Raw genomic sequence first — 139,652 nt, 5'->3', positions numbered from 1 at the left:
ACAAAAGGCGACCTACTTGATCAATGGCTGCATCTTCCCAAGAGACTGTAGGCCTGTCACCTCTGCTCTCCTCCATGCCTGAAGCACCACCCCATAGGATCCACTCAGTGGCTGTTGAATGGAAGCATCAGCCCTTGATCATTTTGGTTGATCCAGGTTCAGACTTAGAAGCTTAATAACTTTTTGAAAGGAATAATCAGCTCAATGCTAGAACTGCAATCTTACCTGGAATCTTGCCTGGAAGCAGGGTATTGAGTTAAATCTATCAGTGTATATTATACTAGACATTCCCAATATATTCAGACATTTATATTCCACAAGGTGTTTAGACTCCATTAAACTAGAACCAATCCATAATATGTTTGAACTCAGCAATCATTTGCACATGCAGGAAGAACATCCATGTGCTGGGAGGGAGCAGGCTTGTCCATTCTTTTATCCATCACTTGACCATGCAAAAAAGAAAAAGAAACATTCATGGAGGATAAGGCTATCAGTGGCTATTAACCCTGATGGTTATGTTCTGCCACCACTGTTGGAGGCAATATGCTTCTGAATATCAGTTGCTGGAAACCCAGGCCACTGGCCTGATCCAGCACGCAATTCTTACTTTAAAAAAAAAGCCTCAGCTGATGAGCACATGTGTGTGTGTGTGCACAGTGACGATGAAAACTTAGGTATTTATCATATTAAAGCCCTTTGCCGCCTTTAAGGATGGATGGTGGGAAGATGAGAGTGTCTTCCACTTCTACCGATCACTGCCACTGCTGCTGCCTGCCCTCTTACAGGAGTTACAAGTAATAAAGGGTCCCCTTGTGATATACCAGTGGTTCAGTGCTCGGATGTCATTCCGATAATCCAACGTTTTGTCGCTAACAATCTAAAAAATTAAAAATACAGTGATTTTCCTCATTTTGATTTTTAATTTTAATTTTCCTTATTCTACGTGTTAATTCAGTGGAATTCTGTTACAATAGATTTTGTCGGCTCGATGACCAAGATATCTAGTGACAAAACGTAGGATCACTGGAACGACGTCTGAGCACTGAAACACTGGTAAATCACAAGTGGACTCTTTATTACTGCGTTTGCAATTGTTCAAGATCTATTTTGGAAAGAGAATAAATGAGCACAGAACCACTGACATGTTACAAGCGAACTCTTTATTTACTGTGTTTGCTATTGTTTAAGATAAATCTGATTTGGGAAAGAAACTACTTCTGCCATTTTTATGGATGTATATTTACAGGCATGGGACACAGGTGGCGCTGTGGGTTAAAGCCTCAGCGCCTAGGACTTGCTGATCAAAAGGTCGGCGGTTCGAATCCCTGCTGCGGGGTGCGCTCCCGCTGCTCGGTCCCAGCGCCTGCCAACCTAGCAGTTCGAAAGCACCTCTGGGTGCAAGTAGATAAATAGGGACCGCTTACCAGCGGGAAGGTAAACGGCGTTTCCGTGTGCAGCTCTGGCTCGCCAGAGCAGCGATGTCACACTGGCCATGTGACCCGGAAGTGTCTCCGGACAGCGCTGGCCCCTGGCCTCTTAAGTGAGATGGGCGCACAACCCCAGAGTCTGTCAAGACTGGCCCGTACGGGCAGGGGTACCTTTACCTTTACCTTTTATTTACAGGCAGTTGTCTTCTGTCTGTTGCAGTAGACATTGTATTACCATCCTGTTTATTGTTTTATTGCTTACAGGAGAAGCAGTGCAAAAGCACCATTCAAAACAGTTTCCTTGCCCCTTTAAAGGAGGGGAAAAGCTGCTTCAAATGGGCCCTTTGATGCTTTAATACAGTTCCTGCGCTCCCAATGGAAGCATGTGGACTGCTTTAAAGAGCAGCCTCCCCACTCTTTAAGAGAGGAGAAGGGTTTCAAACACTTTGAATCTTTATGAATCCCCGTGCTTTTCAACAGAAGCATGGCAACTGCATTAAAGCACTTGGCCACAGAGATCAAGAGCTTAAAAGAGGCAGAAAGAAGCTTGCAAAAGCCTTTGAGAGTCTTCCCGCTTCAAGTGGAACACAAAGGGTTTTTAACAAGTTCGCAGCCCTGCCCACCTTGGACATTTGGCCCATGAGGCAGATCCTGAAAAGGGTCTGGCCCATGGAGCCAAAAAGGTCCACCTGCCCCCTGCTTCAGAGAGTCAGGGAATCCTCAAGAGCAGCTTGGACGGAGGATGGCTGTTGAAAAGAAAATGGGAGTTGTAGTCCAATAATACCTGGAGGACACCATATTGTATACCCCTACATTATGCAGTAAATTGAATTCAACCTCAGCACTTCTTTTCACCGGCGCTGGGGTATTTTTATCCTAGTCATCATGCTCAGTGGCCAGGAATCATGGGAGTTATAGCCCCTGGACACTGAAAAAAACACACCATTTTGGCTGTTCCTGGCCTAATGCATAAATAAGGAATTATGTTTCCCATCAAGGAATGACCTTGATTTTGTTATATGTATACATTGCTGCAATGATAAAGACCTGTGTTTTAATTGTTGCTGCACACATGCACGTACACACGTATGCACAGATAATCCGTTTCTTGGGTTCAGCTTTCCTGAACTGTAAGCATCTTTCAAAGAACTCACTTGGGATTCCTCTGTTCTCTTTGTGTGTGTGGAGGTTCAAGTTTTACTCAGCTTAGCAAAGCCAGGAGAAACGTCTGTAGTATTTTTCATCCAAATAAAACCTGGAACACTTGCAGATTCCAAAAATAGAGAAGACTACGTCCTCCAACTTTCTCTGGCGTTAGTTGAACATGGAAAACTCTCTAAAATGAAATGTTTTTGCCAGTGATATACAACTGCTTCTCGAGCACTTAAGTGCAGTAGCCAGTTGAAAGCTCTGTGGGAGTGCTGAAGGTTAGGGCTTGGCTCCTATCTCTTTTGCTCCGTTCACAGAAGCTTCCAGTCACAGAAGCAGAGCTGTGCTTACCGAAAAGCTGCTTCTGTCCATGGAATCTTCCAGGGATTGTCATTTAAGACTTGAACTCTGACCTTTTAAGTAGAACAGGCTTCTTTTTTTATTTAGCACCTTTTCCTTGAAAGTTCCACACTCTGACAAGACAGAAGTACTGTTTTGGGGGGACGGGGCGGGCTGGTGTGGAGGACTCCCTGGTCCTGAATGGGGTAACTGTGCCCCTGAAGGACCAGGTGCGCAGCCTGGGAGTCATTTTGGACTCACAGCTGTCCATGGAGGCTAGGTCAATTCTGTGTCCAGGGCAATTGTCTACCAACTCCACCTGGTACGCAGGCTGAGACCCTACCTGCCCGCGGACTGTCTTGCCAGAGTGGTGCATGCTCTAGTTATCTCCTGCTTGGACTGCTGCAATGTGCTCTACGTGGGGCTACCTTTGAAGGTGACCCGGAAACTACAACTAATCCAGAACACGGCAGCTAGACTGGTGACTGGGGGCGGCCGCCGACACCACATACACTGGTCTTGAAAGACCTACATTGGCTCCCAGTACGTTTCCAAGCACAATTCAAAGTGTTGGTGTTGACCTTTAAAGCCCTAAACGGCCTTGGCCCAGTATACCTGAAAAAGCGTCTCCACTCCCAGCGTTCTGCCCAGATGCTGAGGTCCAGTGCTGAGGGCCTTCTGGCGGTTCCCTCATTGCGAGAAGCAAAGCTACAGGGAACCAGGCAGAGGGCCTTCTCGGTAGTGGCGCCTGTCCTGTGGAACGCCCTCCCATCAGATGTCAAAGCGATAAACAACTACCTGATATTCAGAAGACATCTTAAGGCAGCCCTGTACAGGGAAGTTTTTAATCTGTGACATTTTAGTGTATTTTTGGTCTCTGTGGAAGCCGCCCAGAGTGGCTGGGGAAAGCCAGCCAGATGGGCGGGGTACAAATAATAAATCATTATTATTATTATTATTATTATTATTATTATTATTATTATTATTATTATTATTATTATCCCCCCTGGCACTCACTTGGTTTAACCTGGAGTGGTACGCCCTACAGATTCATCTAGCTGGTGGTGTTACCTTTGTACTCATGAATAGAAGAAACTCATGGAAGTGGGCAGGCTGAAGATAGGGGATTACGTCACCAGGCAGAAGCCAGTGGATGTGCCTGGATGATGCTATCAGATGGTTGCCACCTGCCTCCTTGTCTGGCCCCATTAATGTCTTTAACATGGAATGGGCACCAGGTGGTTGCGTCATTTGATTTCCTACCAAGTGCACAGGTGCTGCTTATTGTTGGGGGACTTGTCTAAAAGGATGCCGTTTGTTGGATGGCACAAAATGCACACCTGTTTCAGGATGGAACAGAATATCTTGTGAACCAATTTCACTTGCCCATTATCTGCGAGCTATTCTGTTTGCACACAACAAACAGGAAAAAGAATTTGGAGCGGTTTATTTTCACATCAAATGTCAAAACATTTTGGTTTTACTTCCTGATACTTAAACCCATAGCCTTGGCTTTCTGCATTCCAAAGAGCCATAGCAAAGCGGAGCTGTGAATTAAAGTCTGTATAAAGACTATAAAGAAAATCTCAATAGCAAGGAGGTTGAAGACTTTTGCTCCAAAATTTGCAGAGTTTTGAGGATTCCTGTTAGTGCTCTCCCTCACTCTCTCCGGTGCATGAAAACCCAGCACCAGATCTTGCTGTGCATTCTGCCCAGCTAGCTTGCTATTCTGCTCTATTAAAATTAACAGGATGCAGTCTCCAATAATGTTAATAGGCTTGCACCTGTGGACATTAATTCCCAAGCTGTACCAAATTATGTCTCTCTTGTGTGTCCCAGGTAGACAGTGCAGCAAATTTGATGGATTACCATGTGCTGAGATTCCTGCATTGTAGGGGGTTGGGCTAGATGACCCTTGGGGTCCCTTCCCTTTACAGTTCTATGACTTTAAGATGCCCAAGCTCCAGGACTTTCCCTTAGTCCACTAATTCTCCCCCCACTCTGATCAAGGGGCCTGCACATGGATGTATTTCATTAGAGTGCAACAATAAAAGAGTGCATGTCAAAGCAATTTGCTGCAGCTTCTTACATACAGGTGCTCAATCCTGAGGAATGATCTCGGAATCTGCAAGAGAGTGCATGACAGGAAGCAGAAAGAAAAGGATTTATTCTCACAATGCAGAGTGCTCTGGACAGATGAAAGCAGCTGCCTCAGGCAACTGATTTTTAAGGTGTCACAAAAAAGGGCAACAAGTTGCTAGCAATTTAATATATCATTAGTGTACTTCAGGGAGGGAGGGAGGCACCTGCACAATTTATATTTTATTTATTAAATGCTTTATAAATCATATTTCAAGGCACAATTCCCCTCCTATGGTGTGTTGTACAAAATTCCTTAAAACACAGTATGCAATGATCATATGCACTGTAAATTTTCTGCCTTAGGTGATCTCCTAGAGTGCTGTGTATGTGTTGCTCCGCCTCAGGCAGCAAAATGCCTTGAGCCAGCCTGAAGAGTTTCCCAGTAGAAAACTTTCCCTTTGTACAATCACATTGTGCTAAAATATCAAACATGAAGCAGCCCTCCCTTAGGCAAGCCAGTCTGGATTTGGGTGATGGAGAGGTTCCTTCCTTATACTACTCCTTGCATTGCATACACCCAATCTGAAATGATTCAGCAGAAAATTATGAAAAATGCGCAAGTGGCTTTGCTGCCCTGGGTGTTGTGCCACTCTTCATGCTTGCCAAGACTTAGAATCCCAAATTCATTGGCCGGAAAAGGGAAGACTGGAGTAAGTTAAGCGATTAGATTTTATGTTTATTGCTGTGGATCTCAGCAAAGACAAAATGCTGAAGTTTTCCCTTTTAAAAATCCATCCCGTCTACTAATAGCAAATTCACTCCTGAGTGTGGATCAGCACGGTCCATGCAAAAGAAGGAAGAGCTTCATGGCTCAAATGGATCTTCAGTCAGGAAGCTGGAGAAATGAAGAGTGAAAACAATGCAACAAACTGAAATACTGGACTTCAGCAATGGCAATTTCTTGCTTGTAGTCACATTTTGAAGGTATCCTCTTAGTTAACCATGTGTACCAATAACAGGGCCCCCCTAAGACCCGAAGAGCCTTAACTTTACGCATACTTTGCAAGCCTATACCTCTTGTCTCTCCTGAAAACTTTCAAAGCAGAGATGGTTGTTAAAAGGGGTGCCTAGCACTGCAATCAAAGTTCTCTCGCTGCCTAGCACTCATTTGTTTCATCAAGAAACCAGGATCCTCTTCCTTCCTGCTCCCTGGTTGCTTTTTTCTCCTTTGGTTTTTTTAATGAGATGCTCCACTTATTTTCTGTCATGTGGACTTTATAATAAGATGAAGATGTCCTGTAAATTGTTCAAAGTGTCAACTGAAATGCAGTTCTGTTCAGTATAGTGGCTGTTTGTGTCTCGTCGGGAATAATAGAAAACAGAGGCTATATCCTTTGAAACTTCAGCATGATAAATGACACATAAGGACAAAAGAAGCATGGCACACATCCCAGAGCCTCACTTCTCCATGGTGTAATTTTACTAAATCCTATAGAAAAATAAAATTGGCTTTTTGGGGATAGAGATGCGGAACATCACAGACATGTTGCATCCAAATACTTTTACGCAGACAGCTATCAAGAGGAGTGTGGGCAGGAAGGAAGATGCAAATACTCCAAATATTTCATTTAAACTTATAAGCAGTAAAATTGAGCTTAGCAAAAAGGAGGCTTACAGGGTCTTCTCAGCAATGACACCCCAGCATCCCCCCCCCTACTATTATCAGATGTTGAGCTGGCACCAACATTGACTGTATTTCAGTGTCAGCTGAAGACCTCCTCCTTCCGTCAGTAATAAGATCTTTGACTTCTGTTGAACAGTGGGGTTATTTTGCCAAAAACAAGATTGCTTTATTGCGATGTTGTGCTTTGATTTCTCTTTTCTTAAGCCTTGCTATTTCCCTGAGCACTTTAGATGAAGGGTGGGATATAAATGGCTTAAATAAATTAATAGGATTGCCAATGTGTGCCCCTCACTGCCCTCTACAGCACATGCAAAAACCACCTTATTGACTCTTGGACCCACTGTTGGTCTCGTCCACTCAATGCACTGGACCCTATCTTTGCATGCAGGGGAAGTCCTCAGCTCGCTGAGGATTTGAGACCCATTGGCAACTCGCACCTGGCTTAGCTGGCCAGTCAAAGCCATTTTCCAGGGTGTGGCCACAGTCACATACTGACAGCTTCCAAGAGCCACAGATGAGAGTTGAGTTCACATGGGGACCAACAGTGGACAAACTACTCCAGAAGGAGCATGATGTACTACCCCTCCCTTAACACACCACAATCAGAGCAGATTGCAGCCACCATCATGCCCTGCTCATCTGCTTCCCTGGGGCAGTGACTACTGTAGAATGTTGGACTAGATGGATCTTTCATCTGATACAACAAAGTAGCTCTTGTGTTTTGAAGTGTTAACATTTGACAGAAGTGAGTAACGGGAAAAAGAGGGAAGCCTTTTGGGTATCATAATTTGATTACACTTTGAGCAAGCTGCAAAGCATTCCTTTTTTGCTTCCAAGACTGGCCCGGAATATTAACAGCTTTCTCAATCTGGAAGTGGAACTGAGTTTATACCACATTCCGCTCAGAGTCTGTTAATAATAATTTGAATAATTACATCCATAAATAATGCTTTAAGATCACTCTCCAAAAAAAACTGAACTATTGCAGGAAATGTTTTGGTACTTCTGAGAGAACTGCCCGAGACTCTATGTTTTAAACATGGGCAATAGATTTGAGTATACAGGCTACTTAGATATTGTCTCTGTGTGGACTCTGTCAAATCACACTTTTGACACTTATCTTTTTCACACTTACTGTACCAAGTAAAAGGACCTAGGTCAGAAGGCCTTATATTTGGGGGCAGAGGGGTGGTATCTAATCATAGCGTGTTTTTTCCTTTATGACAGCTGCAAATTAGTTGTCATTTCAGCAGCAACTCCTGTAGAATGTTTTCAAGACACAGAATTAACTGAATCCACTCAGGGAAGTGTGCTTGGTGAATAACTCCTGAACACAATTTACTCCCTAATTCATGGTTCTGCTTTTCATGGATTGCCTCCCTTCCTGTGCTGGTCCTGTGGGTTAAGCAAGAGGCGAGGTCCGAGTCCAGTCCAAGGTTGAAGGTGCAATATGGAGGCAGTCCGTCAAAGCTGAGGCTGGGTGCAGGGCCGGGAGTTGGGTGAGGTCAGGAGCTCCGGCAGCAAAGCAGGACAAGGTTCAGGCAGGAACTGGCTACCAACAATGTTGCTCCCGCAACTTGGGACTGGGGCTGGCTGGCTTTTATCTGTCCTGAGGCATAGGGCGGCCCCAAACCTCAGGAGACTCGCCTCTCCTGGCCTAGAGGCAAGCACACCTCCTGCAGGAACTTAGTTCTCTCCGCCTCTCTGCCCTGAGTCTCTGCAGCTCAGGAGAGGCTGGAGGGTTACTGGACCCAGAGGCAACCTCAGCTTCCTCTGACGGGGCGGAGAGTGGAGCACCTGCAGGCAATGGGTCCTCCATCACCTCAGGAGCCAGAGCAGACTCAGCTGGTGTGTGCACCTGAGGATCCAGCACAGGTGAGGACCCTTTAGGCTCATGCCCCAGCCCCGGCTCAGCTGGTTCTGGAGGCGGGGAATCCTGTGTAGGCTGGGATTCCTCAGGTTCAGCATCTGAATCCAAATCCTAGGCCATCACACTTCCAGTGCAATATATGCCATCACCTGCCATCAATGTCCTTCTGCAGCCTATGTACGACAAACAGGACGGTGTCTACGGAGAATAGCATATAGACACAACACTGGCATCAGAAATGGCAATATCCAGAAGCCAGTAGGAGACCATTTCAACTTACCAGGACACCCTGCAGCCGACCTTACAGTGGTCCTCTTTCAACCAAAGAACTTCAAATGGAAACTCCAGCATGACGCTACTGATTTACAATTTCTCAGGGAATTCAGCCCTGTCCATGTATGGCTTGAATCAAAATTGAGGATTTTTATCAAGCTACATGGCTTATTTAACTTGGCGATCATGTCAGTGCCAATGGTTGGTTGAGGGCCCCAGGGGCTTCAAAGAGCCTCTCAATGGCCTGAATGGGCCATGACATGTCTTACAGCCCTCCCCTGGCAAGCCCTTGGGCAACAGGCAGCAGTGCCTCTTCTGAATGGGAACAAAGATCAGCTCCCATCCATGTTGGACGCCCACCATCTTAATCTGCCAAACAGACCATGTCCCAGTCTATAGATGTATGAAATTCATAGGTGTTATCTACATATTAACAGCACTCCTTTCCAAATCTCTGAATGATCTCATTCAACAGTTTCATGTAGATCAGGGGTACAAAAATGGATCCAGCCAATATAACAGATCCTTATCTGTACCCCACCTACCCACACACCAAGTATGACAAATGAGTGGGGCCACCAACTTGCCATTTGCCAGTTAGACATTTTATTACTACCAAGCCATTCAAAAGCATGCCAATGCAAGTAGATAAATAGGTACCAACTGCCAGAAGCGGCTTAGTCATGCTGGCCACATGACCTGGAAAGCTGTCTGTGGACAAACACCAGCTCCCTTGGCCTGAAAGTGAGATGAGCGCCACAACCCCATAGTCACCTTTGACTGGAATTACCTGTCTAGGGGTCCTTCACCTTCACCTTTTTACTTTTTACTACCAAGCGGTATATGCATTTTGTTAAATAAAAATAAAATAAGCAAGTTTATCAGCTGATTGTCAGGACTTCCTTTCACTGTGCATTGTAAGAATTGAAGATCAGCTAGGCATTGCCTAGAAACTCCCTTTCAGCCTTGCCACATCCTTACCTGTTATTTTGTTTATATAGTGGGTAGATGGGCATGGCTTCACCAAAACGGCCTTGAAGGCCAAATGGGGAGACTTGGTGGGCAAAATTGTGTCCATGGGCCAAACGTTCTCACTGCTGATGTTGACAATAAAAAGCATGGAAAATAAAAATATATCACCCTGGGACACCAAAGCATAACACCAAGGAGAATTAGACAAATCAGTGGAGGACAAGACTATTAGCAGCTATAAGCTATGATAGCTATGTTCTGCCTCCATTTTTGGAGCCAGTATGCCACTGAAAACCAATATCTGGGGACCACAAGTGGGGAGAGTTCTGTTGTACTCATGTCCTGCTTGCAGGCTTCCAGCAGGCATTTGACTGGCTACTGTGAGAACAGGATGCTGGACTAGATGGGCCATTGGTCTGATCCAGCAGACTCAACTTATGTTCTTAGGAGATGAGTAGAAATGGTGCCACCTTATAGAATCAGCCACCCAGAGAGCAGTAGAATCACCCAGAAACTGCTAGCCAACCTCTAGCTTAGACCTGTCTAGAAGGATACCATGGTAGGTCAAAAGTTGCTGAGAGACCCAGCAGGATTAACAGGATCATACAACACCCCTGTCTCTTTCCTAGCAAGGGTCATCTGATAGGGTGACCAGTGCAGTTTCTGCACGAAAACCAGCCCTGAACCTGATTGAAATGGATCCAGAAAATCAGTTTCATCCAAGAGTGGTGGATTTGGTCAGAAATGGCCCACTTAAAATATCTTGCCCAGGAAGATAATGTTAGTTGCTGAAACCTTCCAGGTCCAGGCTTTTGCAAACAAACGAACAAACAAAAAACCTTCACATGAATTTGTCCTGGAATGGAATGGATTGGTTCATGCTGCCCATCTTTTGTAAAATAGATGGCTTCAAGTTTTCATGGAGAATCTGTTGGAAAGCAGAATGGAAAAAGCCACAAAATTTTGCACAATCCATTCATGTGGTAATTTGACTTGGCATAAAGTACCATAGTAGAAGCCAAAGGAGGTAGAGTTGACAACAACAACAACAAAAATATTTGGCTGATGTGGAAAATGGGGACTAAGGAATTGCACGTCAAGCAGATGTACAAATATCTGGGAAAGCAATGGCTGCTGATTTTGGAAATTAATCCCATAGACGGTCAGATAGCTAAGAAAAAAGGCTACTCACCCAGTATTGAAAACAGCACTGATTCCATGTATTGCACACCTGATCTTATGGTGTCTTGAATGAGAGAAAGTGTACAATGCAAATGGGCTGGTCAAAATGAGAAGATATGGCAGCATCAGCATGAAACAAGTCAACCATGCTGCTGCTGCCTCCTTCCCAAGATGTGACACAGGGGCATTGTGGCAAGCTGTGGAAAGGGAAGCGCCTGCTCAGACTGGAGGCCAAACTAGAAATGCCTAGTGACAGAAGAGAGACAACAGTAAATCACACAAGCAAGTTGGAGTTAACTATTTATTAGCACAAACAGGATCTGCAAAAGAGGGTCATGCCTAATGAGCACAGCAAGTCATTTCCAGCAGGCCTTGCCCCCATGAAGCAGGTGCTGAGATTGAAGATCCCTGCCTCCCCACAGCTGCCCAAGTCCCCTCCTCCCCAGGGTTTCTCCCAAGCAATTTGAGACTGTGCCTGTGTGGAGCTAGCTTCTCCTGTGCCCTCTTCATGCCTCTCTTGGTTCTAGTAGACCAGAGGAGAGGAGAGCTTGTTCCAGCCAGACTCATCTCTGCCTCTTGGCCTCCCTTCTCTCCTGCTTCAGTTTCTTCCTCTTAATCTGGACTGCTCTCTCCACAGACTCCACCTCCTCACTAAGTCCTGTTACCTCTTCAGCTTCCAATACCTCCTCCCAGTCTTTTCCCTCTGACCACTCATCACCATCCCACCACCAATCCCCTGGCTCTGAGCCTTCTTCCCATGGGGTTTCCCAGTAATACTGGGAGGAATAAAAGAGAAGAAAGGCAGAGGACTCTGTGTCCAGCTGAGCAAACTGGACTGTGGTTTTGGGACTGACCCTAGGATTCAACTCTGGATCATCTTCAGAGATGGGAATCTGGCCTCATGACTTGACTTCGAACCTTTGTCATTGCATCGGACCTGAATCTGTATTTGACCCTTGGATTGTCCGACTCCTCTCTAGTGTTGCTCTTGGGACTGTATGTACTGTTGGGACTTGCCTCAAAGTACATTCAGTTCAATCTGCCAGACAGCTAGAAACTTGGAGTTGTTAGCAGAAGTAACTCACTGAGAAAGCCCTGGTCTTAACATCTGCTGCTTCAACAGTCCAGTCTAGGCCAAGACATTCAGTTGCAGAGTGGCAGCTGGAATGTTAGAGAACCAAGGGGGAAGCACAGCTTTACCAGAAACCATTGTACTACTGTCTTTTACTGTATTATATATTGAATATATCACGTTACCCTGGAATATAAGAGAAAGCTACTGGGTCAAGCCAGTGGCCCATCTAGTCTAGCATCCTGTTCCCACAGTGACCAACCTACAGACCATGCCTATAGGAACCCCACAAGCAGGACCTGAACACAAGAGCCATTTCCCCTCCTGTGGTTTACAGCAACTGGGATTCAGAAGCAAACTTGGGGGGGGGGGTACAAATCTTCCAATGTAAATAAATCAATTTTTTTTAATGTCTTCTGGAAGCTTGAAAGTCTGCACGATGCTGACCAGTGTCTCATATACATATAGCTTTGACCAAACTGTTTTCTCCACTGTTGAATATGTCTGGAGTAAAAATGTTGCCCGCTGTAACAGTAGTAGCTGGAACTAATTTATGTTTTATGAATTCAACATAAAAAAAAAATCAAGCCCATATCCATATGCTGCTATAATTAAGTCTGTCTTTTATGGTGGTGGGAAGGGGGAATCTATTTCTTTGAGTCCATGCAAGATCACAGCAGGGGGGGGTGTTACCCGAACCCATCTTTTGCATTAGCCTCCCACAAGAATCCTACTTTCCATTTGGTCAAGCTGTAATCCTTATTTCATTGTGTTGCTCAATGCTGTTAGCTGCCTTGGTACCATATGGGGAAAAGTAGGGCAGAAACGCTGAGGAACAATGGCTCTGAGAGACCTCCACTCTAGTCCCACCTTGAAGCAATTTTGTCTTGTTCCAAGGTGGAGCATGACTAGAGGTCTCTTGGGGCATTTGTTTTGGAACATTTCTGCCCCACTTTCCCCTAGGTAAGTCACAGTACCTTGTCTTGGAGTGCACTCTGTCTGCATGCATCACCATGATTTTCATTGCCCACAGGCAGGTTCCTTACTCTTGGACAGACACAAACACAGACACACAGAGGGAGGGAGGGAGGGAGGGAGGGAGGCAGACAGGCCTCAGTTTACACACATTTGTCTGTACAGTCTAGTTAGCTGTTTAGCTTCCCTTAATTGTATTTCAGAGGCTATATTATTTCTCCCAGTTGCCTTTATATAATAGACCCAAAGCCCCAATTACCAATTTCCTTTCACTCCTAAAGCTTTTTCATGCCCTTTCTGAGAAACCACTTGAGGAAAACAATTTGTTTTACTTGCTTGCATATTTTGTTTTACTCGATAAGAGTTTTTATTTTACTCTTTCCTTGAGGAGATGGTTTAAATGTTGCGCTTATGGTTTGTGGATTTGGGGGAAAGAGTTAGGATGGCAGTCAGCAGCATTACTTATATGCCCACACAATCAAAAGATTCTTATAACGTTATAATATAGTAGTAGCCTTCTAGAGGAATTGCTTTCCCTTCTTAATAAATTCTGCTGCTTTTGGTGGGCCCAAACGAAAATCAGTATGATTAATTGTCTCTGTGTTGCAAAAGTAGCTTTCCCTGCTTTTAAAGTCGGAGAACCAGAGGAAGTTCAAACTTCACATGGACAAATGTTGCTGTTGACAAAGTGTCACAATTGCCATCCCAGTACAATTGTAGCATGGTGTGTTAATCTAGAGCAGGGCTGAGAAACCCATGGCCTTCCAAATGTAGGACTACAACTCTCATTATCCTTAGCTAGCAGAAGCAGTAGTCAGGGATTGTGGGAGCTGTAGCCTAACAACTACTGGAGACCCAAGTCTGAGAAACACTCTAGACTACCTAGTGGACAGAACTGAACTCTTTGGGGTGCTGATGTTGCTGCTACATTGCCACAATACCTCTATGCCTTGTGGAAGCTGTGACCCATCTGTTGCTTACCAAAGATTTGGGCAGATTCAAGGTAAAACTGGGAGAATCTGACCTCCACAGCATTTTGGTGACACTCAGCTGTATATTGCCAAACTCTGGCACCCAGGTCTTTGGCCATAACCTTTTATGTGATTGCATATCAAAGCTTTTATCCCTTGCCCTCCACATTATGCAGTTATGGCTAGTGACATTTGGTACCTGCAACCGCAGAGTCATTCGTGACTGGACTGGACTGTCAGGGGTCCTTTACCTTTATCTTTACCTAGCTGAATTTTTATTTTTTGGGGGGAGGGGAGGATGAAATCTGTCAATATTTCCAAATCTGAAAAATCCAGATTTTGAACCCAGCATAGGAGCCAACTCCCTTTGCCCCCCTAAAATATTTGAGGGGATTGCCCCCTCCAACGTTGATGGACATTGCCATTCAAATGGTGTGCATATGCCATGTCATGTGAAGTGGAACTTACCTGGGCCCACCCAATATTTTATTCAATTTGGCACCTCTGGAACCAACTTGACCATATGCTTTATGGTTCTTATGCATATTTTATTCAAAGGTAATACACCGCTGACTTAAGCGAGCCATGCTCTTCCTTGCTTCAGCTTTAGATTTATAGGATAGCCTGTTAGTTAGATACTGTCAAAAGTTGGTTGTTCTGTCTATTTCTGATGTTCAGATTGTGAGTGCTATTGCTTATTCAGCCAAAAGCAGTGAACAGAAAGAGGGAGAAAGGAATAGGAGGCTGGGGTGTAGAAGTACAAAAAATATTGCCTGTGGGGCAAGGACTGAAGAGGAGGAACAAAAAATGACACAACTCAGTGCCAATTATGAGGGATGGTGGTAGAAAGGATAACCAGGGAGAAAGAGGGTGAAATGGGAACTTTTGACTCCACATCACAATGGACTGTTTTATATTCCAGCTTCTCATTTATAAGAACCTTGTCACAAGCAACAATGCCTGTGTTCACTTTCTCCCTCCTTCGTCCCAATATGTTTTCCTTTTGTGCTGTACTCCTTTTTAGACTGTGAATATGAAAGCAAAGTCCATCTTATGAAACTGCCCTGAGAGCCTCTTTTGACTTAATAGCAGGTTGAAAATGAATTAAAGAAAATAAGCTAAGTGTGCACAGCATTGTAGCCTTAAAGTGCAAGGTCATGCATGTCTATTCAGAAATCAAATTCAGTTCCATAATTACTCCCAGAAAAGTGTGCACAGGATTGTGGTCTCAATATATAAACATATCAGTGGGGCATTGTAGAGTTCGATAGAGGAATGTAGAAACTAGAGGAAAGATTCATATTCTGCACTTGCTTCCCAAAGACCTTAATTAAATCATCAAAGGGATGCATCCAGGCAAAGTTAAGCACTTTAAAGTTCCCTTCACTTCTCCTGGAAATATTTATGCAGCTACTTAACCAATGGAAATCGCTAGGGCCTGCCACCTGATCTGAACCATGCTTATAGTTTGTCCCACTGACATTAATAGTTTCCATCTCCCAAATCAGTATGCTGAGGGTTGCTGCAGGAACTTAACTATGGCTTGATTGCTCCCCAAATAAAGTTGTTGTTAAAAGATCCATCGTGAAATGACTTCTGCTCGGGCAAAACACCTGACATCTTTAAAAAAAAGAAAAAAAGATCATGGGGATGAAATAAACAGCAACTAGGCATTCTTGATTATTGAATGGGGGGGGTATACAGGTTTCTTGGGAATTGGCAAGGGCCAGCCATGAACCACATGAGTTCTAAGAATAGTGTGGCATGTACTGCAGCAATGACCTATAATAAACACCGTATTTCCAAAGGAAACTGCAGTTATTAAATGTTGTGCCAGAAGGGTCAGCTGGTATGCATAAAGATGAACTGGAGGCGGGGGGGGGGGAGAGGAATTGCTGTGAACATTCTGCTTCCTTGTTTCTTTGACACACACACACACACAGAGACACAAACACGCACACGTAACCACTTATTCTCAGAAATGTGGACATCTTCACATTAGGTTTTTGTTTTGTTTTTTGGTTGAAAATATCACTTTCCCATGACCTTAAATAGCCTTCACAGGTTTTAAACCAATTTAACAACAACATATTTTTCCACAGACTTGAAGATCCCCCTTCAGCATCCTGAAGAGAAATAGAAACATATGAGAAAACGGTGATATCCTCTCAGAGATGAAAATTAAATCTAAGATGTCTTGTGGGACAGCTGTGGGAATCTTGTTTTTTTGGGAAGTGGAGTGAGGAAAACCACTCAAACTATAAATCTAGCAAGCAACATCATTTTCACAGGCTCCACCTTCAATATTAAATTTTCTAAATTTTAGCAAAAGCATGTCTCTCCCCACACCCCACTCCCACAGCATTGTAGGCACAGCACTGGGGGGCAGCATCACAAGGTGTCAGGATCGGGCTCCCTCTGCTGCCCCTGTAATTTGAGCATTAACTGTGAGTAGATGTGGACAGATAAACTGGGTAAACAAAGTAGTGCAGAAGTGGAGTTGGGCCAGGAACATGGTTATATAGGGCAGAGGCAGAGGGGCAGCTGCTCTTCCAGGCTACTTTTTGAGGGCCACATGCCAATGCTGGGTAGGGCCAGAGGGAAAAGTGGGCAGGCTAATTGGTATAAATTTTCCCTTGTACAACAGGCTACTTTCCACACCTGCCCACCTGCCCCTCTCTAGCCTTCATCCAAGTAAGCAAGAGGCTTTATCAGAGTTGAAGGATGCATTTCAGCCAGCTGAAAACACACAAGGAGGGTGTGAAGCAAGGCTGCTGAGGCAGGGGGTCTGGGGAGAGATCCAAGGGACACACAGAGAAGCCTGAAGTGGGCAGTGGTTGATCCCTGGCCCTGAGATTAGCTACCCCTGCTATAGACAGACATGGAGCATTGCATGGTAAAAGAGGCCTTGGTACCCACTTTATGTCTCAAACCCCTCTGGTGCAGGATTGACATTGGTATAGGTAAGGTAAAGGGACCCCTGACCATTAGGTCCAGTTGTGGCTGACTCTGGGGTTGCGGCGCTCATCTCGCTTTATTGGCCGAGGGAGCTGGCGTACAGCTTCCGGGTCATGTAGCCAGCATGACTAAGCCGCTTCTTGCGAACCAGAGCAGCGCACAGAAACACCGTTTACCTTCCCGCCGGAGTGGTACCTGTTTATCTACTTGCACTTTGATGTGTTTTCGAACTGCTAGGTTGGCAGGAGCTGGGATTGAGCAATGGGAGCTCACCCCGTCGCGGGGATTCGAACCGCCAACCTTCTGATAGGCAAGCCCTAGGCTCTGTGGTTTAACCCACAGTGCCACCCATGTCCCTGACATTGGTATAGAAGCCTATAATTTTAAAGAGATGTTGAAGGAACAAAGAGGAAGGATTCAAACTCTCAGTCTTTGCCACACATCCCCAAATACATTTCACACCAGGATCTTGAGGTTCCCAGCCAGCTGATTTTTCAAGGTCCCAATTAAATGTAACACACAAAGGCTTGCATTTGCCTCCTGTCCCGCCATGGAATGTATGTCCTGGGGGCGGAAATAAGACATTGGCGACTCCTTGGGAAAGTACAAATTATATAAGAAGCTTTGTCTGACGGTGGCAAGATGACCGGACCTTTGAAGAACTATGATTCTTCTTTGAAAAGAGAAGAGTCGGAGGAATTGAAAGACACACAGAGCATCTGTTAGGACAGGGGGGCATTGGGGCACGAGCAAAGCCTTCATTCAAATCAAAACAAAAGGGAGAGTAAGAAACATGGAAAAGATAATACTAGGGTGCTCTCTTTACAATCACTGTACTGTGTCTCAGATAGTTGCTGAAAAAGGCTAGCAAAGGAGGACTATATATTGTAAAATTCAAAAATATGCATTAATTTTGGCTGCTACCATACAGTGCCATTCAAAAATAATAATAATAAATTGATTCCCCACCCCCACAAGGTCATGATTCTTTGCTGTAAGATCATATGCATGATACATTTGGCACCTCAAAGCATTGGTTTCTTTAAAACACACACACACACACAACATAACACACACTGTCTCCTCACAGCTCCTGGCAACTTACACTTGAAGGCAGGCCTTTGACCCTTCCTGAGAATCTGAATGAACAAAACCATTTTATTTGTTAGCCGAACCTCATGAAATTAGTTAAATCAACCCCCCATAAGATCAACCATAGTAAAACAAAAGCAAGGGTAGTGGGCGTATGCTCTGCTTCAACAGTTTTCCATATTTCATACATTGTGCAGGTTTGGAAAATCATAAGGGTCACAAAGCCACCAGCTGCAGCCCAATCATACAAACCACTATTACTGAGGGAGGTTTTTTGTTTTTTTTTAAGGAGTGGGCATTGTGAATTAGATCCAAAGATGGAAGAAGCTCTTGTCTGCCAAAGGAAGGAAAACTTTAGATACAGTACCACTAATTGGAGGGAAACCCCAGGAAAGAAACCAGCAAAATTTCAAAGTCTTGTTGATTCCAATGTCCCCTTAAATCAATGGAGATTTAAAATGCTTAACTTTGATAGGATTGTACCCCAGGATTCCAGCACCATTGCAAGCTGACAACTTATGTCTTTACGCCCAAACATGTATTAAAATCCTGCTAGACCTGATACAAATAAAGCTGATCCGTTATACTACGTGGGAAGTTCCTAAGTTCTTTTTTTTTTAATATACTAATTATGTTTCCTTTCCTGTTTTCCTTTCCCTAGCTGGGGTCAATTTGCAACCCTAGGACACCACCCAGTCAAAGTCAAGCACTTTGAAAATAACTTCTATCGGTAGGAGAGTTAAAAGATATGTTAAACAGTGCAATCCAGGCCCATTTACTTGGGAGTACTTCACATTAAGTTCCCTGGGGAAAATTTACTTCCAAGTAACTATACAGTACATAAGATTTCAGCTTCAACCTCTTCTATTTAAACAAAGTATTCAGACCCTCTAAGTGTCCCTATTTTCCAAGGACATTCCTGATCTGGAGAAGCCATCCCAGTTTCTGATTAGATCCCAGAATGTCCCAATTTTCCTTAGGATGTCCCTATTTTCATTGGAGAAATGTTGTAGGGTATGGAATTATCCAGCCCCCGAGCCGTCTGAAAGCAATCCTGAATAGAGAAGTTTTAAAAAAAGTTCAATGTTTTATTATGTTTTAATATATATATTGGAAGCTGCCCAGAGTGGCCGGGGCAACACAGTAAGATGTGTGGGGTATAAATAGTAAAATTATCACTATGGAATGGGAAATTCCTATTTTCTTCAGAGAAATTTGGAGGGGTACTAGTATTTCCAGCTACTTAACTTTGGTGAGGTTATGTTTCTATATTTTCTGTAATTGCGCTTGCTGCAAGAAGAAAAAGAAATAATTGTAAGAGAAAATACATTAATGAGTTGGTAGAGCATTAGAATCTTAATCTCGGGATCATGGATTTGAAAGGTGCCTATAGAGCTCACTAAATAGCTTCAGGGTGTGCTACAGAGTGCTGGATGCTAACTAGATAGCCTTGTGACATTTCAACTTAGAGCAATGCAACATCAGGGAGCGTTTCACATCTTCTTCCCGTTCTCACCTGGCTCTGCAAAAAAAAAGGCTGGAAGGAAAAAACACCCATCCCACTGTCAGCGTATTCTGTATGTCGCACAATCAGAAAGAATGCTTTTCGGAAGCAAAGTTTATCAGTCCTTCTCCATGCTGCAAGTTTTGGGAAGTCAACACCCAAGCCTGACCTGACCCAGTCTGCAATGAAACTGTTTCCTGCCTGGCACATGCAAGAATTGAACCACCACCACCCAAGTGATCCAAATCAAACAGCTCAGAGAGAGGAGAGTCAATAGCATTATTATTATTTGTCAATCACATCATTTCTTTATAGTCTGGAAGCCAAACATTAGTTGACTTTATTAGTCATGCTGAATGTAGATGGAAATAAAAACACAACCATAGCTATAAAAACAATCAAATGAAATAATAATACTCAAGATGGGTTTGTTTTGCCAATGACAGGAGTATTTAACACAGGAGGGGCGAACCTGAGGACCTCCAGATGTTGCTGGACTGCAACTCCCATCGTTCCTAGCCATTGGCCATGCTAGGTAACACTGATGGGAGTTGGACCAGTTGGAAATCCTAGACAGGCACTGCCTGTTAGACAGACAAAACTCAGTTAGATGGACTAATAATTTGACTCAATATATACTAAGGCATCTTCCTATGTTCCTCATATCTGGAGGGTCACAGTTTCTACCTCTGATTCTAACCTGATGTGTTGTTTTACAGCATCTCCACAACAGCCTGGGCAAGGAGGGACAAAGAAACACGTGCATCTGTTTAGTGACCAAAACACTTATAGGCAAATGTGCCACAAGTCACAAATGCTAGAAAGTTCCACTCTTATCAGGGCCAGCATTTCTCATTTGAGGTGTGCCCCACTCTGCTTATACTAACCTCATCAGGTACAGGGCTCTTCTTGGCCCTAAGAATCAAATAATACTAATCAAATAAATAATTGCTAACTTGTGTATCGAGGCCCCATGACCACCCTGTAAATAACCAGACACCACACAGGATATTGGTTTGGGATCAAATAAGGCCACAACTTTATTGGTTACAGATGGGTTTGGCCATAAGCATTGGGGTAAGCAACTGCACATATCACTCCTGCCCATCTGCTGGGAGAGTTTCTAAGGGTGAAGCCAGGGTGGGGTGGGAGATGACATACGTCCTGTGACCTATGTCAAATCTGTGTGTCTCCCAAGCAATTCCCATTGGAGGAGTGGTATGGCCCTATTCCCTGTCTGGGCATAGGACAGGGATCATTCCTCCTGGATCCTTTTAACAGGATACCCTTACTCATGGAGGGGCAGCCAGAGGCTACAACCTCCCCCTCCAACTAGGCTTACCCAATGCTTATCCATCTTACAAAGTTGTCACGATTGCTATGAGGTAGGCGAAAACCCAAATGGCAGTGCTTATGCTAACCTCATCAGGTGCAGGGCTCTTCTTGGCCCTAAGAATCAAAAAATGCTAATCAAATAAATAAATAATTGCCAACTTGTCATAGCCTTGAAAATCCATTGCCTGAGGCAGCTGCCTCATGCTGCCTTATGGCAGAGTTGGCCTTTATTCTAGTCCTCTGACTTGGTTTTTCTGCTCGTCTTGTTGATTGGGGGAGATGACAGCAACATTGGGTGAAGGCAGCATAGCTAGGAGTGCAGGGCTGACTATGCCATAACTACTAGGCACACACAGTTTCCTGTTCCTGCCCAGAAGGGCCACAGATCATTGAGGCCTGTGCATAGTAGCTGACATAAAATTTGCTAGAACTATTACAAATATGGATCAAACATACTTAATACTAGTAATTTTGTTTTTCATTGGTCAGTCCAGAAAAGAGGCATCAATAGGCACCAAATACAATGGTGATAATCATTAACCTTGTTAATCACCATTAATGCTTTTCAATGACATTTTAAAGTGGTTTCCTCACTATTTCTTTTCCAATCCTGGAATTGCACATCTGCAAAATCTCCTGTCATCCCAACACAGACAAAAGGCTGGCAGTTAACTGCTGGTCAAAATCTTGCGTTGTGGATAGTGACATTTTCTATAAGGATGTTTCACTCTTGATGTCGTTTCCATGGAGAGGGCCCCTTTGTGCTGACCACCCACCCTGTACTGTTCTTCTTCCTTATGCAGGAAAAAGAAAAAAGAAAAGTCATGCTCTCTCCCCTGTTTTTGCCAGAAGAGTTCCTCTTCTGGAATAAAGAAAGGAAAGAAAGGAAACTAAGTGTCTTACAGCAGCAGCAGCAACAAAAATTATATTCTCACAAACAAACAAGTCACAGAATTTGGAGATCCAGGACAAGACTTGATGGTTACTGTGCCAGTTCTCATCACCTAGAAAGGGATAGGCTTGTAAAACAGGGCAAATATTGTTCTTGGCTGTTCAGAGCAGCAAGCTGTCAAATTCATTACCCTTATGAGATGCCCAATATATTCTATCACTTTTTAAAACTTTAATAAGTTTAAATCAGACTGTGTTTACATAAATTAAGGAGTTTACACATTCTTCTTTTCTGCAGTGTTTCTCCAGATGGTTTTATTTTTTCTTCCTTTCTCAAATTCAATCAAAGTTATTTAAAGTTGATAAGCTTGTTTTTGAAACAAAATGAGCCTTTGGCCCATATTCCTGGGAATCATGGAAATCTCTGGACCTACATTCATTTCTGTGGTCCCCTCCAGACAAGAAATTGAGCTGTGAGCCATGTGTTCATTGCAGATACATTTTAAAATTCAGCAGACAAGAGTTTTCAGAAATCCTCTTTGTAAATAGCCACTCTGTCTGCCGCTGCTGCTGCTGCTGCCACCCTGCTGCCCCTGCCCAAGCATCCCTTACCTAGGTTGAGTGATGGCAAGTTCTGGCCAGTGGCAGAAGCAGCAGGGCACGTGGCGGGGGGAGCAGTGCTTTTGAGGACTTCTGTTGCCTGCGACAGCTGCTTCACCCTGCCTCATGGGTAGGCTGGCCCTGGCAGGAATAATTAACATGTTTCTTGTTAAACATCTGGTCCCATCTGTGACGAAAAAGTTGGGTTTTCCTGGACCGGTTGGATCAAAAAGTGTTTCTTTCTTTTCTTTCTTTCCCTGCGAGCAAATGGTTAATGAACGGCAGCCTCTGATTGGTCATGGTTCCAGGAGGGAGAGTTTGAAAGGAGGGAATTTGAGAGACAGTTGTGGGTTGGTTGAGAGGGTTGGTTGAAGTGGGTTGAAATAGAGGTTGGGAGATAGGTGGGGAGACAGGTTAGAAGACAGGTTGAGGTAGAAAGAGTGAATGTGAGAAAGAGTGGCTTATGGGAAAATAAACAACTTCCACTCTGAGTGTATTGTGAAGGACAGAGTGTGGTGTCCTGTAGGAGGAATAGACCAGAATTTTACTGGGAGGCAGAGGTTGAGCCAGGAGAAGTAGGAGCTGGAAAGGAACAGCCTAGTTGGGACTCAAATCTAGTCTGGAGGGGAGAAATTCTTCTAAGGAAAAGAATAAACTCCCAAACCCAGTGAAAGGAGGGAGTATGGAGAGCCCTTGGGTCTATTGCTTCAGATACTTCAGGAGCTGGATTGTTAAAGGGGGTGGATAACTGAAAGAAAATATCACCTTTTAAAGGAACGAAACCTATAACGCAAAACAACTGAGGACAAATTAAAGTGTAATTGTACTGTATACCTGAAGTTACCTAAGTTTAATCCATTTGTGGTATATACTATCTTGCCTTAAAGAAATCTTTATTGCTTATTTAAAGAAAACCTGTCTGAGACTCCAGCTTACTAAATATCCCATCACAAAGGTCCCCCACAGGATACTCTGGGCTAGAATTTCAAGAGGAAAGGAAAAGAAATCTTCGGGTAAAGAGTTGTTCAGGGAGGTGGAGGCAATTTATCTAAGTGAGAGCGGGCCCAACGGCGTGAGAGGAAAAAATGCCGCCGCGCCCATCATCGCACCATCACATTTAAAGGAAGCACAGTGGTGCCTCTGCTGGAGAAAAAGCACATTCACTGAACTCTGTGCTTTTAGGTAAGCATCTGTATCAACTGAGAATTAATTTCTCATTTCTGAGCACGGTGTTTGTAGTAGCAGCTCAACACCAAGCTTCCTTGCATGAAACTGATAGCAGGATCCTTTGGTCACTTTGGTGGGTGACTTTTGCCAGGACGTGGACAGTGGGCATGAGTTCCTGTTGTTTCTCCTGGAGCTGTCAACAGCTTCCAACACAATCAACCCATATGATATATATATGTCTGAAAGGATCGTTTTCCAGTAACACACTAACTGATATACCATGACTTGTTTTCACTTATGATGTGGTGAGACTTTGCTGGAAACAAAAGCCTTTGATATTCATCTTCAGCTGTGGAAAACACCATGCATACAAACTACCACAGATTTCTTTGTGGTGAAATTACATGCAAGACCACCCTAAGGCTACTTGACCTCATCCACTGGGTAAAATGAATCCTGATCACCATGTTCTGTAAACAAAATCAGAGTAGTTTACATCTGTAAACATTTTTCTCCTTCTCTGCAGTTTTCTTTTGAAGATATCATAAAATATTTACCTCAACGGGATATTTAAATCATTCATAGAGTTTTGGTTTTTCAAAAAAAAAAAAAAATCAGTAGTCTATCATTTGCGACATTATGCAAAACAAAAACTGAACAAGATCCCAAGGTCCTGATTATCATATGCATCTCTTATATATTTAAACAAAAATGCACCAAAGCCAGACCAAGTTAAGCTTTTTAAGTGTGCCTTTCTGTTCCAGCACAAAAGCTGAGTTCAGGATGTTACAATTATTCAATCTCTGCCTTAATTTAATAAATGGAAACAACTGTCTGGGACACAACAGAATGAGCTCTGGAAAAACTGGGTAGGATAATAAATTGCACGCTTCCAAGAGAGTTCATCTAGTTGATAATCACACAGCCATCTTTAATTATTATTCTTGTCTATCTGTCTTCTCCAATTTTCCATACTAATATTTCAAGGATGATTTTATAAGGGCTGTTTAAAGTTACCAGGGGTGGGGGGACATTGTAGACAGCACACTGGGGCAGGGAGGGTTAACCCTTCCTTCCCAGCTGCAATCTCAGTGAAGAGCACCCAGCTATTTGGGAGGTGGGCAGTGAGCCAGCAAATGAGGGGAATGGGCAGTGTTATGTACTGAAGTTCTCACCCTGGGCCAGCAGGGGGATACTGTAGATAGTTATGCAAATAAGGGATCGAAAGTGATGTTCAGTGATTGGATAGTTTTAGAAAATGGTTACAGTTACATTGTACTGGAGCTCTATATAAGCAGTGTTGTCTGATATGTTCACCCACAACTTAACAGGCAGGGAGATTAAAAAGTTAAAGTTGAGGATGTTGCTGGGTTAATGTAAAAATAAAAAGTAAAATAACAGTGCAGACTACTGGGAATGTTTTTTTTAAAAGTTTATGTTTGTTTCATTGAATTTCTGAAGGAAGTACAGTGGTACCTCGGGTTACAGACGCTTCAGGTTACAGACTCCGCTAACCTGGAAATAGTACCACGGGTTAAGAACTTTGCTTCAGTATGAGAACAGGAATTGTGCGGTGGCAGCGGGAGGCCCCACTAGCTAGAGTGGTACCTCAGGTTAAGAACAGTTTCAGGTTAAGAACGGACCTCCAGAACGAATTAAGTTCTTAACCCGAGGTACCACTGTAGTTACTATGTTCTTGTGGAAGCTTGTTCCAACACTGTTTGAGGTGTAGACATGGAAAGCACCCAAGAAACCACACAATGTAAGGAACTCTTCACCCTAAGATGGAGAAAATGTCTTTCAGGTCCCTTTGACACCAGTTTACAATTCCCCCCACCTAAAAAAACCCACACAGAGAGAAACCAGGATAGCTCTACATGCATCTAAGTCAGCCTTTCTCAACCTTGGGTACCCAGATTTGTTGGACTACAACTTCCATCATCCCTAGCTAGCAAGGCCAGTGCTCAGGGATGATGGGAGTTGTAGTCCAACAACAATTGGGGACCTTGTGTGATTATAAATTTGATAAAATATTTAAGGTGCCACAAGACTTTGTTTATTTGCTTTTTGTATTCTAAAACAGAGAAAGGTTGTGTTTATGTGTGTGCATTTTATGGGACCAGCTGTGATAATGTAAAATGCACTGAAGCTCCACAGAGTGTCCTCATTTTGATAAGGATTAGAGGAAAATATAATAACAGAACACAATTACGTGTGTTCATATATCTGTCTCCTTGCCTTTTAAGACAGAAATTTCTTTGGTAAGATGAAGTGGGGTAGAACTCAATTTATACCTGTGTTCTCAGAATCTAATGTCTTGCAAAGAAATCACACAAAATGCCAGCTTTCTGGGGACTGGAAAGCGTCTAATGAACAATTGCTTTAACTATCCAGCAATATCCCTCTATGCATGCAAGGAAGAAGTGATATACTGTAATAGGGTGATCTTTCATTTAAAGAATGGGATTCCACACATGTCATGTGATTTAGAACCAATCAAAAAGTCTTCTTATTACATTTCAATCAAACACACACACAAAAACATTTTACCCAAGAACAGAAGATTGAGAGGGATAGGTCAGTAATATCTGGCCTCTCAGCCAAGGACATGATATCAAAACAATTGTTATGTATATGGAAAACAAATAGTTCAGTCTGGCATTTGTCCACATTGTACTCTAAACAAATGTATTAGGCTCTATGGAAGTTTAGACTACAGCCAAGATGAATTACGCAATAATAGAAATCAGGCATACTGTATTTCTGTATCAAGCAGAGCAGTTATATTCATACCACACTGACAATTTATTAATTGGCAATAGTGCTATTGTGTACACACTTGATGCATAGCAAATCTGAATTTCTTGCCATGTAAAACGTGAAACCACCCTAAATCTTCCTACAAACGAAGTCCTAGATTGCAACCAAGAAAGGTGGGATATATTTATTAAACAAATGCCTATCATTTAACCCTTTCGCTTCCAATTTCAAAAATTGCTTATATTCTGCTCTCCTCTAATCAAATAAGTATTTTAGTGCTGTCTTAGATTCTATATAGCAGAATATATACATTTTAGAACATATTTCTCTCCAGCAGTAAATATGCACAAGCAGTAGAAAGCCATTTGAGAGCAATTTTCTGCAAATACTCCAAAGACCAACAGAATGAGGATAAAGGATGGTCTGTATGAAATCTGAAGTGTTGACAGTTGATCACTGACAAAAATTAACGAAAAGGTCTAAAAAAGGAATGCTAGAATTTATGCAGTCCAGAACAACAAAATGCAATCAGAGTTTTGCTATTAATTTAGATGTGATGTGGAATGGATTCTCTCTCTGAAACCAATATGAAAGAGTATGAAACCATGACAAATGGTTCTTTAGCTTCAACGGTCAGCTCTGATCCCTAAGCCTGGCCTAGCTGTCCATCTGGTGCCCTTTGCAGCCTCTGACACTACGTCTGGATTTCTGCTAGATTCTGGGTTCATAACAAACGTAAGAGGCCACATGATGGGGAATGGGAAATTAACGAAAACGACTTCCCTCCTAATCACAAACCCCATTCCTTAAGTACGGTAGGTGAGGCCTTTCTATTTGTGGGAGGGCAAGTCTGTATCCAACCTCTTCTGTTCAAAAGAGGACAAATATTTGAAAGTTAAGATTTAGTTTTCAGAAAGTGGCTTCCTTAAATCTTGGCACCAAAATGCAAACTTCCAAACACAGAAGTTTGCCTCCAAACCCGTAATCCTTAAAAAATAAAAATAAAAAACACTTTGAAATTCTGGAGAGAGACTCTATTACCCAATTTCTGTTTGCAAAGGAGCCATCTTATGAATCAGAGGTGGAACAGCACAATTGGTGTTGTGCCTAGCTGTCTGGGACCAGTAAAAAAGCCAAAATTAGCCTTGTTTTGTGTTAATTCATATTTAGAGCATTCATAGTGGATCCAGAATTGGCCTCCACTTATGGAAGCACTGTTAAGACCATGTTCATGGAAGACAATCTTACTCAGCTATGAGTGATCGCCAAAGAAGAAGTATAAAGTAGGACTGAAGCTCTTCCTATGTCATATTCTTGAGCTAGCTCGGCACTCTTTGGTTGGTGCTTTGAGCATGGTCTGTGCACAAAGGAACACAAAGGAGCAGGTGCTTGTGCATAGGAGCTTCAAGCAATTGGCACATTTGCAGAGGCTCCAAGTGTCCCTATTTTCCAGGGACAGCCCCAGATTTACAGAAGCCATCCTAGTTTCTGATTTGATCCTGGAATGTCCTACTTTTGCTTAGGATGTCTCTATAGTGGTACCTCGGGTTAAGAATTTAATTCGTTTTGGAGGTCCATTCTTAACCTGAAACTGTTCTTAACCTAAGGGACCACTTTAGCTAATGGGGCCTCCTGCTGCTGCTGCGCAGTCAACGCAAGGTACTGCTTCCGGGTTAGTGGAGTCTGTAACCTGAAGCGTCTGTAACCCAAGGTACCACTGTATTTTCATCAGAGGGTATGGTAGGGCGTCCCTATTTTCATAGGAGAGATGTTCGGGGGTATGGAGTTGCTAATGTGTAGGTCCTGTTGAGGTTCCCTTGGAGAGGGAGAATCTGACGCAGTGTTGCACACAGTGCTCACAGGCACTGCTGGGTCCTTGAGAAATAGCTTGGTGGACCACCATTCCTGGTAGAGGCAACAAGGCAGCCTGAATTTGTTGACCTTACAGGGTGGGGCCTTGGCCTTCTGGAACCTACTTGGAATCTGCCAGCTTCTCAGGTGGAATCAGAGGGCCAGTTGCCTCTAGACCAGAAGGTCTGCTGTTCTTCCTCACAGGGCAGGTAGAACCGATGTCCCTGTGAGGGGCAGGAGGGGTCCAGCCCATCTGAGGAGAGAGCAGCTGTGAGCAGAGTTGGCAGTTCCTGACTGTTTAGCTGCTGCGTCTATTAATAATAAGCAAAGTTTCACACATGGAGATATGATCAGTTTGCTTAAGTTTCCCCACTATTATTTTATTATTTTTATGGTCTGTCTGTAAAAATAGAGAACAAGTTCTGTTGTTAAAGGGGAAAAAGGGCTTTCATCCATTCACCACATTCAACTGCTCTTTGTGAAAGCCAACACAAATATTATTATTCACAAGGCGCACCTCTTGACTATTTCTATGGTTCTCTTTCCCTTGCTGAGCTTTGTTTCCATACATCTTGTAAGTTTGCAAAATGCGGGAAATGGCTACATACTTATAATGTGATCCCATAGCCACAGGTGCTGAGATCAGCAGATTTTTGGATCAATATATCACGGAGGTGTGGGTGTGGAGGGACCAGGAGCTGTCAACTGATCCACTCTCCTACACCGAGGCAGGATTTTCCTAAGCCACAAAAACGCAAAAGTAATAAAGTGCATCCGGTGAAGAACTGGAGAGTATGAGCTGCAATCATAATTTTTCTGAAATCAGTTGGGGAAACTACCATCAGTTTCAATGGATTGGAACTGCTTCATAAGAGTTATTCATTCCAGTGGCATACACTGCCAACAAGGATTTACTCGGGAACCAAAGTACTTCTTTTGCCTTCAGGATGAAGCACTGTGAGTCAGAAGGCTTTGCTACACGTTTATTTTCCTCCCTATGTTAACATGTGGCATTTAGTTTCCATCTTTAATACAGAAATGTAGATTATTACTATTACTATCATCATCCCAAGTCTTTGAATCAATTGGCTGCAAATGACCTATAATATGACTTCCTTTGTCACTTTGGGGCTTGCAGACTTTTACCAGTGTAAAAGCAAAAATATACACACAAAAATATAGCAATGAACATCAAAGGTTTTAGAGTTTAGTTTTGGTTTGGATAGTCTTCCAAATTTGGAGATGCTCATTTAAAACTTATCCAGACTTTCCAAACTGCTCAGTCCTGCTAAACTGGGCTGAAAACACAGAACTGAGAAGACTTTTCCTCGTGAGGTTTCCAGTGCTTCAGCTAATGTACCCCTGATGGAAATATTTTGAGGTCAGCCTTCCTTGCATATTTCTAGACTTCCACATCTGTTCAGAAAATGGAAAATAAGAAAAGTCAATGCAGAAAATGAACTGCATGAACCTTTCAGTAATTCAGCTAATGCTTGGTTTTTAAAACGTGCAAAGATTGACTGGCTTTTTACCTCTTTTTCAGGCTATTTTGCACAGATTACTTGTAGAGCTCAGAAACAAAAACAATGCAAACATAATTTATTTCAGAATTCTTACAGAATCCAATGAACGTACAGGAACAAGTGCCACACTTAAGTGCTATTTCATATGTTCAGCTGGGGAGAGCAAAAACTTGGAGGACGAGAGGCATGAGCCCCTACTCTGGACTTTGCAGATAGCAGCATGTACTGTGCCTGCTCTGTGAGTGCTCAAAACATGTAGAGGCAACATTTACATGTTCACACTTCACACAATCCACTTATTTATTTATTTTAAAAGAAGAATCATGTCCACAGGGCCTCTGCTAAGCAATCTGCTGAGTAACCAGGTGGCGGGCAGAGTTCCCATTGATATGCATGATTGAGAGAAGGCGCTTGTGCAAATTGTATTTGATGCTGTTAGTTGAATGCATATACTGGATTTTTGTTAAACCTGGTATAACCAATCTGGTAAGAATCAAATTAATGTAGGGTGCAAGCGGGTCACATTTCTTAACTGCATGTGCTGTACTAGTTTGTTCCTTAAGTGGTACTTGAGGGCACTGAGTGATATTTTCTTTACAGCAATATTGTCTATTATCTCTTCCATTATCAAGGAACATTTTTACCCAAATCTATCTACAGCAGAACTCTTGTATTGCAAAGGATTCTGAAGCATATTCTAGAGCACACCCTCACTTCATGCAGAATGAGGTCCAAACCTCCGGTGTTTCACTTTTGGCTCACGTGAAAACAGAGGATGTCAAAAGCAGATGAGAAAACCAAAGGTGGCTGAGGAAAGAGCACCAGGTTTTATGTGGGCAGCTGCATGGGGAGAATTGTAATTCCACTAGTGCAATTAATCCATCTGGAGTAGAGAGTGGAATGTCCTCCAGTAGAAGCTAGGTAGGGAACAAACAAGGAGAGCCTTGATTCAACAGCAGCAGTCCCAGAAAGCACTTTAAGATTGGGCGGCAGTTATATATTTCACAAAGCATCCACATTACCCCATGATCACATGAATTTAAGCATATGTTTGAATATGGGTAAAGACATGTTATTAGACCGCATTTGTTTATTTGTGTGTAGAGGGCTCTAAGCAATTAAGAGGAGGCAGGGCTTCAAGGTACCTTCGGTGTATGGTGTGAATAGTATAACTTCGGAGTCACCAACTCACAGATCACAGAACGGTGAACTTCAAAAGTGTACATTGTGACACTTCGAGTTCCTGACAGATGAACACAATCTCATGTGAATTTGTTGCCCAGATGTTACTCTGTTGACATAAGCAGACCACTCGTATGAACAGGGAATTGGGGACTGGTCTCAGGTGCTTAGAAAGTTTGGATCTTCATATCACTGCTCTTATTCTTGCAGCAGATCAAGAAAAGATCCAGAGGGATGCTGCGAACCCATCCTATGAAGATGGATGGTTGCCAACTCTTGACTCAGTATTCCAGTTTCCAGGAACAAACACAGCATCATCTAATGCTCGGGGGGGGGGCACAACACACACCTTCACAAATGCACGAGATCGTTAACCACTATGTCCCACATACTGCTATGCCTAGCATTCAATGCTAGATGAACTTTAGGTTCTAAATCTACATCTACAGTCAGCTTTCTCTCATGATATCTGCAACAGATAACTGAAAGTGTGGCTTGCTTCCTGCCAAACAAGCACAACTAGTGTAGCGGTCCACAGCTTTTTATTTATCTACATAAAATAATGTTCTACTATTCCTTACTCAGAGCAGTGTGCATTAAAAAGAGTACACAAGAATAGCAGCCAAAATATCTAGGAGGGCAAAGAAGCGCAATAAAAAAAGAAGAGTTTTAATTACATCTGTATTAATTTTGCTTCTGGAGCACTTCTTCAAGAGCACGGGGACAAAGTATTTCTCTGTTTTGAAAACTTTGTGGCAGCTAGTACATTAGTAGTCTTCAGTCTTTTCAGGACCCACCCAAAACTCAAACGTACATTTGGCGAACCCACTTTTTAATTTTACACCATCAGTTTCTGTATTGGTAGTGTTGTTGCTGCAACCCACTTTAGGTGAGGCTGTGACCCAACCATGGGTCTCCACTTTAAGACCAGTGCAGCACACACACAATGATAAGGAGTGATAGGGTACTCATCTAGTGCTTTGAACTAGGATGTCACCTCTGCAATCATCATGCAATAATTAATTATAATGGTATTGGTGCTTGATTAGAGTATATAAACACTTACGTATTATTTTAAGCTGAAGGGAAAACCTCTGAAGTCGGGGTCATGTGTTTGTTTTGTTTTTTAGATGGGCTAAACCAATCCAGAATGACAGCTAGTGAACTTGGTGCCGATGGTGGTACAGTGGTTTTAGGGTTGGACTAGGACCTGGAAGACCAGGGTTCTATTCCCCACTAGGCCATGAAGCTCACTGGATGACTTCAGGCCAGTCACTGCCTCTCAGCCTAACCAACCTCACAGGGTAGTTGTGGGGATTAAATGAGGAACGGAAGAACTATGTAAGTAAGCCACCTTGAGGTCAATTGAGAAGAAGGTGGCATATAAATGCAACAAACAAACAAAAAAGTCATAGTACTGAAATGAATGTGGTGTTCACTGAAATATGCACAGGACTGTATATTTATAGGCCTCCTTTTAGGGTTGGAGCATCTCAAGGCTGCTTCCAGCAAATAATTTACAAAGCAATATATAAAAAATGAGGTTGACCAAATTGCAGGAGGCAGTGGAAGACAGAAGTGCCTGGTGTGCTCTGGTCCATGGGATCATGAAGTGTCGGACACAACTAAATGACTAAACAACAAAAATATATCAAAAACCACAAACACTATAATAATAAAATTTATAAATAACCATAATTAGCAATAACACTACAGTGGTACCTCGGGTTAAGTACTTAACTCGTTCCGGAGGTCCGTACTTAACCTGAATCTGTTCTTAACTTGAAGCACCACTTCAGCTAATGGGGCCTCCTGCTGCCGCGTCGCCGGAGCACAATTTCTGTTCTCATCCTGAAGCAAAGTTCTTAACCTGAAGCAATATTTCTGGGTTAGCGGAGTCTGTAAGCTGAAGCATATGTAACCTGAGGTACCACTGTAATCATTAGCAATAGCCAGCCCAATATACATTATAGTATTTGTGTGTAGATAGAGCAAACAGATTTTGGATTTACAGTTAATTTGGAGGCAGGGGGCAGGCTGGACATACTGTTAGCATGTTATGGATTTTTCTTCTCAAGTTTTTCAGTCTGGAACATTGGCCATGAAATTCTTCAGGCTCATTATCATATCCTATGCATTGCTTCTTGAATAGGGTGTCCCTCGGTGACTCAACCTGAAGTCAACCTTCTGTTCCCAGGAAGTGTGCATGCATGGGGGAGGAAATGTATTTCCCTTTGATCCTAGCAGAATGTTGATAAATCCTGAGTTAGTGCAGCTGGCACATGGCCAGTGATTGTGAAACAAATTAATCATGCTGATTCACAAATGCATGTTCATTGCTTGAGAGTTCATCACACGGTGACTTGCAGGGGTGTGTGCGCGTATCTTAAATCATTTTCTTCAACCATCTATCTATATACCACTGAACACTGTAGCTCGTAAGCAGTGTATAGTAAGGTTAGATGCAATATGAAAACTCAGTGATGTTAAATTTCTGATTGTCGTGTCACACATGGCAATATTCACATAACACAGCAGTTGCAAGGGGATGAACATGTATGTTTCAGTTAAACTGTCCAATGGAAGTGTATGGCACGTACCACATATGAATGGAATTGCCACTTGTTTTTCTGCCAGTAATGCTGTGCCTCCTTGAATAACTTATGAGAAACAGAAGGAAGGAGGAAAAGCTGAATCTACATGGTCCTTCGAGAGATTTACATGGAAGCCGTGCAAACTTACCATCAAATGAAAACTCATTTCTATGCTCATGCAAAAAATCACAGCCCCAGTACTCTGGGGTGCCACCATAGTCCAAAAAGTGATCCTGAGTAAAAATCTCAAGGATGCGTGGGGATTCTCCCTTTGGCTCTCTGTTTTTGTGCTATGGAGCCACGGAAAAGTATCAGGTTAATGCTTTTCATGATGCATCCCATGAGCATGGCTCTGTCATTCGATGACGATTTGGGGGTCTCCGTCAAGGGTGCCGACTTGAATAAAATAGCTCACACTATTGATCTCTTAACGTGGCACACCCCACACTATTTGAATGGCAATATAGTGCCTTTTTACTAGCGGGGGCTGGGGCAGATCCCTCAAATATATTTGAGGGGGGTGGGTTTGCAAAGGGACCTCGTCCCCTAGGAGCTGACTCCTAAGGTCCCCGTCGAAACCATTCCAGGGCCGATTTTTACCCAGGCCAAATGCAAAATGTCAACAGGTGCAGCTTTCCTCGGAAGCGTGAAAGACGCCTTCGCGTGATTTTCCTAACGCACATGTCTCAGGGCCCTTTGGAAGTCAGGCCGGGGAACCTGGGGCAGAAAGTGCAGAACTCCCCCACCCCCACAGTTTCCAGCACGTGCTTCTCATTGAAAAGGAGATTCCAGCGTGTCGGCTCGTGTGTGAAGCTGCGCGGCGTCGGTGCTTGAGAAACTTTTGGGTCCTTTCCCTCCGCCCGCCGCCCCCGCCGCTCTAGGGTGGGGCTGAGCGTCGTAGGCCGGCCTCCTGAGGCGAGAGGGGGCCAGCCGGAGCCCGCCCGGGAGCCCCACAGGCGAATCTTGAGGCGCGGCAGCCACCTGAGCGCCCGGCCTCTAGGTCTTGGCCCTGCGCGGGAGTCGCCCCACTGGGCGGGAACGTGGCGCAAAGGAGCCCTTTCCGCCTCGTTGTGTGTGGGGCTCCTTCGCCCTCAGAAGAGACGCAGCTGCTGCTGCCGCCGCTGCTCAAAGTTTTCCCTGCGGTGTTTTGTGCCGCTTTCTTCTTGGTTTTTTATTTTATTTTTTAGCCTGCCCCTCAGGCGGGGAAGAGGCGCGAGCCGGTATACCGCCAACTTTGCGCGTGGAGGGAAGCCCTGAGGGGGATGGAGCAGCTGCGCTCGTGAACTTGTCCACGGAGAGGTAGAAAAGCCCGAGGAGGAGGAAGAGTGCCAGCCAGCCCTGGGCAGGAGAGGATGGTTGCGCGCACCGAGTAATGTGAACATGTAAGTTTCGCCCTCCTTCTCGGCCCTGGGAAGGGAACGCGCTCTTCGTTTCTTCTTCTTCTTGCCGCAGCCTCGCGAACGGCTCTCTGATGCCTTGCCAGCCCCCGGGAACCAAATAAACCGGTTTCGCGTTCGTCTGCACTTTTCTTCCTTCCGCGGCATATTTTGGCCAGACACGACAAGATCATATCTCCTCACGGCCCCCCCCGAGACTGAGATGGTGACTCTTTTCGGGGCAGAAAGGTAGGCAGGGCCGGAAAGGAGGGACGGAGGGAGCCTTTTTTTTCCTGAAGAGCAGGTAAGAGGCTTCGCACCAGCCCCAAAGCTCGTGATTTACCAGGATCTCTCTCCCTTCCCCTTTGTTAAAAAAAAGAGGGAACAATTGATGACATTCCGAATAGCAGCGGTGAAAGAGTGAGTTTTAAAGATACCACAAACTCACATTTGACGCTTGTTAGTAACTTAATTTACTTCTGCTTTAGGGTTTCCTGCTCTCGTGGATGAGGTAGGAGGGCAGTTGCTCACTTGTGGGTTTTTGTTAGAACTTCATAAAGTTATGGTGACATACCTCTGTAGAGGTTCTGTAGAGTTTTAAACCCCAAACTTTCCCTGAGTCAAAGTGGGAGCGAGATCTTGGTTCATAAAGGAGCTATTTCTAGCTGAAAAGGTGCTCTGCCAAAAAACAAGGGGGGAGGTTCAGAGAACCGAAGGTATTGAGCTCCTTTGGACTTCCAGCCTTTCTTCCTGTCTGCTAGGCTTTTAGATTTTTTCTTGGAGAGAGAATGTCAAAGCGTTAGATTTGGGAGTTTATGCATTTAAGTCTTCTAGTGGCTGGCTGGACTTGCCCATTTGGCTACTACTTGTTACTGCATTCAAGCACAGTAACCAAAATCCTCTCACCTCCTTTGCTTGGCACTTGGGTAGTCTGCCTATATAATCAGAGGGAATGGGAATTTTTGCAGACTCAATTATTTTGTGAAAGGTGAAGAATAAAAGCTGTCATTTCAACATGCTCCTGAATTAATTCTCCCATTTTGGTTGTAATGCTTGGGAGTCTTGGAAGTGGTAAACAACCAATAATGTTTTGCTACCAACTTAAGCATCTTTTCCTGTGATTAATTAACTACCTGCTATAAGTTAATTATGAGAGAACACTTACATACCACCTTTCATCATACCAGATTTCAGATGCTGAAATTAATACATTTTTAAAAGGTATCAGATTTATATCAGAGCAACAATGCAATGCTTAATACAGCTATAATGACAATTTCACCAACATTTCTTTTGGTTCCAGTACAAAATAAACGAGATCCAGTTCTTTTGAAAATCCCTGTCGTCTGGGTTCTTCCCTCCCATAGTTGTTTGAAACTGGTAATTTTGGTCAATACTATAAATATAATGTTCTGGGTCTTCCTCTGCCAATGATCAATTGTTGGAGCCTTAGTGCTTCTCCAGGTTTTTGCAGTCATAATCTGCACAGCTGTTAACATTTGGATGCCAACACAATCCTATATTTCTGAACCTGCTGTTTCACATGACTTGGGAACATTGAACAGGGTCCATTTGGAGATTACATCCCACTTTCTCTTTAACATTACAGATTCTTTTACAAATAAAGACAATTCTGTGGTGGTTGGTTGGTTTAAAAAATCTCTTAGATCATTTGTTACTATCCTACCAGTTTGGGCAGTGTTCATTTCCCACTGTAGACAGGTGTAATGACGCGAACTAGGGCACCATAATGATACTCATAAGTAATATTACACTACTGCACAATGAAGAGGAATAGAGGTGGCTGCGATATAACGGAATTAGGGACTCCTAAACAGAACAGATTTACAAGAAAAGGGGGAAGTGGTGAGGCATTGGGAGGGAATCCCACCCTGGGCTCCTTATGCAGGAAGTGTGGGATAGAGATTGAATAATAAATAAATAAAAGGTTAAACAAAAAGTTTCTATCATGTATTTTGGTCTCCCCCTCCCTTTCAGGGTTTATTTTGAAATTGTGAGCTTCCATTGGTTTCAGCAATAAGATGAGATAAAAGCTGCAATCCTAAGTGCTGGGAAATATGCCTAATTGAACAGAGAAGTATTATTGTTGCAATGCGTTGTAATGGACACTGAGCCCTTGAAAAAAGTTTGGAAGCTTTTTGGAAGTGTTGCAGATATTTGCATTATAATTAATTACATTATTTAATGTTATAAAACTAATACATGGGTTGGATTAAATTATTATTTTTATAGTTTATACAGTGGTACCTTGGGTTACATACGCTTCAGGTTACATACGCTTCAGGTTACAGACTCTGCTAACCCAGAAATAGTACCTCGGGTTAAGAACTTTGCTTCAGGATGAGAACAGAAATCCTGCTCCAGTGGCACAGTGGCAGCAGGAGGCCCCATTAGGTAAAGTGGTGCTTCAGGTTAAGAACAGTTTCACGTTAAGAACAGACCTCCAGAACAAATTAAGTTCTTAACCCGAGGTACCACTGTACATAGGCGCCGACTCCATGGGGCTTGAGGGGGCCCGAGCCCCCTCAAAAATTCGTTTGGGGGGGCTCCGCCCCCCCAATAATCTCCGGCGCCCCTCCAGCAGAGCGCCATCGCCGCCCCTCCCCCAGCCCAAAATGCACAGGGAGGGGCGGGCTGCATGCCTCCTGCCCTCCCTCCCGAGCAAAAGATCCACCCAATTTCCTTTGGAGCTGATTAATAGGCGCAGCACGCTCTCCCCTATTCGCTCACGAGGAGGCGGCACCACTTTATTTGCATATTCATGAGCTTATTTATTATTCATGAGCTTTCCCGGGCCCCCCCCAATATTTTTTATAAGTCCGCGTCCCTGCCACTGTATATGCATTATTGTTTAGCAGTTAAAATCTCTTTTATGATCACATTATAGTCTTAATATTTGGTTTTGTTTGCCTTCACTCCAAACTACCCTTTTGAAAAAGCACCTGAGACAGCAGTTTCTTCTAAATCTATTGCACAACATTAGCAAAAGTTAGTCTTCAAGAGGAAACTTATATTTGCATGCTCTCTTCTGTAAGTGTACATGTAATTTCATCTGAGGTCAGAACTTCAGAAATGCTAGTTCTGGTAGCTAATCATGCAGGGTCACAGTTAGCTGAATGAAACCAAGGAAACTCTGTGCTCACCCTATTCATTACTCTCACCAAAGTCCGACTTTGTAACATTCAGCTTTAGAGGGTCGTACTGAGTTCTTTGTTCAATACATCATGTACATATCACAACAGTGCACTGCAGTCTTTGGCAATCCTCTTCTCTGTGAATGGTTTTTCTTGTTATAACGTGCCTACTCAAGACCAACTACCTAATCCACAATTCATGTACATATGTACTTTTTAAAAAGCAGTTGGATTAAAGATGATTGATTCTGTTCAGCTGTCATCATTTTTCAATCTCAAGACTGCTTCATTTTAATTGGGTAGTGCATCAGACAACAGAGGTCAGCATTTTGAGTAAAGACAAAATTATGCTACTTTCCTGAAAGTTATGATAGACAATGTAGAACTAAATATGGTCCATGAAGGAAACAGAATGAGGATATACAGTTATTTGTCTAAATATCTTACATGGAAATGTACTGGGTTTTTTTAAAAAAAATTATCATCATCATCTTTACAGTAAAAACGAATAAAAATAGAATATTTCTGTTGCATTTTCCAATCACTTATATTAAAGTAGAAAGGTCTCTCTGAAGCCCACTGGTTTGCATCCACCATTGCGGAGCTATCAAAACTCTTAATGCTCATTATTCATCATTGCTTTGGGGTCCCCGTGGCCTCCATGCTTGTAATGTCTTGGAAAGAATGTAAAAAATTACAGTTAGAAATATACTCTACATACCTTTCATAAATGATGTGTTTTCAGTTTCAGTGCTTTAAACATGAGTCACTGAGCTCAGGAAAGTTCTTTAAAAAAGAAAAGAAGAGTTCCCACATATAGCTTCATCTTTCATTTTCTTTTCTTGAAACTTAATAAGCCAAATGCAGCATGCTAGTCATATATTGCAATTCAGTAGGGTCTCACTGAAACTTCTGTTTTTGCTACCTGTCTAGTATTTCAAAATTAGGGAAAGGTGTGGGCCAGAATACACATTTGGTGGACTGTGTTTAGCATGATCTCTTAACTATGTATTGTTGCTATACATTCACACAAACATTGTTTTTCCATACCCAAGCAGGCAACAAGAAGAGTTCTTTGCAATTGAAGTAACTACAAATTGAGTGGCATGCAATTTAACTCAGCACAATTTTATTCTGGATTATTTGATAGATGGGTTGGGATCAGTTAGGATCTGATTGTGGAAGTTTCCATAGTTTAGGTCAAATTGAATGGTGATTCTGGAAGAGGTTGCCTGCCCATTCAGATGTGGTTTGAATCTGAATCTGCATTAAGTTTTATTTGGCACCTTTGGATAAGTTCTGTGACACATTTGGAGCTTGAGTGCCTTAGCTGATCTGTGGAGAGTTGGTGGAATAATGGCCTGCTTTGGGCAGAGTTTAGACTGTATGCTGCATAGTCACTTTTAGTCTCTGACTATGCAAACTAAATCAGGGAATCAAATAATGATTCTTTTCTAGATGCCACTGTGTTTGTTGACTTTAGGTGAGTGTTTTAAAAACTGATATGTGTGTACACGTGAGGTAACATTACAAAATAGTGTCCATTGTTGGAAGCCAAAGGAAGAGAATTATGTGCAGCAGTCAGGAGGAAGGAGCAAGGGAGGATGTTAGGAATATCAGTAGGCTCTCACCTTCACAAAGTAAATTTGGCAGGTCTGTTTGAGCGATGTAATGTCTCAGGCCTGCTGTAGTCAGTCTGTTCAAATTATAATGATTTTTTTCAATCCATTTTTATAGCACATGTCATATGTTATTCCAACAGATATTTTTGCTCAGAGTGCATACTTGCCATCCTCACTCTCTGCCACTTATACTAACATAGAAGGTTATTATGTGGGTACGTGAGAGGAAAGAAAAATAAGTGGGAAAGAAGTATTATTAATATTAGCTTTTGGTATGCCTCAGTGTTTGGAGTACACATGTTGAGATTTAAATATCTATATAAAAACAAAATAAAGTAGATGTAACTTGAGACATAGACCCTGGATTGAGTAGAATAATTAATTTAGGACGACCCAGTCTTTCTTACCTTCAGTGGGAGGAATTTGGTGTAGCACAAGCATTTCAGCTTGTCAGACAGAACTGTCCCCCATCTCCTCCTGTGCCAATAGGGTGGGGACAGTGTTAGAAACTCAGATATATAAGCTAGGCACCAAATGGCACCTTAAACCTAGGTTACGGCCACTACAACAGAATGTCTATTTTCCAGGGAGTTGGACTAGATCACCCTTGGGGTCGCTTCCAACACTAGAGTTCTACGATTCTGTGGTCTCAGTTGCATTGCTTGACTGTAGCTTGCTCTTAAAACAATTCACTTATCCCAGTATGCAAGAAGGAGAAACCCACAGAGTGGAAATGGAAATGGAATTAACTATGGACTAAGGCAGAGGTTTTTAAACTGTGGACACAAACCTGGCACCCAGAAATCACAATTGGACCTGCGCCAATAGCAAAATGTGCCTGGGAAATTTTGAACACAGGGAAGGGAGAAGGTTACATGGGGGAAGATGTGGGGAAGCCCCATTGTGCTATGGAAGTCCTTAATGTGGGATTCCAAAAGCAGGATGTATTAACTAACCCAATAGCTGTAAACTAGAGTTTCATTATTTTATTAGATCTTTTTGCACATGCATTGTTCCATGTTTGGTAAGTCATGTGTTAAAGACATATTAGGATACTTGGGAATCTGAATAACTTGTAGTCTCTTTCTCACCCCCCCCCCAAAAAAAAGGTGAAAGCATAATCTTTTTAAAGGCAAACTTGACTAAATATAGAAGCTTAGATTTCACTCTGTGATATTCATGGTGCGGTCTGTATTTACCCAGTTCAGCTTAGTTCATAGTTGTATTTGTTGAAACACTGGAGTAGCTACTTGTGTTCATTTGAACAGATAAGGTAGTTTTGTGTCAGAATTATGTTCGAGGCATTAATGCTCCTTAATTCTGCTCCTATAGAAATCATGTGGAGTTTTCCCTATTATCACAGAGAGGCAACTAAGATAAGAGAATTGAAGGCAAACTTCTAGGTCTAATAAAGAACCCAGCATATTGGTACATTTATTAACTATTCATTACACATTTCTGGCATTCCATTTTCAGGGTTTTTATTAAGGATTTAGTTGCAGTTGCACTGAGTTGCAGGACAATCATTTTGTTGTGTGCGAATCTAGTTTTAGAGTGTCTGGCTTCATCAAAGATCTTTTTATGTCTCAGAGTCCCAAGTGGTGTGTGATCATCTTCAAGTGCTATTAAGTTTATTTTTACTGCATGTCAGAAAACTCAGCTCTTTTAAGTTCATAATTAAGAACAACCTTCAATAAAGAAAAACCATGTTTCATAATCATCTCCTTATTTATTTAAAGAAAATAAGAAGCAGTTAGAAAATTTAACAAGAATTAGGTTGCAATCCTGTATACACTTATCTTAGAGTAAGTCCCATTTAATTCAATAAGGCTTACTTCTCAGTAGACATGAATAGGGTTGCACTTTTAGCCTCCTACATGAAATTCAGTTTTCATTTGAAATGCAAGCTGGTTCATTTTTAAAAGGTACCTTGTGGTTGTGATCTAGAGAGAATTATGGAGCGATCCTATGCTCTATTTATTCTGGGGCTTTATTCTGGGGCTTGAGGAAGACGTGTTGCTGCTGCGCTGGTGAAATGACCCCCATAGTCAGTCCGAGCTCAGGGCTGGTTTTGGTACTGAATTGACTTTGGTTACTGTGATGGATTAGCTTCTCCACAGGAGAGATGCTGTTCTGTTATTCTTGCTGGATCTCTCAGCAGCTTTTGATACCACAGATCATGCTATTCTCCTGGACCGTTTCTGTGTGTTGGGAGTTGGAGGCCCTGTTCTTCAGTGGTTTCACTCCTGCTTGTGTGGTCAGTCACAGAGAATAGCTATGTGTCTACATTCTGGCAGCTCAGATGGAAGGTGCCACAAGGCACTATTTTATATCCAGTGCTATTTAACATCTCTATGATGCCATTGTGAGCAGTTTGCAGTTGTTTCGGGTACTCTGTCACGAATAACCTGGTGATACTCAGCTATATTTCTCTGTTAAGTCTGAGTTAGGAGAGGCTGTACACAAGCTGAACCAGTGCCTTGTGGGCTGGATGAAGGCCAATAAACTGAAGATAGATAAACTGTGGGTGAGTCATTCCCAGGTCTGTGACTTGGGCTTTTTGCTTGTTGTAGATGAGCTGCACTTCCTCTGAAGGAATTTATTGTTTAGGGATGCTCTTAGAACCACCTTTCTCCATGGATGCCCCAGTGGCTTCACTGGCAAAGAGCGTTTGCTATCAGTGGCAGCTTGGGTGTCAGCTGTGCCCTTTCCTGCACAAGGATAGCTTGGCCACTGTGATTCACACACAGGTAATCTCACATTTAGTCTGCTGTATTGCACTCTTTGTGGAGCTTCCTTTATGGCTGGCCTGGAGGTTGCAGCTGGTGCAGAATGCTATGGCCTCTTTGCCATGCCCATCATGCCAAGTCCTGTAGCAGTCAGCCAGTGGAACTTAAATATAAGATTGTACAATTAAGCTGCAGTCTTAACACTAATCTTGTGGTAACCTCATCAGAATAAATGGAATAATTCCTGAGATAAGCACTCCAAGGTGTGTAATATAATTTCCTTTAGAATTGCTGCATTAAAATGACATTCTGTTTGTTTGTTTGTTTGTTTGTTTGTTTTCTTCCTTTCCAAATAATTGTTACTGTTTTTCATGTAAATAAAAGAACAGAACAGAAACTTATCCAGTGGTATATTCTTACTAAGTTTCATATGTAGTACACAGTACGCAAGCAATACATTTATTTATGCATTATCAGTTCAAGTAACCTCTTCACAGAGATTCTTGTCTTGTGGATGGAATAAAAATATCCAAGTCTTGCCAATTGAAGTGCATTTAATTACCCTTCTGTGACTGATTATAACCCAAGAAACCATGAAGCAAGCTTTGTACAACTAACTACAGTTTTAGACTTCTCTTTCACGAACAGCAGCTTACCTCACTATGTGGCAAAATACTTTTGAAACTTGGTGCCCTTTCAAAACCATCTTGTGAAATGGCTTTGCAGAGTCTGTTGTTCCAAGAAAGTGGCAAAACATTGAATAGATCTGGATAATACAGGTTTACCTGAACTTCATCCATTGTGCTGACAGATCTGGCACTTATCTCATGGTCATGTAGTTTGACATTGTAATGTTTGTTTTATTTGTGAAAAAATGAGAGTGAAATTTATATATTGTGCAAGAAGAAGAAAAAGGGAAGACTAGGGGAAGGAAGCCCTGCTGCGGAGTGTGCATCACGATCATGACCATTGTGCTTTTCAGAAAGAGGTTATGGAAGTGGTTTAGCAAACCGAAATCAGTTTCTTTTTTGGTGTGTTTTTTTAAAAAAATAACAACTAACACATTCTAGAATGGTCTGTCAGCTTCAGAGTCATGCAGTGACTGAACCTAGGAACAAAGCTAAACATGTTTTATTGGTCAGCATGCTTAAATTGAGCCTGATTGACTTACATACAACTCAACTCCACCAAAGTTCTAGTTCAGAGTTTATGTCTCTAACACAGTGTTTCCCAAACTTTTTTGGGCAACGGCACACCTGTTTACTGAAAAAAAATCTCACGGCACACCACCATTAAAGCCCCGCCCCGTGACGTCAGCGCGCAGCGTCACGCCGGGAGGGACGCACGAAAGTGAAAGTGTTTTCCTTCCCCCTTGCCGGGGAACCTCCAAGCTTTGGGGGTGGGAGGAGGCAGCAGAGCGAGGGACTGAGGGACGGCGGCAACTGAGGCGGCGGCGGCTGTTGTGGTGGTGGCGGCGATAGCGGGCGGAGGAGGGGGCGGCGGCGGGGCTTGAGGAGCCGTCGCCGGGAGTTGCTGCTGCTGTTGTTGCTGCTGCTGCCCGGACATGCCGGCCTCCTCCTCCTCCGCTGTCTCGCGCTCCTCCCTTTTGCACGCGCTGCCCCGCCGCTCGGCACCACCACCGCGGAGCCGCCCCCGGCTCGACGCGGATCCTCGCCGCCGCCGCCTCTCACCGCCCGACTCGCCCGCCTCCCTCCCACGGCACACCAGCCAATGTCTGACGGCACAGTAGTGTGCCGCGGAACACCGGTTGGGAAACACTGCTCTAACATACCTCTTGTTCATTGAAGCAAAAATCCCATCAACTCTTTAAAGCAGGGTTGGAGAACTTTTTCTAGGTGGTGAGCCAGATCCTTATTTCGCCTCCTCAGAGGGCCAAATTTGACAGGCGGCCAAGGCAACCCACTTTTCAAACACCCGATGTCAGGTGACACTGTGCTTTAAAGCTCCAAATATGAGGACTTCAGATTGCAGCATAGATCTGTTTTCAAAAGGGATTTTAAACAGCTCATACTACACTTTGACTACATGCCGGATTGCTGCAGGGGAATAGACATTTGCAAACAACCTTAGCCTGGTGGAACTCTCTGCTCACCAGTTTATGAGTGGAGGGTTCAATCCTACTGACTACAGTGGTGTACTTCACCAGAACATTCCCCACAGGGAACATGATGGCAAAGCAGACTCCAGTAGGATTGAACCCTGCCCTCCTGCCCACTAGCTGATGTTACACAGTGAAGTTAGTTGATGGACAGATGGGTATGGTTTTGGGAAATTGCTTTATGGGTCAACTTGAACCCCCTGGAGGTCCAAGATTGGCCCATATCTGGATGCTCTCCATCCCTGCTTAAAGGAATGTTGCATTTGTTTTAGTGATTACATTTGTATTAGTAATAGCAGATTGCTTGCACTAAAAAGGAAAAACATATTTTTAAAATTCTTATTTTTTATTTTCATAGGATGTCTTATGAGAGCCAAGTGTGGTGCTACCAGTGGAAATGGAAGCTCCATTTGCTGTTCCTATTTATTCTGTATCTGATATGTGTACAGTATTCAGGTAAGAAAGCTGTTTTTCTTCTCCCAGTCTGCTAAAATGGGTGAGAGTTGTAGAATAACATTATCATGCTTTTTATACTTGGGTTGTGCAGAACATTTGGAGTTGATTGTATCAGCATTGATATGGAATGTTACTGAGTTCATAATTTGTGCACCCTGCATATTGTTCTGTACACCTTGTCTTATATGCAGCTTAGAAGTCTTGGTGTTTCTATGGAATTCACAACTTTCTTTTCATTACTCAGTTCTTTAAGCTACTGTATTTCCAAGAGGTGAATTCATGGAAGCAAGAAAAAGGCATTCATTATTCTATATAGTCTCTGCTTATACAGTGGTGCCTCGCAAGACGAAATTAATTCGTTCCGCAAGTCTCTTCGTCTTGCGAGTTTTTCGTCTTGCGATGCACGGTTTTCCATAGGAATGCATTGAAAATCAATTAATGCGGTCCTATGGAAACCGCCTTCCCCCGACCTCTTCTGGCGGGCGGCATTTTAAAATCGCCCGGGACAGCGGAGGACTTCTCCGCTGTCCGGGGCGATTTAAAAGCCCCTGGGAAGGCAGGCAGGGGGGACAAAGACTTTTGCCCCCCGCCTGCCTTCAGAAGAGGTCCAGGACAGGCTTCGCGGACCTCTCCGCAAGCAGCGGGAGCGCTCCTTGCGGAGAGTTGCCAGCGCGCCCAGGCTTCGTGGCCCCGCCGCCCGGCTTCGGGACATCGTTCCGAAGCCGGGTGGTGGGGGGAGGCTTTCCGGCCCCGCCGCCCAGCTTCGGGACATCGTTCCGATGCCGGGCGGCGGGGGGAGGCTTTCCCGCCCCGCCGCCCAGCTTCGGGACATCGTTCCGATGCCGGGCGGCGGGGGGAGGCTTTCCCGCCCCGCCGCTCGGCTTCGGGACATCGTTCCGATGCCGGGCGGCGGGGGGAGGCTTTCCCGCCCCGAAGCCGGGCGGCGGGGGGAGGCGTTCCCGCCTCGCCGCCCGGCATCGGGGCATCGTTCCGATGCCGGGCGGCGGAGGGAGGATTTCCCGCCCCGCCGCCCGGCATCGGGGCATCCTTCCGAAGCCCGGCGGCGGGAGGAGGTGTCCCCGCCCCGCCGCCAGGCTTCGGAGGAGGTCCGAGGACAGCGGGGAAGACGCGCTGCGCTTCCCCACTGTCCCGGAGATTTCCCTATGGGCTGTCGTCTTGCGAAGCAAGCCCATAGGGAAATTCGTCTTGCAACGCGCCTCCAAAACGGAAAACCCTTTCGTCTAGCGGGTTTTTCGTCTTGCGAGGCGTTCGTCTTGCGGGGCACCACTGTACAAATTGCTGCATGTTTGTGCTGGGGACAGGATGCTGGATCAGTTAGACTGCTGGTTCAGGGCAACAGTTAGGTTCTGCTGATTTACTACTACAGTCATACCTCATGTTACGTCCGCTTCATGTTGCGTTCTTTCAGGTTACGTCCCACAGCGACCCGGAAGTACTGGAAAGGGTTACTTCCGGGTTTCACCGCATGCGCAGATGCGCAAAATGACGTCACACGCATGTGCAGAAGCAGCAAATCGCAACCTGTGTGTGCGCAGATGCGCCGCTGTGGGTTGCGTTCCTTTCATGTTGCGAACGGGCCTCTGGAACGGATCCCATTCGCAACCAGAAGTACCACTGTACTGCATTAGGTCATTATTGAAACACTGTCTGTTAAATACAAGAAAAATGCAAGAAAGAAGAAAAAACTACTAGGACTGTGAGGGTTTATTTAATTATTTTAAAATTTACTATCTCACTAACAACAAAATATTCGTGCTTGACTTGCAATACATTAAAAGCAATAAAAGACAGATCAGTAATAAATTATAACTGATACCAATCAAGCTATAGATAGCATAAAAGTTAGTGCGCCAGGAGAGCTAAAATTAACAGCAAGTCATGCCAAATACCTGCATGAAAAGCGAGGTCTTCCAGGAGCTGCATCAGAGGGAGGTGGACCTCCCTGTACAGGAAATCCCAAAGCTTCAATAGAATAATTTAACACACAATTTCAAGGACTGCATGTTACTACAGTTAATTTACTTTTATCAAGCTGTTGTGTGGCACACAAATCTCAACAGGTGTGTGCTTTCTGGCATACTTAAATCATGTACCTTAAGTAAAAGCCAAAGATCCTATCTGAGTGAGTGGCAAATAAGTAAGCGCTCGTTTTTCATCCTTGGTTTACAAAGGCAGAACAAAATCACTGCAATTCCAAATACGGTGCCAAGAAGAACGGAATGTTTATATAGCATTGTTACCAGTGCTTTGTGAAAATTATCTCATCATATCATCAGGGTGTGTATGGGTATGGTTCTGATTCAGCAAGACTTGTTCCTCCATATGCCTGGTATTTCTATCTTTAATAATGCTGACTGCCAGTTTTCTTGAAATAGACACCAAGCTAACTGGCCTGTAAATTCCAGAATATCATCAGTATCTCTTTTTAAACACTTTTTTAAAACTTATGTTAACATTGCGTGCTTTACAGTCCTCAGGTACAGAGGCAGATTTTAGAGACAAGTTACATTTTTTTGTTAGAAGATCAGTAATTTCTCATTTGAGTACTTTACAAACTCTTGGGTTTGTACCATTGGACCCAGTGATTTGTCAGTTTTTAATGAGTCAAAATGTTCTGGGAGTTTCGTGTTTAGGGTCAAAATTATTCCAAAACCAGAATTAATAAGTACTGTTCAACATGGACTCTGCAAACACGTATAATGTCTAACTGTGTCTAATGGGAAAACGTATTAAAATTTGGGTTGTAACGTAGGGGTATAATTGGTCCTAAATATTAAGAAAAGTGAGTAATGTTTCTCAATATAAAATAGTGTGTTTTCACCCTGTGTGCTCCTTTCTCATGAAATGGAAAGAAATATTAATTTATTTCATAAAATTTATTTACTGCTTGATTGCAAAATAAACCTTCAAAGCAGTTTTAAAAAACCATGCTACATTGTCTTAACATTTTCTCTTAAATTCCATTACAGTGGTACCTTGGTTGTCGAATTTAATCCGTTCTGGGAGTCTGTTTGACTCCTGGAACGGTTTGAAAACCAAGGCATGGCTTCCGATTGGCTGCAGGAGCTTCCTGCACTCAATCGGAAGCCGCAGAAGCCACATCGGACATTTGGCTTCCAAAAAATGTTTGCAAGCCGGAACACTCACTTCCGGGTTTGTGGTGTTTGGGAGCCAAACGTCTGAGTACCAAGGCGTTCAACCCAAGGTATGACTGTATTGTGTTTAAAACCCTGCACTTGGGGATGCTTTAGTTGCGATTCGTGCATTGCAGGGTGTTGGACTAGATGACACTTTGATTTCCTTCCAGCGCCACAATTCTTTGATTCTATATATTTATGACATCAATGTTGGCTTATTTGCGAAAGAGGGGTTGTATATTTATAGGTCAGATCCAACAGGACAGTTTTTTTAAAAAAATAATAATACATAAACACAAAGTGGGAGCAGAGTTTAACTTGAGCCTGAGCCCATCAAGGCTTAGTTGTGGTCTGGAGCCTGCTTTCAATAACATTCCACAGCTTTGGAATAGACAAAGTGGTTATAAAGAAAACTTCTAGGATTGGGTGAATTGAGTTGCCCTCGTTTTCATGTTCTGATCATGACAAAGAGATAAAATTTCTAGATCTCCAAAGTAACTGTGCTCCACTTCATCATGGAACTGATGAGGGGTTGGCATTCCTCGACTTAAAATTAAGTGGCACATGGGACATGGTGAAAGATGTATGTGTTGTTGAAAGTTTTGGGAGCGGTGATCATAATGCTATAAAATTAAACATATGTGTAAGCAAACAGTTGTCAAGAAAGTCCAGTGCAGTCACATTTGACCTTAAAAAAGGAAGCATCTCAAATAGGAGTGGATGGATAAAATGAAGTTGAAAGGGAAAGTCAAGGAAGTCAAATCTCTTACTGAATGGTTGGGGGTTATTCAAATTCACAATAATTGGGACTCACCTAGAATGTATAGTACAGATCAGCAAATGTGCCCGCAAGGCCATATGCTTTCACTGTTTCACTTCTGCTCATAGAACCAAATGAAGGCATGCATTCTGAAATGTAGGCGAATCGAGGGCTAATACGATATTCCATGCACATGTCAGCAAACCTCTTGGACTATAATATCCAGATTATACCTAGACTACACTTCCATTAGATCCTTCCATTTTGACTAGTCCACCATCTTGGTCACTGTAACATACGAATAGATTTTAAAACAACAATTCATTAAAAGTGCAGATTTTTAAGGTGTATGTTTACTTGCTACTGTTCCCCCCCCCCATGGTTTTTGAAAGACAAAGGTAGGGTTTTTCAGAGAATCAGTCCTGTGATTAGAAGGAAATGGAACACAAATTTCAGTTGCTTTCTTTCCTCTCCCTATATTTGTCATATAAAGTGCTCTGACAAATAATTTTTACAGACTGGAAACTACAGGTCTGTAGAAAGATAGGAATTCAGTTAATTTAGTAATGAACAATGGAATATGATCATAGTGTTCCTGGGATGTTTTTCCCCTTTGTTTATTAACTCAGCTTGAGATGAGTGTTCAGGCTAGCTGCTACAGTACTCCTTGAACAGAGTTGGTTTTGTTCAAATGCTAGCCCTGACCGTTCAGTGTTCCTGTTCCCCTAATTAATGGTGCAGTGACAGGCTCATGCTATCAGACTGAAGTCATCTTTTATCATAAAGTGATTATTAGGTGCAGAAAAGAGCTCATGGCTTAAGTTATCACAAAGGAATGTGTGGCAAATGACAAGATCCTTAGTGCTTCCTTTGTATAAGGTTATAGAAGATGGAAGGGGAGCCTGTTCCAGATGTGGGAAAGTTAGTTACTGAATTTTTTTATTTCTTTTAATGTTCAGATATAAAATTTCATTTGTAAAATGCAAGTTGATGTACTTGTAAAGATATCCTGGCTATCATCCTAAAGACTGGATTCCAAATCAAGGTTCACTCCCTCCATTGTATACCCCTCCCCCTATGCATGATGTTGCTACATCACTGCCTCTTATTCAAAAGGTAAAGAACAGAAACTGCTTTGTGTTAGAACGAATTTAGGTAACCATTTTTCCCCACTGTATAGCATTTTTAATGGAAATATCTCAGTCTTGAAAGTGGGTTTAACATAAGCTTGGCTGCCCCAGCACATACATCCTTCAAGACTCCAAACGAGATTTCCAGAAACATAGTGGGAATAGCACTGTGATATACATACCTGAAACTGCTATTCACAAACATGGTATGTATCTCCACCAAGAAGATGCTGGGCGCGCTCTCTCTCTCTCTCTCTCTCTCTCTCTCTCTCTCTCTCTCTGTGTGTGTGTGTGTGTGTGTGTGGAAACCTTATTACAAAGTACCTGAATAAGGTCAGTACTCATGAAATAAGAGGTGTCTTCTTATGGATTGAGAACTGGTTAAGACATAGGAAGCAGAAATTAGCAATAAATGGATAGTCCTCCCTATGGAGGGATGTAAAAAGTGGAGTCCTCCAATGACCAGTATTGAGATGTGTGCTTTTTAACTTGTACATAAACTACCTAGATTTAGGGGTAAGCAGCAAGGTACCAAGTTTGCTGATGAAACCAATTTGCTTAGGGTCATTAAAAGGGATTTGTGAGGAGATATCTCCAAATAGGATGATTTGGCAGTAAAATGGCAAATGATCTTCAATGTAAGCTGTAAAGTGACACAAACGGGGCAAAAAAATCCCACAACCTAATTTCAGGTGTAAACTAATGGAGTCTTGGCTGACAGTGACTGACCAGGAGCAAGACCATAGGGTCATAGTTCAATGAAGACATAAACTGTGTGTGTGGGGCAGCTGTGAAAAAGATGAGTTCCATGTTGGGGATCATCAGGACAATAAAACTGTCAATATCTTAATGCCTGTATACCACAGTTGGAAGACAGTGTATTGTTTGTGTCACCTTTACTCAAAAATGAAAGTGCTGAGGTGGAAATGGTTCTGTCAACCAAAGCATAGTTTGAGTTAGCACAACTATGCTTTGATAGACATTCCCAATTTACAGTTCAGAAAAGGGCAACCAAAACGGCCAAGCTCCCCTATGAGGAAAGGTTACAACATTTGGGACTTTGTAGATTAAATAAAAGATTGAGTAAGAGGAGGAAAGAAGGAGGGATGTCCAATAATTCATAGTGTAGAGAAAGTAGATGGAGAAAAGTTTTCTCGTAACACCAGAACTTGTGGACATCCAATGGAGCTGAATGTTGGAGGGTTCAGCACAGACAAAATAAAGTATTTCTTCACAGAGCATGTAACTATAGAATTCAGTTCCACAAGAGAAAGTGATGGCCACCAACTTGGGTGACTTTCAAAAGATGGTTGGACAAATTCATGGGTGGGTGGGGAATCAATGACTAGTTGCCATAATGGCTGTGTTCTACTGTTGGAGGCAGTATGCCTCTGAATGCCAGTTCCTTGGAATCATAAGCAGAAAGCGCACTGCTACACTCAGATCCTTCCTGCAGGCTTCCTATAGGTATCCGGTTGGCCATTGCGAGAAAAGGATGCTGGATTAGATGGGTCTTTTGTTTGATCCAGCAATACGCTTCTGGTGTACATGGAGGGAAAATTTCTAGGAACCCTCATGGAGCTAAATAGTTTGAGGCAGATTTTAGAATTGATGTTCCAGAAATGGCTCCAGAACTTGCAGACTGTTGCTTCATTACCACAAATGCTGCAATGCAGTTAAAGCCACAAATAACTTGGGCAACAGGAAGTCAGTTTTATGCAATAATACTTGAATAGACGAATATGTAATAATGTCTGTTTTTGAATTCGCCTGTATTAGTGTTGATGTTTGTATCCGTGAGACTTGTTCTTGCTGAACTGAGCTCACTTAGTGACTAGGACTGGTCTCTCTTAAGCTCACAGGGTTGTTGTGAAAATAAAAATCGGTGGTTCAATTTTATAACTTAATGGATGTGATTTTTTTAAAAAAAAAATCCTGGGTATTAGGTAATTGGACATAGGATTTTAGTCTATGTATATGTTCACTTTGTATAAAAGAATATAGTTAAGAGACTGATCTGCGGTGTATATAAACGCAGCAACAACTGGAAGTACAGATTCATATCAGGCAGCTGGGGTTGGGGCTCTGGGATAATTTGTTCACAGAATCCTTGGAATAACGTTGCTGCCCGCAGGTTGGGAACCACTGCATTGGGGCATAAGCATCACAGTTTTGTTTTTCCATGAAGATAAACAACAGTGCAATCCTAAACATGCATTTTCAGAAGCAAGTCTTGTTCAATTCTTTGGGGGTTTACACCTAGATAAATGGGATTAGGATTGGAGCCTAAGCAAGAAAAATGAGGTATGATGCAATCCTTATAGTGTCTATATTATTACAAAATATATATATTGCTGCTGTGCTTTTTTATGCTGCCTGACACAAACACTATAAACATTGGGGATGAAAGAAAATGTAGTATGCCCTGAATTTGTAATCTTGATTATTATTATTTTTCCCAGTTCCCAATATTTTTGAACAGAACATGGTTAGGGCATAGTATAAACAAATAAATAATGTTGGGCCAAAGCCAGGTTATATTGCAAAATAAAGTTAGTTAATACAATTGAAAGTTTGTTTCTTTTCATTCTGGCACCTCCAGTGCAGCTGTTTTGCAGAAACTGATTGCTTAACTGCAGCCAGCCAGTGAACTTAGAAAAGTGGTGAAATCCTTCATACCTTCCCTCTAAAACTCTGCTCTTCCTTCTTCCTTTCTTACCCCATTTACTCATACCCCATTTACTTGGGAGTAAGCTCCACTGAATTCAATAGGACTTCTGAGTAGGCTTCCTCTGTGAGGCTCTTTCACTGCCTTTCTTCAGTATTTCCTGCTTGGGATCTTCTCCTGCTTTCACTCAGCCAGGTTGACCCCTCCTTCATTTTTGCTTTACTGGTCAGTCCAGCACAAGCAGGCTTCCTATGGTGCACATGCCTGACAGTCATTCTATTGCATCTGTTAGTCAGAAAGCATTTATATACAGTGGTACCCAGGGTTAAGTACTTAATTCATTCCGGAGGTCCGTTTTTAACCTGAAACTGTTCTTAACCTGAAGCACCACTTTAGCTAATGGGGCTTCCTCCTGCTGCCGCGCCGCCGGAGCACAATTTCTGTTCTCATCCTGAAGCAAAATTCTTAACCTGAGGTACTATTTCTGGGTTAGCGGAGTCTGTAACCTGAAACGTCTGTAACCCGAGGTACCACTGTACTGCTTAATATATTTCAACTCTCTAAGCAGTGTACAGTCTAAAAACAAACCATTTATCATTAAAATAAAATAACAGCCTTAAACCAGTAAAACAGTGCCCCCCCCCAAAAAAATAGGTGCTGGTACTCGCCATAAAGTTGTTACAGTAATTGCCACACTTTTTAACAACATCAAAAAAGAGGTGTCGGTACTGTGTACCCTTGAGTGTACCCCCTGGAAAAAAGCACTGGGGTCGCCCCCTGTGATATTCTGTAAGCTGTGGTGCCACAAGAATTTTCCCACAGGCTGTTTTTCAGGCAACCTGGTCCTGAGTTGCTTAGGGCTTTATATGTTAACAACAAGGTCTTGAACATGGCCCAGTAACTGACTGGTAGCCAGTGCAGTTCCCTCAGCCCAGGTATAATATGCGTGTCTAGGTGTGTCCATATATTTTTCATGGCTTACTCCCAGGCAGCAGGAGTCACCCAGCTGACTGTAGCTGTCCACACCAGGCCCTGGGGCCAGACAGTGAACTTGGGCTAAGGCCAGTGAGAGACCCCTTGTAAGTTCCTGAGCTCTTTTAAATGGTTGGTCACTGCTGCGGTGATAATGATAGGGTCTACTGCTGATTACCTGTTTTTGTTCTTGATAGTTTTATTGGTTTTACTATTTGTTTGTTCATTTTGTTGTACAATAGTTTATTTTTGGTTGTTTAAATATTGTTGTTACCCACACTGGGATTGATATGAAGGGCAAGATATAAATAAATGCTGATCCAGCCAGAGGACATTTGTAGTTTATGTTGAAGTAACACGACACTACTGGGTCAGAAACGTTGGGGGACTCCCTTCCAAACCTTTAAAGGGCTTGGTTTTTTGTTTTTGTTTTACTGTTGTGTTGCTATTCAGTTTTCATACTGTGAAGGGCTTAGAGGATTTGAGAAGAAAAACTTGAGCATACTTGGCAGTGAAATGTGCTGCCTCTTCTGTTCTGCAGGTTATTGTGATCTCTTTAGTCACATTGCTTGAAAAGAGAAGGGATTTTCAAAGTCTGCTTTTCATCTGTGTAATCATCATGTCATAGGATGACAGTGAAGTTGGGTTTAGGCAATGATTTAACTCCCTTTTTGCGAAAGACGTAAAAGGACAAGTCCCATTGGGGACTTTGGTATCAAATGTTTTTATTCAGTTCTGTTAAGGCTAAATAACAGCCGTCCTAAATAAATTCCAATATTGTATTGGCCATGTTTTCTGCTGAGATCTGCATCGTCCAGTGGTTTCAGTGGGGCTGATATTGGCTTAGAAGCTCTGTTAATGAGGCCAAAAATAAGAATGGGGATTTGTTTTCTTTCCGTATTTGCTTGACAAGTGTGTTTCTCCAGCTGAATCTGGGGATGTACAAATTAACTTTTTATTTCCTCTAATCTTTACTTCCTTCAAAGTAAACTTTAAAAGGTTCTACTGTCCCCCATTCAGTAATTCTCACAGCCAATAAAGCAATAGAGTCTGGTTAACCATCCATGTTGTTACTTACCCATCCATGTATAATCTGGATGTTTTTAATCCAAGCTCAATGAGAGAAGGAGAGAGAAATGTTTTCTTGGACATCAATTATTTTTGTTCACATTGTGGCGAAAGATTTATTGTCGCTTTACAATCAATTTACTGTGGTGTGCTGGCTCCCAGTGATAGTAGTTCTGCTGTCTAGGCCAAATTCTAATCTTGGATACATAGTGTGGAATGCTTCTTATCTTAAATAATCAGCTACTGCTTTTGTTCACTCCAGATGCATGAAATGCTCCATGGACATCTTGTACCCAGCAGGAAGCAAACCACATTACCAAATAAAATAAAAGTCTTAATGATTCATCAATTTAACTTCTTTTTTCATTAGCCTTGTTTATGGTATTGGTTTCAAGGAATTTGCTTTAAAGGATAGCATGAGACTGATTGTGTTTATCACTAATTCTCTCAAAAGAGAAAGTAAAATCTTGTTCAAGTAGATATTATTTTGTATTAATCACAAGAATCACTTTAATGTGGTCCTAATGCATTGCATGGGCTCGCAGTAATTGATCCATTGTAGCATGTTGACATTTAGTTTGTCTCGTAAAAATCAAGTCACTCTTTCTCACATTGTTGCTCATGATTAATTTGGATTGCTTTTGTTATCTGCCTGCCACAATTTACACTTATTGGGGATAGTAAATGTTATAATTGTAAATTACATTTAATTGTACCAATTTCCAAAGATGTTACCTGTATTGAGCTGTAGCAAAAACAGTGTCTTGTGGCACCCTAAATAATTTGTTGTGGCATGTTTCCCTAGACGAGAGTATATATCGGATGAAATAATAAAATAAATAATAAACCTTTATTTTCACTACACCACCTGTGTGCAGTGAAATTAAACAAGCCTTCCCCCCATACACTCAGTCTTGTTCACACTCTGTGTGCTTGTCGGAAGTCAATTGCACCACTATTTTTTTCTATTCAGCAGCCCACAGATAAAAACTGTTCTTTAACCATGAGATCCATGAAAACTTGATCTGTTATATTAAATGTGTAGTCATTTTCTTGTTTTTAAATGATCTATTCTATTTTTAAATATTCTTCCCTCCCATTCATCTTTTTGGATAATACTAGATAATTCCTAAAGGGGATATTGGGAAGTAGCACCAGAAATGAAGTAATGATAGGATAGCTTTTTATACTATATTTTGATAGAAAATTGACCTCAGAAGATTGTGAACTGCATAAAGAGTTTATGCAGACTTAAGTGAAAGGCAGAGTGCCTGGAGCTTATGTACAGATATTTGTGTGTTCTAGTAAGCTCCAAAATAAATAAATACTTTGCACAATATGGTACTTTTGATGTGAAGGTATTCATTCAGATGAAAGAGCCTAGTTACAAAGCTAGGATGTAATGCCAAGCTTTTCTGCTTCCTCAACACCTTTCATTCCAACATCTTCCAAAAGAGTGAGGTTTGTAATTCCACTTCATATTTGAGGCAATAATTTCCTTTAGATCTAAGGATTCTCTCTAAGCAATTATCATGTGATTTAACACATACATAGGATGTGGTTCTCAAATACGAGGAGAACTGAGATATTAAGAATACTGTATCTTGAAAATACAAGTTACCCTCTTAATATTACTACTTTATAAGCTATAACATTGCCTCCTGTTTGGGGACGCACAGGATTAACAGTATGCTAAGATCTGAATAAGGAGAGGCTATGACTGTTCTGAACCAGAGCTTGGATGCAGTGGGGGGTTGGATGGGGACCAATAAACTGATGCCAAACCCTGGTAAGGTGGAAACTGAGTGAGGGGTTTCAGGGTCCATGGGTTTGGGAGTTTACCACTTCTGGACAGGGTTGTGCTCCTTCTAAAGCAGCAGCTATGTAGTTTTGAGGTGCTCATACATCTATCTTTGTCAGTGAAGACCCTGTGGTGAGGAGAACCTATTAACTAGTTTTGGTATGCCAACTACACCCTTCCCTGGACAGGGAGAGCTTTGCTGTACTCATAGCCTCACAGTTGGATTACACAAGTCCTCTATATGGGGCTTCCATTGAAACTGGTCTGTAAGATGTATGATGTTACACCCAAGCCTAAACCAACTTGAGTATAAACAGTTATTTATCTATTGCATCAAAACGGTAAACCTTTTGTCTACTATATTTTGTCTGGAAGAGCAACTTGTAGAACAGGACAAACCCTCCAAGTGTTCCTATTTTCTAGGGACAGCCCCAGATTCTGATTTGATCCTGGAATGTCCTGCTTTTCCTTAGGATGTCCCTATTTTCATCAGAGAAATGTTGGAGGGTATACAGAGAGATACCCACTGTTCCCTGAGTGGACTGCCAGCTAGTGCTGCTGATTGTATTTATAGGCTCTGTTACATGTGTGAATCAATGAGTTATACCTGTGGTCTCAGGGGCCATACAGAAACTGACTCTGAATCCCAGGGGATTTCAACAGAGTTTAAGTGGCATTCATCACTTGCTTATAATTAATGTACATACATTCCATATGTATGTGTCTCACTGTAAATGCAGATCAGCCAGAAATTTAAGAAATGTAATATTTCTCAAAGGTTCCTAAATAAACTGACAAACACACTAATCAACTGCCCAGTTTTTCAAACAGATAAGGCCTTTCATGATTGGGGGATTGTAGAAATAATGCTGGGGCAGTGGCACCAGTAGTAAATTCTGATCCTGTACATTGTGTTAAAGTTCAAGATAAGGAGCATTGCAGTAAATTAGAAACATAGTTTTAAAACAATTTGTTCAGTTGGCTTCATTAACAAAAACGGCATTAAAAACGTTTTGAGTCACTTCCCAACTCTCTTCAAGAATCTCTGTTGCACTTGTCATCCGGCTTCATAAATCTTTTCAAGCCTCTTTAAAGTATGTCTCCAGAGATAACAAAATGCCATTTTCCTGTCTGTATTACTTTTAAATACATAATCATGAAAGAGATTTCCTTTTGGCTAATGTGCTTGGTTTGGATTCAGAAATTGTAAAGCGAGTCAGTCATAAAGCCTGGGCAGTTACAGAGGGTAATTTAAAGTGCAGCAGCAGGTCAGACATTTAAACAAGCCCATTTGTAATAGCATGTTTTTTCCTCTGCACCTTATGTAACTTAATTGTTTGGGATTTTTGGCAATAGGAAGTTGCTTTTTCCTTTCTCTTTTTTTTTAGGAATACTAAATCCAACATGAAGTCCACTTTTTATTTCTGACTTAAAATATTGCATGTGTTTAGGGAAACTTTTGTAGCATTTCCTATTTCTTTTGTAAGGCTTTACAAATTTCCTACGTTTTCATATCACATATGATAATAATGAATGGGGTGGCTGACGTGGAAGTGGAACCATCTTTCCTAGAATACTCATTGACAGGGGGAAAAAGAAACCTTACTTGTCAAAACCAAAGTTAAGTAAGTCACTTTTACAGTGGGTGCCTCACTTCCTAAATATATGCAGGGAGATATCTATCTATCTGATAGGAAGTAAATATATCCTACACACTGGCATGGAAGGTGATAACAGACATGATGACTACATAAAACAGTATTGCATATTATCATATTTCATTACATTATTCTTATCACTTGTCATCCTTTTGTTGAACCCATCAGGTTGGAGAAGTGGGTAAGACACATCCAGAGAGAAGACAGGGCATATCAAGGAAGTGTGCAGAGCTTTCTTCTCCCCTTGTCTCTGTTATAATGGTCTGGCCAAAAGGAGAAAGTGGAGAGGCTGAGAGCCCAGAGATAGATTCACTGAATACTATTATAATTCTGGAATTTATAGGCGTAGGATGAGGGTTGACCTGGAAACTAGGCTGGAGGGCCAATTCCCGCACCGTCCATGCCAAATCTGGATGTCTGGAACCTCCATTGACAACTTGGATAAAGTTTGACCTTACTGTGCAATCTATTATTGTATGGAATATTTTTTCCAAGAGAAGTGGTGGAATCCCCTTTTGGTAAAATTGTTCACAAATAGATTGGAAAAAGTTCTGCTAGGGAAAATTCTACAATGGGATGGATGAGGCAATTTTAATAGCTTTCACCCTTCTTTTTTAAAATAAACGTATAAAAAATAATAATAAAGCCTACACCCAAAAGGTTGCTAAAGCCAGTGTAGAGATTTCAGATACTTTCTGTGTATTTTGAAGCAGATAAGGGGAAGGACTATAGTTTAGTGGGAGTGCATTTGTTTTGCATACAGTTCAGTCCTCTGCATAGCCAGGTAAATATGTGAGAAACACCTGCCTGAAACCCTGGAGACCCACTGCTGCTCAGTGTAGACAATATTGAACTTGATGGACCCAATGGTCTGACTCAATATAAGGCAGTTTGCTATGTTCTTATGTTCCTTAAATGCATAGATATCCAAAATAAACTTTTTTAAAAAGATGTCAAAACACAGAGCAGTATTTTGGCCTTCAGATTCCTCCCCTCCCTCTCATTCCTTAGACTCAGTCTGGTTATGAATTCTATGAGACATTTGCATGTCCTTGTAAATTAATCTATTAATATGTGAATACAGTGGTACCTCGGGTTGCAGATGCTTCAGGTTACAGACTCTGCTAACCCAGAAATAGTACCTTGGGTTAAGAACTTTGCTTCAGGATAGGAACAGAAATTGCGCTGCGGCAGCAGCAGGCCCCATTAGCTAAAGTGGTACCTCAGGTTAAGAACAGTTTCAGGCTAAGAAGGGACCTCCAGAACGAATTAAGTTCTTAACCCGAGGTACCACTGTACCTGTGTGGGTTCTGAATTTGATAATCGATGTTCAATGACAACTGTCTGATGCCTTTTCTTTAATAATATACCTCTCTTTACTCCTGTAGGGAAAAGTGTCATGGATTCTGCATCTATAGGCACAGATGTAGAATGGGTTTATTGGATATCTTCATACACCTCATGGTGCTGTAGAGCTGACATATGTTTTATCATGATTGGTGGGGCAGATGGGGCTTGTTAACCTGGGAAGGTGACCTACGTAGGAGAAGGAAAATTCTGATCCTTAATCTCTGCTGCCTTGTGGCTATACTCATTCATGAGAGAGGCTTCGGGAGTAAACCCCGAGGAAAAACCCATACCCGCTGCCTGATGGGACACCTTTGGGAGAAGAAAAGGCTAAGGAGTAAACCGTACACAAATCCAGAGCAAGAGCCTCTAAGACGGTTGGTTGAATGGCGTTTTGTATGCCGCCTTCTGGCAACTCCTGTAGCAAAGCTGGTGCCAAATTTATTGCAGCCCAGGACCTCCATACACATTACCCAGGCTTGCACCTTGGGGTACTCCTAACGCTGCAAAAACTATGTTGGAGGCAGCAGTTGTGAGTTACCAGTCTGCAGCCACAGCAGGTGCTGTGATTCTCCAAGTGTTTGATTTCATCCCTGGAGGCACACTCCACTGTCCTTTGAAACAGAGGAATGCCAACAAATTGCTGTAGTTGCTTTTCTTGTGTGCTGCTGGTCTTACAGTAAAATTATGCTGCAAGACCATCTCAACATACTCCTTGAGCTATCCACAAGAGACCACACTATTCAACAGGTAATCTAAGACTGATCTATGTATTTTGCCAGAGGAGTTGGGTGTGAAGAACAGAATATTTATTTATTTATTTATTTATTTGGAAGAAGTAACTGCACTACTTTGCAGTGAACTGAATTTGTGGATAAAGAGGAGCTATGAGCCAGAACTTACCATAACGTTCACTGGCCCCTATTCAGCAAAACACTGCTAGGTTGCAGCTTTCTATAATGTATTTCAGTCTCCTGACTTTTAGTTATTTTATAAAAATGAAACTAAAGTCAGTGCTAGCAAGTCAGTCTTGTTACTTGTATAAGCTTCTTGCAAAATTGCCAATGAAAATATTCTAAAGTTACATTGGGCGTAGCACAGGATTTTCACACTACCCCTTCCTCTGGGGGAAATCCACAACTTTGCTTTCAGTGTGACCTCTTCACAAATTGTGTATTGAGCCAGTCAATGTGTTTAGCTTCTACTTGAATTTTCACTGGCATGAAACCAAAGTACCAAGGGGAAACAGGCAGGGCAGGGCCCCAACCCTGGCTCTGAAAATATTTTCTCCTTTTATATCTGTTTCCTGAACTTACTAAAGGTATAACTGGTTAATTGTTAGGATTTTGAACAAGTATAGATCTTCTATACTCATGGCAAGCATTTGCAACCCTTTTATATACAGTGGTACCTCGGGTTAAGAACTTAATTTGTTCCGGAGGTCTGTTCTTAACCCGAAACTGTTCTTAACCTGAGGTACCACTTTAGCTAACGGGGTCTCCCGCTGCTGCCGCATGGCTGCCACACAATTTTTGTTCTCATCCTGAAGCAAAGTTCTTAACTCGAGGTACTATTTCTGGGTTAGCGGAGTCTGTAACCTGAAGCGTCTGTAACCCGAGGTACCACGGTACCCTACATAGGGTATATGTATTTTTCAAGAAACTTTGTAGGCATGTCTTTGGTGGATGCTGAACTGGTGGCTCCCTCACATCTTTTCCAATCTCCCAGTGGTAGAAGCAGGGTGTATTACAAGGGTGCAGGGGGAGGTAAAAGAGGTTGGGGGGCCACTGGGGGAAACAGCAGCCCTGCTGTGAAAGCAGGGAGCAGTTGGCTCCTCCTGTCAGCCAGAGATCTCCTCATGAATAATAGTCTGCATGTGAATAAGGATCTGCTCCTGTGTAGACGTCTACTTACAAGTAAGGCAAGGGAGGCAGCAAGTAGCCTTGGCTGGAGAGCACAAAGAAGGTGAAAGCCAATGCTGAGCTCTGTGGTTCTTCCTGGTTAGAGACAGGATTCCAAATGAACCAAAGGCCTACCCACTTTCCTCACAGTGATTAATTATTGGCAGAAATACGGTTTGAATCACTAGAAATATATATAGATATATTCTGATGATTTGTTCTCAGGTTTAAAAATAGTATTGACACCAAGTATAAGCTCTTCTGCGAATTATGCAACTCCATAATACATTAAGAGCAGGCTGAAACCCTGCATAAATTCCAACTGGGCTGCAATAACAAAACATGGCATATGAAATGAAGAAGGTGTGAAAAAGTAGTGAAGAGAGGGAAAGGGCCAAGACAGGTAAGAAACAAAACTTCTAATGGTCATATCAATAATTTCCATCACAGGTTGACTCTTTCTCTACTATTTCAGTTCTTATTATACTTGCTGAATTATAGCCACCCAAGGCATACTCATAGTAGTTATTTAAGCTCATTGAATTCAGTGGGTCTGTTCTGGGTATGACCAACCTTGGCCACCTAGGGTGTATATAAATTTCAAGTCACTTGTTTTTAAGGTAAGACATTTTTGTGTTTAGTTTTTTCTAATAAGGCAAAAAAGTCTGTTGCCCTATTGCAAGTAACAACGTTTCTTTCTTCTATGGATCAAAGAACCTGGGCTTAATTTGAAAAATGAGGAGTTCAGTGGGTCCAGCCTGCCTGGGAGCCAAGCCCTCTGTCCTTTTTTATATTCTGTGGGTGGACAACTAGAAACAGATGGCTATGCTGACTGGTGATATCTAGTTTGAATTAAACTTGGCAAAATGATTTGATTTGATTTTTGTGTTAGTTATCTTGAAAATTGTTATGAGTAACTCTGAAAACAAAACTTCCCAAATAGATCTGATTAAAAACTATAGCTGTGTACACACTGTGTCTTTAGAGCACATTCTTTCCCACAAATAATTATGGGAGCTGTAGTTCACCCCTCACAGAGTTAGTTCCCAGCAGCACTTAACAAACTACAGTGCCCAGAATTCTTTCTGAGTAAAATAATATGCTTCTAATGTGCTTTAAAGTTATAATGTGAACACACAGCATTAGTATTCTTTGTAAATGTCACGTATAACTGTGTGCATATCCACTTTGAGAGCCACACCTTCTGCTGGAGAGCCTGGAAGTGTGGCTTTATGCATTTACACTGTGTCATATTTAGGTCTGCTAAGCACAGTTTCTTCCTAGTATTATTGGGGGGAGGAAGGAATTGTTGATTTTAAATAGAAGCAGAACTGTGTCCCATTTTTGCCTCAGGCTACTTTCATGTAAAATTTAATCTATGTAGTCATTTCTCACTTCTAAGTCTTTAAAAATGACATGGTATTGGGACAATTAAGCTCTGTTTTTCACTGAAAATCGAGCCTGTAGATTTTAGCTGACAATTCTTTTAACACTGTAATTTGGTTTCTTCTCCCAGTCATAATTGCATTGCTAACAATAGTAGAATTTTTTTTTGTCAGCAAAGCATTTATTTTGGGTTAGCACTATACAAATCAAAATTAAGATTCATTGTGGCATCTACAATGATACTAAACACAAGAGAACGTAACTATCAATCTCTCAGGAGGTCTTTTGACTGATTCACTCACTCTTATGTGCACCATACAGTTCAACCATAGGACGAATTCTCCCTAAGAGACAGAGTATCAACAAATGAAGACGTAAAGCAAGCTGATAGGGCTGGAGATATAATGCTTTCTTTGTTATCTGGCATTAGTGGCCAAAACCCAGTGGTTGCGTAATTTGTATGAGAGCACAATATTGTCTTTCATCGAATTATAAAAGATTTTAGTAGGCTTGTGCACTATTTCTGGTCTAGGATAGGAAGGCTTCATATGCTCCCTGGTTATGGGAGTATTATTTTGCAGATAAAGTGAAGGGTAGAAACTCATAATGCAAATGAAGCTTAAACTAAGATTTAAAAGCTTATAAAAGCGCATCTAGGGGGCTGTGTGTCCAATTGGTGCTCATGTACAAGCAGAAGGCCTTTTGATTCAGTGTGAGGCATCTGCTCAGAAGAGGAGGAGGGGCTGCAAGGTGGGCAAGGTAATTCAGCAAAAATTGCCTCCCCTTCTCATCGGTTAGTGGGTGCCTCAGCTAGAACAACAGGGCTGGTAGGACAAATTGAAATTTGCCCAAGATAAATAAATAGAAAAGTGGCAGTGTTTGGAGTTGGAATAGTACAGATAGGTGGAAAATTATTTTCTTACCGCTCATGGCATCAGTGGAGTCTTGTTTGGAACTTGTGCCTATGCATTTATGTATTGGTAGGTTTATGGGAAATATGGTTTTAATGGCATGGAATGATTTCATTTGTACTTTGCCACTGGATTATTTAAGCATGGCACCATTAAAGGAAAGGTTGCCCTGTTTTAAGAAAAAAATTGTGCAGAATTTGAGGAGGGGTTGGAGAAAAGAGAAACTACCATGTGCCTTGATAACATATCTTTAAGTGCTCTATGGAATCTCCATCTTCCAGCTGTTTTCAGAAAAGCAGTGCCTTTGGGGGCTGTTTTGTGGAAGTAACCAACCTATGTATTCTTACCAAAATAAGGACTGTTTTTACCTATTTATTGTGCATGTCTCAGATGTTGTGCATGTTCCCTGAGATTCCACTTCTGTTGAGGGGATATCTTAGAATAATAGAATTGTAGAGTTGGAAGGAACCACAAGGGTCATTTTAGTCCAACCCCTTGCAATGCAGGAATCTCAGTCTTATTTCCCTTGTACTGAAGTGATATTTGTGTTCCTGACAAAATGGGTTATATGTTACGATTGTTTTGTGAATACCATGGGTATCAACTGAATATTTTCTGTCATGTAGTTTGTGACATCTTTGCAGTTTTCTGAATTATAAAACGTGAATGTACTTGGTGGTTGTAGGCACACTTAAAAACAAACTCATCTGTTTAGTTTCCTGAACAGCAAAGGTTTCCACTAATCTCCTAACCTCTTCACACTTTGTTCTTAGGTAAATATGTAAAAGGAGTAGCCACATAAACACATTGCTTACTGCTTCACAAATCTTTTTTTTTTATTAAAAAAAGTAATATTCCCAGTGGCTATTTACGTCTCCCCATTTAGCCTAATTTAAACCACCTTCCCCCAAAAAGTGTTAGGAAGAGTTTTGTTTTATTTTTTCAAGAGCTCCCCCCTGCCCAACTCATCTTCAGATTTTTTTTACCATTAAGTTTTGGGAGGCTAAGCACTCGTCTGTGCTCAAATGGCTATTCACCTGCCTAATAAAAGGTGAACTTTGGTGAGGTTGCCTTTGTCATTTCCATTGAAATGAGGCTGCATTTTAATGTTTTAATGCTGTATTTTAATCTTGTTTTTAAGTTGTATCTCAGTCAATTTGTTTTATATTGGTTGTTAGCCGCCCTGAGCCCGGTCTTGGCTAGGGAGGGCGGGGTATAAATAAAATTTATTATTATTACTATTCTGTGGAGACAAGGCATTGCACCATAATTACTGACTGGCACACATAGAATTACTGCCCTAGAATAAAATTGGGATACATCTTTTTTTAATTAGGCCAAATGGCCATTGCATTTTCTGAAATCAGGAGGAGATTAGCACATTGCAGTCTTGCATTTTCTCTCCCACCCACAGTTCTAAAAATGAGGCAGTGATGAGGTTTGCCCTGGACTGTGTGCCTGACACACTGTAACTTCTTTTCGTGATCTCTATTTGTGTCTTATATAGAAAAAGAAGTGTTTTGTTTGTCCTGTAGTCAGTCCAGGCCACATACATCATAGTGGTTTGGCTCCTTCCCTTGTTTGTCTGCAGGTGTGTCTTCCGCTGCCCTTATTTATCCACTTGTTGGGAGTCCTAAATTTAGAAATGCATCTGACCTGTGGTTTCAGCATTTACACTGCAGAGCATATATCACCACTTAAATCTAAAAAGTTAAAGTGACATGAAATTTACTTTTAATAGCTCAACCTAATGTCTCTTGGCGCCAGAATTTGCCTTAGTTTCTCTTACTGAATCCTTATGCTGGAAAGACAGATGCAAACAATTCCTTCAATTTCTCTGCAATCTCTTTTCCATCTTCAGCACACTTTTGACTCATTTGTTGTCCAAAGGTATAACCACCTGCCTAGTTGGTTTCCTGCTTCTAATGCATTTACATTTTTTTTGTTCTTTATGTTTTTAGTGATGTGTAATTTAATTATTTTTTCATGATTCATATTTTGCGCTTGCATTAATAAAACTGCTAGCACATTTGCAAAGATACACAGGGTCCTGTATGGTTTCAAATTGGTGTTTTGAGATTCCTGCATTGCAGGGGGCATTGCAGCCTACATTGTAGCTGAGCTCCTATTATTGTGGTTTTGAACAATTTCCAGGATTATGGAAAGAATTTACCCTCTTCGTTTTCCTTTCAACTTTTTTTTAACCAGCCCCTCATTTTTGGAAGTTTCTTCTATTGAAGTCAAATGTGACACTGTCAAACTTTCTCGGGAATTGTCCATAAGACATATGTTGCATTTTGTAGCTCAATGTTTACTGTTCTTAATCAGTTCAGCAACACTTAACATCTTGCACCAGGTCTGGGGTGCCACTCTGGTTGGTTCCATGAGCAGCTGTTCAAATGAACCATTATTTAGGGTGTTGTGTACACATGCACCTAGTCTGTCTGATGGTAATTGAAACCACTCATTATTATAGCACTTCCTCCTTAAGGTGACTCTTTGATTACTTCCTCCAACTCAAGATTGATTGGGCATTTTTGGTCAGAGGGATGCTAGTACGTCCTGAGTACTGGAGGAGTCTGCCCTTTGTAGGATTTCTAACTTCCTGAACTCTATATACACTCCTTTTAAGGAGGACAGCAGCAAAAGCAGAACAATTTTTACCTGCTCTGCACTTGTCCCAGCTGCTGCTCCTCTCCTGCCTCTGTTCAGGGTCCACTGTTTGTGATCCCAAAGCAGAAAAAGATTCCCCCCCCCCTAGACTGAAGCATCATTTTCCCTGTTGACTTTGGAAAGGGGTCTTAAGAAAGTGAGAAATCATAGTGTTGTAATTTGCTTGTTAAACCAACTTCATGGCAAATGTAAAATCTTTCAGAAGGAGGACAACGTGTTAGCCTTCTGCAAGCATTCAGTTTACTTAGAACAATACATTCATGCACAATTCCACCAAAATCAGTAGAATGCTCTGTGTGTGTGTAATTAGGGCCTAACTTTTAAGGTTTTCCATCTCTGGAAAATCTGGCTTAATACTAACCAGTAGTGATGGAAAAAAGGGGGGTGGGAGTTGAAAGTCACACTCTGAAGTCTGTTCTCATATGGTTTTTTGACCATGAATGTAATGAATTTGTTCAGAATGTGTTTCCATCTCAGAAACCCTTGCAAAATTTCACTTGTTTCTTCAGTATGCACAGCTCCAAGCTTGCTTGATCAAATAAGACTACAATCTATTTCTCTGCTGTGTTGTTAAAACACACACGTTTACATATTTATTCTTCACTATGGTCAAATGTTTGAAAACAGAATGTTTGCTACTTAAGGTGGAGACTATGCCAAAAAGTTAGTATGTAAAAAATAGAAAGTTCCTTGTCGAGAAATTTGAGCTAAACACTTATTCCATGAGATTGGCGCATGGGTGGGTGTGTATGTTGTAACTATTTAACATTGCATTGCAGCATATTCTATCCCCCTGAAGTGTGTGTGTGTGTGTGTGTGTGTGTGTGTGTAAAGAGAGAGAGAGTGTGTGTGTGTTAAACATTTCCACAAAATTAAACACTTTCACTCAACTTTATCTATTGGGGAAATACTATGTTGTTTAGTTGCTTGGCACTCTGCTTTAAATGCATTTCCTTGGAAATACCACATAGAGGCGAATCATGTTTTCTTTGCAACATGCAATGTAGAACATAAAATTAGACACGTGGAGTTTTCCAATACTATTGCAAAGGGAGCCATAAGACATTAAGAACATAAGAGACAACGTGCTAGATGAGGCCAAGGCCCATTTAGTCCAGAATGTTCACAGTGACCAGCCAGATGCCTGTGGGAAGCAGGGCCTGAGCACAAGTGCACTTGTGATCTCCAGGAAATGGTATTCCGAGGCATACTGCTTCTGATAGTGGAGGTACAACATGGTGATCTTGGTTAGCAGCCATTAAAAAGCCTTTTTCTCCATGAATTTGTCTAAATCCATTTTAAAGCCACCCAAAGTCATCACTACTTCTTGTAGTAATGAGTGCCGTAATTTAACTATCTGCATCCAACTTGCTGGACGTTCTTCCAACAAGGAGATATGGCTCAGCTGCTGAGCTGCACCAAAATTTTAGTGAATGAGCCCCTTTGTTTTCTGTCTTGTTAATGTCAGCTTTAACTCCGGAGAGGTTTAAGCACTTAAGATCTCAAGAGTTGCTTCAGTTCACAGAAGGGACTCCCTTAGAGCAATGTCATTTTTTCATTTTGTCTTTGAGCAGTTAATCAACATGCCACAGGTCAAACCACTTTTGGAATGCCCCTTGCTTTCAAAACCAGCTTGCCATGGAGCAATTGGTGAGGGTCTTCTCTTGGAAAAGAAAAAACACACAAGTCTCTTGGACTTGTGAAACTAGTTCCATTGTTTGCTTGAGGAACTTGCATGTGTCCAGAGACCCAAACAGAATTGATTAATTTCACAATTACTCTCTTGTCTCTAAATAGATATAATTATGTAGGCCAAAAGATATGTGGCTTGCATGACTAAAGGCTTTGGATTACGATGGCTCTATTTAGTTTCAGTACTATGATGCACTCCATGCTACAGTGCTATAACACACTCTGTATGGAGCTGACTTCGAAAACCATTTGAAAACTACAACTGGTTTGAAATTCAGTTGCCTGGTTATTAGCTTGCACCTGCAGGTTAGAGCATATGAACACATACATTATCTTGCCAATCTTTGAAATCTCAGTTCAGAGTGCTCTATTTCCCTGCCCCACCTCCCTTTAAAGCTCTAAATAGCCTAGAACTAGAATACCTCAACAGCAACCTTCTTCTCAAACCAGAGAAGAATGTTAAGATCAACATTCTGCCCTGGGCTTCTTTGGAGGAAGGACAGGATATATGTTTCATAAACACATCAAACGTCAGATTCCCTGCTCTGTTCATTCTCCTGTTGGATATGTGCATATGGCGGACAGGCCCTTCTCCATCGTGACACCAAGACTGCGCAAAGCCCTCCTCAGGGCAGTTAGTTTGGTTCGCTTCGCTAATGCATTTGTTTCAACAAGCCAGGATGAGTTGTTTTGAGATTATTGTGAGGCTGAATATATTACATGGTGGCTGTTACCTGCATTTTTAATTTATATTGGTTTTGTTACTGCCAAAATTTTGAAATCTTAAACAAGCTTTCCTTTAACATGATGCTCTCTTTTTGTGTTGTTGGCACTTTGATGGGGCTTTTGAAATACAAAAACAGGGTATAAGAAAAGAAATGGGAACTGGTTATAAAAATGGAAATAAACCAGTTGACAAGCATGCTTTTTCTTAAAATGATTGAGGTACAAAAAAAGAGAATATTTTATTGAAAATGATTTAAATCAAGTTTTCTATTGATGATTCAAATCACCTTACTTTAAAATTGTCTACTCTGGTTTGTGCCATTCATGTGCAGCCTAGTAGTGTGTGGAACTGCATATATCCAAGAAGCAGCTTGTATGGATGAAGTTTTTATGTAAAGGGGACCAATTTATGTTAGCAAAGTGTGGTGGAAAATGCTGCCTAGTAGTCATTCATAGGTACGCACCTTAAATTCTCCTGTCCTTAAATTGTATCTTACATCTTAAATCTTTCTCTTTTGTTTCTTCCATAGCTCTCGGGTGTTCTGAGTGTCGTATGGTGCTGTCCAGCCCTACAGGAATTTTTACCTCCCCCTGCTTCCCTAGTGTCTACCCTAACAGTCAAGCATGCAAGTGGACTATCAGGGCTCCTTCTGGATTCATCATTCAGATAACATTTGTTGATTTTGAGATTGAAGAAGCTCCCAACTGCATTTATGACTATTTAACAATAGGAGAGAAAAAAGTTTGCGGTGTCACTGCCAAAGGTTTATCATTTAACTCAACTGGAAATGAAATGATTGTAACTTTTACAAGTGACTTCAGTATCCAAAAAAAAGGTTTCAATGCCAGCTATACCCGAGGTAGGTGTATGTAAGACATTTTAAAATTTCTTTTTTGTCTCTGCCTGTAAACCTTCAGAATTTATGTTGGAAGTGTGCCTTTGAGGTTTGGACTTGAAGATGCACATCTGTGCTGAAACCTAGAAGTACAATTTTGACACATTGCAGAGCACTTTACCCTAATCCCCTCCTCCTACGGAGTTTACTGCCATATAAGTGTGCATAGGGTTGCAGTGTTAGTGATTTTGCAAGCATTCTCTAATAAAAAGATTGCCCTGTTTTTATGTTAAAAGTAGCTGTGGGAAGCTAATATATTTGTCTTTTTAAGAAGGCCCCGCCCCCAGTCTTGACCTAATGCAAAACAGTAAAAAGTGAAATGTTTTCCTTAAACCCCATAGGAAGGCATAATGAACTCTGGACATTCGCACGATGCTTCATTATGCAGGTTACACGTTGGTACATCTAGGTCAGTATTGGCTATGCTAGATAGGTTTCAGGCATGGTTTCCCAGCCCTGCCTGCAGATGGCAGGGATTAAACCTGGGGCCATTTCCATGCAGAACATGTGTTCTAGCACTAAGCCCATTACAGAGTTCCCCATTACATAGTACGTTAGAAGTAGTGGGAAGTTAGCATTTGGGAACAGGAGGATTGCAAACTGTTGAGAGCTAAGGGTGAAAGGCAATTGTGAGACTATTAAAGTAATTGCGTTCCTTACTTGGAAGCAAGCCCATTGAGCTCAGTGGAACTTGCTTCTGTATAGACATGCATGTTTATACTGTAAATCTCCTAATCTTGTACCTGTTAGCTTCTATTTCATTGTCCTTTGCAGCTTTTCAAGGTAAGTTGGAATATGGTCCTTTCTCAGAACATTTGAAATAAAAATACTATATTGAAATATGGGCAGAAATGCTAGTGAATAACAGAATTAACTACTTTTAAATATATATTTTTATATCTGTATAGCAATTTTTCTGTGCATGGTAGCCAATAGAAGAAGTACCAACAGATTAAGATACTGACATATTAGGCGAACAAGAGGAAACCCTGCTCTTAATACTGGCACTGGTATGCTTGCCTTTTCCTGCTTGGTGATGCAATTTTTGCCCTTTCTCTCTTGGTGAGCTATTGTTGCAACTCACTGTTAGCACCAGGTTGCCACTGTTATAGAACAAAGTTGTTCAGATTTGTTACAAATCTACTAAGTGTAGTGTTCTTTTTTCCGGACTCCTGAAACAGACATACAGACCTTGAGTGTTTAACCCAGTGGGCAACTATACTAACAAAATGCCCTTCAACATGGTAGATGAGTGAGAGGAGATTTCGTCACCTTTTCCCTTCTAGTTCTACAGCTCATAATTTAAACTGCCATCCTTGTTCACAGCGCTGAGGTTATTGTTCTGTGCTGGAAAGACATCATACAGCTATAGGCAGTAGAGCTCAAACCAGTCTTGGAGAACTGAACTTTCCCTTGCCTTCATTCTGCCCAGAGTAGCAGCCTACAGACCACATGGTGAGGGATTGAATGGGTGTTTCTACTCCTCTAAGTAAAGATGCAAAGACCTGTGAATGTAGAATACATGGCATGTTTGTTTTTAAGGAAATGCAAACAGATTTATTCAACTTAAATTCTAAAGTTTGGAAACAAAGGCCTTTTATTTCCAAATTAACTCGCTAAAAGCTCTCTGCACACTCTGAAAAAGACCTATGACATTCATTTATTCAGTGTAAAGCAGTTACTCAAAACAAACCTTCAGGAATAGTACTCAGGGAAAACAAAAACTTGTTTCATGTTACTGGTCTACTTCATTGTCTAATATAGTGGTTCCCAACCTTTTTTTGGCCCTGCCCCACCTAAGCATCTCTAAAATCCTGATGCCCCCCATGACATATAATTATTATTATTCAAAAACCGAACTCCTATTCACGTGGAGGAAGCCTAAAAGGCCATTAACTTGGTCTAAACATTCTCAAATTGCCCCTCTGTGAGAACCACGGGTCTAATATAAACAGGTAAAAATACTAAGTAGTTTTGCAAATGATTGGTTTGCAATTTTGTAGGAATAGGAGCCAATTACCATGTTATATTCACAATTTAAGATATCCTAGTAGCTGATTATAGTAGCTGTTGAAATTACTTTGAATATGCTTCTAATCTGATGCATTTGCTGGTTATTTATAATAAGAGAAAATGTGTCAACATGAGCTTCAATAATATTAAATGAAGCAAATTTTCTTTTCATTTTCTAGTTGCTGTGTCTTTGAGGAATCAAAAAGTTATCATCCCACAAGCCCTGAGTGTTGATTCTGTGTCTGTGGCAAATTCCATCCAAGTACCAGAATTGAATCAGTTCACACTGTGCTTTGAAGCAAAAGAGAACAGCAGTGAAAGCAGTGAATGGAAGGTTTTCTCCTATGGTGACTCTTCTACAGAATTCCTTGGTTTTGGGAGGACAAAAAATGGCCACTTCATATCTATCTCAGGCATCGAATGTATTTTAGATGATGCACTTGACACCAATCCTGATAGACACTTCTCTGCAGAAACGTTTGAGCAGCTTTGCATTATATGGGATAGCTTCTCAGGCACTGTAGGTATCAGTGTCAAACACACGTACAGAACAGTGTCCTGTTCAAATACTCATGGGAAGGTCATTCCTGGTAATGGGAAGTTGGTTCTGGGCTCTAATAGAAATGATATAAATCCTCTCAATGGGGATATTTACAACTTCCGGCTTTGGAATTTTACAATGAGCTCCCAGACACTCTTTAACCTCAGCTGCGATGTCAAGGGCAACATTGTAGACTGGGAAAATGACTTTTGGAGCATCCCAACATCATCATTAAAAGCAGAGAACAACCTGAGTTGTGGTAAGCATCTTTTATTTCATTTTTCCTCTGGCATAGCTGTGAAGGTGTCACATGTCAGAAAGAAGCTGCGTTTGTGATGAAAGTGAGCTTGGTTTCCCAGAGGGAAACCTCACCTTTCCTAGGCTTTTCAACTCATCTCATAAAATATGTATTTTGCTTCTGGGTATGTTTGTTCTTTGGTGCATTCAGAGTCACATTGTGATATCTAGATTGAGCTCAGGCATTTTAAAAGATGACTAGCAAGATTTGCTAAATGATAGCGTTCATTTGACTGTATTATACAAGCCAGACTGAATAAATGTATTACCTTTGGTGTGGGACATGTCATGTAGTTTGTCCACCTTTGGCCCCTATCCTGCACTCATTTCTCACTTGTGGTTCCTAGAAGCTGTCAGCATATGACAGCGGCCGCACCACACGAACAGCTTCAATTGGCTGGCTAAACCAGGTGAGGGTAGCCAATGGGTCTCAAACCCTTGGTGAGTTAGGGATGCACGCAAAGGCAGGGTCCAGTGGATGGAGCGGACAAGACCAATAGGTGGTCCATTGGTCCAAGAAGGCAGTTTCTGCACATGCTGTAGGTGGAAGTGAGGGGCAGATGGGTTTCATTAACCTAGGAAGGTAGCCTATCCAGGAGAAGGAAAAGTCTGATCCTAAACCTCCACTGCCTTATGAGATATCTTTAGGAAAATAAATGGGGCAGTCTTGTCATCTGGGCAGCCCCGGATGTCCATACAAATTGCCCGGGTTTGCACCCCGGGGAGGTCACTTCAGTGCTGCTAACACAGCAGTTTGACGTCACCCTAAGAGGCACACTCCATTGTCTCTTGAGACAGAAGGATGCCAACCATTCTCTAATCTCTCTCCCTAGATGCATGTCCTTAAACTAAACAAGATATAATAAAGAAAAACGAAGGTCTGAAAGTGGGGTGTAGTGGCTAGTGTGTCGGACTAGGACCTGGGAGACCAGTATTCAAATCCCCACTCAGCTATAAAGCTCACTAGATGATATTGGGCCAGTCACCACCTCTCAGCCTAATTGATCTCACAAGGTTGTTCTGAGGATAACGTGGGGAGAGGGAGTACCATGTACAGCACACTGAACTCCCTGGAGGAAAGGTGGGATCTTACTATAATAACAAAAATCTTAGCAAGCATGGAGGGGAGTCATAACCAAAGCATTGTGACTTTACCCAACAGAGCAGTTGTGTGCATCTTTAACATGTACTTTCCCCATTCACATAAAAAGCATGAATGGGGGTCTATTTTTTACACCCAAATGAGTGCATAGAGCAGGGGAGCAAAAGTTGCTCCTCTGCTGTCTTCACTTGCTATAGCTTTTAATCTGCTTTTCTCAACCTGACTTTGATATTGGGAAGGGGGAAAATGGACTGCAGTCATATGGACTGCAGAAAAGGAAATGTTTCACTCTCCTCCCTGGTATATTCCTTTTTGTGTAATACTGCTATGTGAATGAGCATGTTTAAAGTGCATACAGTTGCACCACGTGTTTTGTTCAACCCTAAAGTGCAGTTTTATTTCAATTTTAGTTACAATTGAAACTTTCTCTTCCACAATTGCACCATAAAACACAGAAGGGGCATGAAGCTTGTTTGCTCCCACCCCTGCCCAGCCCAGTCTCAAATCTTTTCTCTGTCAGTCAGATGATAAATTTCACTGTTGTTTTTATTTACAATAAAATAGCAGTATGCTTGAGCTCGTACACTTGTGTTCCCTATAAACACTGCCAACTGTGTTGGAATCTGCAGGAAAAGGGATTCCTTTTTTGATATTTAGCTGTGAGATTACAAGACAGATGTGTGTACAAAGGGAAGGGGTTAAAAAGATACCTAGCTATAGACAGATGAATGTGGGGTAAAGTATAGTATCTGTATGAGAACCTAACATTAGTGCTAAAATGCTGGAGAGTTGATCAGAACAGGGCATGGAATACTATACAATAATAGAATAGTAGAGTTGGAAGATACTCCAAGGGTAATCTAGTTCAACTTCCGTGCTATGCAGGAATAGTACAATTATTTTTTATTTTATTATTATTATTAATTCTATACTTGAAGATAATCATGCCCATTAATTTCAGTGGATTTATTCCTTTACTAAGGAGTAGAAAGATGATTATGAAGAATGGAGAGATGAAGATAGCAGCCAATATAAAATTATTTAAGATGTCTAAAATTGACTTAGTAGAAGGTGTAGAAGGATATCATAGGAATAGAAAAGCCAGCAACCCAATTGTATGTGAAATATATTTCTCACATAACATTTTTGGTGAATATACATTTCAGATATGCTTTGTATCCGCACTGGGCTTGAATAGATGATCAAATTGTGACATGATAAGCTGAGATATGAATCGGCTCCATATACCTGCACACAGTTTTTTTGCAAATGATTTAGAATTGATTGTGTCAGTTAGGTGTCTTCTACTCTCCGTCTAACACATTGTGATCAGAGTGAGCCATGGGAATCTGGTGGTGATGGGACATCCCGTTCCATTTCAACCTGACACAATTTCTGTAAGAAAATACCCACATTAATACAGGAATGGCCATGATTCCATTATTGCATTTCAAAATGAATTTCCTGTGCACAGGTACTAATGAAAGGCTGAGCCTTAACTAGAGAAGATGCACAAGGGATTTCCCCTTTATCTTGTTGGGGAAATTTAATAATGTATTTTAAAAGTGCCCTTTGGGGAAAAAAATGATAACCATGGCTACTTTTCTAGAAAAAGAGGTGCTGGAACTCACCATGAACATCTCCCTTGTTCTCTTAGAATGGCAATGGTGCCCACTTGAGAAATGCTGGAACTGAGTTCCATTGATTTTTGGCTGAAAAAAGCCCTGGTGGTAACATATGTAATAGATATTAAATATTAACAGCATTACAGTGATTATCTGTGTTTATTATTCATTTTTTTAAAAGGTTATAGAAAGACAGCCATCCCGTGCCATTCATTGCAATGATATGACATACAATAAAGGGACTTTCCTATTTGCATATAAATGTCACTGCTATTATCTCACTCATCAGCAAACAGCTTTTATTTCCTCATACAGTTGCTGATTTTCCTGGTTAATGGACTTAATGCGCATAAGCGTATTAACATATTGACAAATATAATCCTCCTGAGAGAGCAATGTCTCCTCCTGGTTTAGTATGCTGTTTGAAATTGATTCCTAGTCATTTATGTAGCTTTAATTTAGCTTTTGTGGACTTATTCACTGACCTAAAAATAACTTGTTAGTACCCTACAAGTGAGAAAACTAGACATGAATTCCCCAAGACCGTGTTCCTTAGGCAGGCGTTGCCCAAGACATTTTGCTGCTTAAGGCAAAGGGCAAGAGGGGGATCCATGAGACAGAGGCTCACTGGATTGGCAGTTCAATATTATTTTGACCATGGTGATGGACAGTGTTCTCTATCACAGTTGAGTACAGCAGCCTTGTATAGATGGTGCAGGAGTGGGCCATGTCATGCAAACAGCAATGTTCTCCCACACCTTGCAGTTACTCTGTGCCCCTTGTCATATTCTGCCTGAGGCAGTCACTCTACCTAATGGTAGGGCCATTCAGACTGCATTCAGGTGGTGTTTAGACTCTCCCTCAAAAGAATTTCAGAGGAGTTGTAATTTAGCAGATTGTAATTAGTGATGATATCACGGCTCAGAGTAGGGCATTCAGAAATATGAATAGGGGACTCAAGGGCTCACTTCACAAATCTATTCTAAAATGAGCCCAAATTTAACTGAAATTCAGGACCTTTGAAAACTCTCTCTAGTACCATTCAATTTCCTGCGCTATACAGACTTACTTGATAGCAGTAGTAACAATCATTGGGAGGTGTGGCATTGAGACCTCTACTAGCCTGAGATGCTGCTGATGCAGCAGCAGCAGCAGCAGCAGCAGCAGTGTTGTAGCATTAAGAGCCATGAGGAGAATAGTGCTCATGGTTCCCATTTTTTTTTAATAAGAAGCAGATTTGGGAGACACATTGGAATGGGGTTTGGTGGGTTGGGATTGGAAAAATACATATTTTCCCCGAAACCCACTCTGAACTGAGCAGAGAGAATGGTTTTCCTTCCTGTAGGCGTAGCATTAGGAGTGGTGTGTCATATGTGCCATGACGTAAAATAACTCATGCTATACAGGGAAGTTTCAGGGTGGAGAAATGGGGATGCCCTTTTCCACTATCCAGAAACTACTTCTGCTATTTCTCAATGAAGCACTTATATTAAAGGCAGTCATCCACACACCTAGGCCCTTTTGTACTATATAGCACTGAGGAGGGGGATGTTCTAGAAGGGTGAGGCTATGGAAAAATGATTTTCTATTTTTCTTTTCTTTGTTAGGATCACCCTCTCCAGGCTCTGATGGGTGACTGTATGTGACTGTTGCCTCCGCCATTATATATTCACAACAACACTGTTGAGTAAATTTGTGTCTGGTCTAAGGTCACCTACTGAGCTTCATGTCTGAGTTATGATGAACTTAGGCTAACCACTAGGACATTTTAAGCTACACTCCCTTTCCAGAAATACTGTTTCCTTTTGTGTGCTCTAAAATTTCTGGCGATCCTTTTCATTAAGTGAGTATTATGGGAGAGGAAGAGAAATATTTCAGTCCAATGTTTCCCGTATTCATAATTTACATTGTGGTTTAATTTGTGGTTTTATGTTCTGATTTTATTCTCTGAACCGCCCTGAGACGTGGGTATAGGGCAGTATATAATTTCACAAAATAAAATAAATCTATCTACTAACTTTTTTTCTTCATTAAATGTGCAAACACCCTCTAACTTTCTTCATAGGGAAAGTGCCACAATAACAGACAATTATTGCTTACAGTGCCTCTTTTTCCCCTTTTGAAAAAGGTTCATATCTCATTCCCCTACCTACAATTGAACCTACTAGCTGTGCAAACCTGGGAAGCCTGTGCCAAGGTAAGAACCCAACAGTATTTTGTATACTTGGAATATATCTCCATATTTTGTTTGTTTGTTTTCAATTAAACATTTATAGATTAAAAGGCTAAAGCCAAAAAGGAATGTAACCAGAGAGAAGAAACAGTCATAACAGAAAAATGACTATAAGGGACATAGGATATGTGAAAGGAATGTAACAACTCACTTGATAACACCCTTTCTATAAAATCTTTTTATTCTAAAACCTAACAGATTCTATAGAAAGGAAGGCTAGCTTCATTTCTTCCTTTATCTTCACCCCATCTCCACCTTTTTCATTTGAAGTTACTGGGTTTGAATTACTTTCAGGTACTGGATTGAGTTGATTTTTAAGAATATTCCACACCCCCCCCCCAAAAATTATTTTAAGTAGTACTGTCTTTAGTTGCTTTGATGAAAATGTTTCTGTGTTCCAGTGTTTCAAAATGACAAGTTATTATGAATATTCTTCTTTCTGTTGGCTCAAAAATGCATCACTTTTTGAATGTTTCCTTTGTGGTAACCTTTGAATCTTTATGTGTGGTGCTTTTCTGAATGCCATTGGGAATTAGACAGCTGAAATCCCAAGCAACACTTTGAAAATGTATCCTTTTCAAATATATCCATTTACGATTTTAATTCTGTTCTTTATCCAGACCTTAGAAGATTTAATTAGATCCTTACATGGATGCCCTGTAGAGGCTATTTTTATGCTGTTTGTAAACAAGTGTTCTTGTTTAAAGGCCTTAAGAGAGGATGATTCAGAATTTGTGTACCCACAGAAGGGCTGATATTGCAGCTGTTATTTCAGCAAATGACATTTTGCAAAAGACAGATCTAGTGTTCACTTGGTTATTGTGTCTGTTTACATCCTGAGTCTTAACACACTTTTAATGTAAATCTGTTTAAGACTGGGGTGTGGGATTTATAGCCACCTACTTACCTTAATGGCTTCATCTTATTCATCCTTACAAAACTCTTTGGGGTAGATCTATGTTACTTCCATTTTACAGGTGAGCAAATGAAAGTTGTTCAAGATTATCTGGAAAATACATGGTTGAGTTGGTATATAAACCCAAGTCTGGCACATTAATCAGGAAACCATACTGACTCTTTAATTCATTTATACTTTAAACAAAGAGAGTGTGTGTGTATGTATGAGAGAGAGAATTGTGTAACATTCAATAGTTAAAGAAGCAATTCCCTTCATTCCCTGTTCGTGTTTTCATGCATTATTCCATGACCTTATTAACATTCATGTTCCATACAAGTTCACTTCTTTCTCATCTTTGTTACCAGCTACTGTAAATTCCACCACTCCATCACCCACTGTTACCACTAACATGCCTGATACTAATAGAACTGATAACCAAAACTATGGTAAGAAATTCAATGTTATGTTTCATTTGTTATGTGACTGAAGCTGCAATCCTATACCCACTTGTCTGGAGTGAGCTCCACTGAACTCAGTGGGACTTACTTTTGTATAGGATTCCACTGTAAGACATTTTATTGCCTTTTAAGTATACTTGTATATGTCAGATCTTATATAAATGATCCTGGTTAATTCTGCTATATCAAGCACTGCTGAATTTGCTTTGTGTCAAATTAGTGAAAATGTGGGAGAAGGGAAATTAAACATATTTCCTGTATATATATTTCCTATTTCAGACATTTATAACATGTTGTTCCCTTGATTTTCAAATGCTACATGTCAAGATCAGTGACTTGCATCTAGTGCTGCCAGTGCAAGAGTGGAATGGACTTATGCTTAAACAAGATGACTTCACATTCCTCTCTTCTCCCCTGCAGCCCTCTGTGCACCCTCAAAATCTGCTTTGGGTGGTTAGGAAACCCTAACCAGATTCTGAGGTGCACATATAGAGCTCCAGCAGAGTTAAGAGGAAGGTGAAGTCCCATGGTGTGTTGGAATCCTCTCCTACAACATTAGATTCTGCCACTTTTATACTCTGCTCATAGGGGCTTCATTTATGGTTACTGAAGGGTCAAAACAGTTCAGATCTGCTTGTGAGGTTCATTAACTCAAGCAGAAGCACTAGGAACAAAGCAAATCCCATCAGAACCAATCATTTCTTTTCTTTTGAATCATTTCACTTGTACAACAGGCATGGAAAATGTCACATATCTTAGGATTCTAAATGCGAACTGTGGCCAAGAGTCAAGTGTCATTGGTGAACTAGGTCCTAAATCCAGAGTATGCAGCATTCTAAGATAAAGAAAGAGCAACTAATACTTTTATATCATTTCATACTGCTTTGAAAGTAAAAAACAAACAAACAATCAGCAGTAATAAAATGCAAAACAATTTAGGAATAAATATGTAAAAACAATATAAATCAACATAAAAGCAAAGGCTGTTTTACAAGATGCAACACCTTTTAAAGATTAGTACGATCAGGGTTTGCCTCTTTATCATTGTTATATGCTAGAAGGGATTTCTCAGCTGTCAGAAAAGATGGGATAGAATCTAAATTTAGAGAAAGACAAGGGGTTGAAATAAGTGGAAGGCTGAGACCTAGAAGAACCAGGATAGAGCATGAGGTGGAGACTGCCAGTGGGCTTTACATCTGAAATATGCAATAAGGACCAAAACGTAGCAAAGAAAACTATGGGTGAGACAGTAAAAAAGGTTGCATGACAAAAACATGCCAACATATTAATGCAAAGTAATAACAGATAAAAATCAACTAAAATGGGTGCTCAAACTTAATAAAGGTCAAGGATATCAAATCAGCCATGGTCATTTCATGATGAAAGACTACTAAGGGCTGCCTTTAAAATGCTACTTCTTGAGCAGTTCTGAGGAGACAAAAATTATCAGGAGATAGCAGATTAACGTGGGTTCTCTTGATAATAAATGCTTGTTGCTTTTGAATTCTAACATTTCTATCAAGTAGACTGTGATAATTAACTGTCCTGTACTTCCCCCTTCATGAAACCTCATAAACCTATGCAAAGAAATCTGTTTTAATTTGATTTTATGTTTTTAACAAATGTATATTTGTTAGAATACAGCTATTCTTGTGCAGGTGATGGTTGTTTATAACTCATCCTTAAAAAACCATAGGGCCAAGTTATGAATGTTATTGAATGATTTAGGTCAGTGAGAATTGCTGATATTTACAGTGAGCAGAGTAACTATTCAATACCCCTTTTATGTTTTTGATGTCTGAATATCAGAGGAGACTCAAAGTTGGTATACATCAGTGCAGTTCCCACTAAATTAAGAGAGAGTTCCTCTGTTTATTCAGTCTCTAAGCCTGATCTGAGGGAGAGGTAATTCATTTTCATAAGTAACCCTTTTGATCTTTTAACCTTATGGCTTACTATATACAGACCTGCAGGCAATGAAAGCTCCTGCTGCAGTGGTCTTCAGAGTCAAGAGAAGTTCAGCTGATTCCTCTCAGCCAATACTACAAGGGCAGGAAGATTCTAAGATCAGAGGCGTCAAAAACATAGGAATTATTTCAACTCCAATAGTATGGCCTGTGAAACAGAGGCCTCTTCATGCCAGTAAATCTGCATCAATTGAACAAAATCCAGAGAGAGAAAATGCACCCAATTATTTTATCCCAACAACACCAGAGGTCACATCATCTGCTCCTGAGGAGCAGTCGATATCTCAAGTGAATATATTGGGTCCTTTTACAGAACAAGTAAACATAGACGATAATTCTTCCTTGAAGTACTCCATCTTTAATAACGTTTCAGGGCATTCTAAAAGTTTGCTAATTGAGAGTAGTAACCAAAGAGAAATACCAACTATCCCTCTTGATCATATCAGGAACATGGTACTTCCTCTTCAACAGAGTGAAAGTGTTGACAGAGAGCCAATATGGACTTGGACACCTCAGTTAGAAGATCCCAAATCAGATTCCTTATTTCCTTCTCTGAGCAAGAGTATTTTTCATCAACCCACAGAGGATACTCAGTGGTTGTTATCAACAAATAGCTACACATTCTCTTCTGCTTATAAATATGCTTACAATTTCTTACAGTCTTTGAGTGAAGTTGCAACATACAATCAAGCTGTTTCTGATATTTCAGAAGAAATGCTTCCATCTATTTCTGTCCAGTCTTCTTATACACACCGTATGCAATTATTTCAAGAAACAAAGGTAGACTTACTAGAAAAAAGGTCACTTGGAAATGTCTACCTGGAGCCCACAAAGAGAATTCTACAAGAGGATTCTATTAGAAATGGGTTTTATATTTTTGGTGAACTACAGCCTACAAAATTTAATTACATCAAAGACTATAATTCAGTACATTTTAAAAAACAAGTTTTTAAACAGAGTGCAAATCCCTCTGGCTCCTTACAAAACATGAAAGCCTGGTTTCCAGATGTTGTGCCCATAATTCATCCAACAGAAGTTTTCCTGCCAGCAGAATACAGTACAGAATTGCAAAGTTTATCAGCTGTTTTACCAAAAAGAGACACACACTCAGAAATTCAACAGACTGTTTTTGTTTCATCATTGTATCATGGAACTTTCAACACTGCTTCTTTAAAAGGTGGTTTATTTAGACCTCTAACTGAAGAGGAGGTGGTAGAGGCCTCTTCTCCAGAAGATGAATTTGAACTCCCAGATACATTTCTTGCTTATACCAACTCCATGTCTCTTTCCTTAATTTCCTTGGAAAATAAGCTTCCAGGATCTGGACATGTAGAAAACAGTGAACCTGATAAACCACATAATGACATGACTCTTCCCACAATTGATTCTAAACGGATGGATAAAATCAGTAAGTCCTGGAAGCCTGGTGACTTCAGTCGTCCAATACAATATGTAGATAATTGGATTTTGGGAAAAGATCCTCTAGTGTCTTCTGAGGACTCTACAGAAAGGTGGCAGCTCTTCTTCAGCCAGTCAGTTTCTTCCCTAACAGAAGGAGTGTTACTGCCTGCCACAGAAACAGATGACATCACCATGCAAACTACCCCTAATAATAGCACAGTGGACCATGGAACTGAACAAATAAACACTTCTGTGTCAGAAAAGAATAGAGAGAAGCATAGTTCAGTTGTTCCGATACTCTCGTCAAGGATTTCAGAAAGTATGGAAAGAACATTTCCACTGGAAACAAAAAGAGACCTTTCTCTTAACATAAGTGTGTCCATGAACGATGAATCTCCACTTTATTTTCCTTTGACTTCATTAGAAATACCTGTGATTCAGCCTTCCATGCATTTGCAAATAAGTACTTCTGATATGCTGTATGCCAAGTTGAAAAGTACTGCTGTGTTAGCCACACAGCAAATTTTGGATAAAACACAAGCTGGCTATATAATAAATGCATTCCCTTATCATACTGATCTATTAACACAAACTTTTATGCCTCCATGTACAGAAAGTGCCTGTACAGTTTCAGCACTGAGTCTAATAAATGTGCAATTTGGTAGCCACTCAGCAGCACTGATGGTGTCAACACCTTTAATCTCACGAAGTCTTCTAAGTGACCTTGGTCAAAAGTCTCCTGATCTGGGCTATTCATGGAATGAAGTCCTAAACGTACAAACAAGCCCACTGAATGAAAGCTATATAACTGTCAATGAAAAACAACCTTTGGAAGATTCAGAAAACAAACATACCCCTTCACTTCAGCTAGAAAATGTTGATATAGTTGTTGGTGATGTGGATCATGAAAGTATTAAGCCTAATATAGAAGCTACCATTTCAGGAGAGGAATCAGTTTGGAAGATGCATCTCTTTAGCAAGCATACCTATAGTTCTGCAAACAAAGTATTGCCCTCCTTCAATCCTAGTAACAATTATGCTACTGATTTGTACATTTGGACAATTTCCAGATCTTTTGAAAACTTCCTGGATTATGATAAAACAACCTACCATTCCTTTTTGGAACCAACAATTTCACTGGTAACAGATGTGATAGCAGAGTCACCTCCATTTCTTGATTCCATTATTCATTTTAATGAAAGTACCTTAAACAGCACAAATGTAACAATTGGAATGACACTCCTTCATAATTTGCAAACCCAAGGCTCGGTGGAAAAGGTGACTCATGAATTTTTTTTGTCCAATGTGACATCTAAAGCAAACCAAAGTATTGTAGCCCACACAACACTGAGTCCTAGCACCAGCTCTCCCAAATCTTTGTTATCTTGTTTTTTATGCAACATCTTCATTGACCGGGACTGCCCATGTGGACCTGAGGTCAAGCACAGTATGTCAAAGTGTGAAAGTAGATGTAGAAAACAATCACCCATCTGTTAGATTTTGTAGAAATTGATTTAGAATAACTAGGACTAGACTAGACTCCACACATAGTATTGTAAGCCTTTAACAGTGTGATCCTATACATGTCTACTCAGAAGTAACTCCCATTGAGTTCGGTGGGGAATACTTCCAGGTAAATGTGTATAGGAATGGAGGCTAAGTGAACTTGATTAGGAGTGCATTTACACCATGTTAAAAAAGATTAGTAATGATAATATAGATCTTTAGTATGTAACTCTAATCACTATCATCCCATCTACTAACTACAAAAACTTTGAGGAGACTATTATGACAATCATATATATTTGTTTCACCTATTCTGCCCATGCACATTTTGGTTTGTTTCTCTGTGTATACTTGTGCATACAGGCATATATTTTATAAAGAAAATACAGTTTGATCAAATGTGGGGCTGCATGTGAGGCTTTCTTCACTAGGGTTGCCACATCCAGGGATACACAGAGCTAATTTTTGTATCTTTCTCCCTCTCTCCTTGATTGGGGGAGAGGAGAGAGAGAGTGGAGAATCTATGGATGCTGCTACACAAACACAGCTCTGGTCTGAGCTCCTGAAAAGATTTCTGGTTTTATTTTTGTTTACCACCAGAACATTGTTGAATGTATTCAGCAAGGTAAATCAAACCCTAGCAATTATACATAAATACAGTTATATTAAATTGCTTAGATTGTCCCTTGATATTTTACAATAGTTAGAATATCTACAAAAGAAAATAAACATAATTTCAAATAATTAAATTGTATCTTAAGAATCCTTTTGATTTTGTCATTTTATAGTCTCCTGAGAGATGCTAGAGTCTTCTATACTAACCTCAATGAAACATGTTTTCACTCACCATGTGATACATCTTAAACAATTTAGTTCTACTTTACAGATGGTTTATTATAGCTTTTCTATTAAGTATGATATAATTAATCATGTATTTCTGTATCTCCACCTAACCTAATTGCAGAAGTGTTTTTCACTGAAGCAGAAGTATGATTTTCGTAGAAATTGGTTCATACATCACTGAGGGCTCATATAAGTATCCAAATATATGATGTGACAGAAGACCATCAGTAGTGTTTGGTTCAGCAAATGCTATTAATCCAGCCCAGTGTGATAGTGATCCATACATTGGGGGTGGGGCATGGGATCACAAGCACTGTCATAGTCATTGTGGGCAACCTGTACATCCCATGGGTTTTCCTTCAGTTGTAGCTTCACTCACAGGTTCTAGGCTGTTCAATCACTATTATGGAACATTATACACTCCCATTCTAATAAATATGTTTAGGCTTTTTCAGTTGGTTATTAGACCCTTTCATATTATTGCTTTAGTGGGAATGGGGACCTTATAATCCCTCGGATGTTTTAGGCCTCCATCGCACAATAGTCAGGTTTGATGGCAATTGTGGGCCACAGATTTCCCATTTAGCTTAGGCAGAGAGATAGTGATTGGCCCAAAATTACCTAATGAGCTTCATGGCTTAGTCAGGATTTGAACCCTAGCCTCCCAGGTCCTGGGCTGACACTAACCACAATTCCACATTGGTTGTTGTCACTTTTGCCATGAAGGATCAAATTTATCTCTGTCTTGAAAGTAAACAGACTGCCACAGCTGCACTGTGTATTTTATGTTACTAGATTGGTATCTTCAAGTATATCATGTTTTGAGTCACTGACTCACCTTATCTAGCATAGAGCAATAGGCCCTATTATGCAAAACAAGATAAATTTTTGCTTCAGGGATGTAAATATTTATAATAGATCATAAAAACAGCCAAAGGAGGACTTTGCAATTTTAAATTCTGATTTATTTATGTTTTACTATTGATGCAATGGCCCAATATTTGTAAAAAAAATATTTTTATTAGTATAATGAAAAGATAATTTAATCATCAACATATTTAATACTTAAGGTAATTGCTAAATACTAGTTAATTGTTACCACAAAATATAAAAATAGTAGAACTGTTAATTATAGCAATGTTATACAAGCTTTCTGTTAACCTGAATGATGCAAAGTTTTTCTCCTTGGCTTTTATTATGAAAAGCCAGAGTAAATCTATAGTTGCAGGCAAATTTGACCTATTAGAAAACAAAATTTAGGTTTAAAAGTTGGTTGGGCTACGTGGCAGCAGTCTACTATTTCAAGCATTACCAGCATCAAGATTTAATGGCATAGTTGGCAATGTGTTTTGATTGGTTATTTTATCATTGTTCCAATTCTATCTGGTGATACTGGGTTGCAGTCTTTGCACATCTAAGCTTCATCTGCTCATGATGAAAATAATCGAAACTTGGATATAGTCTGACTAAGCTATGAGTTGCATCCAGTGAAGATGTCTTGTTCGTGCAAGGACTTGCATTTGTGTGATAGAATTTCCCCCATCTCTTCCTGTGCTCACTTTCCATCTCCCCAATATGCCCCAGAGGATATGGGGAAAACCCTTAGAACAGATCAGGGGTGGGGAGAATTCTGTTGTATGAGTGGAAATCCTTTGACAAACTGGACAAGTTCATTGGATACCACCCTATATATTTCAGTACATTTTCAAACAGGTTTTTGCAGGCTGCTATAAAATATGTATCATGGTTCTAACTTTTACAATGTTTTTGTAATATATAGGGGGACTGTTCTACAGAATTGCCATTACTGTCTATACTTCCAACGTTGAATCAGAGTCAAGTGTTCAGAATGCAGTTGCAGAATGGGTAAGTTAGGCTTTTCTATAAACCTCTTCCTCTGCTCATTATTATTCAAATTAAATTTAACAAATACATAATTCAAAACAATGCACGTGTTAGAACTTAGAAACTTATTCTCCAAGGCATGCTGTAATGTAGGGATGTTTCCGGAATCCAGTACCCATAAACCCCAGCCAAAAGTGGTCATTGCTCAGAGATTATGGGAGTTGCAGTCTGGCAGCATTTAGAGGGCAACAGGTTAGCCTCCCACTGTTATGGCTGGGGTGCAAACAGTTCTCTGTTGCAAAGCAAGCCCTAACAGCTGTGATGTAAACAGTTGCTTTCATATTTTGTATCTGCTTATTTTGTATTGTTGGACTGAGAACGAATATAGAACCTAATTGACTGCCTCATATTGAAGCAGAATGGAAGGATTAAAACCATCAAATGCAAGTTCCATTAAAGAATTATATGTGGAGAATCACTGCAATGCCTTCCCAGTTGCTCTGTTCATGGGCACTCTGCCTGCATCCTTTGTTAACTTGACCAAAGCAACTGCATTTGTAGGATAACAGCTGCCATAAAGTTTGTCCAAAAGTGGGGATGACAACATACTTCTGTGACTATCACTAAGCTGTAAAATCTGAGATCTCTCCTTTTCTCTAACCTAGATTCAGTATTTTATGGCTATAGTGAGGGTACAGACAGGATAAAGTTTTGTACACTAGTCTCTACGTGCAGAGTCCTTTATATGCCTGTGATTTCCTCATTGTTGTCTTGCTATATTTGTTGAGCATGGATCTCTGCCTTATTTTTCCAGAATTTTTAAAGATGGTATTTTTGCTATTACTGACCCATTGCTCAAGACAAAAATGTGGTGTTCACTCTGAAGGTTCACACAAGGTCACACATACAAAATTGGCACAAAATTGCTTTTATCCTACAACACTGTAATGCTAAAGTGAAAGCAAAGCAAGATGTACATTTCTGCCATATAGTACATGTCTTTCAACCTTTATGATGTTGTCCTTTTGTTTTCCAGCTAAATCGTACCTTTCAGAATTGGAATTACACTGTATATGTGGTCAATATAAGGTAAATGCTTGCTACGAGTGAAACAAAAGACAAGTTACCATTCTCTTGGGTAAGGTTATTTCCCCTCAAACTCAACATTTGTGTCTCTTGTTTTTGTAGCGTTCAGCTGAGTACTGTGAAAGAAGGAGTAAGGGAAAAGAGAAGCACAAATGATCAAAGGTAAAATTACGTTGATGGGCTCCAAAATAATTCAGATAATCTTGTTAATTTCATCAGGTGCTGAAATAATTGTTTAGAATGTGACGGACAATTTACACTTACCTGGGTAGCAGTGTGAGAGATATTTTCCATATTGCCCATGATCAGAGGCATTATGCTTCTGCGTACAAGTTGCTGGAAACTACAGGAGGGGAGAGTGTTGTCCCCCCCACTCCCCAGGTCCTGGTTGCAAGCTTCGCATGGGCATCTGGTTGGACATTCTGAGGGCAGGATGCTGGGCTAGAGGGGCCACTGGCCTGGTCCAGCAAAGCTGTTCTTTTTTTCAAGCTGCTCTGTGTTTGATACAAGGAAATTCAGTGAATGGGGCCAGTTGCAGGGGTCCTGTTTGAGAAGGTTAGAAAGCAGCATTCAGATGGTATAGAAGCATACATTTGGTCCTATCATTGTGGTTCCTGTATTCAGTGGCCTACACACCCACCCACCCACAAAGCAGCAGTAGTAGCAGCATGGAAATTCACACTCTATTCTATGGACCCATACCAGTGGAGAATGTCCCATCAAAATGGATGGGACAAATTATGTAGAACCATATTGATTTCAATTGACACTCTGCAGGAAGGACAATAGGAAAGACCCATGTGTCTCACGAACTTGTGATATTCACATGTGCTGCTCCCAGCACCATGGGATTACACAATGAGAGAAGTTCAGTGGGTGGCATTTCATCTGAAGGGGCAAGTTGGTCCTAGACCAAGGTGAGAAGAGGCCATTTGTGAAGCACTTCCCACACTTCTGACAGAATAATGCAAACTGAATCTATACCTTTGCTTAATTTGTAAAATTAAAGTGCCTTCAACCTTTCTACTTTTTGTTGCTGCTGCTCTATTCTCTTGCGCTTCACAGCTACCTTCAAAAAAGCCCTATTCATTCATCCTCTCAGTAAGAAAACCCATATAATTAGAAACTGAACTCTTCAAACACAGGGATAGTGAAAGAAGTGACATGAAAAATTACATCCTCAGGAAGCGTAAAGGAAAATACAATATAGAAATATTTGGTCATCTTACATCACTTAGTAATCTGCACCAAAGTGATCCAAAGTACATACTGCTCACTATGTATGAGCCAATGACAGATGCATGTTTGCCCAGTCCCAAAGTGCATGTCTTTATCAGCACCTGGTGCAGCCTAAAAATATGTCTGGACAGCAGGAGTGTGACAACACAAATTTTAGTTAATTATTAACTGAACAAGATGGTGACATTTAGCTGGTTTTTATTGTAATGTGTAATGTTTAATTTTCCTATTTCAGTATTTCTCTGTTTCCCAAATCAAGGGTCCAGCTAGAGAGCAGAGTTGAAATGAAGATTAATATGATGATGAGGGCATTTGTTTCTGGTACAGTGGTATCTCTGGTTACAAACTTAATTCGTTTCGGAGGTGCGTTCTTTAGCTAATGGGGCCTCCTGCTGCGCCGTGCCACGCCACCGGAGCGCAATTTCTGTTTTCATCCTGAGGTAAAGTTCTTAACCCGAGGTACTACATCTGGGTTAGCGGAGTCTGTAACCGAAGTGTTTGTAACCTGAGGTGTTTGTAACCCAAGGTACCACTGTAGTTTCTTTGACTCCACACTTTCACACACAAGTATCATTTGCATGTGTATTGGTTTAATTCATTGATGCCATGCCCTTTTTGACATCACAGTAATGCCACACATTTCTGTTCCTGCTGCTGCTGCTTTTCCCTGAAGGATCCTACAGATCCTAGGTGTAGCCATATGACCAAGATTGGGTCACATGGGTAAGAAATACATCTTCCTAAGGACTCCTCTGTTTCCCTGTGTAGATTCCCCATTTTATTTTGCAAACAGCTTTGCAGTCTTTCGACTTGGTTGTTACTTATCAGCTCAATAAACATGTGCTTGCTTCAATTACCCTACTTGATTATAATATTTTAGGCCCATGGTCTATGTTTAATCTTACTACAGTGAATAGATGTTCTTACTACTGATTAACCAGCAACCCACTCATATAAAAGCACCAGTCATATTTAACAAACTGTTGAAGAACAATTTCCTAAAACTGCATATTTTACAAGAAAATACTTTTTAGAATTGTTTTAACTGTGAGTTGCTCTGAAAGTCTGGATTAATAGAGTGGGGTATAAATATCTGTAATAAGGAAATACATTCATAAATAAATAAATAAACTTCATTCCTAAGAGTAAAAGGTAAAGGTACCCCTGCCCGTATGGGCCAGTCGTGTCTGACTCTAGGGTTGCGTGCTCATCTCGCTCTAGACGCCGTGAGCCAGCGCCGTCCAAAGACACTTCCGGGTCTCGTGGCCAGTGTGATGAAGCTGCTCTGGCGAGCCGGCACCAGCGCCGCACACGGAAACACCGTTTACCTTCCTGCTATAAAGCGGTCCCTATTTATCTACTTGCACTTAAGAGTGCTTTCGAACTGCTAGGTGAGCAGGAGCTGGGACCGAACGGTGGGAGCTCACCCCGCCGCGGGGATTCAAACCACCGACCATACGATCGGCAAGTCCTAGGCACTGAGGTTTTACCCACAGCACCACATTCATAAATAAATTCATTTATGAATTTATTTATGAATAAATATTCATAAATAAACTTCATTTCTAAGAGTAGGTATCCTTGACTCATAGATATGATGTTGATAACAATAATGAATGTCAAAGTATTCAACTAAGAGTATTGGAAGAGATTAGGAATCTGTGAACCTCCTGTGAATCTCCTGATAAGATCTTCCAGTGGAAGCCCATACAAGAGATTCTGCTAGTGCAGATGGGCTTTCCCTCCTCCTCCTCCTCCTCCACCCCCTCAGATTGACTGGGGGGGGCACTTGGGAGAACACATGAAACTTTGCAGAGGGGAAGCAGAGGTGATAGCCTTGAATCAAGCAACCAGAAATGCTTGTGCTATCAGAGCAATATATTTAGTGCTACATTGAAGTCCTTCCTTAGTTTCACTTACAACTCATCCAGGCTTCCTTTTGTGCTGTCCAGGCACAGGTCCAGGCTTTAAAGCTCCTTGTTCAAGCGGGTTTTCTGCGGATTGCCATTTGCTCCAATTCAGAGGTAAAACACAAGTTTTATTGGGGAAAGGACAAAACAAAACCCTCTCGGACATGGCTTAAAAAATCTGGATGAGCCCCTCACTCCTACTGAAATCAGTGCTACTTCTATTGTCATGACTAATTTATCACATTGATTTCAATGGAAGCACAATGAAACTAAATAGAAAAATTGCCCCTCTACTCTTCTCTCATCAGGAGCAAATGATGAGCAGATATCTGTTTATAGAAATGTAGGATTCAAGCCTTGGTATTTTGTGTGACCTGCAGCTAAGCATTTTTTTAGGTGAGAAAGTATCAGTCTGAGTGCCAGGCATTCCCTATCTTTGCTTCAATTAAAAAAGAACTCAGTGCAATGCAAAACATATAAAACTGAGGTGTGAAGTTGACTTGTTTCTGCTAACCATAGTTAAGTTTCATCAGTTTGTCCACTTCAAATGACATGGTAAACTGTGCTTAAACCTAAAACAGAAATAAATGCTTCCAAACTCTTCCTTGCAACCACACCAGGGGGAATGTGCTGTCCCAATTCTTGCCTAGGATCCTTCTCCAAATGCTAAACTGTGCTTTAGTATTATGTCTGAGCAGCTCAACTGAACAAAATTCCCAAGGAACTTTACTGGTTCCACTGCTGTTTTCTTTTTGGCACACAATGGAAATTTGCTGCTTTCAGCAGTCTGTTTAAGGGTTTTTTAATGCTGTTCTTTGGATGTTGACTGTTATGTATGTTGTGAATCTTACTGTGTTTTTAGTTTGATTGTATACAGTTAATTTGGGATGTGCTGGTTTTTGAAGTTTGTATTATTTTGAATGCCTTATGTACACTTTTTAAAAGAAAAGTTGGCTAGAAATTTGACTCCTACCATTTATCCCCTTCCTACAAATAATCCTATATAACTTTTGGGCATTTCATTTTCTTCCCTGAGGTAAGCTGGGGTTTTTTGTTTTTGTTTTTTTGCAAGACTTTTAATTCCTATTTTCCAGGAGAGTAGGTGAAATCCTAGGAATGAAGGTAGGAATTGCAAAAACGGCAGCATTTCTAACATGAAAAACTGTAATGTTGTTGAATCCATGGAGGAGTTTCTTCATTATTTTTGGTGAATGATAGAATGCAGATACTATGATTAAGCTTTTCTTCCATATTTAAGATGACCTGTTGCCAGTTTTATTCTGATTCAGCAACTGGACAATTTTCTTTGCAGTTTTGATGTCCGGGCTCTTCTGGTTTACAATTCTTCCAGCAATGTAAGTTTAGAAAAGCATATGATAGAGAAGAAACTCAAAAGCAGCAATGAGACTATGGGAAATGGCTTGAAACTTGATAAAGTAGATGTTAATCCAATTGGTAAGTAAAAAAGCTTCACCTTTGCGGTTCTCTGTGTTTTGGTTGCCTAATAAAAATTATTATAATTCCAACATGTTTCTATTCACTGTGTAAGAAAAGTTTGCTTTCTAAAACATGAAAAACATTTTGAAAGTGCTGTTTCAGATTATGCTTTTATAAAAAATGTGTTTAAAGTAGTAAACTGTGATCAAACAAATCAGGTCATAGTATTAATAGCACCATTGAACCAAAACTGCTGAGTCATTAAAAACTCTTCTTTAGCCTGAGGAAAGACAAAAAAATTTTTTTTTTTTGCATTGCTAAGATGTTTTTAACCATATATACTTTCTTAAGAGAGAGAAAATGAACAAATGCTTCAGACTTTAACATGTTGTGTTTTATTGTATTACAGTTGGCATTCCATATAATTCAGATTGTAATACAATATAAGAAATAAATGCAGCAATAAAAGTAAAAATCAATGTGAATATTTAACGTGGGCATGCCACAGGCCACCTGAATGAAGTTCACAACCATTAGAAGCCCACAGACCACAATTTCTGTAACCTTGATGTAGATATTTATGAATTTTGGATTATGGGTGAATCCAGTTCAAAATCCATTTCAAAAGTTGGTCACATATGTGTGTCTAGGCATTTTTCCCTTGATTTTGAAGGGTAAATATTGTAGGATTTTAGGCTTATCTTTATATGCACATATGTGCATGTGTACATCATGGGCATACATCATGGGGTGGTAACAGTGAATTTGAGAAGGATTGGAATGAGCAATCTCAGGACTTCACTGTATATTCAGTTGATACAGTTTGCCATCCTTCTGAATAGGGCCTTTGTTAATTCATGAATAGCTGTGCACAACTGAGTTATACAGTCTGTCAGTCACCAGTTATTTACCTCTAAATTCATGCAGTCCAAGCATTACATTTTGAATATTGCAAAGTACCAATTCAGGAATAAGGAAACTGAAAATTATTTAAAGAACTTCAGTATTGATTTACAAAATCCAGATGAATGATTTATCAGATTATAAATTAGCTTTAAATGGGAGAATTATGTTGTACAGTTACTTATTTTTCAAGCTCTTTGTTTTATATCACTCACAAATGGAGAAAGTGTGGAGGTTATATTCTGCAATATCTGTAAACACAGGTGTCTGTCACAATTGCTGATTCAGGTAGCTTTTGATCGGTAAAAAAAAAGGCAGTATAAAAGAATCAGAATTTCAAATGAGCCTAATTTAAGACAGAGAGAGTGAGCGATTTTGTTGTTCTGCATCATTGTTTTCGTTCTGTTTTGTAGAAACATGCGAGAGGGAAGAATACCCACTAAATTATTTGTGGACAGAAACCAGACCAACAGTGACTGACTTCACACCATGCCAAGGCAGCTCAACTCAGAATGCATCAAGAACATGGTAAGAGCTCAAAAATTGCAGAATGAGTAGTGGTGAAAGAAAGATGTAGTGATTTAGAATACAGTTGTACAAGCTATAAATGATGGACTGCATAAACATTACCATGGAAGAAAGCAGGAACAAAACATAGGTAGTACTTTTAAGGTCTATCATAGATATATATTTTACCTGCATCCTGTATATGATCCAGTACTGTACATTTTTGCACCATTGATTTTATGTAATGCTTATGAACAGAGTTTCTAATACATGACTTACAGTTTATTAGATTGTACACTAGTCGAGAATTGCTTTTCCCTGGGTTCGAGGCAGCCTGTATGCATCCCAATCTGGCCCACAGTCTCACCTCCTCCATAATTAGGCTAAACAGCATGGGGAGGCATTTTCAGAGAGGGAAGATTAATCTTCCCCATGTGCTGTAACCTGCCACCCACAATGGAAACCCCCCATGCATGTTTGAGGTTTGAAAACACATACCTTGAAATCAATAATAGACTATTTTCAAGCTTAATTCATACTCATGTAGACTACAGCTGGGGAAAGAAGAGTTAAATTTCTCCTTTCCATGTGTGCGCGCTCTCTCTCTCTCTCTCTCTCTCACACACACACACACACACACACACACACACACACACTGATAATCTCCCTGCATGGCAATTGGACTTTAAAACAGCCTCCTGTTGGGTCTAATCTAACGCTGTTGGGGAGAGGGAAGGAAAGAGGGGGTTGGTCTTTGTGAAGAGTGTGGCTGGGGTAGGGAGGGTTACTCTTCCCAACAGTAGTCTACATGAATATTCCCACCCCCAGCATTTAGGCTTTAAAAAGTTGAACTGTTTATATCAAGCCCAATTGTGAGGAGGCGTCTATATATGAGCATGTATGGACGGATTTAAATATGTATGTACTGTCCACGTGTGAACTTTGTGTGTGCTTTATGCATGTACATAGTTCTGCAAATATGTTTGGACTGCGCTTGTATGCGTACTAGCTCTGACCCATCCATTTTGCCGCCACCCCCATTGGCATGCAGCCCCTGAAAGTCTTGCCACCAGGGAGTATGTCCTTCATCTTGAAAACTGTTCCCTACCCTATGGTAGAATAAATAAAGCTATTCTGTTGGAGTTAAAATTAATGCATAACAAACCCATTTCATTAGAGCTTATATTCTTGGCTAATATAACAATTCCCAGCTCCAGAAATATGCCTTCAATTTTCATGAGCTGAGTTCATACCAATCTAATGTTTCAGAGTAATCCTTAATAATAATATTATCATCAGGTTTATTCCCCAAACTGGGCCCAACATTTTGAACAGCAACATATTGAACATCATTTGCTTGAAGTTTTCCCAAAGTGCTGAAAAGAATCACAGAAGATAAAGGATTGAGCTAATGTTCCTTGATTGCTGTTTCCTTAAAGCACAAAGTAGTATGTGAAGTGGTACAAAACGAGCAACGAAGTGAGGATGCACAGGATCTGGGCACATCCAGTTTTTGAATAGCAGAACTATAAGATGCTAGAATAGAGCTTTCCAAACTGTGTGTCGCGACACATTAGTGTGTCGGCTGCAGTGTGTAGATGTGCCACGCAAACGCTCCCCACGCTCCTCCCAGGGCTGGAAAGGGGTTAGTTTAACCTCCGGTTCGCTAGTAAAACTGAATTACTGTGTCACAAAATGATGCAAGTCTAAAAAGTGTGTCACCAACATGAAAAGTTTGGAAAGTTTGGAAGTTTAGAAAATACAACCTCTGTACCCTGTTGTTCCAAACAATGTTGTTACTATGATCATGCTTGTTTTATTTTTATTTTTAGCTTTCTAAATCTAGGTAATTACACATCATATTGGGGTGCTCCTGACCTTAGAAACTGCACAGGCAAGTTTTTTGGTTTTCGTTATATAATGAATTTAATTTTGAAGCATTATTATAGACCTTGGTTACTAGACTCTCTGGCTTTTTGAAGTACTTTGCTGAAGAAGTATGAGTGCTTTCCTAAAGTCTAAGGCAGGGGTGGGGGAACCTTTCTTGAACAAGGGTCACATTCCCTCTTGATCAACCTCTGGGAGGTGCTTGCCAGTGGTGGGTGGGGCCACTCCACATTGTCTCACACACATACGGCATAAACAAACTCACACGCACGCCTAGATGTACAGCACTGACATATGCATGCATGCACACATTTAGCACATATACAGATACTCCCCTGTGCCAGGAAATAGGCTTGGAAAAAGCATTTTAGTTTTTTGTGGGGTCCCCCCCCCATAAATGGAAGTCTGCTTTCAAGATCAGTTATGTATGTGAGGGGGAGGTGTTTTCAGTGGGTGATCACTGTTTGTGCAGAAGATGCTCTAATTCCCCCCCCCAAAAAAAAATAACCACCCCCATTTTGCAATTAAGCTTGGGAGAAGGCCTGAGACATATTTTCAAGCCCTAAAACCTGCATGGAGGTAAGATGAGGGTGGGGTACTGCAGGCCTGAATCAGTCCATGAGCCACCAATTCCCCACCCATGGTCTAAGTCAGGCTTGGGCAAACTTGGCCCTCCAGCTGTTTTGGGACTACAACTCCCAACATCCCTAGTTTACAGGAACAGTGGTCAGGGATGATGGGAATTGTAGTCCCAAAACAGCTGGAGGGCCGAGTTTGCCCATGCCTGGTCTAAGTCCATAATTCAGCACAGAGTTATGCGGCTTAAGTTAAATGTTTCCCGTGGTTTTAGTCACACTTAATTTCAAAATAATCACCTACAGCTCCAGATTCACAACCTAGATCTGGATCAATACACAATGCAAATCGCTTTCTTTATGTTATATTCTCTTGTAGTCTGGTACAGAATGCTTTACTTTACATTTCAGTTGAGGTTTTTCCCCCTCTGGGACTGTTTTTTATTAAGATTTTGTTTTGTGTGTGCTTTTCAGATAATGCAGCTGATATAGCCAATCAGCTTCTGAATCTGACAGGAGAAGGGCAGCAGCTGACTTCAGACAAAGTCAATGATGTCATCCAGAAGCTAAAAAAAATTGTGAATGATGAAGAAATCAATGAATCCCTGGGTTCTACTGTGGTCACAATATTTTCTAATATCCTCACAAGTTCTGATAGTGTTTTGGCAGCATCGTCTTCTGAGTAAGTGTTCCTTGAAAGACAACAGAAAAAGAGTAGCTTTTAATAACATTTATTTGAAATATATTCCCTCCCCCCCCCCCCGGATATTTGTCTTTCATAAACTCATAGTGCACAAGGGACACATACTGTATTCTGTGTACTCATTCATTTCGATTTTTAAAAATGACTTTCCCAAGTGAAGTGAATAAAGAACTAAAACCAAATTTCAGACATACTAGCATTGGGATTCATGGGCTTGACAGTAAATCCATTATTTCGATGTTAAAAAGCATTTGCTGGAAATGTAGCAGTTAAAAGAAACAGAAGTAATAAGAAAGACAATGTGATGTGACATTGTACTAATATTGATAAATTCTCAGGTCATAGATACAAACACAAAGGTGCTCCATTTAAACTGATTTAAATTGCTATAACTCATTAGCTAAAGCTATATCCCTGTTTGGGGAAGTTTTTAATGACTGGTGTTTTAATGTATTTTTAATCTCCTGCTGGAAGCCGCCCAGAGTGGCTGGGAAACCTAGCCAGATGGGTGGAGTATAAATAAAAAAATATGTATTTATTTATTTATTTATTTCTATATCCACTAAATAGAAACGTAGGCAAAATGAACAGATGTGACCAGGAGCCCAGTGGGAATCATAATGCAGGTAGAGAGGTGATTGCTTTCAAGAGCAGTCATGATCAGGTTACTTGGGCAACAGTAGTACATAGGGGCCCAAATGTCTCACAGGAGTTGATCAGTCTTTATTGCGTAACTACTTAGATTATTAATAAATTCCAGCATCATTACAAATGATTAAAACATCTGTAACAAAATTGTACTCAAATTAAAGACAAGAAACTAAAAGAATGCACATAAACCTTTTACCCCAGGTTTTTAAAAAGGAGTGAAGTTGTTGAAAAGGAGACAGCATTGCTTCTTTGCCTGACATTGAAGGGACAGTACAAATCTGGAGCTCTGGAGCTTTGAACCCTCTTCACTCCACATCTAAAATGAGGTGTTGAGAGACTGGCCCAAGGTGACTTCCCTAGGGTGAACCTGGGTTGTGGCTATTGGGATAGCCTGTGTTTCAGGGTTTTATTGGCATTTTGAAAAATGAATGACAGGACAATATTTACTTCCTAGTGGACCTGCTTGAACTGCAAAGACAAAAATCTTTCCTTGAGGCAGTCATGGTGTTTTCATTCTAATTGTTGCAATGATTAAAAATGATGATGATGTTTTGCTTGATTTTAGAGCTATAAAGACAATTGATGCCTTAGCACTGAAGATTCAGTTTGCAGGGCCTTCCATGAGCATCTCAACACGGAACTTGGCACTTGGTGTTTCATCTTTGAATTCAACTTCGTTCAATGGCTCCTCTTTCAGTGTTGGTCCCCAAAACAATGCTTCAGACTTTCAGGTACAGTAAACATGGAGAGAGAGAGAGAGAGAGAGAGAGAGAGAGAGAGAGAGAGAGAAAGAGAGAGAGAGAGAGATACAAACTTACCTTTAATGAATTTGCATTGGCAAAAACTCCAGTGACTACACTAGATGCCTTATATTGAGATTGTGAATGTAAATCTTTTAGGCGGTGCCCTGCTTGCCAGATTTTTCCTCCTAACTCATACGACCCTGTACTGCTACTGTGAGCTTTCAATAGCACTTTAATTCAAGGTGCTGGAGTTCAAAAGCCATAACTTTATTGAAGAAAGTGAATATAGAAAGCATCCAATTCAACTTAATCCATCACAATTTAACTTCCCAGTCTAGGCTATCTTAATTGGGGTCTGTTATGGATAAGTCTCCTTGTCAATCTTGGCCTTGTTCAGTGTTGAAAAAATGCTCTAATTTTGTTTTCCAGATTGGTTTTGACAAAAGTCAAGATAATTCCCTGGCTTCGATTGCTTTACCTCCAAGCTTACTAACCCAGTTAAGTCCAGAAGAACTTGAAGCTGTATCCAGAGCTCAGTTTACTTTTTTCAATAAAAATGGACTCTTCCAGGTAATCAGAAACATTAATGACTTCATTTACATAAAATCAAAAGAGCCATTTAAGAATACCATGAAACACATTGCTGTTTATCTTGTGTGATGCCAGTGAGATATTATTGATGATATCAAGCATTATATGAACACATGGAAAGTAGGATGGCTTTCATTTGACATTCATGGAGGCTATGAGACTGGGAACTTTGAAAAACACAAAACAGCGATCATAGTTGTGTGAACAGAGTCCTCCAAGCTTACAGTTGTTAAGCACAAGTATTCTTTCAGGGACAAACTAAATGTCGTCTTAATTGTGCAACTGCAGTTATATGTAAGTTCTCAATAATGTAAATCACATCTGCAGATGGTTCTGGGCAACTGCAGGAGGCCCCCCCCCCCAACTTCTCTCTCCCTCCAGCAGAGGTCCAAACAAAAATCGCCCTGCAGCCTCTGTTTAGTAACTTACCGTAAATCCCATTGGTTTATGTAGGTCTGCTGAAAGCTAGGGTTGCCAAACGTGCGAAATTTCCCAGACATAGTCAGAATACTGCAGTGTCTGGGAGGAAATGGCTGAAATGTCCAGGAAAATCCGGACGTATAGTAACCAATGTCGGAAGCTTAGATTTTGGCAAAATTCCTTTAAAAAAGCTCAAAAACTTGAAGGTTTTTTGTGTGGCTTTTTGTTTGTTTGTTTTTGGAAATTTTGCCAAAAATGCTCAGCAACCTTTTGAGATACACGAACCCTACTGTAAGCATGACTTCTAAAAATGAAATGCTTTTTTTAAAAAACCTATGTGTAAATTGCATTTATCTATGCAATTAGGATCAGATGTATTTTGTGCCTGAGACCATATAATGAATGTGAAGTTCAGCATATATGATCTGCTTTATGCCATATAGTGATATAATGTCTAAATAGTGCATCCAACATAGACCCACTGAAATGAAATGGAGTTAAGTTGCCCATGCCTATTGATTCTAGTGAGTCTGTTCAGAGTACATTCAGCCCTACGTATCCACTGGGAATAAAAATAATAATAACTGGTCCTGGGTTATAATGATATATTTTCAAAAGACCTCTGATGCCACTAAATTCAGTTTAACTATGGCAATTTGAGGGACAGAGTGTTCTTAAAATAAGTGATTTGGAAGGTTCTCTTGCCTTAAAAATGCAGATAAGAATTGCTGAGTTTTAGTAATGTCTCAGCAAAAACGTCTTTTACATTTCAATGAAGCTCTGCTCAAGAAAGAAGCTTTGTTTTTCAATGAGCAGCTTGTTTCCTATAAATCATTTCAAATGACCTTTGCCTCCAGTGCATCCGCAGCAGAACTCTGCAGCATTGTGTTGGAATATATTATTGTGCTTTTTATTGGCACTGTGTCTAGATATTAAGCATAATCTAGCCTGGCAAATCACTATGACCCACCGCTGCCTTCCTAAATATTCCCAACAATATCTATAGAGTCTTTAGTCTCTACATTTTAAAAATTCCTTTGTTATGACAACAAAGAAAGTTATGGTGAACAGCAAAATCCTATAACTGTTGGGGGAAATGTTGTTATGTCATGGTAACATAATTAATTTCGGCTGCAATCTTCCCTCTTCCCCTTTACATTCTTCTTAATTTTACAATAGGGATATAAACTATGGCAGCTTCAGGGATAGTATAGTTTTCTCTTTGATTTGGGGGCATGTCGGGAGACTGAGAAAGCTATGTATCCTTTGTATCTATGCTTTCTGCCAGCACACTCATGGTTGACAGCAAATCTCTATCTCTGATTTCTCTCCTCACCCTCAGAGACTGATATCTGATGCTTTCTATGGCCCCTTGGATGCCCTCCTAGGGATGATAGTAACTCTATACCTAGGGTCTTTGGGCGCCATGACGCTCTCAGACACAGCTCTTTGAGCATGTTACAGTTCCTTGCCCCCCTAATTTTCCCATTTTTAAAATATTGTGGGTTGGAAGTGTTTTGTATGGTAGCCTGCTTTCTTTGTGTTTTATGAAGGGTTTGTGGGTGGTTCTAATGACCATTACCAGTTTTTCTGGAGGTTTTTTTCCTGGTGCTCACAACAGTTTCTTTGATTTTCAAATGTGTCCCTAACACCAAAAAATGGTTGGGTATTCCTTCTCTAACTATAGTTTAGCACTACATGCATGAGCAGCAGCATCCTCAAGATCATATACACTTCCCTTTCTTCCTGAAGCAGATCCATGCATCCCCTTCCACTTTTAATCCACCTAGTGTTCCCTGTTTAGTCCTCACTTGAAAGAACTCTGGCTAATTTTGCATATGGATTTCCCAAACTATTGCGGACCGATCCTTGGTTTATGACCTGTTCACAAACCATAGTTTAAACTAATGGACATAATGGGAGACCCAAGTTAGTTTAATAGTAGAGGTGGATAGTTGCTAACTCCCTTTGACTACATCAGAAGTCAAGAAAGGGGATCCAGCTTTCTGCTGGATGGTACTAAATTATGACTTAGTAATGCATTTGGAATAGGACAGTAGGTCATCATTCTATTTGTGCAAGGTAAATATTTGCTATTATTTTACTTGGTGAAGGTAGGAGGACCTTCAGGGAAGAAGGAGAACAACAACAGGAAAATGTGAACAGTGCTTTTCAAATATTTGTATAGAAGCCTCAAAATTTCTTGAAGGATTTCAAACATTTGAGAAAAATACTTCCAAAGTACAAAGCTGGCAGGGGTTAGCACTTTGCTATAAAACACTTGTTCCTTCTACATGTTTCCAGATGACATGAAATGGACCGATTTCACATTAACAATGGCACAAGTCTACCCATCTTGTTAGCATACCCAAATGGTGACTGGTGAAGAGTTATTAATGTTCTAGATGTTATAGGTAGACTTAATATTTCTGGATAGGATGAGCCTTGTCCACAGGAAAAATGCCCCCTTTCTGTGCTTTGGAGGGTAAAAGATGTGTGAAGCCAAATGGCTCTTGGAATGGATTGTACCGTATAATACTTTGGTGAGATTTTTCAGACCACTAAACAGATGTGCATTCAGCACGCAGAGCTCATATCTCAGAAGTGTGCATAGCAGCACTATGAACATGATTCCTGACATTCATGAAGCCATATGTGCAGTCATCCAAGTTAGCAATAGCCTGTATTGGTTAATTTTTTATGTACACCACTTTGACATGCTAATGAATAAGCAGCATCTAAATAACATACATAAATAAATAAACTACATTTTCATATCCTAGTTACATAAGGCAATTTAATATTTTCCTAATAAAATACTGCACAGAAACCACAAAAACCCTTCCCACCTGTATCTGTTGTTCTTTTGAGTGGATCTTATGTGCCACCTGTCTTCCCTGCCATAGAGTCCTAAAATTATGATGCTTATCTAAACTTCCTTGGAGGCCGTGAAGGAATAATTCATTCCCCTTAACATACATGAATGGAGCAAAAGCTGGTACTGAAGAGGTATTCCCTCAAAGTACCATTCTTTGAATTTATGAGCTTTCCTCAGAGTGGCCTGTACATTCCCTAATATGTGACTGTACAAAGGACAGTTCAAACATCAACAGATTAGGTAACTTACTTATAGACACTGAACCTAGGAAAGTCTTGTGACTTTGCTTCCTTTTATATTTAAGTCTTTTTGACATATGAGTTTAAAAAGTGTTCTTGTGTTTGGCAGGGAACCTTTTGAAACAGTGCAACTTTTTATTATGCTAGACATCGTCTCTCATCTATGTAGATGAGATATAATGGATTTATCTTTCAGTTGATGAATGTAGTTTTCTACTTGTTGACTAATAGAATTCTGGGTTTTCAGTTTATTGCTGCTTCTTTTGTAAATGCTGGTTTTGTATTGTATTATTGTTTGTGCTGTTACAGTGATTTTAATATGTCAATCACCTCAAACTATGGAGTGGATTAAAATGGATAGGTAGATGCACAAGGACCCTCAAAGGGCAGTTCTGGGAAATCTTATCTCCGTTATCTAGGACATTCATTGCATGGTAGCATGTACTAATAGAAGGAATAAATGCTTTATGTTACAAGCATCTTTACTGCCAAAAAATAAAGATTAACTCTTTCCCCTGGAGACTGTTTTGTTAATAAGATAAGAAAACGATTGCGTTCTTGGTTTGGGAAGTGATCTAACTATGTCAGAATTGGATATAATCAGCATTGTTTGAGGATTAACTCTGCTTAGCCTCAGAACAAAGTGACTGAGAGAGAATTTTTTATGGAAATTATGGTACAAGCTGTCCTTATAACACTATATGTTGCAATAATAAGGGAAATAACAACGATTCTGTGAGGAAAAGCAAAAATTTAATGTTGCAAACAGGATGTCCTTATAATGAGCTACATTAAGTGTTAACATGCTGGCAACTTAAGTATTCTGGCAAAGCAAACTCAATTACCAAGCTAATAATTTTTATTTTTATTTTTGCTGTAAACATTTAAATTGATTTTTCCAAAGGATGCAGAAGCTCACACCAACTTAACCAGTTATGTGGTGGCATGCAGTATTGGTAATAGTACCATCCGTGATCTTCAGGATGCTGTGAAGATTACAATTAAGCACACAGTTAAGCAGGATAAAATCCAGGTGAGAGAACTGTATCATTTGTTTGCTTTTAAAAATCAGTAATGTCGCGCATAGCCAAATGAAATTAGAGGAAAGTAGAAATGTGGATTTCACAAACACATGTTCTTCTGGCAAAGCTGTGGTAGCCATAGTAAAGTCTATTAAATCTGTTATCATTCTCTTAACTTTTTAAAGAGCAACTCTGTACAGTTATTGTGTTTGCTGTGGCAACATTAGCATTTATCTCAGGAAACTTGTAAAGTTTGAGCAAATGAGTAAATGTCCTTAAAACTGTGTTGTGGATGCACAAGCATCCCTAAGTTTGCCCCTAAAGGGGGCAGAGCTTTGCACATTTTGCACAAATATTTCAAAAATTCTCAAGGAGAACCTGCGGTTCTCATCTGTTTGTTAATGCTATTTTTATTTTTATTTTACATGTGTAAATATATAGAAGGCTCCTAAACCCACCTGTGTCTTTTGGGATATGAACAGAAACAGTAAGTTTTTTATTTTGGAAAACTTTCATTTATTATATTGGAAGAATAATGCTATTTTTATTTTTTCTGCTGTTTGCAATTTCTCTAATACAATTAGCAATCTTCCAGCAACATTCTTTTCTTCAAAACCACGGTATAATAATACCTAGAGGAAACTATCAAAACCTTAAATTCAGGTGCTCACTGTATACTGTTGTTATCTGTGTCCTTATACAACCCTTAAAAAATCAATAAATAAAACATGACAAGCTTTGTGTTGAAAAATAGAAAATGAAAACTATGCTTTAACAGAGTCAATAGGCACATAATTGTGCCATTTGTAAAAGAGAGGATAAGCCGAACTACTCATCACACCCTTTTTTTGGACTAATCATAAACAGATTTGAGCAGATCCCACTGATTTTTCAGCGTTGGGATCACGATTATGAAGTTTCCTTCCTCTAGAAATCCACTGAGCCCACCTCTCTTTTAGTCAAGCAGTTGCTAATCCCTTTTTTTATTTTAATAGGTTTTATATAGTAAATTAATTAATAATTAATTTCTTATTCAAGTTGAGTCTCCTAATTGCTGTTCTACACTTACAATCCGGCTGTTGTTGTGTGTGTTTAAAAAATCTGCTTTTATTGTTGATTTTATATTATTTGTATTTTTAAGAATCCTTGTAAGATGCTGTGCATGTTGTGATGGAAACTGGAATTATTCTGGTAATAGCAAATAATATAATTGTTTGTCTTTCCCGATTTATCTAGAGGGCCAAGGTGGGTGGAATCCTACAGGCTGCCTTGCGCAAGCAGAATCAAATGAAAACGAGACTGTCTGCTTATGCAATCATCTCACACACTTCGGGGTGCTGATGGTAAGTGATTGTTTACCACTCCTGCTTGTTCACTGCTGCAGGGGGAAGCAGTTACTGCCAGCCTGAACATGATCTTGCCTCACCCCTGACTTTTAAGGTCAGCACCAGAAACTGGGCTCATGGCCTTGAGAGACAGGCAGGCACTTGACGCAAAGTGTTTTCTTTCCCCGTAGTGGCACCACAGTTATGAAATATGCTTCCCCAGGATATCCACTGGAGATTAAGAAAGTGAGGAAAAATAATGGTCCTGAAAGGGGACTGAGCTGCTTTTGAAAAAAGACTGAATCCTGTGAGCATTTTCATGTAACATTCCCCACCAAAATATGGAACGCAGCACTCTGAATGCCTTATTGGTCATTGACCATAATCAAGGGATTGGTTGGTTGATACTGAATGCCTGGGAAAAGGAATATCTCATGTTCCACTGCCGCCGCCTCCTCTGACCTGGAGATAGGAGCAAATTCTCAAAGCTATGAGTGATTAGTATTAGTTATGGAGATGAGAGAGCATCCAGCACATTACCTCTTCCCCTCCACAAAGCAGGGAAGGTTGTTTTCCTCAAATTCTCTCTAGACTCGAATGAGGAGCATGGGTCAAAGAGATCGTGGCTACTGTGAGAACAGGATTAGATGAGCCATTGGCTTGATCCAACAGACTCATCTTGTAATTTTCAGACAGGTTATTAAGAACAAGGTTTAAGAGAAATGAGAGGGAAAAGGCAAAGCTGTGTGTTGAAAAAACAAAGCAACATTTCAAGTTCATTGGACCCAGAGATAGCCCATTGTTTTCAACTACGATACCTGTAACGCCTGGCCATTGGCCCAACAAAGTTGACTACTAATCTGCCCTATGTGGCTGCTCACATTTGGACATATGTTCTCCTCACAAGTAACATAGCATCTAGATCAAATGGATAAGGAGGAATTTTGAGAGAGAAAAGAATGCTTGCAACATCCAGTTTTTATGGGCTCTTGACCCAGGTAGGATCTGATTCACAGATGGTTGTGAGCAGCCAATCCTGGGAGTTGCACATAGTGTTGAAGGATGGAGGATGAAGTAATCAAGGTGTCCGTGGCAAGGACTGTCACAAGTTTAAATTACTGCAAAGCTTCCCATCATGACGTTTTTTTTTATAAAAAAAATATTGCCCCATCAAACTACCTTTAACTAAGGTAAAGAAACTGGGTGGGGATCATGTTAGATATTAAACTTTTCTTTTTTAAAAAAAAGTATGGCTATTTTCATAAACTGAACAAGATTTCTTAGGGTTCTTAAACCCTATTCTCAATAATTATTTCACTTTAGCTTGTATTAATATTCCATGCTTTCCAGTTATTCTTCTACCTAGGAAGAAAATTAGGAAGGTACATCTGATTTGATTTAGCTGATTTAAATAGGTTTTTTAAAGAGCTATAAATATTTGAAACACCAAGAGACAAAGTGTAAGAACTGTCTTTTTCTTCCCCGCATATGATTTATGGTGCATTAGAGCCACAAGGTTCAATATCTGGCTTCCGCAGGCCTAGTAATATATTAGCTCTTTTCACATCTTTCATGAATTTAAATATGAAAAATATCACAAGCCTTTCTGTTCCCTTTTCAGGCTTCTTCTGTTCTACTTTTGCATATTTGTGGGGAAAGGGGGCATTCTTAATTTCAATGTGTCCTTTCTCCAGCTGTGAGTGCTTTTGTGGGAGAGTCCGAAGTGAGGAGAAAGTCGTCATAATCCTGGCAGTATTCCAGTTGGAGAATTATAATATTTTTCTGGCATTTTTAATTGCCAGTTCTTTTTCTCCCAGAGATCTTGTTTGGATTTACATATAATAGCACCAGCCTAGCAGGATTATTGTATGCAGAAACATATGCAGCTTCTCAGTCTACACCCACATATGATTATATAATAATAATAATAATTTATTATTTATACTCCGCCCATCTGGCTGGGCCTCCCCAGCCACTCTGGGCGGCTTCCATAAAAACCAAAAATACAGTAAAATATCACACGTTAAAACTTCCCTGAACAGGGCTGCCTTAAGATGTCTTCTGAATGTCAGGTAGTTGTTTATTGCTTTGACATCTGCTGGAAGGGCGTTCCACAGGGCGGGCGCCACTACCGAGAAGGCCCTCTGCCTGGTTCCCTGTAGCTTTGCTTCTCGCAATGAGGGAACCGCCAGAAGGCCCTCGGCGCTGGACCTCAGCATCCGGGCAGAATGATGGGGGTGGAGATGCTCCTTCAGGTATACTGGACCGAGGCCGTTTAGGGATTTAAAGGTCAGCACCAACACTTCGAATTGTGCTCGGAAACATACTGGGAGCCAATGTAGGTCTTTCAAGACCGGTGTTATATGGTCTCGGCGGCCGCTCCCAGTCACCAGTCTAGCTGCCGCATTCTGGATTAGTTGTAGTTTCCGAGTCACCTTCAAAGGTAGTCCCACGTAGAGTGCATTGCAGTAGTCCAAGCGGGAGATAACCAGAGCATGCACCACTCTGGCGAGACAGTCCGCAGGCAGATAGGGTCTCAGTCTACGTACCAGATGGAGCTGGTAAACAGCTGCCCTGGACACAGATTTGACCTGTGCTTCCATGGACAGCTGTGAGTCCAAAATGACTCCCAGGCTGCGCACCTGGTCCTTCAGAGGCACAGTTACCCCATTCAGGACCAGGGAATCCTCCAAACCTACCTGCCCGCCTCCTGTCCCCCAGAAACAGTACTTCTGTCTTGTCAGGATTCAACCTCAATCTGTTAGCTGCCATCCATCCTCCAACCGCCTCCAGACACTCACACAGTTATGATGCAGTGATATATACCATCAAAACAAATGAATCCATTCACCTTCCCTCTCCTTCAACAGGATGTTAAAATTGCAGACAATGGGAAAGACCTTTTGACATACAAGTATATGTGTCATTCATTACTGTGCACAAAGTCCACTGCCTTTGGTTAGGCTTTGGATTAAAATACCGTATTTTTCGCACCATAGGGCACACCGGACCATAGGCGCACCCAGTTTTTAGGGGGGGAAATCAAGAAAAAAAATCTCCCCCCCCCAAGCCCCAAAGAGCAGTGTACAGGCTGCGCACAACCTCTGCCTGCCAGGATGGATCCCGCTCGCTGTTTTGGCTTCCTCTTTAGGCCCGTGCAACCTCTCCTTGCCGGGAGATGCTGCGCAGGGCTAAAGAAGCCATAGCCCCGTGCAGCCTCTCCTTGCCGGAGGGATTGCGCGCAGCTATGGAACAAGCCAAGGCAGCGAGCGGGATGGATCCTGCTAGCTGTTTTGGCTTCCCCTTTAGCCCCGTGCAGCCTCTCCTTGCCGGGAGACGCTGTGCAGGGCTTTCCTGGCTTTCCTGAGAGGTGGGGGGATTCCCTCACCTCTCCCAAAAGCCCGCAGAAGCCGCGCAACCCCTTTAAAGAGATCGCGGCTTCTCCTGGCTTTTCTGGGAGGTGGAATTCCCCCACCTCCCGCAAAACCGGCAAAAGCCATGCGCACTTTAAAAGGGCTGCACAGCTTCTCCTGGCTTTCCTGGGAGTTGGGGGGATTCCCCCACCTCTCCCAAAAGCCCGCAGAAGCCCCGCAACCCCTTTAAAGAGATCACGGCTTCTCCTGGCTTTTCTGGGAGGTGGAATTCCCCCACCTCCCGCAAAACCGGCAAAAGCCATGCGCACTTTAAAAGGGCTGCACGGCTTTTCCTGGCTTTCCTGGGAGTTGGGGGGATTCCCTCACCCCTCGCAAAAGCCCGCAGAAGCCGCGCAACCCCTTTAAAGAGATCGTGGCTTCTCCTGGCTTTTCTGGGAGGTGGGGGAAGGGACTGATGTGGCCAGTCAGTCCCTTCTCCCTCCTGTGGAAAAGCCCGCAAGAGCGCATGGAGCTTGTGTGCGGCTCTTGGGGGCTTTTCCCGCCTGCCTCCCCCCTGCTTTCGCTCCATAGGACGCACACACATTTTCCCTTGCTTTTTAGGAGGGAAAAAGTGTGTCCTATGGTGCGAAAAATACGGTAACATTTCATCAGTAAGTGATGATACACATTCACTTGCATCTGCTTGTTGGATGTGCAGGGAGCATGAAATGTCAGAGGTCATCAACACTTATTCAAAAACAATTAAACAGTGGGTTCAACTACAGTACATGATTTCTAAGATCCCCTCCAACATTCTATGAATCTCATAATGCCGTAATTTCAATTTCCCCCCTGCATTTACATAAAATGAAAAATACTGAAAGCAGAGAGATGGTCCCTTTCTTGGTTTTAAGACTTCGTGTCATTGTAGTTACTAGATTGTGGGTTAAGGTAAATTGTAAAGTTACAAGGCATATTTATGTTCTGAGAACATAAACAGACAATAAAGGAAAACAGGAGTATTGCCAAAGGGGAACATTTCCTCTGTGGCAGAAGTGTTAGGTGAGAATGGTTAGGATCACACAGTTAGATAATAGAATCTTGAAGGAACTCTGGCAGGAAGCCACAATGTTTCTGAAATCTTAAGGGAAGAAGATGAAATGCTTGGTCTTTGTTGGCTTCATCCTGGTAGAACTTGTCACATTTGATTTCAAAAGAGGAATCTTCCCCAAAAGGAGAAGACTGGTAAAAGGGAAGTTGAAAGGCAAAGCCAAGAGGGTCAAATACCTCCAAATTGGTTGGGAGGTGTTAAAAAAACTTGAGTGTATACCACAGATTAGAAAAGATGCCTGAAAGCCCCAGAGGACACCAGTGTGATTAATGATCAGAGTCAAAGAAGATTCCTTCACAAAACTGGTGTCAATAGGCAGGAAGTTCCAAAGTATGGATGTTACCTCACTGGAAGAATGACTTCTTAAAAATGGGGAACAAGTATTATGTGGCACCTGTGACTGCCTGATCCACAGATCAAAGCACTAGAGTGAACTTACATGGGGGAAGATGATCTTGCAAGTAAACTGGTCCCAAGCTGTTAAGGGTTTTATATGCTAATAGTAACACATTGAACTTGGCCTGGTACCAGATCTGCAACCAGTGCATGTCTCTAAGCAGAGGTGTTTTTTGCTGACGGTCTCGCTCCTACTGTCAGTCTTGCTGCAGCATTCTGCCCTAACTGCAGCTTCTGGATGAAGTTCTGTATAGAGCAAATTGTGCTAATCCAGTCCTGAAGTAGCCAGTGCATGAACTGCTATGGCCAAGCTCTCCTGATCCAGGAATAGTTATTGTTCCAAGATGGTCACAGATGCTCAAACAAATGCCCCAACCACATAACTGCTATAGTCAATACCCTCTAAAAGAACACATCACAACAATTCATACCATTTAGCCAGCCTCCCTTTGTGTGAATTCCACCCCGTCTTCCACCTGCGTTTCTGCAAACATGCATCATTCCCAATCTTACACACATGACATTTTTCCTGTACAAGGATTATTTCTATGTAGGAAACATTGGTTTCTCAATCTGTATAGATATTAATGTGGAGATAATCTTCATGTAGGAAATTGTCATGCGTGAAGGGGCCATTTGACAGATTTTCTGAACATTGAAACAAACGTGATCCTGCTCACATTATTCACAAGGGAGGAAACGCTGACTCCTAAATGTAAGGAGTTCTAAGGAAATGGGATATTGCATGTGGAAGGATTTCCCACAATATAGTTCTTGAGATCTGCATAATGACATAATATGAACAATAGAGGTTTTTATATTGATGCGGTTTCCAGCTGTTACACTACTTACCCTCTGAATTTTTTCTTCTTCTCAGGAGTTGTAGGAAGGAAGCAGAGGTGTGACAGTTATGCACTAAATATATCAAGTGCAGTGTAGCCAACATTCTCTGGAATTTACCTACATTTTTGTCGCAAAAGAAAAATAGTTGTGCTTCTCAAAAAAACCTTATTTCCAACCGTTTATATCTCTTTTTGCCTTATGTGTAGGACCTGCCAGGAACCGCTCTACAAATAGATACTGAAAACACCAAAGTCCTCACTTTTATAACTTACATTGGTTGTGGAATTTCTGCCATATTTTCAGCTGCAACTCTTCTGACGTACATTGCTTTTGAGTAAGTATTTTGTCATAACAGGTCAAATAATTGTTTTTATTTCAATTGGTAGTCTGTGTCAGGAGCAGATTTAAAATTCAGATTGTGATCAGCGAACATGATAAATTGGAGCCGCTGTATGCACCATAAATTTAAAAGGTGTCTAACCTTATCTTAAAATCTGCTGTGCTAGTAATTAGAAGTTACGACAGGACACAGACATATATGTGGCATTATGCCAGTGTAGGGAAACAAAGCAGAATAAATGCCTAGAAGCAGGATGGCGAATAGACTTTAAATCAGTTAGGAATTTAAGAACACTTAAATGTATGTATACACCATATGAAAACACAGGTTTCTGTACACAATAGGCACTTTTGGCACTCAGACATAAATCTTGACTCCCCCCCCCCCTTTGGATAAATAAGATCCAAGTCAAACAACAAAACAAAAAGCTAGCCGCTAAGAAACCAGAGTGATTAATTACAAATAAATAATTAGAGATGTTGTTTTCATATGGCAGTTGCAGTTCACTAATAACTTTAAACAGCAGAATAAATGGTAGATATAACGAACAGCTTTAGCAGGGGTGGCTAGTCTACAGACCACATATGACCCTTAGAGATTTTTTTTTGTCCCAACATTTGTCATTTAAACTTGTTTAATTCTGTTTTTGACTGGATGCTATGGGCTCCCTGCTGTGGTGTCATAAGGTTTTTTGCAGCTCCCCAAGGCCCAAATAAGTCAATATTAAATAAAAATAAAAGTATTTTTTATTACTGACCTCTCTTGTGGGTGCCCCTCTGTGATTCTGTTATACCAGAAGGTTTTGTGGTTCCCCAAACACAAACCCCATGATACAATGCCACATCCGGTCCAACATTGACTTAAGCCTATTCATTGAGCAGGTGAGCACCTACCTGCGTGTTCATTCATGGACTCAGCAGTTCAGAAGTCCAAACAAGACCAAAAGTTAACCTTAATAAATTGGAACCTACACTTCGTTCTATTATTATTTGCTGTCTATTTATCACCAGAAAATTGCGAAGAGATTATCCCTCCAAAATCTTAATGAATTTAAGCACAGCCTTGCTTTGTCTCAACCTGGTCTTCCTCCTCGATGGCTGGATTGCATCATTTGATGTAGAAGCCCTTTGCATCGCTATTGCTGCCCTGTTGCATTATTTCCTTCTGGCGACCTTTACGTGGATGGGCTTGGAAGCTGTTCATATGTATATAGCTCTAGTAAAAGTATTCAATACCTACATTCGCCGATACATACTCAAATTTTGCATCATTGGGTGGGGTAAGTAATACTTTTACATCCTTTTTTTAAAGTAATCTGGTTTGATTACATTTCTCTATTGCCTACAGCTCCTATTCAAGTCAAGACTGGAACTACTAGGCGACTACAGAAAAACTAATCTTGTTTTTTCTCTCCTTTTCTTTCCACCCTTCCCCTCTCTCACACACATGCACACTTTTCTTTTTCTTTCCTTTCTTTTTGCTGCAACATGCAGCTTACCATGTTATGGCATTTAAAAGATTCCTAATTCCCCTCTCTCTTCTTTTGTGTAACTGTCACTCTGTACATTATTCCCTCAATCCCCAAATCCCAAGCAGAAGCTTTTCTTGCGAAAGGATGGTATATCATTGCTTCTAGGTGTCCTCTGGATCTGCTTCCATTTACCCACTATTGGTGAAAAGCCCCAAAGTATCATTGGCTTAGTACATTTAGTGGCAGCTCTTGTGGAAATATGGCTTTCTTATGCTGAGCAGTGACAGAAGCGATGGGGTAACCATTCCTTTGCTGGAGGTGTTGCTTGGTGGGAGAAGCGGTGAAAATGCAGCAGTTCAATACCATCAGTATCCGGTGTGGATACAAGCCACACTAGCAGTGGCAACAGCAATGGTTAGGCCTGGAAGGTGAGCATGTTCCATCTTCCAGGCCTTTGATCAGATTCCCTCCAGTTGCCTGTGCGAGGTAATGCTGCATTCTTTAGGGGCTAGCATGCCTAAGGTGGGGGGGGGGGAGGATTTTCCTTCATTTCCCCTTCAGATCTTTAAGTCACCATACCTCCTTTTTAAAAGAGTATTATTATTATTATTATTATGCATTCACTTTCATTTATTGTCAGATGCCTTGGAGTCCTGTAGTCACATAGAAAGATAAGTTATAAATGAATGAATGAACTCATCTAAAATAGTGCAGGCAACTCCTGCACAGTACTGCTCCATTCAACCATTGTCTCCACTGCCACCAAGTGACACCTTTGGGTAAAAGTAAAAGCATGAGGCCTCTCTCCTCTTATCTTCATTTAGCAGGAGCAACCATATATTTCATTCATGCCACATAGTGACTGATGGCAGATTCACACAAGTTCTTGTGTTTTGCGGTGAAACTGCTTGTTTTCAGTCCAGGCTTAAAACCTGGTGAATTCAGGGACGCGGACTTATAAAAAATATTGGGGGGGGGGGGGCCGGGAAAGCTCATGAATAATAAATAAGCTCATGAATATGCAAATAAAGTGGCGCCGCCTCCTCGTGAGCGAATAGGGGAGAGCGTGCTGCGCCTATTAATCAGCTCCAAAGGAAATTGGGTGGAGCTTTTGCTCGGGAGGGAGGGCAGGAGGCATGCAGCCCGCCCCTCCCTGTGCATTTTGGGCTGGGGGAGGGGCGGCGATGGCGCTCTGCTGGAGGGGCGCCGGAGATTATTGGGGGGGCGGAGCCCCCCCAAACGAATTTTTGAGGGGGCTCGGGCCCCCTCAAGCCCCATGGAGTCGGCGCCTATGGGTGAATTAATCATGTGCAGTTTGTCACCCATTACCATTTTAATTTGCACAATGTCAAGAACCTACCTAAATTGTATGAATGGTGGTGTGTGAAATCATAGGGGGATACACATCAAAACTGTCTAGTCCACCTGACACATTTTGAGCCTAGAGTGAAAATTAGTAAGATTTCCAGGATTTCAATAAGCATAAGAGCTTTATGAATTGTCGCTGTATTAGGAATTGTACATGACCATTTGGCACATCAAGAATTGTACATAACTATTTGACACATCAAAATTTTATATAGTTCCTGATTTTTTCAATTTATTGGAATCCTATTCCAAGCTCCATAGATGAATTCTGTAGGACATTTTTACATTGATAAAAGTGGGAATCTCTATTCATCCTTTCCATGGCAAATTACATTTGATATACAATTGAGATTAAACCAACAACAAAAAATTAAAGATCATATTGGATTCCTGTTGGTTCAGCTAGAATAACTATGATTGCATAAAATACATATTGGTCCTGTCATTCTCCAGGGAATGCAATTATTCATAACTTTTGGGATTGCTCCGATTCCTTTGGGCAGGGCAGATTAACACAACAGTTTGGCTTTAGATGAAGTTTGTTCTTTTACATTTATTCATGTAATTCCGATTTATTTTCCCAATACATGGAATTTGACTAAGGGCCAGCAGCGGTGGTTGCACAGAAGTTTTCTGATTTGCTCAGCATATAATTCTAAGACATTGGAAGTTTCACTTAGTTCCAGATATTTAATGCTTGTTGGAATAGCTTGTTCTTTCAGGCTTAAAGAGAAAGTAAAGGTAAAGGAGGTAAAGGGACCTCTGACCATTAGGTGCAGTTGTGGCCGACTCTGGGGTTGCGGCGCTCATCTCGCTTTATTGGCTGAGAGAGCTGGCGTACAGCTTCCGGGTCATGTGGCCAGCATGACTAAGCCGCTTCTGGCAAACCAGAGCAGCACACGGAAACGCCGTTTACCTTCCTGCTGGAGCAGTACCTATTTATCTACTTGCACTTCAATGTGCTTTCGAACTGCTAGGTTGGCAGGAGCAGGGACTGAGCAACGGGAGCTCACCCCATTGTGGGGATTTGAACCGCCAACCTTCTGATCGGCAAGTCCTAGGCTCTGTGGTTTAACCCACAGCGCCACCCGCGTCTCTTAAAGAGAAAGTAATGTACTCACAAATAGATATAAGCAATTATTGGGGGGAAACTTAAAAGTCTACATTGGTAGAAGCCACTTCCAGGCATGGAGAGGAGTTCACCAATTTCACATGCAATCACACACACACATACATACATACATACATACATAGACATATACAGTTCCTCACAAAGAGTCCACAGGTCTCAGAGGCCTGACATAGAAGGTTCGAAATGGAGGCTACCAAACTCCCACCCCACGCAGCAGGATTTTTGGATTCATGTCATAGGCTTTTGTTTTAATATGTATTTAACGTTGTGTGTATGTGAAACACCATTTGCTTGTATTGTTTAACAAATCAATTAAAACAAAACATTTTTAAAATTCACTTTAATGGGGAGCAGAGTAAGGAATTATCTAAAGCTCATATTGTAACTCAGAGAAGGAGGTAGGCATTCTGAGCTGACTGTCGTCCCCAGAGAGCAAGGGCTATGTATGAACCAGTTGCAAAGCAGTAATTTTTGTATCATGTAATTAACAACCTAGGGGCATAAGGAACACAAAACCTAAGATCCATATATATGTAACATGGTCAGTGGTAATTCTTTCATCATTAAAGTTCAAAGAAAAATTACCCATGCAGCCATAAAAATGAATTCTTTCAATCTCATAAAGGAATAAACCACAAATATGACAACATTCTTTGGATCTGGAAAATATTAGCTATGCATGTGAAAAAACACCATATTATTTGAACTATTTTACATAGCTTTTGTATGCCTCTTCTTAAAAACTGTGCCTGGATTTCAAAAAGGTTTGTGAAAACACTGCAAGGGGGATACAATTTTCATTATTAAACCATCTGTTGTTGTTTAGTAGTCTTAGTCGTGTTCGACTCTCTGTGACCCCGTGAACCAGAGCATGCCTTGGAAACTCACTTTCTTCTCAAAGCTTCTCCTTTTTTATGTCCATGGAGTTTTCTTGGCAAAATACTGGAGTGGCTTGCTAGTTCCTTTTCCAGGTGGATCACATCTAGTCTAAACTCTCGGCTATGACCTGTCCGTCTTGGGTGGCCCTGCACGGCATAGCTCACAACTTCTTGGAGTTATTCAAGCCCCTTCGCCACGACAAGGCAGTGATCCATGAAGGGATATTAAACCATCTAGCAAAGGACAATTCTGATAACTTACTCTAGAGTTCATAACACAAGGTGCCTGTTCACTTTTTTCTGCATCTAGAACTTTTGGGTTCTGAAAAAAGCTGCAAAGGCCTGAATGCAACCATTGTGTGCAAAATAATGCAAAGCAACACAAGGCCATAAAGCAAATGAGTACAGCAGTAATTTGAAAGCAAATTTCACATAATTGAAATGGGCCCCATTATTGGCCCCCATTACTAAGATGCTTTCCAAAAAGATCCAGCAATCATCTGGAACAGTAGGCAACATTTTGCGATCAGTTCATTGATTCTGCATACTTGAGACACAAGGTTCACTTGAATATAATTTTCTATAACGTAGTGCTTAAACAAGCCCTGAGGTCTTATAATTCCTTCTAATATTGAACCTGGGTGGTCTGGTATCTGTCAGCGTAACATAGAAATGGGTCCAGGGCCACCCACAGACGAAGTAGTAGTTTCTGCATATTCAGTATTCCTTTGATATTAATATCCTGAATATTTTACATACAGCTGCCAACTTTCCCCACTTTACAATAGTTACCTTTTGGTAAACACTTGTCTTTCTTTGGTGATCGCTCATGGCCGAGTAAGATTGTCTTCCATGAACACTTTCTTAATGGTGTGTCTGTAAGTGACTGTAGAGGCCAATTCTGGATCCACATGTCCTTCCACAGTGGGGACATAGGTTTATGGGCAGGATTTGATCATGGTGAGGATTTGCCAAACGTGGCTTCCTCTTAGCTCGTTTCCTGAGTTCGTGCTTCTTCAAAGTCCATGACATCTTTGGGTATACTGCATTTTAAAAATTTGCCTAGGTAGGCACTTGTCTTTCTCTAGTGAATTGCATACAGTAGTCACCATATCTCATGTAATTAGAGTAACACACTGAAGCTACCTATTGGAACAGCATGGCAAAAAAATTACGTCCTTTCATTTAGCTCATTCTCTCATATTCAATTGTACTAAGTTGGACAGAAACAATTAACTAAGATTGATTTGTTCTACACTACAATGATCGCTAAGTGATGCATTACCTTTTGGTAGACTTTTGCTTAAAGGTAAAGGTACCCCTGCCCGTACGGGCCAGTCTTGCCAGACTCTGAGGTTGTGCGCCCATCTCACTCAAGAGGCCAGGGGCCAGCGCTGTCCGAAGACACTTCCGGGTCACGTGGCCAGCGTGACATCGCTGCTCTGGCGAGCCAGAGCTGCACACGGAAACGCCGTTTACCTTCCCGCTAGAAAGCGGTCCCTATTTATCTACTTGCACCCGGAGGTGCTTTCGAACTGCTAGGTTGGCAGGCGCTGGGACCGAGAAGCGGGAGCGCACTCCGCCGCGGGGATTCGAACCGCCGACCTTTCGATCGGCAAGCCCTAGGCGCTGAGGATTTAACCCACAGCGCCACCCGCGTCCCTAGACTTTTGCTTACCGCTAGCAAATTAGAGTTCATATTAAGCTGTTATAGTAAAACATTGCTGTTATGATAAATGTATGAAATTGGATGAATGCCTGAAAATTTTGAGATACATCATTGAATGCTGACAGTGCTCTAAATGGGCATAAACAGAGATATAAAACAGCATTACAAATAGAATTTAATTGGTACTATGACCTAGTATGGCAGTTCTTGTATTCTTTAAAGTTATACTGTTATGTTTCCTTTTGTTACAGGCTTACCTGCGGTGGTTATAATAATTGTTCTAGCAGTCACAAATACAAATGCAAATAGTATTTACAACAAAGATCTGTATGGCAAAAATACTAAGGGGCAAGGTGGAGATGACTTGTAAGTATTTTGTATATGACTTGTAAGTATTTTACATAAAGTGGGTACAATGTAGGACTCCAATACATGCTTAGACCTCCATGTTCCCGCAAGGCTCCCTAGGCTGCGGATAGCAGCCTGCTTGGCCGGAGCACGGGGCGTGCTGAAGCAGAGTGCCCCGCACTTCGGGCAGATATCCGCGGCTGGGGGGGCATTTCCCCCCCTTTATTTCCCTCCCAAAAAACTAGGTGCGTCCTATGGGCGAAAAATACAGTAATTAGATTTCTTATCTGCCCTTTAACAATGAGGTCCAGGGCGTGTTACAGTTTAAAAATACAATATTAAAATCAGTTAAAACAAATAACAGTCAAGAGAGTAGTGTGGATCATTATATCTATATTTATATCTATATATTAGGTGATAAAGGCTAGGGTAAAGGGTTATGTCTTCAGCAGAAAACGAAAACGAAGATGCCAGACATACCTTTGCGGGGAGGGAACTCTGCAGCTTAGTGGCTACCACAAAGGATTTCCTCTCTCAGGCCACCATCTGCCCCCAACCTGAATTATGAGGACAGTGGAACTGCCAGTAGGGCCTCTTCTGCCAATTTTAACGCCCAAGAGATGATGTTTGGGGCCTAAGTCATTTGGGGCTTTAGACACTGATATGACCGCCTTGAATTTAGTGCATGCGTGTGCGCACACACGCACACACACAACTGGAGATCAACAGATGCTTAGAAGTTCCCTTCAGGCTTCTGTACTACACTGGTGAACATCAGAAGTAGAGGGAATGGGAATGTTGCACACTCTTTCTCTCTCTCCCCTCCCTCCCCCCCCCATGCACCTTTTTGCTCTCATGTGCACCGGCTGAACATGTGAGAAGCACTTAACATTTCACACTGATGTTGTAATGAAGCTGGAGGTGATTTTAGCTGTAATGCTGAATTTCACTGGGCTAATTTCAAGCCATCAGAAAATGTGTGATCCTTTATTTACAATTTGATTGACCATTCCAGTGTAACTGTCCAGAACAGGCTGTTTTTCATCTCATGTCCAATTCATGTTGCCACTGCAGTGTGCTCACTGCTTCTAGGTGGTTGGGTCTCATGTCCTATCTGCATACAGAAAACACATGGAACAGGTGGCTAAAGAAATTACTTCTGAAAGCTCCACCAACCTGAGGACCCAGCCATGAGGAAGCAGTGACCACACCACATGAGTAATGTATGGATCAGCCCATAGTGACAAAAGTAAAATACACAACCAGTTTTGTAACAGCAGTATCGTAACAACAGTTTATTTCTTTACAGCTGCTGGATAAAGAACACTAGTGTGTTTTATGTGACCTGCGTTGGCTACTTTGGAATCATGTTTCTCATGAACATTGCCATGTTTGTTGTGGTGATGATGCAAATCTGCGGGAGAAATGGAAAGCGAAGCAATCGGACTATGCGGGAAGAGATTCTGAGGAACCTCCGTAGTGTGGTTAGCTTGACCTTCCTACTAGGCATGACCTGGGGCTTCGCTTTCTTTGCCTGGGGGCCATTATATCTGCCCTTCGTGTACCTCTTCTGTATTTTCAACTCCTTGCAAGGTAAGTGGAGCTCTACTTGGCAAAAACAAAACGAAATTAATATCAACCTAGAGATGGTAGATATAAAAAGCCCTCTCTGTTTGACCGCTTAGGCCACACACCACTCCCCTGACCATGCCCCCCACTGGCCTTGCTGCATGCCCTTATTGAATGCCTTTGCCCAGTTGGAATGTGTATATATAATTCCTCTTGCTTGCCTAGATGGAGGAGAGAGACTGAGGGGGTACCACAATCTCTAGTCTACTCGTGAAACCAATACTAAGCTTCCCGAGGAGGTTATTTATTCAAAAAAATAATTTTCAAAATCCCATATTTCAGCTGTTTCTCCTGTTCTGTCCCCATTGTATGAGCTCGCCTTTCTTGTGCTTGTTCCCTAACATGTGTAACCAAGAAACTGATTTCACTACATGTCGTTTCTTTTCTTTTTATTCAGTTTTGAATATGTACCATATTTAGTATCAAGGTTATTGTCACGCAGAAACAATTCTGATATCTGAGACATCATGCATCATTTTATTGAATCATCAGGCAGTTTTTCCTCCTAAAAAGACTGATCTGCAAAACATATTGCATTCAAAGAAAGCCACAGGCCAAAAATTATTCATCAGAGCTACCCAGAGGCTTGACTTTAATGGAGGTGCTCATGGAGTGTTTATGGAGAAGGGTGACGGAATCTGGGTTCCAAGCCAAAGCTCAACAGAATTATTAGAGGATGTACACTGGAAATCCACTGGTAGCTCCAAAACAAATTCAACATTTACAGCCTTCCCAAAGAATCCAATGCTCTTAGGGAGAAATATGTTTCCAGTTTAACAGATCATCCTAGCAGTGTGTATTAGTTAGTTATTCAGCTGGTTAGAATGACTTAAAGCAGGCATGCCCCAAGTCTGTTTTGGGGGCCTAATCTGGTCTACCGGTTGGTTTAATCCTAAAAAACCCCCTCAACTTCAACCCTAAAAAAATCTCAACAACTTTAATCCTAAAAAATGTTAACAACTTTGGTTGGCCCTCACGGCCCTTCACTTCATCACATCTGGCCCTCTTTGAAAAATTTTTGGACAACACTGACTTAAAGTAAACAAGAACTGGAATTATTCATTCTTGATACTTTTTTAGTAGTAACATTTATACTGTGATATTGTTAAAAGATGCCACTATATCATAGGTATGCAGCTCTTAAACAATTATGCTGCTATGCATATCTAGTAGGCTAGCACACCACCGTATGTTTTTAACATTGTACTAATGTACTTGCTAATATGTCCAAACCTAACTAGGTACTAGCTCAGCAGAGTTATCTTGGCTGTTTCTCTCATAAATGCACAGGTAAGATACCTGTTAGAAAACACTCATTAATATGCTTGCATAACAATCTGAATACTGTACAAATCTTACTCTACAGTTTTGTGAGGTTGGGGCATGGCATCCTCAAATTAAGTAAGCAATACAATCCTTTTTCATTTCCTGTTTTTATTATGCAGTTTTCTTCCCATACTCTTTTCAGTGCTGTCATGCAAAGATAAATCAAATTATATTAATCTCCCCTTTATAAAACATATATTCTGATAATTCCACTTCCACTCCCCCGTAGAGAAATTAGGAGCCTTTTTGCCACTAAATTGCAGTTTTCCTTTTGACCAAAGCAAAGCTGGTTAAGCCACGCCTGGTATTTGCCATGGCAGAAGAGACAGAAACAGCCAAGCAGCTTCTACCTAATCTGTGAAGCTCAAGATACTGCTTCTTCCCAGCCAGAGGACTCAGTGAGATACAGCCTGGCAATTAATAAGGGTGAAGGGATTTCTTTACAAAATGTGTCTCTTGCAGAGGCTTTTCATAGGAGTATACAGATTATCTCTCCTCTGGTGGCATTTGTGAGCCAAGTGAGCATCCAGAGCTTTAAAAAGTCACTTCATGCAACAGGTTAAAAGCTGTAGTCCCTGTGAGAGCCACTGGATCCGTTGCTCTCAATTCAGATCTGTAGTTGTGTCAAAGATGTCTGCAATGTCTCCAAGTTTTATTGCTTCTCCAAATGAGGACTTGTGTATGCAGACACCCTACATTGGACCTTTGTTGTTGCCCACCTATGCCTTTGCAGCAGTACATGGTAGATTTTTTAAATCAATAAGTTATTGAAATTTTCCACTATCTCGGCAATAATATACAAATAACAGAAATAATAGGCAAGTGTTTAAAACTTGAAATTCAGATAAGAAAGGACATTATCTTTGTTGGTATCCTGAATAAAGTTATCCTGCACAAAAGATGCTAATTTTTTTAAATTATGTGCTGCTGTGAAATGCACCCATCATTTGACCTAATTAACCTGTCTGCTCACTATGAAACCGCAGCCCATGTGTTGGATGAACCTAAAGGAAGCAAACATCTATATATTAGAACTAGAGGCTTCATGCTGCTATATTGTTTAGAAATACAGTAAAGCATTGGGAAATTATTTGTAGTGTCCAACAAAGCCTCTCCTACTCCCGGAGGGGAGGGGTTGTGAGCGGGAGACGATTCCCACGTCATGCAGGGGGCGCTCCGCCCCCTGCTTCAACTCCAGGGCTGGCGCGTCACGCCCCTCCCCAGTTGGGCATCCAATAGGGAAGCTTGGCGGGGGCGTAGCTTGCCGTTCAAATGCAGCCACGCCAGCCATCCCCGCCACTGCGCACACATTTTCTTCGAGTCACCCACCCTCCACTCCCTTTAGATTAGCTTTTCCTGAGACTTTGCTATGGACCTCTGGTTGGTCGCCCTGTTTAACCAGGGGGGCTGGTAGGAGTTTTTTCCAATTGGCTAAATTGGCCCGGCCTCTTGGGTTTTTTTGCCTACCTTGTAGCAACCGTCACAACTTTCGTGGTATTTGGAGGTTAGGCATTGAAATGTGTTGTTGGTGTTTCGGGGGGCAAGGTGTGGCCATCGCCTTCCCCGACAATTTTGGGTATTCCGCTAAAGGAATCCGGCAGTCGTGGATCCTGTCCAATGCCCGTGTGGCGGGGGGCGACCCTCGGTGACATCAGGAGAGAGCCTATAGTTGTATTAGCATCAACAGGCTCCCCCTCCTGGTGGTTAACCCCTCCTCAGACTCACCCCTCTATGAGTGGGTGGAGTCTAATGTTCCGTGGTCCAATGCCTAAGCCAATACCTTCGCACATGCTGTAATCAATAAAGTTACGGCCTTTTCCTTACCCATTAACCTTACATACTGTGTCCACGTGTCTTTATTCCCGAAGCGGGGATCGGGGGTCCTCAAATCACAACAGCAAAAAACAAAACAACAACAACAGAAAATCATTCTCTGTAAAGTGCTTTCTCTATCTGACAATTGTTATGAGCATTAAATTATTTCATTCTTTTCACTCTGATTTCAGGGTTATTTATATTTATATTCCATTGTGCCATGAAAGAAAACGTCCAGAAACAGTGGAGACGGCATCTCTGTTGCGGTAGATTCAGGCTTGCAGACAACTCAGGTAAATAAGCTGCTTACAATGGTTTTTCATGAGGTCTCCCATCCTGGCAATGACCAGACACAGATATACTCAACTCTAGCAAGGCATTGTGTTAACCTCACTCCACACTCTGGGACCTTAGAAGCATAAGTGGAGGCAATTGACTAATTACCCAGTATACAGTGGTACCTTGGGTTAAGAATTTAATTCGTTCTGGAGGGCCGTTCTTAACCTGAAACTGTTCTTAACCTGAAGCACCACTTTAGCTAATGGGGCCTCCCGCTGCTGCCGCTGCGCCATTTCTGTTCTCATCCTGAAGCAAAGTTCTTAACCCGAGGTACTATTTCTGGGTTAGCGGAGTCTGTAACCTGAAGCGTCTGTAACCTGAAGCATCTGTAACCTGAGGTACCACTGTATATGGTGGGTTGTTTGCTTGTTTATTACCAGCCTTTCACCATAACATCCCAGGGCAGGTTACAACCATTAAACACAACACTGAAAACAGTTTAAAACAATGTATAGTCTGATTTCCCCCTCCCCCCCCCCAGATTTTTGGTGTTTTTTATTGTAATCTTTCTGGGTATTGTTAGAGAGTTAAAGCTGAAAGGATCAAACACTTTGCTGATGTTGTCTGTAACAACATTCTCATTGAGTGATTGCGTGGAAAATGCAGAAATTCCTCCTTTTGTCCAGTAGTCATCCTTTTGCTATTTAATTAAGCCCAGTTCCACTAGAACTACATCGTAAATAATTCCTGGAATGGGTTATATTTTTTTTAGGAATAAGAAAAGTTAAAACGATCCACTGTAATAGTAGTACCAGGAGGCTCTGCATGAATCTGTGCCACTTCTTCTATATGGCCTGGACTTCCAAAAAACTGACCACGTGGCTTAGAATATGCTTTTTGTGTCCTCATAGAATTCAGGGAAGTCAGTGGCTATGTTCCCAAGACTGGAAATGTTTAAATACTCTGAGCCTGCCCACTGCGCCCAAAATGAGAAACATTCATGCTTTCTATCCTGCTTGAATCTTGGGGCAGATGGAGATTTTTCTCAGACTTGCTTTTGTGTAGTTAAATAGCTTCTTTTGCATGTTTGAATGCTGGCAAAACAAAGAGTGTGGCTTATGAATCACACACACATAAAGGATCTTGGAATAGTTCTTTGTTTTTTTTACCAAAATCTCCCATATCCTTTAGTATGGGCTTGTGTAATAAGAGTTGAAAATGTAATTTGGCTACAAAGTGTCCTTATAAAGTGAATGCATATATCTGGTTGAAGTCTACAAATATTCATCATAAACAGTAAAATACGCCCAACTATTAAGTTCACTATGAGACCTTGTGTTTGCCTTTGGCTTCTTTTTCATAAAAATAAGAATAGAAGAGGCAGAAAGATGTTGTACTGAGAACAACAGCCTTTTCCCATTTAAGATTTTCCTATCAACTAAAACTTGTTGGACATTTTTCTCCCTTTAAGATTATTACTGTTCACCAAGATTGATCTTTCAGCACCTTTTTGAGGCTTTGCCACATTTATTTCTTTACTTGTTCACTTACTTAGCTGCCCAATAACACACACTCACAAAAATTAAAAGAATAAAGTACTATATTAAAAATGCAATATAAAACAGTAAAGGCAGCATTTAAATTGGTTTCTCTGGCAGGTATACAATAAACCATGAATCATAAGTTTGAGAGTCTCAGATTAAAGCACAATTTTTTTTAAGGCCTGGGTAAATAACAAGGCCTTGACCTGATGCTGAAAAAGACCATAGCAATGGTGCCAGGGGAGATAGCCTGGACAGGTTGTTCCATAACTATTCTTTGTTTCCTTTGATCTTTTGGCATTGCTCCCTTTCCCTCCATTATTTTTCATAAAGCTCTGATTCTATTATCCTGCAGTAGAGTAAACTTTGCCAGTGTATTATATTAGTAATGTTATGAGTTTATGGAAGTCAGGCATCCTAAATTTATGGACCCAGTTAGTGTTAGTTTCTTGGTGCCAGACCCATGTGTATTAAGCTATGTGCTAGACACTTCTAGGGGATGTGGGTGGCACTGTGGGTTAAACCACAGAGCCTAGGACTTGCCGATAAGAAGGTCGGCGGTTCGAATCCCCACAACGGGGTGAGCTCCCGTTACTCGGTCCCAGCTCCTGCCCACCTAGCAGTTTGAAAGCATGTCAAAGTGCAAGTAGATAAATAGGTACTGCTCCGGCGGGAAGGTAAACGGCGTTTCCATGCGCTGCTCTGGTTCGCCAGAAGCGGCTTAGTCATGCTGGCCACATGACCCGGATGCTGTACGCCGGCTCCCTCGGCCAATAAAGCGAGATGAGTGCCGCAAGCCCAGAGTTGGTCATGACTGGACCTAATGGTCAGGGGTCCCTTTACATTTACTTTAGACACTTCTAATCCCCTGGAATCAGCAAGTGTGAAAGCTAATTAAGCTAGGTCAAGATTCTGTGTTGAGGTGATAGCTTAGTTGATGAGTCATTAAGACAACAAAGGATCAAAAGGGACTCGGTGTGAGACGGCAAATAGGTGAGGTCTTTCTCCCTCAACAGATAAAGCCAGAGCTTAGAGAGGTTAGAGGTAGGAGTAAAACAGCAGGCAGGGCACAAGGTTGGATGTCTGCGAAGCCCTTCATCGTAGACTGAGGTTGTATATATGTTATGTACACATATACACACATAAACCAAATATCATAAAGACACCACAGTCTGTGCTGTGTCTTATTCCCAAAAAGAAACACAAACCCTGGGTAAGTGCTTGGAACCCTTGGAATCTTGCACCGCTCTGAGGTTGGGGTGATGTGCAACAGTATGTAAGTTATGCAGGGTGTTGTATTATGGTATGTTGTATTAGTGGCATTATAAAAGTGATGATAGGGTAAGTACAGGCCACTCATGCATTCAGTGTAATGTGCAAGGCTAGGTCTTGGGCATATCCTTACACAGGTGGAAGTTCTACATCTCATCCCATGGGAGATGCATGAGTTCCTACTTTGCATGCTACAAATAAGCACACAAGGAAGAAGTGAAAGTGACAGGTGCTTTCTTTATCTGTAGGGCCTGAATTATTTTAAGTTGAAATACTGTTACAGGCAGCTTACATTTTTTTTCATTTCATTTCAGACTGGAGTAAAACAGCAACTAATATAATTAAGAAGAGCTCCGACAATCTGGGGAAGTCCTTATCTTCCAGTTCCATTGGTTCTAACTCAACCTACCTGACTTCTAAATCAAAATCTACATCCAATACATACCTTCAAAGGAGCAGCCATTCTGGTGAGTCATGTAAAAGGAAATGTAAGTCTTTAAATTGCAGCAATTCATTCTGAGATCCTATGATCATTTGATTTAATTTGGCATGGAGCCTTAGATAAGATAGCTTATCCCATTACCTCCTCTTTCCTCTGTAGCCCCTGAAAAGCCTGGGGGGGGGGGTAGGAGCCCTCTTGAACAATGTAGGATGTGGGCTGGGGCTGCAAAGGAAAGAAAAAAATTGCCTCAAATTGGGACAATTCCCACCCCAGTGGTAGCCTTTGCCAGCCCACAATGTTCATTTACTCACATGTGTCAGAAATTATAGGCATCCACCTAAATCTTTCGGAGAACTACCTGTATAAGCAGTCTATGGACCCTATTTTTCAAGAACTCTGGGACCACAGATGCTGCACAGGCCTCTTTTTGCTGCACGGGCCTCTGCAAAGTCCTCTTTTTATTTATCATTTTTTTATTATTCTTTATTAAATATCTATAGCTTCCTTCATCCAAGGATCACAGGCCAGTTTACAACATAAAAAACACAACACAACACGGCAACGGTAACAGACAAAAGAAATTACCCCTCCTACAGTTTAATGGGCCATAGATTTTTTTTAATTAGCCAAAGGCTTATAATAAGGGGAATGTTTTTGCCTGCTGCCTAAAGATGTGTAACGAAGGCACCAGGTGAGCCTCCCTGGGAGCCATTGCAGAAAAGGCCCGTTCTCCTGGAACAATTTGATTTCATGCTCCCTATACAAAAAGTTGGTTTAAAAAAATCATAATGTGCCAGTATGTCAAGGCATTCCACACAAAGGTCTTTCCACCTGTTTTCGCATCAGGGTAGTGGCATAAAGGTAGTCTGGCATTTGTATATGCATCGGCTCTGATTCCCGTAACAAGCACTTTCCTGGCAAGTTGAATAGCATGAATAGTAAGCTGCATAGAAGTAGAAAGACTAGATAGTATTTACCGAGTACTTGGATACAACTATGTTAAATATTCTAGGTATTAATTTGTAAGATAGAATATTGCAATGTAGTTTTTTTGCAGCTAAATTCTGCATAAAGCAGAAAATTAAGTGCCAGGGCTGGGAGTGACATCTCGCTGAAGAGGAATTGATTTCTGAAAGTGATGTGGGAAACCTACGAGTATCCTCTTGCCTTCCATTAAATTTTAGCTGGTGTTCTTCACACCATTGTAACTAAAGCACCTCTGATGCAGTCTAGCCTCAATTGTGCAAATATGAGACCACCCAGGCCTTTTTGGTACTAATTATGTTATTTACCTTTAAGGTTTCCAAGAACTGAGGCTTAACTAAAACAAAACAAAACAAGATGTGATGTCAATGGCTTCTTCAGTGGAGCATTACTAATTGCTCCTTTTACTTTCTTGCTTATCACTTTGTGTTTAATATATGAGATGTTATTTTGTTACAGAGCTCATTAGAGCTTTCTCTGCCAGAGTGCAAAAGCCACAATCATTGCCATATTACCACATAGTGGTGGTTTGTTTAAAACCATGTTTATCATTTAAGAATCACTATATCTGTCTTATCTATGGATTATCACGAATCCAAAGCTCCTAGGCACAATATACTAAATCATGTGTTAGATGTTTTCTCAGTAGGCCAGAGTGTCTAACCTTTGGCCTTCCTCATGTTGCTGGACTCCCAACTCCCATCATTCCTGACCATTAACCATGTTGACTGTGACTGATGGGAGCTGGAGCTACACAAGTTAGTCACACTTTCTGTGGGCAACGCAGTGGCGCTGTGGTCTAAACCACAGAGACTAGGGCTTGCCGATCAGAAGGTTGGTGGTTCAAATCCCCATGATGGGGTGAGCTCCCGTTGCTCAGTCCCAGCTCCTGCCAACCTAGCAGTTCGAAAGCACGTCAAGTGCAAGTAGATAGATAGATAGATAGATAGATAGATAGATAGATAGATAGGTAGGTACCTCCAGTGGGAAGGTAAACGGCGTTTCCATGCACTGCTCTGGTTCGCCAGAAGCAGCTTAGTCATTCTGGCCACATGACATGGAAGCTGTCTGCAGACAAATGCCAACTCCCTTGGCCAGTAAAGCGAGATGAGCGCTGCAACCCCAGAGTCATCCTTGACTGGACTTAACGGTCAGGGGTCCCATTAATGCTTAATGTATTATGTTTCATTTTATGTGCTGCTTTTGTAATTTGCTGTTTGTTCTTATATTTATTCATCCCATCTGAACCTAGTTATTACCTCTTTGTGCAGCAGTCCAGTTTAGCGCTTTAAGCTCATCTTTGATTTCTGATGAATGTTATAGTAGATGTATATTTCCACAGCAGTTATTTATACTGGTTATTGTTCCCTGGAATTGACTCCGAAACTCATATGTTTATGGTATAGATAATGTCTTCTAAGAACATTTCTCCATCAGAGGTGGAATATTCAAGGTACAGTGTGCATCACTTTGGCTGAATGCATGATTTTCAAAAGCTGGTGTGAGGACACTTGCATGAAGTTCCAACTCATGGCACAAAAGACTTGCTAATCATACATACTGCTTCATTTTAAATTATGCAACTTCTTCTGTCATTAATTCTGATTGCCAGTGATTCAAGACACAAGAACGCTTCACATACTGGTTAGCTATCAAATGTAAATCTGCTTGTAAATGTAAATATACTTACCAGGTGGCTGAAATCAGGTTCAATACTATTTTATATTCCATATATTTTCTTTAAGCAACACACAGCTGATATTTGTGCCATAGATGGTATGTCACACTACACAGATTCTTTTCTCAGAAAGTTCTGCTACAGGTTTTTTAAAACTCAAAATACAAATTTTAGTAGGTTATGGAAGCCAAGAGAAAAAGGCACTATTAAGCACATACATGTACGGTAATTGAAAAAGAAATTACTCTATTGTATTATCTAGTACTGAGTTTTTTTGTATCCATTTTCAAGTTTTCAGTTAACTGAAGCAATTTTTGTTTATAATTGGTTAAATTGTTGTGTTTAAGTAGGTTCAACAGGTATTGATTAGGATACATAATAAAAAAATGATTTTAAAAGTTCCATATGGATCATGTGGCACAGTTCAGTTAAATATTAAGAGATGCTCTAGGTACAAACAGAGTGTCTTTCTTAAACTTCCCATTTTCTCTGGTAAAGGTCATGACCAGTTTTACATTTTTTGTTGATTTTTTAAAATCACATAGCATTTAAAAAACTATGCTCACATAGTTAAATATGTTTGTTTATTAAACATACAAGTATGATATATAACAAACACAAATAATGTGAAATGAAATGTCATCCTCAAGCCTTTTCAAAAGCAATAGAGAGAAATTCAGATCACATCATAAGCTAGGAGACCTAGCACTATTTGAATGTTTGCAGAGGGGAAAGGTTTGTCTGCTATGCATCACTGAACATACTTGCCTGCTTTTTAAAAAAAATTCACTCTGATATGCTATGGCATGCTTGTTCTTCTTTCTATGAGATTAAAAAAAAATCTTTGCAACCTATTTTTCTTCACTTCCAGATCAAAGTAATTCCTGTCTTAAACTCCCTTCATTATAATTTGGGATCATTATACATTCTTTTGAGAACTGCTTTTACCTTTTGTTTTATATCTAGTGACTGGTTTGCCTCATCTAGAGTATTGCTTGTCACAGCAAGCAGAACTGAAAGTGTTTTCTTGTCAATATAAAGTATGATAACCTTTTTTCATGAAGAAATTATTTCAAAAGCTGTTAATAGTAAAAAAAAAAAAGCCACTGTTTCAAAAGCCTTATGCTAGGCCATATAAAGTAATTACAGTTTGGTCTTATTTGCTAATTGTTCATAAATATAGTATGCTCCAAACTATGGAAATGATTGCTCATTACTTGAGCTCCACCTAATGGTCAAATTCAGCCCAGCAAAGCTTTACCAGCATAATTTTTAGCCTGCTGTTAATGTCTGAATCATACAAATATTGTTCTAGAGTGTGTACAAGCTTCAATGGTTGGAAGTGATTTATTCAGTACAAACTCAGGATGATACTGATTATGATGGAATAACAAGATTAACAACCAATTATTTATTTATTTAAAATGTTTGTTTAGTTTACTTGCAGCATTTATATACTGCTTGGTTGTATTAAAACCTCAAAGCAGTTTGCCTGTTAAAGCCATAGAAAGGGAGACACCGTGCTGCCTAAAATGGCATCCAATATTCTCCCTTCTACTCAATAACACACAATATCATTTATCATGATTGTCATGACTTAGGATGGATAAATCAGTCTGTCCCTGGTCTGAATCAGTTCTGCATCTGTTCACCTGTCACTTTAATCTTCAGTTTAAATGAAATAGATGTAAAAATGTGCATTAAAATTCCCACAAACATGTTAAAAGTATTTTGATGCATTTTCTAATTGATGCCTGTGTCAGAACATTCAGGAACCACAGAAGCCAGTGAAAAAACTAAGTTCTGATCCACTCTTTATTCTGGATGGTGCAGGATCAGTTTGATTCCTGTTAGAATCTGCAAGTACTGAACAAATTCCATAAGAATCCCTAGTCATGATGTTATGACACAGGCACCTCTTTTTTAGACGTTGGTGTCTCTGAGTCATGTGTGCTTTTCACTGACACCTATTAATGCATAGATTACAATAACACACATCAACACAATGTAACAACACAAGATATACGATGCTGCAAATTGCAGCAGTGAACTTTCACACTGGGCTACAATTTTCAGTGGCAGATGCAAATCTACTTTAGCACGTAGTCTCATCCTCACCTGTAAACCTGCAGGCAGTACATGTCCACAGAGCAGCTGAAGAGTCTGGGATTCATTTCAGTGGAAATGCGCAGTCTGCATTCACAAAGGAACAGAAAACAAGGATTATCCCTCCGTTCCAATTTAAATTAACAATGAGGCCCTTATACCGGACTGGGGAACCTGTGACCCACCTGCAGTTGCTGGACTACAGCACCACTGATCCCTGATTAGCTTGGTGACCAGAGCTCATGGGAGCTGGAGCCCAGGAAAAGTCTGAATGTCTACCTATTCCCCATCCATAAGAGTACAATCTAGAGAAAGTTAGGTTGGACTAAAAATAATAGCATTTTCCTCTTTCTGAACTGTCTTTGTGTTGCCAAATCTAATTATGTGGCAACACTGCATTAACAACGTGAGCCCCAGCTGGCTGGGATCACAATTCCAGGAGCAAGAAGAGGGGGGGAATTGGGCTGAAGTTAGCAGCTGAGAGGGTAGCTGTGTCCTGGCACTACCCAATCACTTTTGTACTAAGCTACACTTGGAATTGCAATTGACTTGCCACACTCCCAGGAATGTTGCACTTCTTGTATGTGAACATCCCACTGTTCTGTCCACACCAGTGAGCATGACATGGCTGCTGTGGGTGGAGAAACAGGAGGGGCAGATTACCTCAGATGCCATTTGAAGTTCAGTACACATTCACTACAGCCTTTTCAATAGGTACCTTTTTAGCTCATATTTTGCTAATCTAGTTTTAAATTATTGCTAAAATGTTTTCTTGAGTATAATTTTGAAAACATTACTTCAAGAGTGTTAAAATACTCAAAACAACAACAAAACCTCCCAGTCACCACCATGATTAGTATGCATGATAGTGTTATAGCAAACAGAGTGATAAAATGCCACACGCTGCAAAGGTTATAGTAAATACGAGTTGAATTGTGATAGGTTCATCTACAGTATCTGATACATCGCTGTGCATGTCAAAACCCTACACCGGAAAAAAGAGTAGCACCAAGTGCATCTGCTCCTATGGAGATGAAGCTACTTTGCAATTATTTTGAAAAATGTTGAGATTTTCTGAGGTCTGAGAAAAGACAAAAAAATCACAGGATGATAGTGACTGGATAGCTGCTTTGTGTAGATGCTCGGTAAAAAGTGAGTGATTGAAGCATGGTAATTCCACACTAAATGTCTAGCGTGGAAGCACCCAGAAGTGAATGCTGGTGAGCACGTGTAAAAAAGAAGGAAAAGCATATTGGTCCCTGAATTCTCCCCTTACTCTCATTTTTGTACCATAAATGTTCACTGGAGGATATTTAGTGCAACACTCATATTAAAGCTGAGATCATGTATAAATCAGCACAGAAATAATAAAGAGCTAGGTTCAACTGAAAATTCAAGCTAGTTTTCCAGCTGTGGAAAATGAACAACAGAAGTGAATTCATACTACAATATAAACTACACAAAGGCATATTATTCACAACATTTCCTAAGAAATAAAAATATAGAAGTTAAATGTATCTATGACTGTTCATACTAAGGGATTCCCTGTGGGTGGATAACTATGCAGTTAGAAAATAACATTACTGACTAATGGATTCTCTTCCTTTTTGTTAGACAATGTTTTTCTTGACAAGCATTCACCAAAATATGTCCAAGTGGACACAGAGCAGACATCAATCATCCCGGTTCATCAGGTTATTGACAAAGTGAAGGGATACTACAGTACTCACTCAGACAACTTCTACAAAAACATCATCATGTCAGACTCCTTGAGCCACAGCACAAAGTTCTGAATTTCTGGAACAACAAAATTCAACAAAAAGCATGAAGCTTAAGAACGAATAAGGACTTGATTACAGAACGAGGAAAAAATACCAAAGTCTTTAACCAGTTATTGTTTGTCTACCAACTTCAGCGGAAAAAACAGTTGTCCTCGTTTAGGAAATACATCATCTGAATAATGTCTTCACTTACACAATAGTCACGCTGACACTTCTGCATCAAGACATTTGTCAAACTTCTGTCTTTCCCCAGTGGTGTATTAGTTATATGTTACTTCATCTGTATCTTTGCAAAAATTAAGACCACCCTAAAAACCCCAAATTCGCGACTTTTTAAATTTGCCTTTATTTAAACGGAATATAGATATATATTTTTAATTCCTTCTTGGGTGTTCAGTGCATCGTTTTCTAGAGATCTTTTCCCTACGAGAAAGCCTATTATTGCTGAATTAATGAATGCTTGTGCCTAAAGGCACAAGGCCAAACTATTCAGATAAGATACCCTGAATCTTGCTTGCAAAGTCTGGGCCATATTTATAGCTTTGTGAATGGCAAAAGTGGGGAAGTGCTTCTTTGCCTTTAGAGGTGCCTAATGAAGAATTGTGCTAACTTGAAAGTTTGCATAGTCCTGGACCAAAAGGAATTTGGTCCAACAATAGATGATCTTTCCTAATCTATTATCAAATGAGAAGGTTTGCATACCATGCAGAACACTAAATGTAATTTTTTATTGTTACTACAATGGATGAAAATGTAACATTTTCACATAGTTTGCCTTAATCTACGAGCTCCTTATATACATGAGAACTCCTGGTTGGAAAATGAATGGACACTTTCCCAAATGATTCCAACATTAGCACTATCCCATGGCCTACTGAAGTAATAGAGCTGTAGAGATAGGGCAACTCTCTGTGCACAGCAGAGTATTCGAACATATGGTTGTTAATCGGTTCACATTTACACATTTTACTCATATTCACATGGAATGTAAAAGATGGATTGCACATGAGCATACTTTGTGTGCACTAAGGTGTATCAATCCACCAACACAGTTGAGGTGATCTCATTCATGTTTTTTATTTCATTATTTCCGTCCAACAAAGCACTCAAACCATCCTCCTGATCAACACTACCATTCACATTTTTACTTCCCCACGTTTTTATAAAGTGCCTTGAATTACAACTCATGGCTGCAACAATCATGCTTAGATCCACTGGAATCAGTATGCTTAATTCTTGGAAATTATCTAGTAATATTCACTGTAAATATATACATTACATTTATCATTTCGATAAAATTTGGGGTTAAAAAAAGGAACTAGCCAAATGCAACAAAAATTAGAGGAAAACCCCCCAAACCCCAATGTTATCACTGTTCAGCACCAGTACAGTTTGACTCACTTCAGGTAAGTTTGTATAGGATCGCAGTTCCTCCAAATGGCCAATCATAGATTTCCCCTCATATTATATGCTGCTATTATTCCTAGGTATGGAGTACAACAGCAATTTGAGTGCTTACCCTTAATATCATTTCAAATATTGTATGGTTAATTACAACACTTTTCTACTGCATCACATATATTTAAGAATTAGAATTTTGTTACAAGGAAGTCACTTGAACTGGAAACTGCTTAGGTCCTATTTAGAATTAAACAGCTAAGACAAGTGTTTCACCTCAAAATGTGAACGAAATAATTCCTGATGACAATAATCTAATGGGGTTGAATGGCTTCTCCATGGAGAAGAAAAATTTGTATCTGAGCATTGGCCAAATTTGTATATGATTATCTCCCTTTCTTAATGGCTTCCAGAAAGTAGCTTTAGTGTGAGATTTCTTTTAGATAATTTTTTTAAGGGAAAAATAAGAGAATAGAAATGCTTGTGAATTAAAATTAATAAAATACCCTAGTTCAATAAGATGAAACGGTAGAATTTTCCTGAGTCCTAGGTATTGTCTGACCAACAGATTAATGTATGGTTTTGCCTATATTTTCACTAAATTAAGCATATCCTTTGCTTTTACTACCATGTAGTAATCTTAAACTGTCTTATTTCACTTATACATTTTCAAATACTGTTTATTTTTCCATTGTAAATCTTTATCTTGTTGACAAAGCACCACCTCTCTTGTATATAATTATTTATTTTTGAGGTTTTAAAATATGTCAGCATAGTGTTAGCTACATACTGGCTTTGTCTGTGATTATATGCAACTGTTAAATGCATCTTTCCACAAGAGAGGGAGGGAAAAAATCATCTCAAATATTCATATATATGTATTATATTTTCTACATGAAAAGTATATTGTGTATGATATTGCTAGCAGTTTGAGGGAAGCAGTGGTGTAACTTCAAATACTAGTCATTAAGCACTAGTGAGGTGGATTTAAAGTCTGGCCAAAAGCAGAAATACTTTTTAAAGCATTCCATTTGTTAGTACTCCAAATAATTAAAAAAAATTTAAAGCTGTGAGTGGCTTTGTTTCTTTGCAACTGAGCAGAGAAATTGTTCCATAAAACTCTGGGGAATAACCTATTTTACCTATTAATCTTGAGTAATGGACGTTTAACAGTGAGATGGAGAAAAGCACAATGCATAATGACATAAGATCTATGAAACACAAGCATTTGTTACATTTTCCAGCTCTGATTTTAAAAAAAAGAAATACTCTGAGCATGCACAGTTTCATTAGCATTGAGATTTGAAGATGGAACTACAGATTTTCCCCTGCAAGCTGTGGGATTCTGACATCACTGCAGTGGTAGATCTTAGTAATGAAAGTATTACTGATACTGAACTATGTTTCATTAGAGTATATACCTTTCATAATGGGCTCATACCATCTGTACATTAGATAAAAGCAGGACACAGATTGCCCCACTATGAGTGAGACATGTTTGGGTAAATGAATTTCATTTTTCTCCCCAAACTCGTACATCCAGTCATTTCATTTGTATGCTGCCTTTCCATAGTTAAAGCCATGCTCAAGGCGGCATACAACATGCGGGAAAATAATTAATTACAAATATAACAAAAAGAGTCATAAGCTGCAAATAAAACGCATCAAAAAGTACACAACGAAATTGAACAATTTCCGCATCGTATCTTAAAAAGTTAAAAAATGAAGATACAAAAAAAACCATCTATAGGAATATGTTGATTATTGCATTCTAGATCACTGCAAAAAAGATAAGAACAGAGAGTGATGAATGGATGTCAGATCCAAGAAGGAATTCATGTATTGCACAATGGGCAAAATTGAGATGTGGGACAGGTACATGGATATAGGAAGTGATGAAATGATGAAGCAAAAAGGCAATGATAATCGGATTTGGGGAAGAGCTTCCTATAGGTCAGTATAGGATTCCCAAGTCATCTGAAACTCCAAGAACAGAGCCTTGGAGCTACAGGGTTTGAGACTAGTGTTGAAACAAAGTGGCAGAGGCACACTAGGGGAATTTTGACCTTTTGGTGATCCCTCCCTTTGAGAGGAACTGAAATGGATGAAGAAGAAAAGAAGGGCATCCCCTCAGTGGTAAGGAAGACAAGTAGGGCAATGATCACTTGCTCTACTCTATACCTAGTTCGCTAGAATGGGGATGCACATTGGGATAAGTGTTCAAGTGGGAATCCATTGTGCAAATGGACAACATATTCAAGTGGACACCCTAGTACAATGTTATGCACACATGCTGAATTATTTCCGATATCCATAGGCATATCCCCATCATGTTCAAGTTCAATTAGTACATATGGACTCAAACAAAAATATTGGTGGGCATGGAATTGCCAGTGCAGTGTGGGAATGCAGAAATCATTCTGGTTCATACCAGAGTCTGAAGAGCAATTGGAATGGTCATAACCTTAACTCCTATTGTGAGCCTTTCAGGTGCCCCTGGATGGCCACTATTGGAGCCCAGGTGAGCCCAACCACTGGAAGCCCATTCAAGCACTTATGGTAGCACACTGGGGGGGGGCAATGCATCCAAATTGGCTTTGGGGAGGGTCGGAAGAAGTCCTGTAGCAGCACGCTGGGGAAGGAGAAGACAGACAGTTCCATCAGGCAAGCAGAAATGCTCACAGAACAATCTGCTTAGCACTGTGTTGAATTCCTCTCCAGGTGCTGGAATAGGTGGGACTTTGATGCATCTAGGCAATTCTTACATTGCTATTGGTTCTTACGAAACAATAATATGGATACACCTCCACTTCGGCCATGACTTGTCTGAAGAGCCCTTCATAATAAATTATGTTTTCTTTCTTCAAAAAGTCTTTAAGTGTTTATTTCTTCCCAAATGGAACTAACATTGGGGGGGGGGGTAGGGTGTTGCCTATTCAGGAAATGTTATTGGTATTTAGAAATTTATTCCTTCCTACTCCTGGTTCAGAATCACAGTGTGGTTAACAATTTTTAACCCTTCCTGCAATGCAATAGGTCCTAACATGTTCCTTTCAGGGTGGAGGGAAGGAATTGAACTGAAGCCCAGTTGGCTGTCTTGCCTGAAACTATCCATCAGAGGGCAGCACAGCACTGTTGTTTGTAAAGCATCAAAACATTCGTCAAGATTTGTTTATTTTCTTTATGTAACTGTAAGTTACATTGTTAGGAAGATTCACATACAAACTGTAAATTCAGTTATTAAATAAATGTCCACCACAACATACAGCAAATTTTAACTCTATGCATATTTGGGGATTTGTAGCTACTTGTGTGAGTTTGGATATTTGAGGGTACCAGTAGAACACTTTAAATTACTTTCATGGGTACAGGTGTTAAGATAAAAATGGAAACTCCGTGGGGGTTTTACTCAAGGGGTAGGCCCAGCTTCGCAGCTGACGTGACAGATAAGTATACCAGCAACTGAATACATGCTCAGCTGTTGGATCACATCTCTCTCCACCCCCTAATGAAGGCTTTGTTATTTTTAAAAGTGCTGCATGAGTGCACATATCCATCACCTTAGTTGTTTATTTAGAGGGAACTCTATTTAGAATGCAAAACTGCTGAAGGGATGGAGAGGGAGATTTATTGGTGACATCACAGGGACCAACCAACCAGCAGCACTGTGCATAGCTATTAGGGCTGGGCAATATAACAATATGTCATCCAAAACCAGTTTGAAGTTTACACCGTGATAATTGGTTCATATTTGAGCTGGCAATATACTGTAAATCACAATGTGTATAAAGGCTAGGCGATATCTGGTTTTCAACATTGCGATAACTCACCATGCTCACTCATTTCATGCCATATAGAACATACACCATTGAGATGATCATAGTGTCTTCATTCCTTCTACAACAGAGCCACTTCATTATCTTCCTAGTCTCCATCACATGCCAAAGCCCAAGCTAAAAACTAAAATGTGGCAATCTGGGAGAATCCAAAGAGGTAAAATGCTGGACTGGAATTATTCCCTCCTGGGCAAGAAACTAGAAACTGAGTTTATTAGGAACTTGATGGAAACATAGAAGAAAAGGGTATAAACACCTCTTAGCGTTGCTGAGAGATGTGGCTGCTGAAATTTAGACCAGCTGAGAAAGCAATTCTGGGATATTACAAAAATGTGCCCAAAATTCTCATGTTGAAAATGCAAGTATTGATACTGAGTTTTTACTTCCAATTTGAAAATTTGATCAACTTTGTGTTAAGATGTCATTTGATGTGATGGAGTTGAGGGCATTCTCCATGGCTGGCTGGTTGTGAAAGGGCAGGCTCAAAGGTGAGCAAAAGGAGGGGGAGATGTGAGTTAATCTGGCTCCCGAGTGGACTTGCTATGGAGCTGTGTGCATGTTAAGATCTTTAAATGCATATCACAAATGTGTAATTCAGTGTGACTGGAGGTGGGTGTTGATTTTTCTATTTTATCCTGTTTTGATTGATTCGTTGTTCATTCATCTTATCTTTCTATGCTATTCTCTTTCGGCCCTAAAGTGCTATATAAATCTTAACGACGTGTTTGGGCTTTGTAATAGAGATGCCCCAGTCCATTTTTTCCTTAGTAGCACCTAACCTTTCAGAGTGTAAAGAGTCTTGCTCCCTTTTCTAGTCTGTGCTTTTGCTTCCCTGACTCTCTTACCACCTTAGGCAGCATTTTTTATGACTCCTGCTGCTGCTTCCTTCTTGAAATACATGTGGGGTCGGTCTATTTATTTATTTATTTATTTATTTATTATCAATCAGATTTGTAGACCACCCTTCATCCAAAGATCATGGGACAATTTACAACATAAGAAGACTTTTGGGGAATGTGAAAGAGAAAGAAGTCCTCGAGGCTGATTTCCCTAAAGTGTAAAGACACGTATTTCCATAAAATAATAACGAAAATACACACACACACACACACACACACACACACACACACTAAAATCAGAGTTGACACAATGAAGGATATAACATTACAATATTCTCTAAGGTTTGGCTTTATCAGTAGGTGCGAATGAAGTCTAAGCAAAAGAAAACATTCACAGCATTCTTAAAAATCCTGAAAGACGGAACTTCACTAAATGCTTTCAAAACATAACAAAACCTGATAGCAGTTCCTGCTCATTTTTAGAACATTGGTCTGATCCAGCACAGCTGTTCCTAAGGACTATCTAATGGCCAGCCAGGTGTCCCAGAAAAGCCCACAGGACAAATGTTGTAACCCAAAAACTGGTATGCAGAGGCGTGTTGCCTCTTATCTTCTTATAAACATCATGATTAATAGCCAGTGACAGCTTTATCCTCCATTTAAAATTTGCATTGAAAATGAAAGTCTATGCCTGGTGCCAAATATTTAAAAAACCACAGAGATGTATTTTCTTGTTTGGCTGATTCTTTACAGGCTGAATTAATCATTACTTTCACAATCAGATTTTTAGTTAAGCTCTATCAGACTATAGGAGACCCAACATCTGGACCACATCTTCATGGGCACAAACAAAAGCCAAGGCTTCATCTATTCTACATTCAGACAGTTGTCTGTGTCACTATAGAGCCATTGCACTCAGATTACACTGTCTCCACTGCGTTTGATAGAGAGGCTGCTGGGGCTGACATCATCCCACAGCACACAGATAGATCTTTGCTCAGAATATGCCATCAAAACATGGCAGTTTCTCAATCTGCCAGCTTAAAAGAAAACCTGCCTGCCAGAATTCAAGGAGCACATCAGTATGCTTGTGAGAGAAAGAGCATTGGCAAAAGAGACAGGAATGAGAATGTGGCAGGTGCTTCCCATGTAGACAACTCTCTTGGAAATCGGCCATTTTGAATGAAGGGATAATAACAAAACTTGAGCATTGCATCCAGTCTGAAAGTGAGCTCCAATTTTCAAAGCAACAGTGCCTTCCTTTACGCATACAAGACATACCTAAACATATAATGCAAAGCATTTACCTCAA

At 40.9% G+C, this 139,652-nt stretch overlaps 1 protein-coding gene and 1 long non-coding RNA gene across 5 annotated transcripts; one reads left to right on the top strand and one right to left on the bottom strand.

Moving 5' to 3' along the window:
* Window positions 1-34,400: 34,400 nt before the first annotated feature.
* Window positions 34,401-134,738, top strand: ADGRG6 (adhesion G protein-coupled receptor G6). Of its 4 annotated transcripts, XM_081905139.1 has the most exons (26): window positions 34,886-35,081; window positions 44,816-44,913; window positions 69,295-69,624; window positions 71,853-72,473; window positions 77,367-77,435; window positions 78,735-78,815; window positions 86,325-86,410; window positions 87,426-87,478; window positions 87,578-87,637; window positions 91,937-92,079; window positions 93,378-93,492; window positions 95,304-95,365; window positions 96,408-96,615; window positions 97,853-98,018; window positions 98,460-98,600; window positions 103,063-103,191; window positions 103,622-103,667; window positions 104,417-104,523; window positions 110,415-110,542; window positions 111,559-111,827; window positions 117,318-117,432; window positions 118,724-119,007; window positions 122,376-122,477; window positions 125,591-125,743; window positions 128,109-128,155; window positions 132,101-132,239. In XM_081905139.1, the coding sequence occupies exons 1-25, from the start codon at window positions 35,056-35,058 to the stop codon at window positions 128,120-128,122; spliced, it is 3,606 nt and encodes a 1,201-aa protein (XP_081761265.1). In that variant the 5' UTR covers window positions 34,886-35,055; the 3' UTR covers window positions 128,123-128,155; window positions 132,101-132,239. The 4 variants fall into 4 exon arrangements, with proteins under 4 accessions (XP_081761263.1, XP_081761265.1, XP_081761262.1 ...); XM_081905137.1 differs by lacking the exons at window positions 34,886-35,081; window positions 128,109-128,155 and adding an exon at window positions 34,401-34,838 and having other exon boundaries at window positions 132,101-134,738; XM_081905136.1 differs by lacking the exon at window positions 128,109-128,155 and having other exon boundaries at window positions 132,101-134,738.
* Window positions 130,033-132,094, bottom strand: LOC309366550. The gene is made up of 2 exons (XR_014166757.1): window positions 130,881-132,094; window positions 130,033-130,640 (listed from the first exon to the last, which is right to left on the bottom strand). It is a non-coding gene; the product is annotated as an uncharacterized lncRNA (long non-coding RNA).
* Window positions 134,739-139,652: the final 4,914 nt, after the last annotated feature.

Source organism: Podarcis melisellensis (assembly GCF_964234715.1).
Source record: "Podarcis melisellensis genome assembly, chromosome: 3".
Lineage (NCBI taxonomy): Eukaryota > Metazoa > Chordata > Lepidosauria > Squamata > Lacertidae > Podarcis > Podarcis melisellensis.
The sequence above is the reverse complement of the archived record's forward strand: the minus strand, read 5'-3'. Positions and strand labels throughout refer to the sequence as shown.

Excerpts from the sequence above, each read along its gene's own strand:
- ADGRG6 (XM_081905136.1), top strand. The coding sequence starts at position 35,056 with ATGGTGACTCTTTTCGGGGCAGAAAG. Across the intron at positions 86,411-87,425 it reads AGAATGCAGTTGCAGAATGG|CTAAATCGTACCTTTCAGAA; the intron begins GTAAGTTAGGCT and ends TTTGTTTTCCAG. Across the intron at positions 93,493-95,303 it reads CAGAATGCATCAAGAACATG|CTTTCTAAATCTAGGTAATT; the intron begins GTAAGAGCTCAA and ends TTTTATTTTTAG.